Source organism: Centroberyx gerrardi, chromosome 5 (genome assembly GCF_048128805.1).
Source record: "Centroberyx gerrardi isolate f3 chromosome 5, fCenGer3.hap1.cur.20231027, whole genome shotgun sequence".
NCBI lineage: Eukaryota > Metazoa > Chordata > Actinopteri > Beryciformes > Berycidae > Centroberyx > Centroberyx gerrardi.
Window position 1 is genome coordinate 3704471 of NC_136001.1, and position 144179 is coordinate 3848649.

The 144179-nt window shown below is 41.0% G+C and overlaps 3 protein-coding genes across 3 annotated transcripts; 2 read left to right on the forward strand and 1 right to left on the reverse strand.

Annotated features, from left to right (window-relative positions):
• The first annotated feature begins 37318 nt into the window (after positions 1-37318).
• atp2b4 (ATPase plasma membrane Ca2+ transporting 4) lies at positions 37319-108761 on the forward strand. The gene is made up of 20 exons (XM_078283839.1): positions 37319-37535; positions 57167-57364; positions 57666-57923; positions 58635-58760; positions 59300-59425; positions 61856-61891; positions 69090-69272; positions 75116-75330; positions 76320-76562; positions 78003-78244; positions 79395-79632; positions 85258-85437; positions 86023-86110; positions 87827-87933; positions 90022-90213; positions 91447-91660; positions 93049-93260; positions 93638-93745; positions 97700-97882; positions 108275-108761. Exons 1-20 carry the CDS (start codon positions 37340-37342, stop codon positions 108518-108520), a joined length of 3591 nt encoding a protein of 1196 aa, XP_078139965.1. The 5' UTR covers positions 37319-37339; the 3' UTR covers positions 108521-108761.
• Positions 108762-121386: 12625 nt separating this feature from the next.
• On the forward strand, positions 121387-123871 carry pth4 (parathyroid hormone 4). The gene is made up of 2 exons (XM_071907009.1): positions 121387-121472; positions 123574-123871. Exons 1-2 carry the CDS (start codon positions 121387-121389, stop codon positions 123869-123871), a joined length of 384 nt encoding a protein of 127 aa, XP_071763110.1.
• Positions 123872-127770: 3899 nt separating this feature from the next.
• On the reverse strand, positions 127771-143768 carry apobec2a (apolipoprotein B mRNA editing enzyme, catalytic polypeptide-like 2a). The gene is made up of 4 exons (XM_071907011.2): positions 143508-143768; positions 131302-131526; positions 130164-130472; positions 127771-128259 (listed from the first exon to the last, which is right to left on the reverse strand). Exons 1-3 carry the CDS (start codon positions 143756-143758, stop codon positions 130169-130171), a joined length of 780 nt encoding a protein of 259 aa, XP_071763112.1. The 5' UTR covers positions 143759-143768; the 3' UTR covers positions 127771-128259; positions 130164-130168.
• Positions 143769-144179: the final 411 nt, after the last annotated feature.

Below are 144179 nucleotides of genomic sequence, written 5' to 3' on the forward strand. Positions count from 1 at the left end.
AGTCTAAAACAAAAATATTAATACAAATAGTAATAAATATAATACCAAAGTGCATATTATAGTCTTCTCAGAGCAAGACTGGATCTCTCTCCTAAGTACTACTGCACTCACAGAACCGAGATCCAATAATGATGGAAACATAAATCAGTTTAAATAATGATTTTACATGGTCATGGTAATGAAGCCCCTACAATGATCTCCTCAGCTAAGGCCTTGTATTTAGCGTTATACAGTAGTTTCAGCTGTAACACTTCAGTTGAGTCCGTCGTTACCGTGGCAACCGTTCGCTGCGCGTTGCGCAGAGGCTCGGCAGAGATCGCTATTATTTTGAAACATCTAAAAAAACGCTAAAACTAAAAAGAACTCCCCTTGCAATTTCACACACAGTTCAGTTATTAAGGAGAGTGACAACCAGGGGTTAAAGTGGGATTTGGCAGGTGGGGGAACCCTGTTTCCGGGGGGGGGGGTTGGGGGGGCTAGTAGGCTAATTTAAAACACATTTCCTGCATTTCTACACCACCTATAACCTCTTGGATTAAGTCAAGAAACAGCAACCCTGTATAATGTTAACCAAAAATGTAAAATTATGTTATATTACTAGATTTCAGCATTGAGCTACTAAACTTACATTTATGATTTTGCATAGGCATACTAACCTAAAAACCTATTATTGGGAATAGCGAGAAAGTTTCAGAGCGACAGACACAGAGCGTCCCCGTAACCATGGTAACTCACTCTCGCTCCTGCCTGCGTGCGCACGGCGTGAGAGGAGATTGAGAGACGCAGAAGAGCCGCTGACTGAGATTACTCTGAGCACCATGCATGGGAATAAATTACAATATAATAGATTTGTGTATATTTCTCGCTATTCAGATGGTCTGAATAACTCGCTGCTGCACGGTGCTGCTCTGTCTCGTCTGTCAGTGCGCTGTCAGTGTCTCTTTTCGCGCCGCAACGTTATCAGTTATGAATTTGTTTTTCACTGAGTGAGAAAATGGACTTGTGGCGTGAGAGCGTGTGAAAAATGACAATTGCGTGAGTCTCACGGTCAATGCGTGAGAGTTGGCAGCCCTGTGAGCTCGCTTGACATTATTATGTATGAAACTGCCAATCAGATTTATTTACTTATTAATCGAAGGTGCCGGAACGCCATTCCGGATCGTTCCGGCCCACTTTAACCCCTGGTGACAACCGCATTCTATAACCAAACTCGCTACCTGAAAAATTCAGGTACTGATACTGAATTTGAGAGCGGATTCGGTTAGTCTGAGTAGTGTGAACCAGGACGGGACTGGACAGCTGGTTGTTACGTGACGTTAAGGCTCAACACTCGTTATGTTACGTAACATTATCATCCTTAATTTGAAAGAGACGGAGGTAAGTGTTGTGAGATATTCTCAATTTTTCGATCCAGTCTTTTTTCCTCAACATTGCGGTTGTTCCAGTTCTGCGGCCTTCAGCCCAAATGTTGCTGTTAAAAGTATGAAGTTCCTGCGATGGAAAAAGAGAATATGACGCCGCTGTCAATGGCGGTTTATTAAGATCTTATGGATAAACTGACGCTTCTGGTTACTGGTGTTACTGGTGTCAAATAAACTGAAAATACAGGCGATGGTAGCCGCCATATTGGTCTGAAGTAAACGTTACAATGGTTACAGACATTATTTCCAGCCATCGTGAGATCGGAGGAGTGGAGTGACTCCTGTTACCCGTACAGACAGTCTGAGTCTAGTTATTTTACTTCAGTCTGCTCCAGTATGTAGGCTACCAGACATGCGCAGTCACTCTCATTCAAAAATTCTGTTGTCCCCACCAAATTCTGGTAGTGTGAACATTTAGTGACATTCAGTTATAAAAGCAGCCGGCCAGACAGATGTGAGTAGATGGCTAAATAGCCGGCAGCCGGCGCTAGCAAGTTGTGCAACTCTACAGACTCTACAGGCATATATTGGGCATATATTAAAAGATCGATCTCGGGATTTTATGAATCGATATCGGATCATTCAAATGAAGATCGATTTGAATCGGAAAATCGATTTTTTAAACCCAGCCCTAGTGTTAAAACAGTATTTTTTAATAGCATCTAACTAGCTATAATCTCTGTGTCGTTAGAATAGCTTTATTTGGTGACAATGTTTTGTACTGACATTAATGATGTAGCGTGGTGTTATGGAAGTTGTGCTGCTGCCACGGTTGCTAAATTGGTTGAAGTAGCTTACATTGCCAGCTAGATACGTTCGTATTTAGCCATATATTGTGAACCTCACTGTAAATCCTGTGTATAATGATCTGGTTTTGTGATAAAGTGAATGCTGTAAATACGAGGGTTTCTGATCTCCCATCCCATCCCTTCTTCAGTACATTGATCCCTTTTGTTTTCCTTAGGCAATGTAAACATTCTTATTTTTGAGAATGTGTTTGCCCCAGTCCTTAGAGAATGCCTGACCACACAACAACACGAGCCATAGAATTTTTACCCATGATCTCCAGAAATTTGAAGTTGTTTTCAACTTGAAAAGAGCTTGCTGGTAAACAGTTGACTGGATGTGTACAAGAGTTTTCACTCATTTCCCAGCAACATGGAAAAATAAAAGGGTTCCTTATAGCACTATAAATGTTTCTGCTATGGTGCAAGCTTAAAGAACCATTTTCTGGTACTCTATAGAACCCTTTTTGTTGAAGTGGTAATCCTCTAGATCTTCATATGGTGTTTTTGCACTGCACTTCCCAAACATCATTTGTCAATCAAACAGTGTGTCCAGCACTGTGACGTGTTTCTGTAGGTGGTGTTCTTTTCTTTGTCTGTTCAGCTGTGGTGGCTATCACTGCTCATGCTAACTACCCAGTTCTTCTTCTGTTTATTCCAAACAAACCAAAAACGCATCACTTCCTGTGTGCCAGAGGATTTTTTCCAGGAAGGAGCTACCAGACAGTGGGTGTTTAGAACAGTAAATGGAACATTTTTCATGAACTGGCTATAGGTTGAATCACTATTGTGCTATAGCAATTGGCAATAGAGAGTAGGAAAACAGACATTTATTTATATAAAAATGTTTCAGATTATTACTTTAAGAGTGTAGATTGTGCCATACGGTATCCCTGGTGCGGTTTGTTTTTTCCTGGATGCCGGCGATGCCTAGCTGACTGGGAGCGCTGCCAAAAGGGAACTCTCCAACGGCCGGCTCACCACTCGTCCTCTCTCTCTCATTCTCTCTCTCGCCCTCTCTCTCCTTCAACTTGACTGGTTAAATGAAGGCTAAAAAAATGAACAGAAATCTCTCTTCCTCTGTGGGCTATGCAGTTATGAGTGGGGTCAAAGGAATGCAGTATTTGGGTTGAGGAACCAGGCGTGGCACAGTGTTTGGACAGTGTGACCGAACACAATCAGCATGCAGCCATTCATCATCATCTGCAGCGTTTACATAGAAATGCGCACACACACCATTTCAGACCCCCGCACACTCGCGCATTCAAAGTCTGCCGTTATAAACAAAGCACAGCTCAAATGCTGTGTATGAGCCTTCAAAACAAGGACAAGAAGAAGATGAAATTTCAAGAGGAGATCAAATAGAAAGAGAGAAAATGCTGGCTCGGCTGGAGTGGAAAATCTCTCAACCTTTCCACAAAGGCTGAATTAATTCTAGGCTGTACCTCTTGAATCACAAATGAATTCAACTTCTTGAACTGTAGATGACATTCTAACCCAGACTTTCTAACAATGGCTCCTTCTCGTTTCACTTAACTTTGAGCTTAACATGATCTGTAATTTCATAGCAGAAGAGCTTGGAGTTTGTTTCTTTTGGCCTGTGCTTTTTTCCCCTGCATTTTAATTACCAAGCAGTTCGACTTCCAGTAAAATAAAAGTGCCCTTGGCCCCCGCATGAGCGCACATTGTGATCATATGCTTGTTGCAGCTGAAGTGGCTTTTGATTTCAAAGTTCACCAGAACAAGAATCCTGGAGAGGGGAGGGGGAGGAGGGTGGTGGTGGAGAGGCACATGAGAGCAGCCTGTGTGCACGCGTGTGTGTGCACGCACGTATATGCATGTCTCATGGTCGCACACTTAACATTGCACAATTGTCCAGGCTAAAAGCTATTATGGTGAACACGCAAACAATCTCACTTCTCCAACAGCGCTGTCACCCCTTCACATCACATTTCTAAGGCCCTGTTCAACAGCTCCCTGATTGGATTGTCAGATACACCCCTCCCACCCACTAGCGTGAATGGCATCCTGTGTTTTGCCGCATTCAAACCCTGTTACCACAAATTCCATTAGCCATTAGCCTGACCTGTTTTAAAAAAAGGCCGGAATGTTTAGGCTAACATAGTCCAACTGGTTTTTAGCCCAACAAGCAATTGATGGAGCATCTTGTGACCAAGAGCGGAGTGGAAAAAAGTTTCACAAAACAGTCATCTGAGTCTGAGTAATGTGGCTTTCCAGAGTTAGTTAAAGTGGAAGTGGCTGACGGGGCGGGGAGGTGGGTTGTTGTGATACACAATAGGAATAAATGTAAAGAAATAAATAACATGCACGACTTTATAAAAAGGTGGAAAAGCTCTTTTTGGTAACTCTTTACTTGCATTGTGATGCATTACAAGCAGATTATGAAGCCATTAGAAGCACAGATAAACTTTTCTTACAATATAATCATCAGACAAACATCAGAAAATTACATCCAATTTAATATGATGTCATAACTATGCAGATAATGCCCCATAAAGTATTCAGCCCCCTAAATAATGATAATGCTAATAATTATTATGCACTCAGAATGCACTTACAATTCACTTATGATGCCTTCTAATGCCTAATGAGCACCACCTTAAGTAAAGCATTACCCTCTTTATCTACAGCAGTATAGCAAACCATCACAAATCAACCACAATCAAAACGGAAATGTACATAAACCAGTGCTCATAATGAGACAAAATTAAAGCAGAAAACAGAAGGTGAGATTTCTTGTATATCTTATCTGTGTTCTTCGTATGTCACACACGATATCTCAGACATCGCTGATCAGGTTTTGATGCATCCTGGGGAAATGGTGCATCTCACCGCTGTGTTCCGAGATTTCAACATTACTCTGATTGCCCCATTGGTGGGCCAAGGTGACATATTTGTTACTGAATGGAGGGGCAGCATCATTTTTGGTGGATGACATGTTTACTGTTGCCCTGTAGCCTTTAGTATGAGGCTACAGTGGGTATAGCCAGTAGGGAGATGGATGCACTGTGCGGTTTCTAATTTCCTCAGAGCTCTCATGCATCCAATTCTGCTGTATCGAGGAATAACAGTCCCCATAATGACTCCTTCAGGCTCTGGCGTAGACCAGTGGTTCTGGTTCTCAAACTTTTTGGCTTGTGACCCCATAAAATGAAGCAATGCCTACTTGCGACCCCCATCACAGGCTGCATATGGTGGTGAACAGTTCAACCAAAGAATGATTTTGAAAAAAGTTGAATACTATTTACAGATAAATTTCCAGATATTATGGTCTCCATCCATTACGGATTTTTTGAATTAGAGATATAGAGAATGTCATGTTAATGTACTAGAAATATTAGCATAGTAGTGTTAAAACCCACCTGGACTGGGATTACAAGTGTTTATGTACAGTCCAGTGGAACAGTGGCAATACCGTTCATGCAACATTCATGCCAATAAAGCTTATTGAAAGAGAGAATCAGTTTTTCTCCTACCCTGAAGCACTGTTCTGGTTTGCTTTATCCGCTGATGCAATTACATTTCTCCACTACCCAGTGTTTGAGTTAGAGGATGAGATAGCGAGTGGGGAGGAAAGAAAGAACAGCGTATAGTTAGTAATGACACGAGTGCCCTTCATCTGGTCATCTCACACTAGGTTCTAGTGTGTTCTAATGACTCCTGTGACTAGAGCGTTTCTTTCTGATTCAGATGGAAGGACAGGCTTATTCTCTCCTTTGGGCTCTGTGTTTCTGTGTGTATATATACTGTATACTACCTAATAAATTGAGAGGGAAAGACTGAAAGAGAGTGATAGAAGTTTCTGGAACATAAAACAAAACAAAGAAGAAAGGAAAGAAATTGATGGCTGTCATAGCTCTCCCTCGACTCTGTTTCGATAACCAGCAGAAAACATTAAACATTAAATCTAAGCTGCCACACCAGCCATTAAGGCCGAGCCGACAGACTTTGGTTTTGAGTGGATTGGTTCAAGATGGAACGTGCTTTCTGCCAGATCTCCCAGTGCCTGGATAAATGTGACGCTAAAGCCAATCTATTCTATGACACATGAGTGTGATATCCAGCTGCTTAGTTGACGGTTGGCTGCAACGGAGGCAACCTGGAATGTATCCATAGAGCACAGAAAGTGGACTCCCCCCAGTCAATGCCACTTGCTAATCAATGAAGTGTTAAAGAGAGGCAAACCAGCAGGACAGGCTGGTGTAATTCATACACAGTAGGGAAGCGCCTAGTGTAAGTGTCACTTACACGCGGAAGTGGAGACTAGGGTTTCACCCATATGGGTTTTTGAAGGCATATACCGATGTTTTTTAGATTGAAGCTGCCGATAAGTGCTATTTTGTGCCGATATTCGTTATCTTTAAATTAGAATTTTGGGGAATTGTTTGCCATGAACATGGTCAAAGTATTCAGTGTTTCCCCCAGAATTGTATTCTTGTCAGGATGGAAAAGCCTCTGAAATGCGTTTAGACCATGTGACATTAAAAGTCTTCATTGAAACCCAGGATGAAAACAACAACAATAACAATAATAAATGTAGCTGTTAGTGGGATCCAAGCCAATGATTTGAAAGCAAGCAAATGATTTGACAGTGACAATTTAAGCTTGATTCATCATTATGGAAAAGTTGTACATCTCAACAATAGTACATCTTGGTGACAGTCCTGCAACTGCAGGTGAAATGGTACCTGACATATTTACATTTAAAAAATTGCCAATTTGTCCTGATGGTGCTGCTATTCAGCATGAACAAATGTGGTCTGACACATTTTGGGGCCCTTTGCAAATGGGTAGGCCTATGTGAAGTTTGGATTATCCAGTATTAAGAATTTAGGAAATTTGCCACCACTGTCAACTTTGTCTGTCAAGGACAGTTAAATTGGCATGATGTAGGCAGCTCAAGCATGTGTGTAAATTTGGTGAACATTGAGTCAACTTTGTAGGTAAAATTAAAAAAAAATAGTTGCTATTGCAAGCTTGGCCTGAAGGTAGCGCTATGGAGTGCCACCAAATGTGCTCTGTCACAGGATGGGGGTCCATCCCAAATATGCATATGTAGAAATTATGCCTCACTTCCTGTTTGAGCATCTTTACCATCAACTTCATTTGTCCAAACGGCCAAAGGGTTTGGATTTTCAAAACTCTGCATAATAGCTGTAATGTAGGAAGTCCATACATGCTGTGTGCAAAATTTTCTTAAAGTCGAGATGAAATGAAAAATGCATTTTTAACCCTTTTAGATCACATCTCTGGTCATATTGTGCACCTATTTAACAATATATGCCACAAAAAAAAAAAAAACAATTTCTTTGTATTCTTCTATCAAAATCCAATCATGTTTTCTTCCTGTAAAACAAAATATGCTGTGTGCTTACTTAAGCATGAACCAACCAATTTCAACCAATAATATCATGACATCCACCCATCAATCATTCTTCAACCTCTAGCTAGCCACACCGGTCATATAAAACCAAACTTCACTGTTTCTGGGTCGTAGCTGACAGAGCAATATGGAGAGAGATAGGAAGAGATGTGTGTTTGGATATCAGTGGGCAAAAACTTTGTTTTCATTTCCAAAACAATGTAGCTGAGGTCTAATTCATTCATCTCTACCTTGTCCTCCTCCTGATCTAACAACAGGTGAGGGAGGTGTGTGTGGAGCCAACAGTCCTCTGTAGCTCCGTTTCTCTCTGTAGCTCTGTATCGCGCTAAACTGTAAGCCCCGCCCACTGTTTAGCAGTCCAATCAAATGCGAAGGATTTGATTTAAATTCCTCTTCTAACTGTACACCGCGCAAATATTCCGTTTCACTGGGAAATACGTCACAGTACAGAAGCTAAAGACGCTCTAACTTCCGTTTCAGTGGGACTTTAAAGGATAAGGCCGGTGTTTTTTAATGCATTGCTAACCGTCAACAAATCCTATGAAAATAACAAAATCAGCAATGATGATGATTGATGAAAAAAATGATTAAAAACACGTCAAAGAGCCATGCCGTTGCTCTTGGCAACATATTTCATCATCGCGATGCACCGGGCCAGCCGACTTTTTCCTCAAACAACTTAATAAGCCGGCTGTAAACACTTTGCAATCTCAGGAAAGTAGTTCCGTAGCACCGAAAATAGTCCCCGGCCTAATGAAGAATTTGTTCCCATTTGAATTTGATTTGGTAATAACTACAACAGCCTGACTTTTCGTGGTAACAGTTAGCGATTTTTAAAATTGAAACTATGTCTTTGTGAGCTGTATTTCAAGGTTTTTAGCTTACAATTGGAGCCTATATGGGGGTAAATCGATGTCAAAATCATTGTAAATGCACAGACTATGAGTCACAAATATATATTACAATTTGTAAACACAAAACACAATCTACAAACAAACTCTTCATGATCCACAAATATAAAACACGATCCACAAATAGATTCAAAATCCACAAACTCTTCATGATCCACAAATATAAAACACGATCCACAAATAGATTCGAAATCCACAAACAAACAACTCACGATCCGCAAATACAAAACACGATCCACAAATAGATTCAAAATCCACAAACTCTTCATGATCCACAAATATAAAACACGATCCACAAATAGATTCAAAATCCACAAACAAACTCTTCATGATCCGCAAATATAAAACACGATCCACAAATAGATTCGAAATCCACAAACAAACAACTCATGATCCGCAAATATAAAACACGATCCACAAATAGATTCGAAATCCACAAACAAACTCTTCATGATCCACAAATATAAAACACGATCCACAAATAGATTCAAAATCCACAAACAAACACATCATGATCCACAAATAGAATTCAGTGACTTGTACTTGAAAACCAGAATTTGAATGAATGCAAAATGATTTTTCTGCGTGTGTGGGTCGTATTCTATTTGTAGATTGTTTCGCCTTTGTTTTCAGAATTTTGACACTACTGTTCCGCTGTTTTTGGGTGTAACCAATCTACAAATGCACTCTTCACAATTTGCAAACAAACACAGTCTAACTTGTATTTTCAACCAACTGTTTCAAGACACGCGTACAAATTCTGTGCAATGCTCCGCGTTCAAGTGTCAAATCTGTGTTTGTGGATCACAGTGTGTTTGTGGATCGCTTTGCATTTGTCTACAAATAGTTTTGACACCGTTTTACCGCAGGGAGTGTGAATACGATCCACAAATGTAGTCAGCCAATGAGGGGTATTGCTTGCTATGTGATGTCACGATGCCTCAATAAGCATTTCAAAATAAGAGCGTGAGCTGAAACGTGTCAGAACACCGTGGTAACACCATGGTAAAGTGAAACGGTGTGTTAATATTCTGTATTCATTACAGATTAATTGTTTTTATTTCATGGCGTGGGATCGTTCTGTTCATATGGAAATGTCCTAGCTAGTTGGGTCTAGGCTCAGGTCTTCTTAGGGACTGTTCGTTATTTATGAGAGGGGGGTCGGTGCAAAACGGGGGAGGCACGTCAAATATTTTTTTAAGCACTGGGGAGGGACTTATGTTTTTTATTTTGGCTTTAAGGGAGGGACATACAACTTTAAATGGTTGTACTTAGGTGGTACAGCTTCGACTACAACTGACACTGGCATAGTTAAGCGATGTATATACTAAGGGTTATATACTAAAATATTCAAGGTAACATGCAGTGTGTTCCGGTAGCCTACTGGTTAAAACGCATACCTTATGACTGTAATGTCTGCGGTTCGAATCCGGCAGTGGACTGTTGTTGCGTGTGTCCCCCTTCATGTCTTTCTCTCCATTTATTTTTCCTCGTTCACATTTAGACCATATTTCACCGGTGTAATATCCCGGTGAAATATGGTCTAAATGTGAACGTTCAATCAACGTCTTCAAATAGTCGGTGACAAAACTTTAACTTGTAAACCTGTTTTGAACGTCTTTTCACCGGTGACCATAGTCCTTTTTTAAATGTCTTTTCAACGGAAAAATGCTCACTGGGGAGGGTCATGCATTTTCCCCCAGTCACTCAGGGAGGCTCAAGGAAAAATATTTGTAGCTCCGGGGAGGGTCAAGATAAAAAAAAAAAAAAAAAGTCACACCCCAGCCTCCCTCTCATAAATAACGAACAGTCCCTTAATGTTAGCCTCAAGCACTGATATCTGTATAAGCCCTGCATCTAGCTTCGTTTCTGGGGTTATGTTATGGACTCTCTAACACACTGATGTACAATACGGTTGCTGCTCAGGACAATCAGGCCGTCCAGCGAGTGATGAGAACAGCCCAAGCCGCCACAGAAACTTTGCTCCCATCCAGGATATTTAAGCCAAACGCTGCACCAGAAGAGCCCGCAACACAATCAAGGATAAACATGCCAAGCTTTTATCACCACACTTTAATGAAGCTGATCTCATGTTAAATTAAGTTATGTAAGGTAATACAGGCAAAATTGTCTTTTCCCTCAGCTATCACTGCATTTCTGCCCATTATTTTGTCCCGTTTGCTCCGTCACCAGCTGCCGCATATTCACCACACACTGGCAGCTGACCCGGTATACCCTTATGTGTTTCATATGTATGTGCTTTTTGCAAGAGTAATGTACTTCCTAAAGATACCCCATCAATTTTATTAGTGCTCTAAGTGTAGTGTGCATTTGTCCAGCAGGTGGCGTGTACTTTGTGTGAGTCAAGGGCGCCAGCGCGATGCCTCTGCTCTTCAGGGAGTAGGCCGTTAGAACCGCAAGAGACAAGCCACCAGCTAGAGAGTTTTTGCTTAGCCTATGTATTATAAGTACCTACCTACGTTTCAGGGGTTCAGGCAATAAACCAAACAGCCATCCAACTCAAAATATGATGTTTGTGTGACCTCATTCTTATCTGCATCTTATCTGTGGTCAGACGTCCTGAGCTGGGTTCCAGGGCTATCACGTTATCTAGGCTACTTAGTAATAACAATCAATGATCCCAAACCTAACCTTGCATTTAATTGTTTCCCCTCTTAGTGGAGGTTTTAAGTCTCAGGATAGAATAAAAACTGAACCAGTTCAAGAATATAAACCGAACTAGTTTAAGCTTCATCCTGAAGACCCAAATCTATCAAGAAATCAAATCAAATCAAACTTTATTTATATAGCACATTTCATACACAGAGGCAACACAATGCGCTTCACAGAAAAAAAATCCTGACACTAATTTTCCAGAGGGAAGCAAAAAACCAGTTCACCCATTTAAGCCAATATAGGAGAACTGTAAAAAAAAATCGATTTTGGATCAAAATGGCAAGAGGAAAAGATATAAGTGACTTTGAAAGAGGGTTCATTATTGGGGCACGGATGGCAGGAGCTTCAGTCACAAAGACTGCTCAACTGGTTAGTGTTTCAATAGGAACAGTGACTGAAGTGACATCTGCATTTAGATCTCTGGGAAAGACATCAGTACATAGGGTATGAAATTGTGGTCGAAAGTGCACATTCAATGACCGTGATGCTCGTGCATTAGTGCAATATGTAAGGAAAAACAGAAGAGCAACTCTTCCTCAGGTGACTGAGAACGTCAATGCAGGACGTGATCAGGGTGCCATGCCATTGTTCCAACGGCCCATTATTCCGAAACCCCAATAGTCCGGAAAATGTCCCATTGGACTGAAAGCCCTCTTTTCTCCCCTGTTTCTCAAACAAACAGAAGCACATGGCTAATTATTATGCAGAATGACGTCATCAGACCTTGCAACGTGCAACGGAGGAAGCTGGCTGTCGGACCTCGCGGTCGGATATTTACTCTAACAATCCCTCCTTCCTGGTTGGAATTATGCAGCGTTCCATGCAGCAGTGATATTACGATGGTAGCGAGGGCTTAATCCCCTAATAAATAATGTTCCTGCCTGGCTATTTACCAAGCCCCCAGGAACAGCTCTGGGCTGTGCGGCGATTTTGGTATTGCAAGTCACGTGACGCCATGGGGCCCAAAAATACTTTTTCCCATAGAGATACATGGGAAAAGAAACGCCTGTAAAACTCTGGGAAATTTTTCTGGGTATCGCACAAAGTCAAAATGGAGTCTTTGACTTATCAATTTTTAAATCATTGGGTCCATTTTTCTTTGGAAGCCACCAAGAGCCGTATCAAGTTGTATTTTCTGGAGCTCCGTGAACGCGCCTCTAGGCCACGGGAACGCTCCATGCGCATTCACCGCTTCTACTTCCACTGTTGACAAGCTATACAGCTAGCTGATTGTTAGCGGAGGCTTTTAGCTGTATGTGATCAAACTAGATCACATTAAACTCAACCTACACGTCCGCCGACACTTAGGTTTAACAGGCAAGACTTAAGAACAATAACGGATGGTTCTATTTTGTTTTTGTTTCTCTCTTGATTAAATAGGTCACTTGCAAGCTAGCTAGCTAACGTTATAACATTGCTGTAGTTAACCAGCTACATGTAGCATATGCAGTTCTACTTACTATTGTATATTTATTTACATCTCGAAATTCTCAGTTTACAGACTATGCCTATGTATTTTTCTTTATCCTATTAAAGTTATGAATATATTTGGGCTTTGATGGTTGTTCTAATTTCTTTTACTGTCTGTAAATTTATATTTAGATGTCCAATTTGAGTTAACCTGCTTGAGTTACTGATAATGTCTATTACGTAAATGGAATTGAGTCGTCTTCCAACCAGGTGTGTTTCTGGGCACTGCATAGGGAGATCAAGCTTATAGAAATTTTGCTATGACAGAGTCTAGACAGTATAACACTTGCAAGCTCAAGTAAACATTGGTGTGACACCAAACGAACCTAGAATATTCCCAATGATAATAATTTAACAGATTTTTTTTTTTTCACTAGCAAACCTTGCATCTAAATTGCATAATGCAAACCTATCTTCATACACTGTTTATATAGGACTGTGTTTGATCAGAGTACTAATATTTATGTCATGACTAAATGTTGTGAGGTGACCCACCTTTGATCCAGTGTAGTTCAGTGCCATGGATTAAATCAATACATGCAGCAGAATAATAATGGCTACAAGTAATAATATCTCTATACTGAGGCAACAGCATGTTGGTTAACTTGGACTATGTGGTCTAGATGTGTGGCTTTAGTCAATATTGTCAGAAATTACTCACAAGGAAGAGACATTCAAAAAATGTATCAGTGTATATTCTGTAAGACTTGTATAAATAAAAACACTGTTAGTAACATAATATTGATATTTGTGACTAGAAAAACATAATGCTGGTAAAATGTAATAACCAAGGTAAGATGGAGAAAAGTAATTTGACGGCAATGGACTACAGAGTGATGACAAATAAGACTTATTTAATAGATGATCCAAGACAAACTGTTATATGTAAAGTAAACATTTATTTCAAAATACGTTCCATTCTACATGTTCCATTTTATATGGGTGAAACATTCTCAGGAGTATCAAGCATTACAAGACAAAAAACAGAAACACAATCATCTTTTAACTGGAACACTAGTTTATAACAGGTGGATATTTAGACAGCCTCGGTCGACAGAGGGCAGCTGTAATATGTCAGTACAAGGTAAGATTAAGTAAAAGCAAAGGGTTAAGAAATCCAGTAAAGAAAGAAACTAGTGAAAAGGCCAGAACACATCATAAATAAGTTAATTTCTTTGGGAGCATTTTCCAGAGAAGTGTCAGGTGGTTCTTGAAGAGCAGGAGTTTCTGTAACAGAAGAAACTGCAGTAAGTATCTGCAGCTCAGTGTCTTACAGAAAACAGTTAGCATACATCATGATGATGATTACAGCACAGGGTGAAAAGTACTTAATTTGTGAAGCACTGGCTCTAGTAGAGGTGAAAAAGGTGCTACCAAGTCATTACTATCTGTGACGGATGTGAACTATCTCACATCGAAAATGCTCTAAATTATGTTCAAAATAAATCTCCTCACCTGGTTAAGCAAGTAAACCCTTGACATGGACCTGGCTAGCGATGTGTGGCATGAACTTGACTCCCTGTGAGAAACACAAGACAACGTTCAACACAAGTTTAGTCTATGATCTAACGTTAGCGAACATTTCTATCTTTAACTAAGTTAACTTGTTTGATGTTAACCAATGGATGTGTTAGCTGACTCCGTCTCGTTATGCTAACCGTTATTACCAACGTTAGCTTAGCTCAACTTTATCCAGACTGAATCACTTCACATCGGATGTAAGATTTATACAAATAAAGCAAATGTTCTGTGATTGAATAAATGATAGTCATACCTGGACGATGGTTTCCCCGAAGAGCCGAGTCTGCAGCAGCAACAGTCAATCAGAACCTAGAACCTAGAAAGCTGCACATGAACGCGCCGTCGTCACGGTCGCTACAAGAACGCCACTAGACCATGGATGTATTAAACTAAAAAATGACTATGGTCACCGGTGAAAAGACGTTCAAAACAGGTTTACAAGTTAAAGTTTTTCATTGACTATTTGAAGACGTTGATTCAACAGGAAAAATAAATGGAGAGAAAGACATGAAGGGGGACACACACAACAACAGTCCACTGCCGGATTCGAACCGCAGACATTACAGTCATAAGGTATGCGTTTTAACCAGTAGGCTACCGGAACACACTGCATGTTACCTTGAATATTTTAGTATATAACCCTTAGTATATACATCGCTTAACTATGCCAGTGTCAGTTGTAGTCGAAGCTGTACCACCTAAGTACAACCATTTAAAGTTGTATGTCCCTCCCTTAAAGCCAAAATAAAAAACATAAGTCCCTCCCCAGTGCTTAAAAAAATATTTGACGTGCCTCCCCCGTTTTGCACCGACCCCCCTCTCATAAATAACGAACAGTCCCTAAGAAGACCTGAGCCTAGACCCAACTAGCTAGGACATTTCCATATGAACAGAACGATCCCACGCCATGAAATAAAAACAATTAATCTGTAATGAATACAGAATATTAACACACCGTTTCACTTTACCATGGTGTTACCACGGTGTTCTGACACGTTTCAGCTCACGCTCTTATTTTGAAATGCTTATTGAGGCATCGTGACATCACATAGCAAGCAATACCCCTGATTGGCTGACTACATTTGTGGATCGTATTCACACTCCCTGCGGTAAAACGGTGTCAAAACTATTTGTAGACAAATGCAAAGCGATCCACAAACACACTGTGATCCACAAACACAGATTTGACACTTGAACGCGGAGCATTGCACAGAATTTGTACGCGTGTCTTGAAACAGTTGGTTGAAAATACAAGTTAGACTGTGTTTGTTTGCAAATTGTGAAGAGTGCATTTGTAGATTGGTTACACCCAAAAACAGCGGAACAGTAGTGTCAAAATTCTGAAAACAAATGCGAAACAATCTACAAATAGAATACGACCCACACACGCAGAAAAATCATTTTGCATTCATTCAAATTCTGGTTTTCAAGTACAAGTCACTGAATTCTATTTGTGGATCATGATGTGTTTGTTTGTGGATTTTGAATCTATTTGTGGATCGTGTTTTATATTTGTGGATCATGAAGAGTTTGTTTGTGGATTTCGAATCTATTTGTGGATCGTGTTTTATATTTGCGGATCATGAAGAGTTTGTTTGTGGATTTTGAATCTATTTGTGGATCGTGTTTTATATTTGTGGATCATGAAGAGTTTGTTTGTAGATCGTGTTTTGTGTTTACAAATTGTAATATATGTTTGTGACTCATAGTCTGTGCATTTACAATGATTTTGACATCGATTTACCCCCATAGCCAATGACTTCCGGGTTGACGGCTAAAAACGATACGTGGGAAGTCAGAAAGTAACGAGAGTAGAGCAAACGCATTGTTGATTTTGTTATTTTCATAGGATTTGTTGACGGTAAGCAATGCATTAAAAAACACCAGCCTTATCCTTTATGATTGGATAAACTTTGCGGGAGAAATAGTGAAAAATAGGTTTTGCATAAAAGTCAAAATGGTGGAAAAACTATCATGACGGAAATGCAAACTGCTTGTTTTTGACCAGTGTAAAAAACAAAAAAAGGCTATATGTTACACAACCTATTTTCTATCATAATTTATCATTTTTTTAAATTTGATTGAAGATTATTTGATCAAATGAATAAATATTGTTCCTGAAATTGTTTATAATAGGCCAATATTAGGCAGCATGAATGACTGTAGATTGAGCAGTACTTGGATTGGTACTTGTACCTACTTGATTAATAAAGTACTTGGTGCTTGTATCAGTTCTGAAAATGTGGTATCAGTGCACATCTAATAATGAATGTCTTAACTGTCTTAACATACTTAACTTTCCATAATTACACAACATCTTCCAATCTGCTATTGATGGAATATGTTTCAACCACTGTGTTTTAGCCTGATGCAGCATAAAGGAAAAAATAGAAGAAATCAAGGAGGCAAGATGAGCACAAATGAGGGAAAAGGGAAAAGAGGAGAGAAAAGAAGAGCATTCTTGGCCCTCGAGACATTGCCTGAGCATTTCTAATGATGACATTAGCATATCCAGGGTGCTGGGCTAGTCTAGCAGTGGTGGCAGCTGAATGCTAACCACCAAGTCATGTCACAATTAGGAGAACAAGGACCCGCTGGAGCTGGTCTCTGCAGATACTTAACTCTGGATCTTTTAACTGTGGATTGTACACAGCTTCAGGGAAAACACGGCACAGAGACAAACCTTCACCTGTTAGTCGCAATGGAGGATCACATCTAAATGTTGCTTCTGTCCCATGTTTCAGCAGCAACTTGTTTACCTCCACAACTTTAATCTCTTCAATAGTTGCTCAACTTAAAGTTAACATGGTCCTGTTAGCAAGTAAGCTGCTACCGGCAAATCCTCTAAGCAGAAACCAGCATCATCACTGAGGAAACTTGGCTTTCAGGGAACTTTTTTGCAAACTCCAGCGTCATATGTTTTAAACTATGGTAATTGCTATCGCTATTGGTCTGATCATTACTGAAGGAAAAAATCACCCTTGGTTACACTAAATATTTTAAAATATAATTTGTGATTTTCAATGCATACAGTAGTACAAGAGAAAAAAAACTCGCCTACTCTTGGAGGCAGATGGATGCTCTTCAAAAAACTTTCATTGATTCAGTAAAAACCAACACGTTTTGGCAGCATACCTTCATCAGGGTTACATAAAAGAAGAACAGAACTCCTACTTTTTTCAAATCAGGAGCACCAGTGCTCCCTGGCCAAAAGTTTACCATAGAACCCTGTCTCTCCTCTTCTACGATGGATTTCTCCCTGTATGATTGTTGAACATCCGTGCAAAATAGTGGCTCTAGAAATAAGCCCTTGCTCTTTGTTTCTGATGGACTGATACCAAAACCGTAATTTAGGAACCTTCGTTTACCATTGATGTTTTAGATAGCTGAAAAATGCATCAAACTCAGTTGTAACTGTAAAATATCTCGATGTGACGTCATGTCGTCCAACTTGGGTGCTGTTTTGTAACCATGTTAAAGTATGTTAGGATGGTTGATTTTACCTTAATGGCCTTAATGGAGTTTTGTTATATGGTCCCATGCAGAATTAATTCTCTATTAAAAAGGAATATTCCACTCGCTACAGGTCGTCATTGCCTTGTTAGCACCAAAAGTTCTTTGAGTCATTGGAAAATTACACCCCTCTTCCAGGATTTCCAGTCTGGACAACCAAAAACCAGTGGTCCAAACCTGACTGCACTATCTAGTTGTGCAAAACAGCAGTTAATCTCATAAGAATACGCACTAGCATTTCATTCATGGGTGTGAGGGCGTTGGCTTGGGGTACCACCTGCTTGGAGGCAGCCCAGGGGAGGTCAGCTGGCTCCAAACCCATCTGAAGGTACTGTAACCTGGGTCTTATCAAAGCTTGGACGCCCCTCCCTCAGAGCCCTCTGGAACTCGTTAGCTGCCAGTTCTAATTGGGAGGGTCTTAAAAAGCACAGATGCTTACGCACTTCAAAGGAGCGCCCCTTCAAAGAGTGCGCAGGTTTGGGGGTGCTAACGCGGGAATAGGCGGTTGTGTATGGAGGCCCAGCTAGAAATGAAATGAATATATGTATGAATTTATTAAATATTCACCAGCGCTACTCTGAGTATTCCATTATAGAACAGATAGATATAATGTAGGGCAGTCATACTCTAAAGTCCAGCCCAGGGGCCACTAGGACTGGGAAAGAAGTCACCTTTCACATCCCTGTTTGAAAAATACTCCTTTGGAGGCCTCAAGTACATAAATTGCACATAAAAAGTACAGGTTGTCTTTAGTTTGTCTTCAATAAATTCCTCCACAGTCCTTATTATGAATTTTGTTCTTTAATAGGCTTTTCAGAAAGTAGGTGGGCTCTGAGTCCACAAAGGCAGATTAACCTTAAAAGCCTTGCTTTACATTGCATTTTTTAATGGTTGGAGTAGTGCTAGTGGGATGGCTACATTAATGTTATGGGATTATAAATTGGATTCTTCTCCCCCTTACACTTAATGCCAGCATGCCCTAGCAAAGGTCACTGACAGCAAACATTGAAAGCAACAGAAAATGTTGGCTGCAAAAACAGACAGATGGGATTGAAAAGGGATTCTGCCTCCCCTGTCATTTTCTAAAAGCTGCCATGGGGCAGAGCTATCGGAGAATCTCCGGTGACCTGACATCTGGTATAATACTGTAGGAACTTTGTGTACAAGGCTGCAAATTGGTTTTATATGTTTGTGGGTGGGGTGGGGGGTGGGCGGGCATTAAGTAACATATCAGTGTCATTTCGCAGCCAGCCTGTTAGGGCCTGAATGTCAGCTGCGTGTTGCTTGGCCTGACTTTCATAAGAGTTCACTTCCCCTACCACTATCAGAGCAGTCTATTTACTGTTAAACATGTACACACTCAAACACACTTAAGTACATAGACTCACAATAGCATGCAAGCTTAATACACACTGCATACCAATTTATATTGTGGACTTGCATGTTGGCTCAAAATTGTTGGTGTGTGTGCGTGTAAGACTTATTAGTTGCAACAGTATCCTAAGAGACTGAAAATACATGTCTCAGATGACAGTGTATGTTTGTCATTTAACATTAAGATATCAACATTATGTTGTAGTAGGAAGTACATACTACAGGTCAACGTCAGCCACTTTCTGGGGTCATAAAAGGGCTTGCCATGGCCAGACCATAATGTTCAGAACACAAGGAAAGCACTATTCACTATTCCACTATTCAAGTCCGTGGAACACAGGGCTTTCCTAGGCCCCCCGCCACCCCCCCCCCCCCCCCCCCCCCGTCGAAGCTTCGAATATTCGTGGGTAATTCTCACTGAAGCTTCGAAGCCCCAAAAATGGTATTTGGGACAGCCCTATCCTTAAAATTAGAGATTTGATTATCTTTCAAGTAAAAGCCTAAAGGGTTTGCAGTCTGTGATTTAGTTTTGATATTCAGTGTATAATCAATATGGACAAGGAGTTAGGAGTAATGGAAAAGCCTGAGCTTAAGAGCTCCATAGGAAAGCTTTCACAGGGTGTAAACAGGATTATTTTAGTTCTCAACGCTGGACGCCCTCCCACTTTGGAGACCTTGCTGCTTTGTTTCGCCCAACATCTTCTCTCTGTTCTCTCCTTCTTTGGTCTAGCGAACACATTCCCTCTCTGCCCGGTCCTTCTCCAGTCTCCTTCCTTCTATCTCATTTTCAGCATTTTCCAGCGTTGTTCTTGTGTTCTTGTCTCTTTCTGTATGCAACCCCCCCCCCCCTCCATGTTTCTGTCTCTCTCCCTCTATCCCATCCCCTCTTTCCTCTGCTGACTTTCTCATTTAGCATCTGACAGCATGGAATAATTTCCAAAGCCAGCTAGGTCCCACGCAACCCTGGGAGTGTCTCCGAACGCCCAGCCAGGCAAACGCACACGCACACACACACACACACACACACACACTTGCACAGGGGGGAGTATAACCGGCATCACACAGCTTGGTGTTCTGCTCCAGGGAGGGAATGACTGAAGACAAAGGAGGAACGAAGAGGGCAGGAAATATGGAGGGAAGAAAACAAATGGAGAAGGAGACAATTCAGTTTTAGCACCATTTTCCACTGGAACAGGCTAGTAATGAAATATGCATAAGCACACACACATGCACATACACCGCATTATGCAATAGACTGTAGGGCATTACAGCATGGTCAGGCTTTGTAATGCTATCCATTCATCCAGTCGGTATGAGTCAGGAATCCCAAGAATGAGGTTTCTACATGAAACCATAGAAGTGTGTGTGCATGGGTCTGTGTGTGTTCACGTAGTCAAGGGCGGGATCTTTCCTTCCCTACATGTCTACCCTCCCAGAGCTTGTACAGCCACATTCCAGGACACACACACACACACACACACACACACGCACACACACACACACACACACACACACACACACTGACACACACGGAAGAATGCCTCTTCCTTAGGCTTGTCTGGAAAGAAATCAAATTCCTAGGAATCGAGTTCCTGTTAAAATTCCTGAATCCTGATAAGTCAGCAACCGAGCCGCTTAAGCCAACTAGGCCTGGAAGAGTTTATATAAAAACACCCCAACCCATTCACTATATCAGTGATTCTCAACCTTTTTCATACCAAGGACCCCTAATTTAGTACACATTAGAGCCACGGACCCCCATTTGATGAGATTTTCAACAACGCATGTCTGGGGATTAACGTAGTAGTCTGGGGGATTAACGTAAAGTCGTAAAGTGTGTTACACTTGCTTGAGAACTGTGCAGATGTGTCTGTTAGCAAACTGTCAAAAGTCAACTGAAAGCTAACGTTAGCTTCGAGGCTAACGTAGCTTTATCACAGACTGCACTTCTCTCTCTAGCTCTTCTAGTCAACATTAGCATGTTAGCAATCCATGGCAGCAGGGAGACAGAGAAGCTGCTTTGGTCCTTGCTGTAAAACCTCTTGCCTCAGCGATTTGCCGCATATTCATATTTGAGCATATTCATCATCCATGTATGTATGTAAGGGTTTGAGTGTATGTGTGTGCGCTCGGCTGCCCATGCTTATATCCTGTTAACTGTACACATGCATATAAAATACACAAAGGTTAGACAGACCTGCGGGCTTGAACCCCGAATGATAGCATCGGTTTCGGCCTTCAAAAACAAATGTCGGTCAAAACCTAAAACACACACACACACTAATGAAGAAAGTGTTGAGACAAATGAGTTTGATAAGAGAGGAATGAGCGAGTCGAGATCCTGGCCTAGTCTTTTTTTCCATGACTCATTTGTCATTACTCATGTGATCAAGGGCCATTTCTTGAAAAGTCATAGTGACTGTGTTAAAATGACTTCACGCCATGTGAGCATATTCAAAATGTTTCTGCTCGGAGCCTAAAGGTGCAGACCTCAGGTGTACCTTAGGCCCCATGTAAAGTCATTAAAGCCACAATACTTGATGTCAATACCATGGTAATCTCAGTGGTGTTGACTTGTTTCTGAAAATTTGCTCTCTAGTGCCTTAGTGCGAAATGAAGAGGATAAGAAAGAAAAGAGGCTGTATAATGGTACAATGGAACAACTTTCTATTCACATTCTAGACACATTCTATTCAACCAAATGCAGCTCCTCAGGTCTTCTTTTTCTCTGCCCTTTAATTATTCCATAGAACTGAATAGTATTTATAGAATTTGAATAGTTGGTCGATTCATGTGACTGTTTCATAATTTAGTTAGATTAGTTGTCTGTGGAATTGTATGGCAGTGCGTAGACTGTAGTCATGAAATGGTTCTGATCTCTGCTGCCCTCTTTAGTAGAATGGACAGCAATATGATTGCAGCAAACTGGGGAAATACTTACATCTGTGTGATTTTCAGACTGGGATAGATGAAAGACAGACATGTTCACATACACACACACACAAAAACCAACTGACTGACTGACGCACCGACCAAAAGACGGACGGTAAAACCGATTGAAAGATCGGCCAATCCTCTGAATGACAGAAAAAACGACGGATCCTCTGAATGACAGAAAAAAACGTCAAAAAGACAGTCGGTCCGAACGACAGAAAGACCGACCAAGATAAATGACAAAGTTTGACCGACCCAACCAACCAACCAAGTCTGATGAATTTAGTACATCTTTGTCTTTGCCTCAGTGGTAAAAAGTGTGTGTTTTTTCCATACCATGTACATATGAAATGTCATTGTAGTTGATGTTCTATGTTCTACATTAACTGTTATAATTAATAGATATGTGGCGATAGCACTATGGGAAAAAGAGATGGTGCTTGTGTGTGTGTGTGTGTGTGTGTGTGTGTGTGTGTGTGCCACACAGATTCCTTTCCTTCTTTGCATGCAAAAACTTCTTAACAAATCTCTTTTCCTGTCTTTGCCTCTCTCTCTCGCAATCTGATGATTTTGCTCCCTCCTCTCTCTCTCTCTCTTTCTCTGTCTCTCTCTCTGCAGTGGTGGGGATTTCCTTTTTCCACTCTGGTCACATGACTGCAGATATGGGTGTGGTCTCCTGCATTCCAGGCTTCTCTCTCTCTCTCTCTCTCTCTCTCTCTCTCTCTCTCTCTCTCTCTCTCTCTCTCTCTCTCTCTCTCTCTCTCTCTCTCTCTCTCTCTCTCTCTCTCTCTCTCTCTCTCTGGCATGCTGCGACGCACACAGCAACTGCACGCTTGTCTAGACGCAACACACACTTGGAATCAAGCTATTTGACATGCAGTGCATTTGAAGTTGTCTCTGTCTTTGGAGTTAGTGTGCTGTGTTTGAAAGGGATTATATGTGTGTGTGTGTGTGTGATTTCCAACTGTAGCCTCATGGATCTGTTGCTGGGTGCGACAAGAAAAGTTCCTCTGTGTTGAGGGTGTGGCCACCAGCAAGTTTCCTTAGTGGGATGGGTGTGTGTGTGTGTGTGTGTGTGTGTGACTGGAGGAGGGCGGTGCAGTCCACTGCTTAAGTATGCAAGGCAGGTGTGTCTGCAGAGGCAGAGAGGGGGAGAGACAGAGAGAGAGGGAGTGAGAAAGCAGAAAAAAGAGATGGATAGAGGTACCATGAGATGGAAGATATAATGATATAATGAAAAGACAGTACATAATAAAACCTTTCTTGTGACCTTTCTCGTGAAACTGATTTTGTGTGTGAGAGAGAGAGAGAGAAAGAGAGACAAAGAGAGATGAAAATATTTTTTGTCATGTCCTCTAGGGTTGGAGCGATACATGGTGCTGATGTAGAGGCTTTGCAGTTGCCTCCTATCAAACACATTCCATCATGGAGGTCCATTGGGGAATTGGCTGCGCAAAAATAATGTCTAAATAACCTGGCTAAAAAAAAAGATACCTGTAAAAAGATAAAAAAAAAAAAAAAAAAGGCTGTAGGTCAGTTCAGGTCAGGTTAAAGGCTTGGGCTGATATGTGATATTATCGAATATTCAAATCGCGGGAAAGATCGCGATATTCACAAAATATCGCAATATTCACGAAATATTGTGATATTTCGTGAATATCGCGATCTTTCCCGCGATATTGAATACAAAAAAAAATATGTTCACCATGCGTTGCTTAGATCACAATTGTACAAGATTTTAAACTTATAAACCTATAATCTACTAGTGGTAGGATAGTAATTCAAGTGGGTTCCCTTTTCCACAATCAGCCTGTTTTTCTGGAAATAGCAGGAATGAGCAAATTATACCAAATGGCCATTGTTTCCTCCAATGCTTGAATAGTAAGATCAAATTTGTAGGCTGTTAATAATAATAATAATAATTATTATTATTATAGCCTAGAAATTTGATGTAATTTGGAAGAAATAAAATTAAAAAAAACAAAAAAACAAAACTGGAATGAACTTGTGTAGAGAGGTGAGTTAGTTTTTATCAGAAACCAAATTCAGGTCAGTCAAATGGCACTTCCTCACCTCATGCTCAGTGATGCTTGCTCGCCCGGTGTTAGGTGTAACTTTGCAACTGCAGTGGTTAATCTTCGTGTGAAGAAAAATCATATGTATCAAGATGCCATACACTTATTTTGGTGAAATTTGAACAATGTCAAAGTTGAAATGGTTAATTAGTTTTACAATTTACAAAAAAACCAAAGAGATGGATTTTGTAATTTTCACTAGGTAGCAGTGTACAAAAGATTCCTCAGCATGTACGGCTGATTTCTAACAAATTTTAGAAATTTCAAACGTTGGACACTTGCTATAGTGCCACCATTAGGGCAATTGTCCCCAAACTGCAGTATATGTAGTTTTGGACCGGACTAGACCACTAGTTTTTATACATTTCCATTCATGGAAAGGCAGTTTTAGTCAGAGGTAAAAATGAAATAAAGAAAGAAGAAAAGAAGAGGAAAAAGAATACCTACAATAACAATAGGGTGCCAGGCCATAGGCACAGCTGCCTAATAACCCTAACAAATACAATAGGGATTCTAGCACTAACGATACCCAGCCCTAATATTGGCACAAAATATAGGCTATCAGCAGCTCCAATTTGAAAATGTGGGTATCGGCCTTGAAAAAGCGTTATCAGTGGAACCCTAATTCTGATGCCCTGAAACAGATTCAACCAGTTGACTGGGTATGTTTGTGTGAGAGAGGGATAAAGACATGGACAAATGAATAGAGATCTCTCGCTCAGCCTCTTCCATCACCAGCCAGCACTGTATCTACTTTGATCATCCCGTCGCTATGGCCACAACTCCTGTATCTACCCCTCTCTCTCTCTCTCTCTCTCTCTCTCTCTCTCTCTCTCTCGTTCTCTCTCTCCATTTCTCACACTGTTTATCATCTCTTTTTTTTGCCTCCATCCAATCTGTGTTTCCATGCCCCGACTGCTGATGGATTGTGCGTGTGTCCGTGACATGCCGGGTAGCTTGCAGATGAATGACCTCTTTGGAACTTCCATCTTCCGTTGCCTTTGTACACACACACACACACACACACATACACCCTCTCTTCCTCCTTTTGCCTCCATTTCTCTTTCTTGCTACAGTACATTCTATACACAATTATTACAACAATTTAAACCCAAATGAACAACATGATATCAGAGGTATTTAAAATAGCTAGGAAAACATTTTCAGCCCTATTCACAAGTTTGGAATAACACTAATGACTATCATGACCAGGACTATAACTGTAGACTAATTAACTGTATGTTGTCACCGTCAGTGAGGATGAACCCTTAGAATGCATTTTGGGCAATGGTGTCTTCATGGAGAATATCCATAGTTGACAGTAATGAATATAGCTGTGAAGAGTATTGTAAAAAAAAAATCTAGTGGGCGGTGATATTGGTTAATAAATGAATGGGAAAATAGCCTTGAGTGCCTAGTCTACAATTCCTGTAGCTATCTGTAACATTTAGGGATGGGACGATATACTTATCTCAGGATATGATTCGATATGACTGCGCAGAATTCTGTTTATTTCTGAACCTCAAATCTTTCTAGCAATGGCACTGGCTTGCTAGAATGTAAACAAATGTCATTACAAAGTGACAATAATATAATTTGGATGGAGAGCTTGTGAAATTGTGATGGTCAAGAGTCTCATTTGTGATTACTACAGCAGAATAAAATGGAGCTAATATTGCGATTCATTTTTTTGTCCCGCAATACATATTGTCACATTATCGTATTGCGATATATTGATTTCGATATATCGTCCCATCACTAGTAACATTACAGGAAGGGTTAATATCGAAGCTGACATGAATTAAGTTTCCAGATACAGGTACTGGATGAAAAAGAACTCCAAGATAAGGAATAAAAATATATTAAATTTATGACTTAAATGAAAACAGTACGGGATGAACTCTAATTTTTTCTTGTTTCTTGTTTATTTATTTATAAGGACAACACACATTAATCAACATTTCTGTAAATGTGCCAGTGTTAGCCAGCTGGCTAATTTTCAACTGCAGTCCTTTTGGTGAGATGTTTTAAAACCTATAAAGTGATAATTATGATCGCAGGATGTCTGGAATTGGATACAGTTATGCCATCTGTTCTGTATAAACTCAAGAATTCAACCAGCAACCTTGCTACAGCAATAGAGCAATGGAGGAGCAATATTTTGACATTATTACATTATTATATATTATAGTTTGAGATTCCTGAGGGTCACGTTTACTGTGTGCGTGTGCCTTGTGTCTATCTAGGCCAATGCAATAGCTATTGGCTCTCTCTGTTTATCTGGAGTTGGTTCCCCCAGACAGAGATAAGTCAGTTTGTTCTGCATTGGCTTTTTAATGATGTTTTGAACACACATACACACACACACACACACACACACACACACATACACACACACACACACACACACACACACACACACACACCAGTAGAACTGCTGGTAGACACAAAACTATAGATACACACTTTACTGGATGTAACTCTTGGTTGTCTGGTGGCTACCTGTATTGATTTTATTTTGTTCATTATTATGAACTTCATGGCTTATTCAGGCTGGAAAAATATTCATTGATTATTCACTATTCTATTCTGTCTTCTATCCTATTCAATTCTGTCCTGTAGTTTAGAGCAGTGGTTTTGAACCTGGAGGTTTTGGGGGGTCACAAGGTGATTTATGGGATAAGAAAAATAAATTCTACCATACAAATTTATTATATCTGGTTTTTTCTCTAATTTTTGCTTTTTTTTCTTGTGAAATACTGAGTAGTTTACAGCCTCTGGGTCTCTTCTGATAATTAAATGAAACGACCTGAAAAGGGAAAACATTCTTTCGTTGAACTGTTAGGAAAGGAGTGAGGAAAGGAGAGACGGAGAAAGGGAAAGCAGAAGAGATGAATTGCATGTTTTGTTTTGTTTTTTAATTATTTTTATTTGTAGTAGTAGTAGTAGTAGTAGTAGTAGTATGGGTTTCCATGGAGAGTTTTAGTGTCTTGTGATGGTCTAAATGCTGTTTCAGAGGCTTTTCTTCCTGACAAGAATAAACCTGTAGAGGAAACACTGAAGCATTGGAATTTATTGGCATGAAAATGGTCCAATAAAGAATCTGAATACTGGCACAAAAAGCCCATCTGGGTCTAACCCCACTCTCCTGTTCTTTTTTCTCCTCTATACCTTTACATCCCTCTCTCTGCTCTTACGTTCTCATGTGTTTTCAGATGATTTCTCCTCCTTTGCTCCTCTAATTAGAATGAACAGTGTCATGTCACCCCTCTCTCCTTTTCCTGTCCTCAGAATAGATACCTAGTGTTAATTGCAGTGTAAGTGGTGTGCTAAGTGACAGCACGCCTATGCTGGTGAGGTGTGTGTGTGTGTGTGTGTGTGTGTGTGTGTATTATGTGTGTATTGTGTGTTTCAGTCCATGTTAATCAAACACTGTTGCTTGTTAAAGCATAACCGCAATATACTCTCAGTCACATGAGCACATGTGAAAAGATAAGGTGAAAAGGTGTGTGTGTGTGTGTGTGTGTGAGAGAGAAAAGGTGTGTCATTAAGGTATAAGGTAAGATAGGAATGCTCACCTTTGGACTGAAGGGTGTGGTTGTGCCATTATGATTACCTGGTTAAGAAACTGCATAGGTGTGTGTGTGATTTGCAGCACATTATGTGTGTGTGGGGAAGCTTCTGCTGTCTTTGAAATAGGTTTGAATATGAATTTGAATGTATTTATTTGCCCAAATTAAATTCTGTGTCAGGTATAGTCGCTGGTGGAAAATCTTCTCCACACTGAAGTGATAAATTCAAATTTTAAGGGAAAATCCATCCAAAATCAGCTATTAACAATCTACCTTACATTTCCGGGCCCATTGTTTTGTTTGGTGGTGTATTTTTCTTATTCCCATGGATAAGTGGCCAAACGTAGATGACATGACATCACATTGAGATATTTCCAGCAGTTACAATGGAAGTTTGATATCAGAAAATGTTTCAGCGATCCAAAACATCAGCAGGAAATTTCAACAATCATACAGGGAGAAATCCATCGTAGAAGATGAAGAAAGGCCAATATCTCCACCCACAGGAGCAGAAGGTAGACCGGAATGCAATGCAGCCACAGCTCGCATCTTTGCGGATCTGTCGTCAGTGTCTGAAATACAACGCCCTCTTTAACGGCTTTTTTGTCATTCTTCTGGGAAACGTAGGAAATTCTGGGAAACGTAGGAAAACACTAACTGAAGCAGAACTAGATGAGACAGGTTGAAGGAAAGTGGGTACAACTAAAAACGTAAATTACAACACTTCATCACAAAATAACTCCTGGAATGCATTGCACATCAGACCGATGACATCAAACAGTGTAACAGAGTATCCAAGGGTGGAGTTTTCCTTTGAGAGTGAAATCCAAAAGTGTCTCCCTAAACAGCCTTGAGCAGTTCTCCGTCCAGAGAAAGCTGGACTCATCGCCGTTAGATCTTTTCCTCTCTCGTCGCTTTGGTTTCCTTTGGTATGAAGCATCACAGACTGGCCAGGTTGGGAAAGATGAGCATGCTGTGTGCAGTTTACTGACATCATCTTACAGGATTTCTGGGTATTGAAGTCTTCAAAATTAAAACAGTTGCCTCCCACTGCCATGTGGAGCCGCCAGTGTGTAAAAATTGCATAGTCAATTTTAATGAAGTGCCGCCTTAAAAGTGGCCCCATCACTCACAAGGTTGGACAAATCAATCAGTCCCTCCAGGAATCAACAGAGCAGTTGTCATTTTGGACTTTGCACTTTTTGGCATAAAATGATCCAATCACACCACTGTCAACAAAATCTGTGTAGCTTGGTCTTCTACTACAGTGGTTTTCAACCTTTTTCATATCAAGAACCCCTAATTTAGTCCACATTAGGGCCGCAGACCCCCATTCGATGACATTTTGTCTGTCGGACCCAAATCTAAGAATATTTTTATTGTTAGAAATGATTTTGTCCAGAATTCCATGACTATCTGTATTTTAGGTAGAGAGATGAGAGTGAAACTATGATCAAAATAGTCATTCATTAATTGTGTTAACTTCTTGTAAATGAAATAATGGTGAAGTTTAACAATTCATCAGTTTGCTGGGGACCCCCTCAAGGACCCCTGGTGGTCCCCGGACCTCACATTGAGAACCACTGCTCTACTACAACCAGTGACTCAGCAGTGAAGCTTTATAGGAGGAGGAGATGGAGGATTCAGACCACAATGAGTTGGAGTTTTATTCACTACACAGTTGTAGTAATAAAAGTAATAATTAGTCCAAGCCTATGGGGCAAATTATTTGACAGTGAGAATATAATTTGCACAAGCTTGATTCATCATTTTGGTTCTACATCTCAAAGATAGAACATTTTGGTGGAAAGTCCTGCCCTTTTGGTTTGCTGAGTCAGAAGAACACAAAGTGTGTCTCAAATATTAATGGACACTTTTTATATGAAACTGTACAGTTTTATGTTCATGAAGCATATTCAAATGGACTGGTTTTATTGGGTGCTCACTGTGCTGATGTTGAGTTTAATTGTATTTATTAAGACGGGAGAACTTTTAGCCCATGAAGATGAGCACTAAGACATTTCCATTAGTGTCTGTAATATGCAGTGTGCTTATTATCACAGAAAGCGACTACATATGACCTATTTTTCCTGGTTTCAAAGTTTTTGTTGCGCCTGTAATGACGCCATATACTAATTTGGATATCCGTGATATCATTCGCGCCAGTGTAAGGATTTTTTTTTTTATACTTTTATTGTCATCTATACATTTTGCACATTTTGCACATTTCACATATAGTGATGACAAAATTTTTTACATTTTGTAAAGGTGAGAGTGTGAGTCACCAAATATTGGATCACTCAAGCTAAAAAAGAAAGTAAGTTTACTAAGTCGTCCGGATGGCAATGTTCTCAGTTGTTATAAACTGATTGCAATTTCGTTGTATTTCTTTACATAATATCATTAAATTGTGCATTACATAATGAGCAGAATAGTTTATGTTGTTTTCTTCAGCCCTGTTGTAGTCGTTGGCCATCTAAACATAGGTGTAGACATAGCTTTTCAATGTTTTTTTGTTTTGGTCAGTTCAGCAGATATACAGGAAAACCTGTTTGCTGGTAAAGAAAAATGGCCACCACTGCAGATCGGTAACATGGCTCCAGACATCAAACTGTATACCAATATTTTTGTGCTTTTATGCAAATCTGAATGATTCATGTACGTTTGGCCTGGACTAATAACAGGGAGGAATGTTTCTTAAAATTCCTCCTACCTATTTTCCTTTTTCTCTCATCCCTGCTTTTTTTTACTCTTTGTGCCTCTCTCTCTAATTGGGTAAACGCAATATCTGTAATTAACACGTTCCATCTCAATGACATCACCAACTATTTGCATAATAATGCATAATGAAAATAATGAATGGGGGGAGGGGTCTCCTGGCATTTTTGTAGACGCTTTGTTGTTGCGTGCTAATTCCAATAATGAATCAACTCTTAGTAAATGAGCAGGCGGGCTAATTACTGAACATGGCTAAAGGGTAGAGGCATTGAGGGTTTATCCATTTACATCTATTCAAGCCAACACACACACACACACACACACACACACACACACTTTGATGGAAGGTAATTGCAGTGCCCTATGACACATGACAAGGAAAAAGAGAGAGGGGTCAAGAGATAGATAAGAATGGCGTGACTGTGATTTGACCGATTTTTTTTTTTTAAGACCGATATCGATTCCGATATTTTTTTAACTGAAGCAGCCGGTAGCGGATATTTTGTGGTGATATTCAATATATTTTAAATTTGAAAATTGCTATGCAAAAAATTAACAAGAAAACTATTAATAGAGTAAATCCATTTTTAATGAAATGTTTGAATAAACAAAATTAACAAAGAGAATATTGCAAATGCAAAATAAAAGTGCCCTTAGAGTAACAGCATTATAAACAGTCTGAAGTCATATTTCTGACACAAACATATGCAGACAAAGCATATACATCCTCATTTAAAATTTTTGGAAAAAATAAATAAATAGGCCTAAACATTACTAAAATAATTCTCTTTTAAATAAAACATTAAATAAATAAAGTGCAAAGAATATAATACTGCAAATGCAAAATAAAAGTGCCCTATTGTCAACAAAAAGCGTTGTCTCTGTTTTGGTAGGTAGTTAACTGGCTCATATAGTTAACACTCCACCTAATGCATGGTTTAGGGACTACAGTCATGTGAGCCCTCTCTTGTAAAACCATGCTCTTGCCAGCCGCTCATGATAAGAGCTGATGATCTATCGCGTACGTTTTTTTTTTTTCTAGTTGGCAGTGGATGAGGGAGACAGTTTTCTGAATAGCAACTAGAGGGCAGAATTGGCCAACTGGGCAGGCCAGGAGGCAAATGGAACCTCTTTCATATAAGGCAGCTAGAGAATAACCTCTTTCATATTGGAGAGGAAAGACATGGACACTGATATCCAATATTAAAAAAAAAAGGCGGATATGCGCCCGATATTGGTAAACCGATAAATCGATCAAACTCTAGGCATGACTTTTCATATGGACCACACCCACAAAGTACGGCACAAGAGATATGTCTCTCGCTCAATTTCTATGGGCTAAACAAAAAATCTACATTTTCTATCGTTGCTTTTTCTGTGTTCTAATAATTTAAGTGAAATGTATTTGGTGTAACTTTTTTGCTCATAGAAATTGTATAGGGTTTCTCATTTGTACCGCACTTTGTGTAGGCGTGGCCTTTTTGCCGCGTCATCGCCATTCTTATGTATGTAAAATTAAGAGGGTGAAAGAGAGCAGCACTTCCTCCTGCATTTTAGTAACTATGAAGTAAGACAAACTTATCTTCCTAAATTCACATGTAATCATGTTGAGAACCTTTCCCCAAATGAAGAGCAACAATATCTGTTGTCAACAATATCTGAGTGCCACACTTGCAGCAAAATGTGTATTCTCCTGCCACAGTTTCATTAACAGTGGAGTAAAAAGAGATGCATATCAAATCTGTTCTTATGAATTTGCCCACTAATTGATTGATTGATTTGATTCAACCATTTGTTGTTAATGTCAATGTTTTCATGGTTGACTGAATGTGGTTATATTTGTCATTTTGCTTTGGCAACAAGTACTTTGTATTTTATGTCAGTAACACACATTTGAATTGACATTGAAAACTGAAAGAGAAAGAGAGAGAGACTGGGAAGATGAGAGGCTGCAGTACAGTCCAGTATCAATAAAAAACCTTAACTGGTTGTGCAGGCCCCATATTGGGATCCCATTTAGTAGCTTCTTCAGCCTCCCTCAGGCCATTGCTGACATTTCCCAAAGTCCAATTTCGTTTGGAGACACAGGCCATGCATGCTCATGTGGCATTTCCACACACATACACACAAACACTCTGACATTTGTTTAGACACACACACTCGCACCCACACACAGTATCGGGGTAATGCAGTCTAGGATCTCAAGCAAGATAAGATGTTCCCTTTTAAGCATGTATACAAAGCCTTTAGAGTCAAGCACTCAACTCAATCAGTGTGTTACCTACCACTCATTGCCTCCAGCATAGATGTGGTGGCCATGGTAACCTAGTGGGGAAGTCACACCCCATTTTTGCTGCCGCTGGGTTTCTTGTCTGGAACCGGTTAAATCCTCCCCTGGGATCTGCCATTTACCGGATAAATAGAAGATTTTGATACTAGATGATGAGTTTAAAAAGAAAAAAGGAGGGTTCTCCAAGGAGTCTTTGGTTACACTAATGAAACTATAGCAAAAGTTCAATCAGGATGACTGCTTTCTTACATATGCTTTCTCTAGTCTAGTTATAGATTTTCACACACTGTCAACTTTCCTCACTGTCAGCTTTCATTTGCTGCTTCTGCTATTCACATTTATCTAATCATAGCTCTTCACACATTCTGTGAACCAATTATCGTGCTGCTGCCAGAATTTAAACCATTTGTTGCTTGACTACCTTTGGCTGTCACTTCAGTACAGCTGTTATGCGCCCCACCTCCACCCCACCACCTTCTGTGTTGATCATATCCGACTCCTCAGAGCAACATCCATCTCCAGGGTCAAGTCCATCCTGCTCTTCATAGGGAGATCCAACTCCTGGATCAAGTCCTGCTGACTCTTCAGAAGGATATCCATCTCCAGGGTCAAGTCCATCCTGCTCTTCAGAGGAAGATCCAACACCACAACTCCTGGATCAAGTCCAGCTGACTCTTCAGAGGGAGATCCAACTCCAGGGTCAAATCCATCCTGCTCTTCAGAGGGAGATCCAACACCACAACTCCTGGATCAAGTCCAGCTGACTCTTCAGAGGGAGATCCAACTCCAGGGTCAAATCCATCCTGCTCTTCAGAGGGAGATCCAACGCCGCAACTCCTGGATCAAGTCCAGCTGACTCTTCAGAGGGAGATCCAACTCCAGGGTCAAATCCATCCTGCTCTTCAGAGGGAGATCCAACGCCGCAACTCCTGGATCAAGTCCAGCTGACTCTTCAGAGGGAGATCCAACTCCTGGATCAAGTCCAGCTGGCTCTTCAGAGGGAGATTCCAACTCCAGGTTCAAGTCCATCCGGCTCTTCAGAGGAAGATCCAACTCCTGGATCAAGTCCAGCTGGCTCTTTAGAGGGAGATTCCAACTCCAGGTTCAAGTCCATCCGGCTCTTCAGAGGAAGATCCAACTCCAGGGTCAAGTCCATCTGGCTCTTCAGAGGGAGATCCAACTCCTGGATCAAGTCCAGCTGACTCTTCAGAGGGAGATCCAACTCCAGGAACGAGGTTCCATTAGTCACCTGTGGAAGTCCACCTCCACAGTCCTCTCACCACCACCAGCGTCTAGACTCCATCGGGGGAAATTTATCACATGCCACCCCATGAAGATCATTTCATAATGGGGTCTAATCACCAAGCCCATCTCGTCATCTTTCACTTAATCTCTCCTGATTGAAATGGTTGTAGAACCATAATGACTCAAAGAACCCTCTTGATTTGTTAAAATAAAAGCTAGTAAATCAGAATAAAAAAGTTATTTTAATCATGCTGGTTTAATGGGAGCGTTTTTTCCTTTCTTAAGTGGTTCTTTACATTGTAAAGGTTCTAATGTAGAACCATTTCTCAAACAATTCTCTATAGCATCATAAAGGGTTCTGCTGTGGTACAAATCTAAAGAACCATTTTCTAGTACTGTATAGAATTATTTTTGTTAAAAGTGTGTGTGTGAGTGAATATTTGTCTTTATCATTAAACAACCCCTGCATAGATATCTACTTGCTGTTTGCTGAGTGGGAAACACCCATGACTGCTGTTTCTGTGGATAAATGCAAAGTTGGCAAGCTAACTGTTGTCTCACTCCAGTGTTGGCAAGAAATTGTTAAAAACTGAGCTGAGCAAAAAAAGGGTTAAAAACTGAGCTAATCTCTAAAGACCAAGCCTTTTGTGCAATGAGCGCAAAGTCTGAAATACTACGTGTTGTGGATGTGAATTAGATAGTTCAAGATTATGCTCCTCCACCGCAAATTTACTGACAATAAATTGACAATTATGTGACAATACCACGATTGTACATGCCAGAATTGAACACGCCATTTTCACTGCTAATGGTTAACTGTAGGCAAGTAAAGCAACTTTGGTAAAGGTGGTTAAAGTAATGGTTAAGGTTAGGGAACTAAAATATCTTTGGTTAAGGTTTGGATTGGGGTTATGATTAAGGTTAGGAAAAGGCTTCACTCACGGTGGAAATCTTCTTGGTATGAGTTGGGAATTGGACCTGGGTCATTGGAGTTGAAGGCAAATGCCTATGCCCATCCACCACCCCGACCAAAGCACCCTTACTCTCTACCACATTATTTCTAGTCAGACTAATTCCTGTTTCTAGTCGTGCCTCCTACACATAATCCTTTTGTGGTGGGAAAATGTATTTCCCTCACTCTCTGCATGGAGCACGTATTTGCATTTTTTAAAAATGGAGCTCATTTCATAAAATTTAAGGAGATCAGGCTGACCAAAAAAGGATTAAAAATTGAGCTAATCGCTAACGACCAAGCAAAAATGGGTTAAAGACTAAACCAATCAAGAAAGGGTTAAAAACTGAGCTAATTGCCAAGGACTGAGTGTACAGCCTCACATAGAAAGGGAAGAGAGGGAGTGTAGGGACTGGATATAAACTTGATCTAGGCTACCAGCATCCTGCAGGCCTCCCCCCCTCAACCCCCACCCACCCATTCACCACTGCATCATGGCACACTAGAGAAGGGAGAAGGAATTAGTCGCTACTAGCTGTTTGTAAGATGTGTGTGTGCGTGAGTCTGTCACACTTCTCTAGGGTCTCCATGATACACCACTAAATAGTGTAAAATGGAGGTCAGGCTTTGATGTGCACTTATGTGATCTGTGGTGATGTGGTGGAATGTGACACTTTGGCCTTACACGCACACACACACACCCACACCCGCACACGCACACACACACACACACACACACACACACACACACAGGCCCAGTGGAATTTTATCTCACATTAGCATACCGTTGTCTACTTGATTCCAATGGGCTCCATGACCCAGTGGAGCCCCTTTGATAGAACTGGTTTATATACCAATACAATGACCTTCTATTTATGGCAGCTCGCCACGCACACTAGATAGGGTTGTCATCGAACCGTGGTTCCCATGGTCGTTCCCATGATATCTTCATCCATTGCCTGAAGATAAATGGCAATTTCACAGTGGAAATAAGTGGCCATTTTTGGGTAGGCAGTTGGCAATGCAACTCTCTAAATCTTAGACAAACAAAGAGTGTCATGGGAGAGTCGTATTATGATTGAGACTAAAGCCAACATATGCTTTTAGGTACAGACATGCTGGGTAATGTGTACTCAACTCTGATGTGAAGCAACGGCTGCCGAAACATGCTCTTTCCCATTCAGAGAACTAGCCAGCTCCAGCTATCGGGCTTCTCATCACAGGGCTTGTAAACTTTACATCCTGGATATTTGCAGCTATTATCTATGTTTCCTCTGAATATCTTTCAGCTTAGGGCATTTCCTTCAGGCACCGGTTTAGAACCAAGCTGTAACTCTATTTTTTGTAGGGGAAAGTTACCACTGGTCTACAGTCACAGTGCAGTGTAACTAGGGGTGATGCACACACAGATTTCTTGAAATAATAAATGTTTCCAGCCCTGATGTGTTTTGTAGATCAAGGCACTATAAAAAATAAACTATAACTATAAAATTAAACATCCTATGTGGTCACAATGTTCTTACTTTGTGAGCGTTGCGTCAACATTAGGAAGGCCAAGTGCTGTCAATTGACAGTTGTTTTGAATTTTGGTGATTTTAAATATCTCAGCTTTCACAAAATCCATTGGCCTTGCTAGTGTTAACTGGGGCTAAATCTTTTCAGAATCGAATGTGTCTGCTCGTAATATGCTTTCTATACCATAGTCAAATACTTGAAACAGTTAAAAAGTTAAAAAAAACAACAACAAAAAACAGCTAGGTAGAGAGCTAGAGAAACCTCACAAAGACATCTCTATCAGGAGGAAACTTAAAAAGAACCAGAGTTGATATTTACCAACCAATCATGAATCTCAAAGGAGCAATGCTAATCTTTAATCAGTTTGGTCTTTTAGATCATAATGACCAAGATGACTTTGGGATTTGTGTAATACTCCAAGATGAGTAATTCTACTATAATTAGTCTTCATACATGCCTCTATTAATTGTTAAAAATGACCATCCATGCTGTGAACACTATCCTAATATTAGCTTCTACTCATGATTTGTCTTGTGTTTACCACTTCAAGAGATGCTAAAACCAATTTCATGGCTATATCTCACGACTTTTTCCCCCCTGTATCGAGAAGTATATTTGCTTAAAAGCTGTTTTCTTCTTTCTGTTTTTCCTCTGCAGTGTTGGTCGAAGAGAAGAGGAAGTCAGCGGATCATGTTTACATCCCTGTTTACATGGTAACTGAAAAGAACATGCACTTCCGGGTCAGGAGTTAACCTCAGATTTTCATCTCCTACACCTGCCGCCTCTGAGAACAACACTACCCCTATATCCTGTGCACCTGCAACAGGACTTCCTGGTGTGACTCTATTTATCAATCTTAGCACTACCAATTCTTAGATTTAAAAAAAACATTTGGTGGACCACGTACATTTTTGAAGACGTTGCACTAAGAAATAACACAGCACTGCGATAAAGAAGACCAAAATGGCCAACAACACGGCGGACCACCCTCCGGGGAATTCGGTTGCCGAGGGCAACCATGAGGGGGATTTTGGTGTGACCGTGATGGACCTGAGGGACCTGATGGAGCTGAGAAGTGGTGAGGCTGTGGCCAAGATTGGGGACTCCTACGGAGATGTGCAGGGGATCTGCCGCCGCCTCAAAACATCGCCTATAGAAGGTAAGACATGTCTACCCACAACACCACACGCTCACCCATCAATCCCACTGCAGATAGATTGTGGACACTACAAGATCTTATAGAAAAATTGCAGTAAAATCAGGAAATTCACAATAGAGGGCTTCTGTATTAGGTTGTCCTAATTGTGTTTCTTGAATATTTTCAATTGAGGCCCTGTTTTTAATAGGGTAATTTAATATCAAACTTAAGTATTTAGTCTTTCAAAAATAAGGTTAGTCACACTGGAATAATATACATGAGGAAAAATGTACAATAATATGAAAACATTTTTGCACAGATGTAAAGGTGTAATCCAGTACAAATAATGTCAAAGCATGAAAAATGCATTGCCACATCCGTGACAATGGACTTTTTGAGAAGTGAGAAAGGTTTCACTTCCTTCTTGGCTGCCATCAGTGTTTTCTTCAGCTGAATTTTTTGTGAACAATCACCTGGGTCAGTCATGTGAATATGAGGTGCCCTACTCCATGGTTCCATTCAGCAGCCACTCTATCTAATGAGGTATGAATGTTTGCTAATTAGCTTTCCTAATTATCCAGGTGAAGCTGTGCTGCTTCCACGGGCTGTTCCCATTGGATGGGCGATTGTGCCTGTCAACATGATACTGATTAATACTTTTATGCTCTATGTACAAGTTCTACTTGATGGCATTTTGCTCAGTCCTCTCTTGTCCATGCCAAAGCACAAACTAGTGTACCTATTAACAGCAGTTTGTAAAGTTCAGGCCAGAAATTATTTTCTCTCATTCGCTCAATTGGTCTTTTTGATTTACATTTATTAATTCTCCCAGGGGGTAGAGATGGGTCGATATGCTTATCTCATGATATGATTCGATACGTGATATGGGGTTCACGATTCAATACAACCACGATACAATGTAATAAATAAAAGTTCAACCACAACAAAGTCTGACTGTGCAGAATTATGTTTATTTTTGAGACACAAATCTAGCAATGGCATTGCTGCTAGAATGTAAACAACAATGTAAAAATGTCATTACAAAGTGCAAATAATAGAATTTAGTTAATTTCGAATTTTAGAACCTGTGAAACTGTGATGGACAAGCCGTCTCATTTATGATTACTACAGCAGAATAACATGGAGCTAATGTCATGATTCATTTTTCTGCCCCAAGTATTGTCATGTTTTTGTATCGTGACATATTGAATTTTGATATATCGTCCCATCCCTAGCAAGGGGTAAATTCTCTTTCCTGCCTCTGGTTGAGGTGCAGGATCTGCCAGCTAGTGCAGCAGCCCCTGCAGCAGGTAGGGGTTTAGTGTCCTGCATGTAAATAGGTCCGCATTTTTTACAGTGCAAATAGGCCAGTCTCCAAGCATTATGTGCTCCCTCTGTAGCCTGGATCATCATTAGCACAGGTGCAGCGATGGATAATGAGTTTGACACCATTTATTTACCAGGCTCCTTTAACCTTCACTGGGCTCTCACGTAACACACATATGTCATCAGCCACAGGACACACACACACACACACACACACACACACACACACACACACACACACACACACACACACACATACAGACACACCCACATACATAGATGCATAGATACATAGATGTTTGGAGACACACACAACACCCATACATGTAGGACATGCATGTTAAAAGATGGACATACTGTACATACACACACACACACACACACACACTGTATTTTGTGGTAAAAGATGATTAATCATGTACTCATACAGATGTCGATATAAAAAATCGAGGCTCCACAACTGTTATGGAGAGGTTAGAAAATGGCTGACATCTACACATCTTTGTTTTTTTTTCTTCCTCTCTCACTCTTTGTCTTTCAGTTCTCTCTCTCTCTCTCTCTCTCTCTCTCTCTCTCTCTCTCTCTCTCTCTCTCTCTCTCTCTCTCTCTCTCTCTCTCTCTCTCTCATATCCCTAGCACATTGTGTAGCCCAGCCACCGGTCCATTCCAGGATTGAAATTAGTTCCAGCCCGTTCCCCTAATGACTTCATAGATCATTGCTCTATTCCATTTAGTAATCAAGGGACAGCTGTAGTCGCGTTCTCCGCACAAAAAAAATTACTCATTTTAATGAAGGAAGCATAATTATATTTTCACTGTGCGAGTGGGCGGGGAGACGAGGAAAAACCTTGAATTCGAAGGGAACCTGTATACGCCTTCCCCCCAACTTACCACCCCCACCCCTCCCTCCACAAATGCACAAACCCAGCTCATTTCAATGGGAGAAAGGATGATGGGGCTATCACCGTTTTTTTCTGTAAACCAAAGGGACACAGCTCCTTCTCAGCAAATGAGCCTGAGAGACTTTTTTTAAAAGCTGGGAATTTAATGAAATCATTTTTGCCCTTTATCCTCGCTTTTTTTCTTTCCGACCCAGAAGCCGTTTCCCTTCTAGCCCTTCTAGTCAGTAAGGGTCATGTCCTATAGAGCCTCTGTGGAAATATTCTGCTGCATCAGCGTCGCTGTCAAGTGTTGAGTTGGGCTGAAGGTGAAGGGAAGCGTGCACCCCTGAATCCATCTTTCCCACATCTTAAAACAGAATAGAAAATGATTTTGTGTAGCCGGCTGGCTGATGGCTAACCGTGGGTTCACTAGGCTTGGGCCGAATATCACGATATTTCATGAATATCGCAATATTTCATGAATATCGTGGAATTTCATGAATATCGTGGTATTTCCCGCAATAAACTTAGAAACCTATAATCTACTAGTGGTAGGATAGTAAAAAACTGAAATGATCATACTTGAAGTGAAAAATTTGTCTTTTTAATTCAAGTGGGTTCCCTTTTCCACAATCGGCCCGTTCTTCTGGAAATAGCAGGAATGAGCAAATTATACCAAATGGCCATTGTTTCCTCCAATGCTTGAATAGTAAGATCCAATTTCTAGGCTGTTATTATAGCCTAGAAATTTGATGTAATTTGGAAGAAGTAAAAATATCCCCCCCAAAAAACGAGATAATATCGTATATCGCAATATTTTGTCAGGACATTATTGTGATATTAAACTTTGGATATCGCCCAAGCCTAGCATTCACATTATGGGCTACAAACACTACAAAACGATCTGGCGTACCAAGCTACAGTTACTGAAAAAGTAATCACATTACTGTACCGTGTTACTGAGTAACGCGTTACCGCCCAACACTGCATATAGGAGCATAGCATGAGGTTGGCTGGTACTTTCATTCACAGCTAACGTTAGCTGATTAGCAAGCTACCAAAGTGAAAGCACATACGTACCTGGAATACTCTGCCACCCGCTTCCATGTGGCAGTCTAATTATAAATGAGTTGGCTGACAGCAAGAATCAACTTCTCCATCTTGGACACGGAACAAATAACACTCAGCGGAACCTTCAGTGGGGAATGGGAATAGTGTAACATGCTTCCCTCTGATTGGTTCGCACTTCACTGCATCATCAGAGCATGGAAGAAAGTTGAAGCCAGCTGAATTTCAATTTGTAGCTTCGCACGCCTGACACACTGTTGCATTTTACACACTGGTTGTAGTTTGTTTTAGTGTAAGACATGACAGCGGTCAAAATAAGAAATCATAGCCTCATTTTTTCACTCTTGTCCAGTCAAGAAATCATGGTGAAATCCTTGATGTTCAAACTGGTGTATCTATATAATATCTATCACAGGTTTTTCCTCAGGATGTGAAGTGTTGATGCTAGGACAGAAGAGGTCCAGACAACTGGGGCATATTGATGAATTTGGGTGCTATATTTTAATAAAAAATGAAGTAATTTCAATGCCATCCATTCAATTTCAAAAACCTTTGAGCTCTTATTTTATTTTTTTGAAGGATTTTCAAGGCCCGTTGGAACCCTGTCTAATTGACTTTATGGCAAGGGCAAGAGATGTTATTGTGTGCGCACAAGATGGAATTTGTGCCCTCATCTTGGTTAATTCACCCTTAATTGCTCACTTAATTTTGTGTGCACAAAGTTTTTGCAAACAAATTAACTTTCTTTTTATTTGTATTTTTTTTTCATTTTTTAAAGTGTGTCCTTGATTTTGCATTTTCACAAGTTCCAAACTGATTTCACTTTATACCATTATACCTTTTTTTTGATAAGGTATAATGGATGTAGAATAATCAAGTTTTACAATGCAAGTGTTATTATTAGTAAGAAACTATTGACAAGGATAGTAAAAGCTAATTGGCTCTACTGTCGTCAATATGGAGCTCTTCAACTCCATGTTTCAGAGAAGGGGTTGGTGTGGTTGCAGTGCTTTCTCTGCAACCTGAGCGCATGCTTTGTAGACTATATTGTGCACACATGATAGCATGACATGCAAGTTAATACTTTGTCATCCGAAATGCCTTTTCTCCCATACAGGAAGGCCACTTACCTACACAAACACACACACACACACACTCACATGCCTGCCTACCCACACAGCGCTGGGCCGGCCGGCAGCTGTGTGTGTTGTGTCCAGCTAGCTGTGGTAACTCACCCTGCTTAATGTTTATTGATGAACCAGTCTGCTGACTCTCTCTGGAGGACAAACATTGATTGTCCTTCTCTTTGTTTTACAAAATCAAAACGTATTCTGGCCCTCGCTCTTGCCTGGCAGCCCAGGAATTGTGCATGAGATGAGGAGCAAGCAAGATGCATTGCCCATCCTGAGGTGAATATTAAAGTTCCATATAGAGCATGTCTTGGCATCAGGAAGCTAATGTGTTTTGGCAGTATGGCTGTATTGTTTTCAAGTAAGTACGACTTTACTTGTATCGTACCTTTCAAGACGAGTGTCACAAAGTGCTTCACAAGTTAAAAACATAAAAAGACACACGCAGTGAAAATACAATCAACTCACGTAAGTGCTTCACAAATGAAAACATAAAAAGATACAGGTTCAATCAACAACACACTTTAGTAAAGGCCTGTCTGTATAAATGGGTCTTGAGACACCGCTTAAAACTAAAAATATCTAATGTCAAGAGGAAGACTGTTCCATAGTCTAGGCGAAGTCTAGAAGCATATATATCATTGATAATAGTAACAATAGGCAAGTCAAGTTTATTTGTATAGCACATTTTCATTCAAACGCAGTTCAAAGTGCTTTTCAGAGTAATAAAAAAACACAATTCTAATTTCATTAGAAGTCAAGTTAAACACAGGAATATATATGATATATATATATATATATATATATATATATAGATACATATAAAAATAATTATAAAGTAGTAATAATAATAGTAATAATAACAACAATGACAGCAATAAAAATAATAATTAACCATTATAATAATTATTATTATAATAATAATTAACTTGAATCTAGAGTTTAAATCAAATTCTGAGTTCTGACTTCTCCATACATTGCAGTACGTGACAAAAAGTATTGTGATTTGTTGCGATAGTAGAAAATCTGCAGTGTGATGTTCACTACAGTTGGGCTGGTTTGACAGAGCGTTACAGCTACAGCTCTGTTGCTGGGTCAATTTAGTGATGCAGTCGGCTTCTCTTTCACGGGACTATTAAAGATAGATTTGACAGTGCTAAATCTTTTATCTCCACTCTCTCTCACACACACACACACACACACACACACACACACACACACACACACACACACTCCATTGAAACCCAGGATAAAAATGACAACATATTCATGCATGCTTGTGTGGAATGTGATCAAAATGGTTAAGGGCCCATATACACGCACAGTGCACACAGTCATTTACTATAGTGGGCGAGGCTGGGAGGTTGCAGAGGCGACCATGGCCTGCTGGCATGATGGTGCTTTTACAATGCAGTGGTGTGAGAAGCCAGCTACCAATCTGACTTTCAGCTCTAGCTGCGTGACCAAGATCTTATGCACTGTCACTAACACACACACTTTCACACTCTCTCTCACACACACACACACACACTCACACACACAGCCTCAGGTCATCCATGTCACTGCCAGTTGAAGCAGCATGCTCCCCTTAGAGATCAGCAACAGGGAGAAAGAAGGGCAAGACATGCAACGCTCTCTCACCACATTCTCTCTTTCTTTCCTTCTTTCTTTCTTTCTTGCTTTCTTTCCTTCTCCCACCGCTCTTTGCTCTTCGCTCTTGCCAAGTGTTGCCGCTACCATCATCTTTGTATGAGGTTTGATAGCGTTTATGTTTCCAGAGCGCAGATAAAATGAGTAGTTTGCCATTTTTTTGTGTTATTAATAAACTGTATCTCTTTCTCCCATCTTTACTGCCTCTCTCCACAGTATACTTTTCCAGTAACCTCAAAAATGTATCGAAAATACTCATTTTCACCAAGCTGATTTCCATTTTAAAATGCGTTTGCCCCAGTATAGAACACATTAAGCTCACTGAGACATCCCCCTGCTGCAAGGTGCCATCTTTTAATTAAAGCCTCCCTATGACACCTCCCTATGTGGCAGCTTTCAGCAAGAAATTTGCATCGTTCTGAAACAAAAGAGCAGAGTCCCGCCGATGTGGGCGGGTTTAGCATTTCACACCTCTGCAAACCTACTTTCTACACCAATCTGGTGCTATGGACGACAGTAGAAGTGTCAGTCAGCAGCGTCACTCCCCATCTTCTGTTGTGGCCTGAAAATTCATCTTCATAGGAAGTATTTGACTTTCTCCCCTGAGTCTTTCCCTTGTAATCGCTCTAAAAAGTCCTTAGTTCTTCTCTTATCTCTTTCCCTGTCACTTCTCTATCATCCATGATGATAGACATGACTTCTCCCGGGTATCTGTAGGTCCTCCAAAAGTCTAAAAACCTATTCAACTACCTAAATTTAAGGCTTTTAAAAGTTGAAAAATGTCATAAATGTCACAGCTTAATGCAACTATGAAATGTGGTGGTAGTATTCAAGCCAAGGCAAATTTATTTGTGTAGCCCTTAATCGCAGTTGCAGCCTCAAAGGGCTTCACACGCCCACATTTTTACAAAATACATGAAAAATGACACCCTCCAACCTTAGACCAGGCCTGGAATTAAGTCATTTTTAGGGCAAGGCCACTTTGGCCTCTGATAAATACAAATTTATTGGGGCATCGCGGCCAAAATGTAGGGCACCAAGGCCAAAACCAATGGTTATTAAAATCCTTTTTTCAGTCCTTTTACCTCAACAAAATAAATATCCTAATAGAAAAATTAAGTGCTGCAGTGTGGTACAGCACATATGTAAGATGGCTCAGACTGCAAAGTTAGTTACATGTCCAGTAACACACGATAACGTAAATCTAACCCAGGTTATTTTCTGTAGCTACAAATTACAGATGTCCCAGATGCAGACTATCGGTAGACGCTACAATTTACCGATGTTCCCTAAACGCCTCATATGCAGGCTACTGCTACAGCGTTTTTGCTGCTCTCAACCCGGTTCATTTTGCTATATTCTTCATTACAGCGGCTAATTACCCGCTGTACATTTAAACTTACACTAGTTCTGCTCAAGCACTCATAGCTCTCTCCTTCTTTTAGCGACTTTCTTGCTAATCCCACAGTTGTTTACACGCTTTTCAGATCTGCTAGTTACTTAGCTTAGCAGTTAGCGATAGCTTAGCAGTTAGCGATGGCTTCTCTCTCTCTCCCTCTCAGTTTAATTAATAATTAGCTGTTAATGTTTACGTTAACGTTACACATATATTTGCGGGAGTGGGAGAAATCTCGCGCTACTGTTGATGTCCAGCGTGATGACGGAGACTCTGGGAAACGTGAGTTTGTTTATTTGCTGCGTCGCATGTAGTTTTAAATGAAGAAATCCGCAACTTTCTTTTAAGGGCACAACGGCCAGTTCAAAACAGGGCATGCCAAACTGGCCGTGTGGATAGTTAATTTTAGAAGGGGCATTACGACCACACTCCGGGGCATCCACGGCACTGGCCGTTTGGCCGTGGTATAATTCCTGCCCTGTTAGACCCTCAATGAGAACATGGAAAACCCCCCACGAAAACATCATTAGGTAAAATTAGAAGGTATTCCGTAGAGCGCAAACCTCCACCAACGCTGAACAATTCTCCAACTTGCAAAGCTGCAGCCTCTGTAGCGGGTTCCGAGTTTGATTTTCCGACAAAATAGCACGTAAATGTAACGCTGTTTAGCAGCTTCGGAAGTCCTTGATGTCGGACTTTGCCACCATCTCATGAACACAGAATATTAGTTACGGCTAAAAAAAACGCAAATTATCTAATGGCGGACATCCCAGATCTGGATCATCACCAAAGTCCTTGGACCAAGAGTGATCTTTCCACCAAATTTCAGCCAAATCTGGTAACTTTTTGAGATATCTTGCTAACAAACAGACAGACAAACAGACTGACAGACAAACAAACGGGTGAAAATATAACAACCTTCCAACCTGTGTGCAATGGGTGCCAAGAATGCAAATGCAAACAAAGATTAAATAATTATTTTATTTGATCTTTGATGCCCTGTCGATTGCTTGTATTGTTTCTGATCTAGGAATTGAAGCTTATAATACTATTGACCTCTGTTGGTCTGGATCAGAGCACCAGCAAAACGTCCAAAATGTTGTATGTGTGTGTGTGTGCATGTCTACAAGGGCGCGTGTTGATGTCGGAGCATGTGATGTCATGCTAGTATGCCACATATGTTCATGCATTTTTAAGCAGAGTGAAAGGCCTGTCCAGACGGAGAGAAAGGGGAAGGCGTCTCATCAAAATGAAAGCAGTTTCTATATACAGTCGTCTTTCTGGGGGAAAGGATGATGCACATTCTCAGAGCTTGTTAAGATCAAGAAGAAAAAATTAGGTTTACATTTGATCATTTTCATCCTTGCCAGGGTGGAAACGCCTCTGAAACAGAATTTCGACCATGTGACACTAACCCAGGATAATAATATTAGTAATATAGCTGCAAGCAGCCGTTAATGGAGTCAACGCCTATGGAGCAAATGATTTGACAGTGAGACAGAGAATCCAGTATGCATATCTATATACAGGGAGGACATTATAATTAATTGAATGGAGCAGTTATTGCATGTTTCTTAATTATTACTGATTACGCTATTTGTGTTGTTGTTAATTAGTACTAGTTGTTAATGTTAGAATTAGACTGATCTATTTAGTTCATTACACTGCTTTTTTTTGGCATGGAAATGGAACAAAAAATGTAATGACACTGAATATCGGCATCTTCAATATAAAAATATCGGTAGCGCTCTTCGAAAACCCATATCGGTCAAACCCTAGTTAATGTTTACAATAGTGCCTGAGTTGATGCACTATATGGCTTTGGCAAAATAGGCTTCAGTCCTGTCATGCCAATAAATTTGAGTTGAATTGAGATGGAGAGATGGCCTGTGTCCTGCTGTCAGCCATGTGTTCAGCCTCAGAAACAGAGGAAGAGAACAAGGGGAGGCAGAAAAACAACAAGCGTGGTGGGAAGGGTGACTCCTCCAGATGGGTGTGTCCTTCTTAAGGTGGACTGATGCTGATGTTGACAGCTTCTTATTTATTTCAGCCTCGTATACCCATTGCTGGTGAAGATGACATCAACAGGACTGCAGTAGCGAGGGAGGGAATAGGCTGGGTTTGACCAATATCAGTTTTTTGAAGGTCGGGACGATATTTTGGGGATTGAAGCTGCTGATAACTGACATTGTGTGCCGATATTCAATTTCTTTATATTTGACTATTTTTATGTTATTTATGTTATTTTCGGCTTTATGTCGAAATTGCTAACGTTACGAGTTGCTGAGTCGTTTGGACGAGCTACAAAGTTGTTTGGATGACTTAGCTAAGTCATTCGGATGAGATACATTTTTCTTGTTTTTCTTGCATTAAACAGACCAAAGAGTTTTGACCCAAATCTAAGACTTGCGTAATCGAAATGTCCTTTATATCCTTGTGTGTTTGTACCAACTTAAACACTATGCAAATCTAACTTATGAAGGATATCTGAGGCCTGCTTATGACGGCAGATATATTGAAAACGGGGGTTCGACCGATATGGGTTTTTTAAGGCCGATACCGATATTTTTTTAACTGAAGCTGCCAATAGATGATGTTTTCTAGCCATATCCAAGCTGCAGGGAGACATCAAATAACCCATATAGGCTGGAAAACAAGAGCATCTAATCCACCCATTCTAGACTCATTCCCTAGTGAAAACTGTAAAGAAAACCCCGGGCATTAATTGCAGAGAAGGTAAACTGCGGCAAAGAGCGCAGGCAAATCCATCATTCTTAGCTTAAGTTCCAGGGACTGGAATCAGATTTGTTTTGACATCCCGCTATCTCCAGACTGTATGCACTGGACACAGAGAAGACTTTGCTCCCAAAGGACAATAAATAATCTTTTTGTCTGTTGTGCCAAAATAACTTAAGAATAAGAATAGTCAAGGTATGAGTGAAATTCCATCCATGCTGTCCCAAACACTCATACTCTGATAGGCAAATGAAGCTTCCTGATATCTGAACTGAGTTTTGGCTCAATGTAAAACTTTTCCAGCAAGAGATAAACTGTCTCTTGACGTGAAAATGCTGAAATGCTGCTATTTGTCGAGTTCATAGGCAGCTATTGTTTAGAGGTGGAGTGCTAAATGCATTCTGGTCTATTAGGCCTAACCTACTGCACTGCTCTTTTTCTGTTAACCTATTCTGAATAAGCTGATTTGATCTGTTAATTTATTATTTTAATCTGTTAGCCTGTGCTGAACGAGCTGTTTTTATCTATTCATTTGTTCTGAATAAGCTGTTTCTATCTGTTAACATTTTCTGAATAAGCTGTTTTTATCTTTTAACCTATTCTGAATAAGCATTTTTGAGAGTCCATCAATATTTTTTTTAATGCGATTTGCAAATTCTTATACAATGGTCAGTGCATACTTTGAAATGAATAAATGTTCTTGTAATTGTTCATAATAGGAGAAGAACCATAGAAGAACTTGGATCAGTGCTCATATCGCCTGATCTACTTAATTAAATATTTGGTAGTCATATTGGTTATGAAAAATTGGTATCGGCGCATGTCTGTTAATAATGCATCATTTTTTTTTGGCTTCTGTCACACTTCTTCTCTCACACATACACATGCTTTCTGCAAAGGCAGTTTACCCATGAGGCCATGGGAATGGCGCAGGATTAGTGTTGATCTCTGTTGCCATCAAAACAGACTCCCACAATGCCCTGCAAGCCTTCCGCCCATGGCAACAGGCCCATGGGTGCCAGGGAGGGATTCCACGAGTCTGGTAGGAGGGAGTGACTGATTCATATTGGGCTTCCTCAGCAGCCTATCAGGACCAAGTAATGCCTGAAGGAGCTTTTTCCTTTGCTGCCCATGTCTCTACACTGTATCCCCCCAAGGGTGCAGTTTCACTCCATCTATGGACTATATGTGTTTAGAGAGACAAACTGTATCTCCATTTTGGATCTAAATAACCATCAATCTTCACATTAAACATGCCCTGTTTTACTGTGGCTCAAAAAAGTAACAGTATAGCCAGACAACTGAAACTAGTTTCCTCCCTGTTCTAAAATAATGTGATAACTTGACTGTTTCATTTCAGTCATATATTTTTATGAAAAATCAGTGGGTTGCTAAAGGACAAATTGTGGCTTGACTTGCGGCTGCAGTTCGTTCTTGCCTCTTTTGCAAAATCCCCTCAGCAGTGTATTGTGGTTCACACAGGTATGGCTGAAGTGTGGACTCCGATAAAATGTGGTTGAAAAAGTTGTCGTCCGTTTTCAAGTTAACAGAGTTCCATAGATAACAGGCTAATATGCTAATGTAATTTTGCTGCACTCCCATAACAAAACAACCCCTTCCCCTGAGAGTCAACCAAGAGCCAAGAGATAGTAGTTTTCTAAATAACTGCAGTAGGATTCAGCAGTAAATTTGACTTTGCGACTCCTGAAACCCAGACTTTGAAAATGAAAATACCCGAGTAGAATTCGCATTTCCATTGGTAAGCGCAGACACTCAAGGAAGCACTAGATGTATATCGTTTAATATTGTTTATTTAACATGCCTTGGACGACTTGAGTATCAGTGTATAGCATAGTACTGTATCTACTGTACAGCACAGCAAGTGATGTAATTAAATGTAATTAAATAGTTGTGACCTATTTTAGAACTGAGCTGAGATTCAAAGATGCACACTATGCCCAAGTACCTGTTGGCATTACTTAACTTATGTCTCAGATGATTAACAGAGCTATTGTCCTGAATGGAATATGCTGGAAACAGACTGATGTCATATTTTATGTCCTATTTTTGGCCCTTCATTTTTACTATTAGATTGGTTTTATCCTCTATTCATATCCCTTTATCTCACTGTGCCTTCATGTTTTCATTTGTGTTCATTTATTTTATGAGTATAGTGTTCGCTTTTATTTGATTGTTGAAACACTTTGTAAACTCTAATAAGTGCTATGCAAATAATTACTAGAGATATCCAGCCCTTCCGGGCAAAAGTTAAATTCATTAACACCTCTGAAAGACATTTTGTAGCTCACGCTCCCAGCAGAGCATTTTTATCCCGCCAAAGTGTGAGACGTGGCTTTGGAGACAAAGAGATGCAGAAGGGGAGAATGACTGAAGAGAAATAGTGGAGACAGGACGGTGTGAAAGCTTAGCAAATCCCTTGATTTTGCCGTTATTCTTCCAGGAGGCTTTGGGTTCTCTCAGTTCAGTTCCCAACCCTGAAAAAGAAAACACGGATCACCACTGACTGTCGACAGTAAAATGCCCACGACAGATCATTACCAGCATAACAATAAAATGGAAGGGGCAATACAGGGGGCAATAGAACCCATCTGTATCACCTTGAATTGGACTGCACATAGTTTACTGCCTTTAAGTGGTAATCTGCGAGAAACGTGTTTGTTTGATTTTGTTGCCATCTTTGGTGCGAAGTGGTCATTGCTGTGGTGTTTCTGCACTGCACTTCCCAGGGATCACCTGTCTCTTTTCTTTATCTGTTCAGCCTAGGCTATCGGTGCTCATGCCAACTCCCCAGTTCTTCTTCTGTGTATTCCAAACAAACCGGAAACTTAAAACGCATCACTTTCTGAGGATTTTTCCCCGGCAAGACCTGCCAGACAGCAGGCATTTGGAACAGCAAATGTAAAAGCTTTCATGAACTGGGTATGGACTGAATCACTATTGTGTTGTATCAATCAGCAATAGAGTAGAGATTATGCCACCGAGAGTGGAAATGAAACAGATGAACAGGCAACAAAATAGCTGTAAAGACCTTTGGAATGAATGAACTTTGATGATATGGAGGTGAACATTGACAGGGAAGGAGAAACACTCATCAGTCTTTGCAGATAAATGGATGGAGAAAAAAAAGCCACTATCTGAACATTGGAAGTTGGCATCAAAACCTGCTGCTATTATTTCATCACTCAGAGGGAGAGGGGAAGAGAGAGATAATGACAGTAAAAAAAAAATGGGCATAATAAAAGGGTGCAAGGCAATGACTAGAGAAAAAGTGAAAGAGAAAATAATTGCTTGTTCTGTTGAGGAAGAGACTGAACATAGAGGAGAGAGAAATGATGCTCAGAAGGAGAAAATCTGTGATTGGAATCCGACTAGACCACTTTTGGGCCGGTGTAGTCCGTTTTTGCTGGAAATCTTCAAATCCATCAGCATTTGTGACAAACAAGTACGCAATGAGCCGCTATACTGGTTACTGCAACATCATTTAATTCCTTTCATCTGCATTTCCTGAGGGAAATTCAACGATGGCACTGATGATACAGGTTGGGAGATGAACACTGCTGTCAAAATAAAAACCACAAAGTAAAGTAGGCCTATATATTTTGCATTATATTAGTGTGTGGCATAGGCATATTTTGTGAATATCGCAATATTTCCCACAACATCGAATCCCAAGCCCCCGCTCCCAATGACCCAAGTAATTTAATCAAGGTTACATGACATGAGCAATGAGGAAAGTCGCCCTTTGTGCAAGAAGAGGAAAAAGAAGAATGAATTGCAAGCCATAGCTATTTCAATATGTCTAATACCTCAAAATAATAGAATGACAGATGTACTCTTTTAAAAAAAAAAAAAGTAATATCTGCTCGTTTTGCCCAATTACTCCACTCACATGTAATTAGTAATACAGAGAGAGAAACCTAGCTGGAGTTTTGAGAGAAGCCATGGGAGGGTGGAGTAGAGGAAGTGAACTTTGGAATGGCAAGCACTGTTTCCTAATGTGTTTCCTTTTTTATTTTTATTTTTTTATTTTTTTAAATGACCAAATTTGTATTGTTGTTTGATTTTCCCCACGGGGGTTAGGAAGAGGACAGTGGAAAACAACACAATACATGCAACACATTTACCTTCCATGCAATTGACATACTCTATATTGGAAATGATATATAGAGATGCAAATATAATCTACCTACATACAGTATATATGCATGCACACACACTAATAAACATAGGAGCATGTACACAAAAGCACATGCATGCATAATCGATAAATATGCATCCTTTCCACATTTTGTTGGTCCAGTTCTAAATGGATTACAAACAAAAAATACTGTATGTTTGAAGCGCCAGCTCCACACGACAAGTATTCAACCGCTTTGCAATGACGCTTTGCAATGACACTTCAAACTGAGTTCCGGTACATGCAAGGACATTCCTTTGAATGCCCTTGAGGTGTCTCTACAATGTGAGTGTCAGGAGTCCACCTATGGCTATTTCAATTGATTGGACATGATTTAGAATGAAAGAGGTGAATATCAAATCCAAGAATACCAAGTTCCTACTTGTCCTTGTGGAGAACGTTCTCCCTCAGTTGTCTTGGAGAGAACAAACCTCAAGAACATGAACACAGGGAGGAATATTTACAGTTTGAGATGATATTGTGCAATCAGTTAAGACGCACAGCTGTTCATTTTACACCTGTTTCAACCAGCTTTGCACTATAGACTATAGCGCTGTTTGGTCTTGACCCATCATTCTCGTAATGAATCTTGGGGCTTGCCATTTGTTCTCATCACCCTCCGATGCAACCATTGGCAAGTCAAATTCCAGGATCTTTATCCGTCTTCCATCCTTGCTTTCTTTTGTTTTGGAATTGTACTTTGGCCATTAGATATTACGTTATTACAAGATATTGTACAAGATATAATATGACAAGAAGGCAAAGTGAGAAAGACCCAAGGGCAGACACCACAATTCCAAGTCCAAGGAGCTGTCCGTATGATTCAGGGACAGAATTGAGTTCCCAAGAAGACACTATGTCAATGTATTTTATTTCAATAAATATGCAAACATTTCTAAAAATGTTTTCACATTGTCATCATGGGATATTTTGTTTAAATTGTTAACCAAAAAATCAATTGAACCCATTTTGAATTAAGGCTGCAATGCCACAAAATGAAAAAAGAAAATACTTCTTGAAGGGACTGTATATGGATGTGGTTTGAAGGTAAAGAAGGAAAGAGAGAGGTAGCGATACTGGTTGGAGAGGAATTCCCAGAGAGAGAACAAAGCAGGGAATAAGGGGGCAATGTAAAAGGATATAAAGAGAGAGGGATAGCTATCCTTTATGCTGTAATCTCTTCAACTCGACCTATAGCCCCTCCTCCAGAAGAGAGCGCTAGGGCCCTGGCAGCGTCATCCTATTAACATTCACAGCGCATTCCACTGCATGTCTCCTTACTCCAGCAAGGATCCTGGGGAAGGCATGCCGCTACCTAGAGAGTGACGCAGTCAAAAGGAGAAACGAAAGATGATGCACGCCAATGCACTGCGTGTCCCATGTAGAAAGACATATAAATATGCAAATGCCCTCACGTTGGATCACCAGTTCTCAGTCTCTGCATCAAGCCAATGGCGTTATGAAAGAGAGGTTCTTATACAATCCAGGATCCCTATTACATTTTAATTTGCACCCAGTGTGAATTTTTTTTTGTGGTTTGTGGTGATCAACTACTGTGATCATAGCACATATTTTGCTGGGATTTATATATGCATTACATGCTGAAAATTCACATATTTGGTTTCTTCATATTGTGATATTCTTCTAATTTGTTATATATTGCATATATTTTGACATTTTTATACATTTTGACTTATCTTCTTTCTCTTTTCATATTGCCGTTGTGCTCCGACCCTTACAATCGCCGCTTGCAGCTATATTTTTTTATTATTATTATTATTTTTGTTTCATTATGTTCTATTGCGGTTATTTTACACACCCTCATAATGCTGTAGTTCATTTGTTCATATTTTCTCTCAATTAGTTTTTAAAAATAAAAGTAGATCCGGTCTCCCAAACTTTCTCTCCTAAATGGTATCCCTCCGCTATCTTCTCTTCTATCAATAAAAATGCTATTAGGCAAAATTATGTTCTAAAGCATTGGACCCACAGTCAACTGCACAATAGCGGCATCTGTTGTTGAATCTGTTCACCAAGGTTTTTAAATGTCAGTTTTCAGTCTATTTTCATGGCCTCATTCAAATGAATGGGAAGTAACAATCCGAATGCTACAAACACGTCCAGCTGCATCCGATCTTGGTGATTAGTTTATATTCTGGTTTTCATGGCGGTCAAGCGCCGAATAACCCCCGTGTTAAAACTAAGTGGAATATTGCTTTAAATGAAGCATGTAGCACCTTTAACTCAAAGCCGTGTAAGGGTTATTTTAGCATAAACATGAATGGGGATCAGGCCAATGCTGCTGTGTCACGTTTGTCTGAATTCCCAGACGGCCTCCAACCCCCCCATCCTGATTATTCATTGGCCTCCTGGCTGAGGCTGCCGGCCCATAGCCTCACCGCTTGACGCCCGGTGAATATGTATTTTCCCGACAGTCTGGGGTAAAGATCGATGGCCCCCTCTCCGTTTTCCTTCTTCACTCTGCGATCTGTCCATTTTTCTTCATCTTCCATCCCTCATCAAATCTCTCCTTGTCCACATCTGCTGCTTCCATCTCCGTCGAAACTCATTCTCTCTTTTTCTGCCTTAGCACCCTCTACACTTGCTCATCCATCACATGTACCAACATATAACAGAAGGTGCGGGGAGAAAAAATGATGCGATCCTCCATCCATCAGCCGCGGGCCAGCAGCGGCCCAACAGAACACCACGATGGGCAGACGAGCCCTGTCACCCGCCCTCTCCGGAGAATAATCCTGTCACTTTCCATCACATGGCACTCCAAGTTGTTCTCTGTCCTGACACATAGCACTTGGCACTACTGCTTTATTAGGGACCGAGCGCCGAGGGCTAGACCAATATATCAGGCCAATATCGGCCTTTTTATTAAAAATCAGATGTGGTCCAGTCAGTGTGGTCCACCTCTGATATGATGGAGGCCCCTCCCTGACCACAGCTAGTCAATATGTTTTTATTATCATTATTTTTATATCAGATGTTTGACCAGAGAAATCACTCCAGTGTAGTGTGGGAGGATTTTACTCAAGTCAAGTCTGTAAAACCTGCAATGAAACCTGCATCACCCTGCATTAAGGAAGAATAGAATAGAAAACTTTGACTGTTTTCTATAACTGGGTAGAATCTATGCGAGGGTGTTGAAAGGAACACAGGACTGGAGCTTCTCATACTGTCACTTCCCTCCCTATGTTTATCTGTTCCTCTGTGCACATTAAACGACAAATGAGACACAGCAGTGTATGCATCACAAACACTTTTTCCTCCTCACATTACTAGAGAAGCTGTATTGCTAGAGTGATGTGCAATTAGCTACGTGTTATGACCAATTTCAGCTTGCCTCTGTATTACATTGATTGCCAATTGACATTGTAAATACCTTCTTCTGTAGCATTCCTGATGTAATTATTGAGAAGCTTGCTAATTGCATAAAGCTCTGCAGAATACCACTATCTGTGGGCAGGAAGACATTTTGTATACAGTTATAATGCTTGCTAACGTCTTTTCTAAAGTGTCAGTTATCTTTTCCAAGTTTGATAAACTTACAATGTAGGTGATCATGTAAAGGATCAGAAAAATGCAGTGCAGTTATAGTGGAATGCAAGGAGAATGCATGCAAAGATGTCTAGTAGATCTAAATAATGTGGAACATGGAGATGAATGACATACAGTGTCTAACATTACAACACAGCCTTGACTTCTGCATTCACACATTTGGCCCCATCACCGCTGCCCCCTCCCAACCCCCCCAGCATATCCTCTGTATTTTTTATTTAGCCACAGAGGATTGTTTTTTCCTGGTGTTTTCATTGCTGGGAGGAAGCGTGCAGGCAGAGCAGTTGGGACGGTTCCTTTGTGTGTGTGGAGGGCGGTGCTGAGTGGGAGGGTGCTTCGAGGCACCCGAAGGGGGGTCCACGCCATGAGGTTGTAATGGACTCATATCTCGCCCTCCTCTCTGATGCTTTCTCTGCCTCTCCCTGACAGCAGTCTCATTTTCTCAGCCACATTAGCTTCCCCTCTTCTGTTTCTCCTCCTTTATTTTCCTCTACATTTGCCCTCTCTTGTTCAGGTCCCTTGAACCTTCAATGGGCTTTTCATCGCCCTCTCTTCCCACCCCACTGCTGTTTTGTTTTGTCTACCCGCTTACTTAGCTGGCAAGCGAAGAAGGAACTGCTCTGAGTGGTTGGAGGGCATCTGTTTTCATCTACCAGACCACAGGATTGGATCTCTTCATTTTGTAAATTCTCCCAATTTGAAGTTTAGCACAGCCCTCAAACTTAGAAGGGAGGGGGACGCTGTTGTTGACACAGCGGGCAATTTCAATATTGAATCCATTTCACTACGCCCAGTGTGACACCAGAAGCACAGTTGGCAATCTCAGGATTGGATCTTGATTCTAATGCTTCAAAAGCTTCCGGAAGACAATCAACAAGTAATCAGTGTATGGGAAAATAGTGGGAGAGAGAATCCGACGCATCATTTCAGCCTAATCCTGCAGACTCTAAACCCTAGACCTAGAAACCAATCCTAAATAAGCAATTTGCTAATTTTTCCCTTTGTCTCAATATTGTCAAATACATTCCTGTATGACCTCTTTGATATTGACCACTGACTACAAACCATAAATCATTTTTTATGAGATATTAATATTGCACAACCTTAGTTCTAAATGTGGCTTTTAAAAGGATGTATCTTTATCTCAGTAAGGGGAACCTGACTGGATCGGTTTGACAAAATACCCTGTCAGCATACATCGTCTTGTTAAAGCTGTAAGTCAAACAGCTTGGCGTTGGTTGTGCAGCAGATTGTGTGTGCAGTGGGAGGTTGACAGTGGGTGTGTATGGGTCTGTTTGGACTGCCAGAGAGCGCTGGAGCCAGGCTCCCACTTGGTATGGCCACCACTGATAGTCTGGTCACAGGCATACATGTAAAAAAAGGTGCAAGAGTGATCAGTAAGACCCATGGCTTTACTCTTTCACAGCTACAAAAACGAGTCATATTGCAAAATATTGCTGTTTCTAGAAATATATATTGACTTTTAATACCTGATGACACGCCAATGTCCCTCTTTGTCTATATTATCCCAAAAAAGTTACACCATGTTGCTGTACAATGATCATACTGAAACCGTAAACTTGGAAATTGCACAGTTAAATCAAAGCGCTATCCACAACAATTTAGAAGATGGTCGATAAAGCTTTTTTCTATTAATGTGAATAATAATAATGAATGGCTTGTCTTCTTCCCCGCAGGTCTTTCTGGCAACCCGGTGGATCTGGAGAAGCGCCACACAGCATTCGGAAAGAACTTCATCCCTCCCAAGAAGCCCAAGACTTTCCTGCAGCTGGTGTGGGAGGCTCTGCAGGATGTCACCCTCATCATCCTGGAGATCGCTGCCATCATCTCCCTGGGCCTGTCATTCTACCACCCACCAGAGGGTGACAGTGAAGGTAAGTACGGAATAGCGGGGGGGTGGGTATGGATGACGCAGGCATTTCCGAAGGCGTTTTAGTGCAAAGTCAGTCCAGTCCAGTCAAAAAAGTAATGTTTTTTTGTATCATCCCAAGTTTCTCCTCCTCCACGGAAGCTGTTTCTAATGCATTTCCATTAGATTCAATGTCACTGTATTTTCCCCAACCCAGCCAAACTGAGATCATAGCTGCCCACAGGATGTCGCAAGCCTCGATCACGTTCCCTCCTACTGAATATTAAGCCCCCCCCCCCCCCCCCCCCCCCCCCCCCCCTCACCAGGATGTGTACAGGGGGAGGCCGGCGTGACAGACGAGGGTGAAGCGCAGGCCGGCTGGATCGAGGGCGCCGCCATCCTCTTCTCAGTCATCATCGTGGTCCTGGTGACGGCCTTCAACGACTGGTCCAAGGAGAAGCAGTTCCGCGGGCTGCAGAGTCGCATCGAGCAGGAGCAGAAGTTCACCGTCATCCGCAAAGGCCAGGTCATCCAGATCCCCGTGGCCGAGATCGTGGTGGGAGACATCGCCCAGATCAAATACGGTACGAGACGGGGGACAGAAGAGAGGAAGCATTATAAGAATAGCACGTTTGAGGTCCAATCATTTAGAACTGCTGCTTAAAGAGGAACTAGACCCCGAACCCAAATCTGTGTTAACCTAATGGTGAAAAGAACGGTACTGAACTGGCCATCTGCTATTGGCTGATCTTTGGTGCCAGGTGATGTCACCACCTGTTGTACTCCATAGAAGGTGACATCACCTGGCACCAAAGACCAGCCAATAGCAGATAACCGGTGATGGGGTGGACGATATGGGGTTCAAGATTCAATACAACCACGATACGATGTAATAAATAAAGGCTCAGTGACAACAAAGTATGACTGCAGAATTATGTTTGTTTCTGAGCCACAAATCTTTCTAGCATTGGTATTGACTTGCTAGAATGTAAACACAATTGAAAAATGTCATTACAAAGTTCAGATAATATAATTTGCATGGCGAGCTTGTGAAATTGTAATAGCAAGCCTTCTCATTTGTGATTACTACAGCAGAATAAAATTGAGCTAATATCGTGATTCATTTTTCTGCCCCACGATACATATTGTCACATCCCTAACTAAAATGCATGGCCAGTAGTATCCATAGTAATGCCATTTGTCCATCTTCCAGGGGTCATGTCACTATTAACTTGCAGTTAATAAAGTGCATGATTAAGCAACTCAAACAGCTGTGATCTAACTCAAACTTGTAGGTGACCTCCTGCCTGCTGACGGCATTCTGATTCAAGGCAACGACCTGAAGATCGACGAGAGCTCTCTGACCGGCGAATCGGACCACGTCCGGAAGTCTCTGGAGAAGGACCCCATGCTGCTGTCTGGTAATACTGCCTGCTCATAATTAGGGTTCGGCCAATATGGGTTTTTGAAGACAGATACTGATATTTTTTGGATGGAAGCTGCTGATAGCTGAGATTTTGTGCCGCTGTTCAGAATCTTTAAATTTGACTATTTTCATGCCAAAAAATTACAGGATGATAAGAATAAGAATATTTATGCATATTTGGGTGGAATCTGATCAAAATGTCTCATTAGAATCAATTCAGTTTATAGGTTTCCCACAGACAACCAGTTTAGTATTCATTAATTCAAATACAAATGATATTAAATCAATTAACTGCTTCATATCCACCATATCAGAGGTAAACAACGTTGACTGGACCAGATCCCATTTTTAATAATAGGACAATATTGGCCCCATATATCAGCAAACCATTATATCGGCCTAAACCCACCCAGCAGCTGTCCATCATTGACATTTTTCACTATGAGAGTATTAATGCATTTGATGCAAAAAGTCAGCTGCACGTACAGCTCTTTATTTTGTCTCGCTCTGCCTTTGTTTTGTCCCTTCCCTCAGGAACCCACGTGATGGAGGGATCGGGCAGAATGGTAGTGTCAGCAGTCGGCCTCAACTCTCAGACAGGCATCATTTTTACTCTCTTGGGTGCCGGCGAGAGTGACGAAGAGAAGAAGGTCAAGAAAAGTAAGAGATACCCCAAGCGACAAATCGAATTAACAGCCTGTCACACCTGCGCCTCCCAGAAAAAAAACAACAAAAAAATAAGAGGCAGATGCCCGCTTTTGCACACACTGCTTTCACTCCCCGGCTCTCGCTGTTAATGTTCAAAAACACTGGCTGTCCAAGGGAAGCTGTTCTGGGAGGAATCCAGTATGTGCAGCATATGCAGTCAAGCTCAGGTATAAACACGAATATTATAGTGTCGACAACGTAGCAGATAAAGAATACATGATTTTGCTCCATTGTTCAAATAGTGCAGATTGGAAATATTTGCAATTATATCGTTTTTAAATTCCTATTTGAAGTTTTCAGATTCAGTTCGATATGGGGCAGTAACAACATACCTGTATTGTTTAAATGTTCTAAGTGTAGTCTTTTAACATCAATAAATCATCACCACATTAATTTTGAGACATTTGTTTAATTACCGTAAACAAACAAGACCATCGCCGACAAAATTGGCAGCCTCTACCGGCCTCTGCACTGCATTTTACACTGTGGCTACCAGGTCGGATTTGATGAGAAATCTGCTGGATCGCTTTACGGCACAAAACAGGAAGAGGGCGCTATTCTTCCAGCGCACACGGAGCTAAAGCTTTCTGAGTTTTTGCCCATGGTAGAAGGTGGAAGGAGTGAAAGGCTGATGGAAATATCAGCTCCAACATGTTGATCCTATTTTAGGATGGGTAGGGGGGACAGGAAGCAACGAGGCTTATGGGAAATGTGGTCTTCATTTTGAGAAACACGAGCAGAAAACAATACTGAGGCTACCAATCAATTTTGAGCATGGTCTCATTTGTTCACAGTAATTTTACCAAGGTTTTACCAATATATCATTTTGACGATGATATATTGATGGTTAAAATGCTACATGTAGCCCTTTAACAAACGAAAAACATATTTACTTTCCTTTGTCCTTCTCCCATTGTCTACCTCCTCTATTTACTCCAAGTATTTAGCTTTTTGAGGTGGAACCCTTTAAAACTGGAGATGCCCCAACCTTTACTAGTCTGTCACAGACCAGCTGAAACAAACAACAACAAAAAAACAATAGCAGGCATCTGCAATGGATCTTTGTTGGTTTTGATTTGCTTGTGGTCCATGCTAACCCCTTTTAATCGTGTATTTTTATTTTATTTTTTTGAGTTTGTTTCTGTTTGGTAATGTGGTTTTATTGGCTAAGATTTTGAGTTCCTCAGGCATTCATTCTGAATTGGCTGAATGCGCCAGCTCAGTGGAGAGAGAATGTCAATTTTCCTTTTTTGGCCTCCATGCATTGTATGCTTTTTAAAAAACAAAAAGCCACTAATCAATTCCTAATGACCTTGTGGAGCACCATCATGATCTTACTGTCGCAGGCTGAGGTTTCTGATTTTGTAGAATTAAGATTTAGCAGAAGAGCAAGTCAAGAGTCAGTCAGGCAGTGAAGAGTCAGACTCACATTCATACCAGCATTCACAAACACATCTCACACACACACACACACACACATAATGTATTTGGATTAGCTGTCTGTTCTGTCCTGGTTACAGCAGAGACAGAGAACAGACTTTGCTGTTGCACATGGCTGCATCCCCCCCCCCCCCCCCCCCCCCCCCCACACACACACACACACACACACACATACATACACACACACACACACACACACACACCTCGCTACTGCGGCCCCCACCCACTCCCACAGCTCCTCACACACATTCACACACCCAGACACTCGCTCACACTCATCACACCCATTAGTTCTTTTTAAAGCGTAAGAAGTGTCATTAACATGCATGCAAACACACACAAACACACTCACATACCCCCCCCCCCCCCACACACACACACACACACACACACACACACACACACAGAAGTGAGGCAAAAAATCCTGGAGCAGTGTAGTCTCTTTCTGTCAGAAATCACTGCCTGAGTGTCAAGACGTGTGTGTGTGTGTGTGTGTGTGTGTGTGTGTGTGTGTGTGTGTGTGTGTGTGTGTGTGTGTGTGTGTGTGTGTGTGTGTGTGTGTGTGTATAGCACCACCCATTTGTCTGAGTATTTGTGTTGTTTATGATCTCGCCAAACCTTTCAGATTAAAAACACAGTGCTATTGTGTTACATTTGGTGAATGACAAGGCAGGCTAGAGCCCCATATACTGTAGCTCCTCAGTAAAACATGTAGGCCTAATGGCTGATGGTTGCTTCCCCATCAATCCCAACTGGAAACCAGTGAGTGCTCTCTCTCTCTCCTCGGATGGCCCATTCCTGCCCACAGCACACACAAAACACACACGTGGATTTCTATTAGTTTTGACCCTTTTTATGTTTTCCCTGAGTTTTGTTATGATTTTCCTCTTTCCTTTTGAGCCATGTTATCAGCATTCCGCACTCTCTCCTCTGTCCGAACAGGTAAAAAACAAGGACCCCCCGAAAATCGCAACAAAGGTAACCCCTCCATTCAGCCATCCATCCCTCCCATCCCTCCCCCTCAGCTCCCTCCATCCCCCTCCCCTCACCACCCCCCGCCCCCCTCCGTTCAGCGGCAGGATGGGAGTGTCGTGTCAGTCTCTCTACCTCTCTCTCTTCCTCTCTCCGCTTCACACTGTCACGCTTTCCCTCCACCTGCTATATAAAAGGGGGAAGTTCTCTCGCCTCGCTTTACCTGTCAAAGGGTGCAACTCTCAACCTTAAAGCCGGCCCGCTTAGTCCGCCAGCCCGTAGAGTTACAGGCCAGACTCAGGTGGCCAGCACTTCCCTATGTCTTCCACAGTCAGAGGTGGAAAAATCCACGTAAATATCCAGGCCAGGGCAAACATTTATTGGATTTATTGTTTTCAAACATTTGATTATATGGAACAAAGAAGAAAAGCAGAGAGTGCTGCTAAAATGGTGCACAGTGTCAAAAAACGTCCAAAAAAAGATGCTCTTTGGTTTGGAGTATGCAACTGAACGAAAACAAGCCCAAGGCACTCTTCTTTGAAAATTTGTAATTTTTTTTACAATTTCAATATTTACAATTTTTCAACGAAGAGTGCCTTGGACTTTTGTTTGTTCATTTGATTATATGGTTTGACTGATATGGTGTTTTGAAGGCCGATAACCAGGGATGTAATGAAGGGTAAACCTAAACACCTAAGCTCACTTCACCTCCTTTTTATCTAGAGAATAGCATTTACCACCTTTTTAGGCTGACATAAATGTTTATGACATGAATTCATAGTGTAGATCATAGTAAGCAGTATCAAACTGATGTAAGTTATGTGACGATAGGGTCTTGGCTGGAGGTCAGTGTTTACCTTGTTATCATCTACTACACTGAAATATTTGGATTGAAGCTGCTGATCGCCAAAATTTTGTGATTTTCATGCCAAACAATTCCAAAAAAATTACAAGTGTTCAATGTTTTTATTGTTGTCAGGGTGAAATAGCCCCTGAAACAGCATCTATATCACCATGGGACACTAAAACTGTCCATTGAAAGCCATACTAATGAAATAGTTTTAGGTGGGTTAGCAGCTCGTTAAGGCAGGGTGAGGCATCATATCAGAGGTGGACGACTGTAATTGGACGATATGGCATATACAGTATGTCTATATTGGTGAATATATATCGGTCAATATATCGGTCTAACCGTTTTTGATTTGACCTAATTGAGGTGTGCTTGATTTTTCAGACACTAAAATGGCCTCCAAAGTAGACATTCGAGGTTCTAGTTCAGTGAAGCACTCCCTAAGCTCCTGTTTTTGTTTTTGAAATATTCCAATTTATTCAATTACTATTTTTCCCTGGTGTGTGTGTGTGTCTCCCCTCATCCCTTCTAAAAGGCCCTTGGGTGCTGTGGTCCCTCTAGCCCCGACCCCTCGCCTCCATGTCCCGTGTGATCCAACACACGTCCAACTTCCCCTGCAAGCTGTCTCATCACACACACACACACACACACACACACAAACTCCAGCCCTCCTCCCTACCTCCCATGGCTTGAGCATCTGCTACAGACAGAATGCCTCTTGATCTCCCCTTGCATGCACATAAACACACTCTCTCTCTCTCTCTCTCTCTCCCTCTCTCTCTCTCTCGCTGTCGCTCTCTCGCTCGCACGCACACACACACACACTTTGTCCTGTCTCCTTCCCTTTGCCCTTGGACTTTCATTACCAGTAAACATCCTCTGCTTTCTGATAGAAATCTGAACAGAGCTGTGGTCCCGGCAGGATAACCTCCACTTAACTCAGACTCAAAACACATGAGGTACACTATCTGGAATACCCTCAATCACATCAACTAACCAGCATCAACAGGGGAATGAAGATTGTGGGGGTTATGGGAAATGTGGTCTTAATTTTAAGAAACGCTAGCACCAGCACCTTATTCACACAGTGGCCACTTTGAACACTCGGGGTGGGAAACTCTACCTGGAAGAGCGAATTCAGCTCAGCTCTGTGCTATTGTTGTGAACCAAGATGCATCATACAAACAATTAATATTTTACAGATTCCCCACTGAAAATCGTTTATATATTAGACATTTTTCTGTTAGAAACAAATGGCTCTCAAGAAGGATGGATGGATATAGGGTAACTTTTTTAATATATTTGTCCCATTATCGCTAGCTACCACAGTCTAGCCTAGGCAGCTAGCTAGTGTCTTAGCTAATTAGTAAGCTAGCTAACTTCCCTAAATTCAAGAAGTCCTTGTGGTTGTTGTTCCTGAGATTGCTGGCTAATTTGATATCTGTTCGCTCTGTCCTCACTTATCTGTTTAAGTAATGCTAGTTTTACACAGTATATGCCAGTCTTCCAGATAGTTTCCCACCCTGACGTTCAAAATGGCCGCCGTGTGAGTGATAAGGTCAATAGAGCCGACCAATCGTCTCCACCATGCTCTCATTTATGGCAATTATACCAAATACCAAGGTTCAGCATCACATTAATTTGACAATATGTTGATGATTAAAAATGATCAACGCTGACACATGTGACAAGCCCCACTCCTCATTTACATGCTTTGAAAATGCCTTTTTCTCATATTCCAGTGAAAGGGGGGTGACAGTTTAGTCTGCAGTGTAGTTAGTGAGAAAAACCAAATGGTCCAAAAATTCACACTAGGAACTGGGCAAATAGATCAAGTGAATGTGAAGCTGCATCGCTGTCTCAATAGTTAGTGGGCCAGAGCGTCTGTGTGGGAGTTGCACCCTTGCAGTTCAGTGGGCTGTGGACTGTCGTTTGTTCTGTTGTGTATTTTCTTTTCCCTTTTTCTTTTCGCTTTGATTTATCTCATTTATCTCACTGTTGCCTCTTCCAGGGTGTTGCTCAGGACTTCATGCTGTCTTGTAATCACTGTTTGACTCTCTCCCTCTTTTAGTCTCCCTCGCTCTCTCTCTCTTTCTCTCTCTCTCTCTCTCTCTCTCTTGCTGAAATATAGCCTACAGAGTTTTTCAGCCTCCTCTACCTCGTACTTTGTCTTCTTTTTTTGTGGTGGTTTTGTATCGTTATTGCTTTTGTTTTTTTGGTAATTCTTTGAGTTTGTTGGTCGTCCTCTGTTTGTCGACTTTTTGTTTCTTTTTTATTGTAAAACACACTTTGCCCCCCACCCCCTCCCCCCTATCCGCCGTGCGTTTTCCCATGGTTCAGTGCTGCGTCTGTTGAAGTGCTGTGCGTTGGTCCGTGGGTCCCACCGTCAGTCCAGTCCCGTCCATGTGAAGCTGTGTCAGTTAGTTCTGGTCTTGCTTAGTTCTATGTTGTGGCTTGTGGTCCGGTCCAACCTCGTCCTCAGAATGGACCATGTGCATATAACTACAAAGCTTCCTGGTTTGACACCCCTACTTTTTTACCCCTACTCATCCCTTGGTGCAAATTGTCCAAATGGTGATATCTGCTGTTGCCAGTTTGATAAAACTGTGGTCGTGTCATGTCCAAAAAATACCTCCTTTCTGCAAAATTCTGTCTGGGTATGTTCTAAATGATAGACTAGTGATCCATTCCCAAGCAAATGCTGGGTGCATAAGGCTAATGTTTGGTGTCTGAACTTTGTCGTGAAGATGATAGTTGTATTGGTCGGAATGATAATTTACCACCTTGAAATGCAAGTGTGTGGCCAGAGTGAGCTCTCACTTCTGAGTGGCTTGAGGGTGACCATTATTTTTGTATCACTGGATACCTCTAGAAAAAGGGTGATTACTGTTCTTAATGGCTGTGCTGGCAAGTTTTGAGCACATCATTTCAGCCAAACCCTAGCATGTAACTGTTTCAGTAAATGGAATTTGAAATTGTTTTGGTCCTTTTTGGGGGCAATTGTAGAAAACTGTAAAATAATACCTTTGCATGGCATATTGGCAAATAAACACTCAATTTGTACCACTTTGTTTTAACTTCTTTCCCACTGCTGGAAACTGGCGGCAGGCCTTACAGAGGAGGATGGTGCCATTTTCCCCTCTCTGTCCCCAACCAGTCCATCTTCCACAGTTTTTTTTTTACAATATTGGTTGTTTTATTTTTGTTTTATTTTTTGTTTACACAGTGGTTTGTATGGGTTTGGCATTTTCTTCTCCTGCTCGTTGTGTGGTGCCAACAGTTTTTTACTGCTTCAGGCTGTGTACTCGGTTCTTTTCTGATCAAAAACTGTTCAATTTTTCTCACCCAGAGCGCACTGGAAAGAATCGCCCATTCATTGGCTCCCACAAATAATCTACGGTGGCCCACTGGGGACAATAGGCGCATTGACGCATGACTATTTGACATCTCAGTGAATAAACTAGGAACAGGATGACATGCAGAACAGGGTACTCTAATAATCAGTGGCATTTTTTGCCCTATTATTTATCATTTCAAGGGCATTTTAATTTCTGACCCTGGTAAGCACCCAAGCCTTATCCTCTCACTGTCATATTGAAACATGCTTGCACCAGCCAGACAGACAGCAACACTAAGTCAATGGCTTAAGAAAAAAAATCCATGTGATTTCAGCAGGCTAAAGCACCAAGTGCTGGTTACCAAACAGAAAGTTGGTGGTTGGAAAGATTTTAGAAAACCTGGACAGATTTTTGCAGTGGGCAGCTGAAGTTACTCTTCTGAGTGTGAAATACTGTAAGAGTCAACTGGAGATTGGTGCTGCACTATGGAAGAGGTGTCATCCAGGAAACTAAGATGTGCTTCATGTGCATGGTCCATTGGTATTGCTATTGGTACCAAAAGTGATATTGCTATGATCAGAAGTGGATTTCCCATTGATGCCCCAAGAGGGTTTAATAGAATAAAGATACAATTGACTCATGTCAGAGTTAAGTTCAAGTTCATTTATTTCTGTAGCTCTTCATCACAAGCATATTTCAAAGAACTTTACAGAGAGTAAGCCTACCTAGATTTAACTAATTAGCACTCAATCATAGAACAGAATGATGTAATACAAATACAAGAAAGCAAAACAAAGCACCATAGTAAGTTTTTGTATGACATAGCGAGTCTACCTGTCCTACATAGCCGAACCTACCCAGCACCACCAGCCTTAGACCTTCAAAGCATACAAGGAAAACCTTCCAAGCAAACCGTATAACGAAAAATGGAAGAAACCTTGAGCGGGTCAAGTCAAAGACGGATCCCCCAACAGGACACCTGAGCGTGCAATATGTGCCAGGACACTTATTGCTAGGGATGGGATGATTTATCGAAATTCAATATATCGCGATACAAAAATGTGACAATACGTATCGTGGGGCAGAAGTAATCACAAATGAGACGGCTTGACCATCACAGATTTACAAGCTCTCCATTGAAATTATATTACTTACACTTTGTAATTCCATTTTTAAATTGTCGTTTACATTCTAGCAAGCCAATGCCATCGCTTGAAAGATTTGTGACTCAAACATAATTCTGCAGTCAGACTTTGTTGTCACTGAACTTTTATTTATTACATTGTATCGTGGTTGTATCGAATCGTAAACCCTGTATCGTGTATCAAGTACCGTATTGTGAGATAAGTGTATCATCCCATCCCTACTAATTGCTGTATTACTGTTATTTTTATGGCAAAAACTTCAGTATTTCCAGCCATTTTTAAGCTCATCTACTCATATTCAGTCAATTCCAGAGGAGTTTTTCCTGAAATAACAAGAAATTCTTGGTGATATCCAAATAATATTGTCACAGTTGTAATCAGTTTTGATTCAGTACTGTCATACCAGTCCTTTACAAGGCACCATTGTACAGAAGGACTAACATACAATTTTCAATGCCTTGATATGGCAGTATAAGAAAGCATAGCACTGGATGGAGATAGTGAATAGTTTAATTCAATACCACGTTGTGCACCCTTGCGCAGAGCTCAAACACATCAAAAGGCTCCATACACTACAGTACAAATAAGACAAATCCAAGCCGATGAAGTGAAATGCAAATATACTATTTGCCTATGTAAATCAGGAGCAGAGCTGTGTAGCAGGACGACTTATCTTTGCGTTGACAAGACGAAACAAGAAGCCATGTCAGAATTCAGTCTCCCTCCCAACCGCCTTGTTCCCAACCTCTTAGCTCTGATGTTTAATGCTGTCTTGACAAAAGTGGGACACTGTTTGTCTATGATTGACACTCCCTTGTTAAATCCTCTCTGTTTTATCTCCTCTGCTGTACTCTGTGGTATGTGCGCTTAATGTTCACCAAGCTACTTTTTCATTATTAACTGCTGTTCCTAACATGTTTGCAAGAGTGTTTCTAAATGCCCCAACTACTTGGACCTTTTTCATTCATATTGATTGTTCTTTGATAATTAATTGGTTAAATGCCATTCTTTGCATTCAGCCAAAGGCTCACCAGAAATTCAGATCCATGTTAATGATACTGTGAGAGGTCTTTTCTGATCTCAGAGGTCTCTGTAATCCTCTGCGGATCACTGATCTGGTCGGCAGCGTTTTCAACTTTTCTCCAACTCTAACTGAATCTGCTTGTCTGCCTCCCTACCCTTCATCCCCAAACCACTCCTGAACCCTTGTTCCCTTGTTTTTTTGAATATATCCTCCTCTTCATCCTCCTGAACAACCATCACCACCATCGTTGACCCTCCTCAACCATTTTGTAAAACCTCCAACCTTGTTTTTTTTTTGTTATCTACCTACCATTATCAACCGTTGCCCTCTTCCCACATTCTCCACTCTTAATCCGTCCCAATCTTGAAAACACCCGCTTTCCTCTCTTCTCCATCTCCATCCCTGCAACCCTGTTGTGGCCCAACTTCAACCCTCTGCCCCTTTCACAATCTATTTCCTCCATCATAACTCCTTATGTCCCATTCCTTCCTCTTCCTCCCTCATCCTACCCAATCCTCCTTTCCTCTATTTCATCTACCCTACCCCATCCCAAACCCGTCCTCTACCCGTCTCAATCTCCCCCTACCTTTGCCCTCTCTCACCGCCCTTCCCCATTTCTAAACCCCTTTACCCATCACCCTTTCCTCTTGCCCACTCCTTGCCCACTTGCCCCTTTACCCCTGCCTCCTCCATTCTGCCCCCCAAACCCATCCCAAACCCTTCCTCTCCATCTTCTTCTACCTTTGCTCTCTTGACCACCCCTTCCCCACTGGCCCTTTACCACTACCCTCCTCCCTTTTACCCTCCCCCACCTGTCTATCCCCCCCCCCCCCCCCCTCCCCCCCAGCTAAGACCCAGGATGGCATCGCCCTGGAAATCCAGCCCCTGAAGAGCGAGGAGGCTGCCGAATCGGAGGAGAAGGAGGAGAAGGAGGAGGCTAAGCCGGTGAAGAAGGTCAACGTAACCAAGAAGGAGAAGTCCGTGCTGCAGGGCAAACTCACCCGGCTGGCTGTGCAGATCGGGAAGGCTGGTGAGGGACACACGCACACATACACACACACACATGCAGATACTTACACACAAGATGAAACTTCATTGATCCCCATGGGGAAATTGGGTTGTTGCAGCAGCAACTAGTAATAGGATACAGCAAAGAAAAATAGCATATTTCAACACTGTCTTAAGTAGAAATGGATGAATGTAAAATATAAAAGAAATGAACTACGGTATTATGATGAGGTATTGTGAGCATTTGAACATACTTAGACAAAGAAAAAAATTATGAAAAAATATATACAATATGAGAATATACCAAAATTATGAAATTTTAAAAATATTCAAAATGTATGTGATAAGTGACAAAATAAAACAGTGTCATCATACGTATATAACTTGTATGTAACAAATTAGAAGAGTATTACAATATGAAATGGTACATGAAATATATACATGGTGTGCAAAATGTGCATCATATTCACATTAACAGGTCCACAGAAGACATGAAAATACTGCACCATATTTGTACCAAGAATATGAAATGGTTGTGAAAAATAAAAAAATAAAAAATGTATTACTTTGAAATGAATATGCAGTGAAACATGTCAAATCAGAATCCAAATTTACAGCATATTTACATGATGTGCAGAATGTTGTATTCACATTTTCAGGTCTACAGAAGGCCATACATATGTATAGAAAGTGTTTAGCCATAAAAAAAAAAAAAACCTTCCTCATGGTGGTGTCATAAATGAAACCGCCAAATAATAATAGATAGCTTTGGCAGCCTAAGCGATTTTAGCTGATGTCAACAGATGACCACATTTGTGACTATCTGTCAACATGAAAAAGTTAGCTACCATTCAAATGTGCAATTGTTTCACCGAATAAGGCTCGATCATTGGCTGGGGAGATGAGCAAGGCACGGTGCCACGTAGCTTGCGGTTGTCTAAGTGAAGAGTGGGCCGGGGCCACTGTTAGCAGCCTTGGAGGAGGCAGTTGGCGTCCAATCATCACTCGGGGAATAAAAGCTCAGGGAATGAAAGTCCCTTGTGCCCATTTCTAACAGCCAGAAAGAGCCGTGGGGAGGGAGGCGGGGTTGAGGGTCAAAAATGCACTCTGGTTTATTGGATACATGTTTTATTGGGAACATGATTTACTCCAAAATTGAACGCATTTTCTGCGTGCCATTTCAATTGACCTTAATACATTCAGGAGCTTTCAGAACAGAGTGCAGCATTCTCGAGCCATGGACCAGGTTCCATAATAAACCGCCCTTCATTGCAAAACACAGGAGGTGATTGACAGGAAGGTAAAATGAAGTCCAAGCAGTTCTACTTGAAAAGTTGTTTTTGGAGTTTCAGTCAGTCTGATTGTACACTCCATTTTAAATGAGATACCCCTGATGAAGGCACCTATGCCGAAATATGTATGGTAGACATAGACAAATAAAGGCTTTTTATTTTTCGGACACAAAAGAAGAGTGCTGTGGCTTTCTTTTCTTAAAGAGTTGTTTTACCCTTGTTTCAAATGAGCACCGTTTTTGCAACCAGACCTAAATGGTTTGGTGAAGCATAAAGCAAAAACTGCACTCTGTTATCTCCTCTCAACCTGTAGTAATATGACAATTTGAAAGCCTGCTCTTCATCAGACTTCACACAAACTCACTCAATTATTTGCGTTTAAATATACCCCATGTGATAGATTCTTATTTTTGCTGAACAGTATCATCTGACAATAGTCTATATTTAAATTATACTTAGCACTTGACTTTTCATGCACATGCGGTTTCAAACAGTTAAACATTGCTTGAAAAAAAAGCTTGACGAACTGCTTTTTTTGCCCACAGCTGAACCACAGTTCTTCAATGACTTCAGTGTCTCTTACTTTGGTCCATCCATAAAAATCAGGCTGGTATAGTGTGCTATGTTGTATTCAGCAATCAGGCAAGTCAAAGATTAAAGGATATTCCTTCAAAAAATGGCAGTCTTTTTGGAAAGAGGCCTAAAAAAGACCAAAAAAAAAAACCGTAATGGATGGATAAACAAATCAAGTACATAGGTTTGGAAGAAATACTACTTTTTCAGTTTCTCTCCTTTATTTTTTTTTCTCAGAATCTGACACCTCAGTAAGTGCTAGCCCTAGAGACTGCAGACTAAAAGAGTGCCAAACACAGTAAATATTGCACACAGCAGACTTGACCAACTGGACAGACAGTAACATCTTTTCAGTACTTTACTGGCATAACTGCCATCATTGTAACAGTGTGTCATGACTGCTATCAGTTTAACAGTGGATCATGACAGCATTCAGTTTAACAGCGGATCATGGTGAATGATGGAACATTTCTATCTTTCTACAATTGCATTTTTGTGATTATTATTTTCAAATTTTTCAAAACGGTCACATGCATTTGTGTTGATGAAACACAGTGAAATCAGTTTACGTGCATTGTGATGTATTGCCAGCATATTACTCATAGAATTTGAGTGGATAGAAAGGTCCTTCCTCTGTTTGCCAGGGTAATTTGGCTAGTACACCATAAAATGCTGATTATGGAATTTGAAGGGTTAGTTGCTATGGTGACAACGCATGTCTAGGCCGTAAGACTTGTGGCGATCTGCGCCTTTAAGGACGTACCCCCCCACGTCACGCACACACACCCATAGACTGTTCAAGGCTGGATTTCAAAAGCACTATGGCGCGTACTTACCACTGACACACACCAGGAAGTGGCTAGACCGTCCGAGTGTCCGCCGTTAGCCTGCCAACCCCTGGCAGCGTGTAAAAGTCCGCCATTTGCTAGACCGCCCGTCCTACAGACCGGATCCACCGCTTCTTCTCTTCACTTCACATGCCATTTATACACCAACCCGCCGTTCATCGCCCGGTCCGACTATTCCCGGGAGCCGGCTACCTGCTACCTCGCCCGAACCGGAGTAACGTTGTGGAGGTAACCCCGGGGTTTCCCCGGAGCACACAGATGCATTACACTGACGGGAGGTTACACTCGGACTCAGATTCGGGAGCTCAAATGTTGCAGTACTGTGGGAATCAAGGAAGTCTCGAGTAGAGAACTCAGAAACATTGACACAGACTGACACTACTGAAAAACGGACTATTGGGGTTGGGTTGCACTGTATTGAATTATTGTTTGGTTGGTATTTGCACTGTCTTTATTTGTATAATACACTGTGGGGAACATTGCATTTGCTGTGTTGTGTGTTTTATGCTTGTGGCTGCTTTGTGTGTACAGGTAGTTAAGGGATTGGTACCTGCTATCCATTCCTTTGTAGGGTTTTGTTGGCTGTATTCGTACCATTATATTTTGTCAGACTAAAGACTCTGACTGGCACCCCGGCTTAACCGCCAGCGACCGCTACAGACTAAAGTCTGTCACACTTGCTTGAGAACTGTGCAGATGTGCCTGTTGCACAAGTGCGAGCAAACTGGCAAAATTCAACTGAAAGCAAATGTTAGCAACGTAGCTTTATCAAAGACTGTACTTCTCTCACTAGCTCCTCTAGTCAACATTAGCATGTTAGCATTCTATGGCAGCAAGGAGACAGAGAAGCTGCTTTGGTCTTTGCTATAAAACCTCTTGCCTTAACGACTTGCCGTAAGTCGGTTTGTACAGAAGCTAGCCCAACGGTACACATAAAAATGGCGCCGCACCGGCCATCCAGGAACGTTGATTTGAATTGGAATGACTGTTCTATCCATTCAAGTTCTGTGCTTACAATATAATCATCAGAAAATTACATTCACTTTAATATCATGCATAACTATACAGTTGCCTCTTAAAGTATTCACCTCCCTACATTTTTTTGCATCTGTCTGTGTGTAGACACATTCTTGTGAACATAATTAACTCAAGAACAATACATGATAGAAACTTCATAATTTCACAACAGGTTCCCCCTATAGAGTAAATGATCACACTTATTATACCGTAAATCCTCTAATAGTGGCCTGTAGTCAATTAAAAGCCGGGTCTCCGATAATGGCCGGGGGCGTGGTCGACACGAACAAATAAAGGCCGGCCTCAAATACAGGCCGGGGAAAAAAACAAAGGAAACAAGACTAGGTCAACACCTAGTATATGGCTGGACCGTGTCCGTCTCCTCTCTCCGCCGCTGTCCTCTCCACCGTGCCCACGGCCCGCATTGATCCTCCCGATCCAAGCCCCAGACGCCCGGTGACGCATCGGCGTCGGGACCCCCGCCGAAATCTCGGCCGGATCACCAGGAACACATCGGCGCCCAGGTTCAGTTAGCTTCACTTAGCTTCAGCTTACATGCAAACAACGGTGGATACCACTAAACTCTTGGTGCCTGTTTGTAACTGTAGTTTGTAGTAACGTACAAGTGCCACAAGATGGCTCGGCCGGCGGAAGTCTCTGGAGCATGCCGTCGTCGGTTACCATAATTATCGTAATGCATTGCAGTAGCAAAAAAAGGTCTACCTAACATACCCCAACAGAAGCAGATCAGAAAACAAGGAGGCTTCATACTAAAATATGAGCAAATATACTTATCAAACAGAGGGAATTAGGAATAAAGGCCTGTCTCTAATATAAGGCTGCTTCCAATAAAGGCCTGGTACCCTCGGCAGTTGAGGTAAATAAAGGCCCGGGCCAATATTAGAGGATTTACGGTAAGTCACTTTGGACAAAAGCGTCTGCTAAATGACATAATGTAATGTAACGTAATGTAATCTCATTAGATTTTGGATTATTTTGCTGCATACATTTTCATATTAATGAGGAAAAACTGATTTTCTTGAAACTACTATGACTCTTAAACGCTTTAAAATATGGAATTCATATTAATGTGTATTATGTGAAGACAAGTATGTTGACATAGAAATATTTGCTAAATAATGAATTGAATAGCTTAATTAATGACCTCATTAGCATAACTACTTATGTTTAATATACCATGGTAATTATGGTGGGGCATTAGGCAGCTCAAGTGCCTTTTATGTGATTATAATAATCTTTCATTCACAGTGTGCTTATAATGTACTTATGCTGTGAACATATTGTAAATCACTTCTTAAAACACCTTTATAGAATTGCTTTTATGTAATGTGTTTTTTTTCTTTCCCACTTTTAATCGTGTTTGTTTTTCTTTTCTCTTTTTGTCATTCTCTTTTATTACATTTGTTTTTTATTACAAATGTTTTTACTCTTCTTTTAACCTATTTTCTTTTGTGCTTTCTATTTTACCTCCTCATTATGTATTGTAGTGTTCTTGTTTTTATGCCTTCCTGTACTTATCTCACATTTCCTATAGCCGACCTTACAGGGTTATACAGTATAAAATAATATCAAATAAACAGTTTGAATGACATTTTCTAAATGTGTGCTAAATATCTATACATTTATAATGAGCTCTGTCTATTAAATGAGTTTGGGAACGTGCTTTACGCACGCACTTGCCTTTCTCCTCTCCTCCTATTCTTCCGACACACAGTCAACACACTCTCACTGGATTCCTCTGAAGCGGTTCCTTGGCGTGCTTTGTCTGAAAAAAGTGTTTCTGACGAGTAGCTGTCAATATTCATGTTTGAATATTCCATAGAAATAAGCGCAATACTGCGCAATGGATCTTTCAGTTTATCCACAGATATAGGCTCTCCCATGTAGACAGACTATTTCACGTACGAGATAAACGTAGGTTTTGGCCGGCATTGACCGCAAACTTTTTTTTTTTTTCCTTGCCTCTCAGGGCTTCCGTATATTTTAGATAAGTGCTGTAGGAATAGTTTGTTATTTTGATACCGTATAATGCCATAAGAGCACCACTTTCAGTGTTACCAAAGCCTGTCTGGATTTCAATTATCCCTCTGCTCCGTCCCTGTCGCTCCATCCAGGTCTGATCATGTCAGCCGTGACTGTCATCATCCTGATCCTTTACTTTGTGATCGACACCTTTGGGGTCCAGGGCCGCCCCTGGCTCACCGAGTGCACCCCCATCTACATCCAGTACTTCGTCAAGTTCTTCATCATAGGTGTGACGGTGCTGGTGGTGGCTGTTCCTGAAGGGCTGCCACTGGCCGTCACCATCTCTCTGGCCTACTCTGTCAAGGTGAGGAGGACCACACACACACACACACACACACAAATCATCAGGAATTGTTGTTTAGGATGTCACTGTCCTCTCCTCATTTGTTTTCTCTCTTCAACATCAATAAATCATTACCACATTAGTTTTGAGACACTAGTATAATTACCATAAAAACTGCATTTTACATTGCACACAACAGGAAGAGGGCTCTGTAAAATTGTCGTTTAAATCTTACTCTTCTTAAAACTTAGTTACATAGACTTGTTTTTATGTGATGTGTTTTATCCTGTTATCTTATACTATTCTTTTCACACTCTGTTCTTATCCTTTTATCTTCTGGTGCCTTCTCATTTTTGCTTTTACGTTTGAATTATTTTATGAGGTTGATATTTGCTTTCATTTGACTGTTAAAGCACTTTGCAAACTGTTAAGTGCTGTACAAATAAAATAGTAATATTACTGGTAACACTTCATTTTCCGGGTCCACAATTTCCTAGAAAGGAACTGTTCATTTCTTGGGAAGTTTCCTGGAAAGACCATGAAATGATGTAGTAGTTATATAAAAAACTATTTATTGGAAAAATAATAGGCAGAGGTCAATTTGGTAACCCAAGACCCAATTATTCATATAATTAGATAATGTAGTTATCTGTTGAATTCCTTCCTCTAATTTCTAATTTTCTATATAACTACTACATAATTTCAAGTTTTTGTCTTGGAAACAACAGAAGAAATTGGAGGAACTTACCAACTACCAGCTACCATTGAACTCTTTCTCTATTTTCCCTGTAATTAGTACATAATTTCATGGTTCTTTCCAGGAAACTTCCTAAGAAATTAACAGTTCCTTTCTAGGCAATAATTAGGAAATTGCGGACCCTGGAAAATATAGCGTTACCATTGTGTACCTAGGCTCAGCTGAAGATGAATGCCTAATAGCCTTTGTGTAATATGGCCAAAAAAACCTCAGCCGAACCTTAGCCCCCTAACCTCTGCCCCCTGTCCATTAGAAAATGATGAAGGACAACAACCTGGTGCGTCATCTGGACGCCTGCGAGACCATGGGTAATGCCACGGCAATCTGCTCCGACAAGACCGGCACACTGACCATGAACCGCATGACGGTGGTCCAGGCTTACATCGGCGACACCCACTACAAGAGCGTCCCCGAACCCGATGCCATCAAGCCAGAGACGCTGGAAATTTTGGTCAACAGCATCGCCATCAACTCCGCTTACACCACCAAGATCCTGGTGAGGATGCAGAGACAAGACACACACACACACACACACACACACAGACACACACTCTTGTCTTGCTATACTTGTGAGGACCTCCTATTGATTACATCGATTCCCTAACATTAATCTTAATCCTCACCACCACAAGCCCTAAAGCAAAAATGTAACTTTTTCAGTTCTAAACCGGTTTGTTTGGAATAAATAGGAACTGGGTAGAGCAATGATAGCCACCATTACTGAACAGACAAAGGACAGAGCGCCTGCATGCTGTATGCAGGATGTGCACAATAACAGCAGTACAACATCCTGAGACATGAGAAATGAGCCTAACATATGAAATGCATACAAAATTCAGAATAAAATATAGAACCCATGAAAGGGGTTCAAGCCTTTGCAGACTAATAATATGTAATATTTAAAAGGTACTATATAAAAGATTGTTGAGCAATTGTTTGTAGTGTGGCAAATTAGCCCAAACGAAGCAATGGAGTTGAATACTTACACAAAATTAATTTGTTATTTTAATTTTATACATGCACATAAATTTCTTCAGATTTGTTTTCTCTTTGGTACAACAGAGTGCTTTGCATAGAACTCAGACTAGCAATCCCGAATAAATGCATTTTGAGACAACTTAATTGCAAAACAAAATGTGCAAAAAGTCAAGGGGTCAGAATAGGGTAGCATATGTGTGCACATGAATGAGTGGTTATTCAGGCTAGCGCTCATTCATCTGGACTAATAGGCATACAAATCAAACACTCACACATTCTCACACATACACATGTGGGCCCAGGCACACTGAGCACTTATGTTTAGTCATCACCACTGTACGTGCATATTGCTGTTGTCTTGTGAAAATCTCTAGTTTTAGTGTTTTACTGCTCAGTAAGTTTGATGACTATGAAACCAATTTACACCACTGCTACTTTTACACCTTTTTGTGTATTTCTATAAAACACACAAGAAATACATATAAATATAAAATACGCTTTTTTTTTGTGTATTTCTGTAAAATACACACACACATGCATAACCATACACCCACACCATAAAGTGAAGCACTGGTGACAGACTGACTTTCACATGCTAAAGTGAAGAACATCTGCAATAGGCCAATGGTAACATGATGCTGGCCATGTAACTCAGTTGCATTCATCAGGTTTTCAGCACCACTTTAGATAATCATATAAGACTCAATGACGCTGGGCCTGAAATAGCCATCACAAGACCTGCCAGGGTGTGTGTGTGTGTGTGTGACTGACTTTGTTTTACTTTGTATATAAAGTAACATCTCACACTTTCACCTACCTTGTATGCAATTAAGAATTTGTATGTGAATGCACTAAAAGATAAATATTTTATATATTTATACCCTTACTTATTTATACCTTTTAAAACCCTAACCCTATGATATAAAATGTCATATCCAAATCTTTTGTCCCTTCTCAGCCGCCAGAAAAAGAAGGTGGCCTGCCCCGCCACGTGGGCAACAAAACAGAGTGCTCCCTATTGGGCCTGGTGTTGGAACTGAAGAGGGACTACCAGCCAGTCAGGGACGAGATCCCAGAGGAGAAACTCTACAAGGTTTACACCTTCAACTCCTCCCGCAAGTCCATGAGCACTGTACTGAAGAACGCCAACGGAGGCTTCCGCATGTACAGCAAAGGAGCTTCCGAGATCGTCCTGCGCAAGTAGGCAAAAGACAATGAAATGTCTAGATGATAAATAGATAGATAAATAGATAATTTCAGATGCAAGTAGTCATCTGAAGAGGAGGGAAGGAGGGAGAGAGGGATGGATGTATGGACGTATGAATGGTTGGACAGATAGTGAAATGGATGGTTGGTGGTTTGGTTGGATGGATCTTTGGGGCCTGTTCACACCTGGTATTAAAATATAATCTGTATCCGAATATGCGTTCCGCAAAATCTTCAATACGATCACACCCTTTGCATTTACAACTGGTATTCATATGCGTTCTCACTATCTGCACATTGTGATTGGAACACATTTTTAGTAGGTGGGGAGGTGGCATTGTCAACAAAAACAAACCTGGCGGGTGTAGGGTCATTAGACGGAACACTGTACAGCCTGTATTTACTTTTCATTTGAGGCGGAAAGGATCGTCTTTTTACGAAACAACAGGTTGTTTTTGCCACAGTAGTTTTTTGAGCTGCTGTTAACGCCACTACAGCGACTCCTTCACTATATGGATGAGGGTAAGGAGCAATGACGGGTAGGATTGGATCGTGCTGGAGTTATTCAGGACATTCTCACCAATGCGAACACACTGTACAGATTGCATTTTACACCCGGCTGACTCTGCCTGAGATCCGATCGCAATGCGAGGTGGTGTGGCAGATCCGATCACATTCTGACCGTAATGCATGCTGTGCACGTTTACACCTTACATTAACATGCATTTTTCCCTATCCATATAAGTTACTCAGATACAGATCGCATTTTCATACCAGGTGTAAATGGGGTCATGGAGTGATGGATGGATGGACATACAGAGTGAAGGGTGGATGGAGAGATGGATAGATTTATGAAGGGATGGATGGATGGGTGATTATATGGATTGATGGATGGTTGGGTGTATGGAGTGACTGGTTGATGGATGAAGTGATGGATGGATGGACCTGCAGTAGGAGTATTGCAAGCGTGTACGCTTCATCATCAAAGCTTTTTTAATCAACATGCCTGGACAAAGAGGCAGCAACATGCCTTTTTGCTCTTCTTTCTCCCCACTAATGTCTGCCCTTATTGTAATCCCATTCCTTCTAAACCCCTCCTCCTCCTCCCTCTCCTTCCCTTTCTCTCTCTGTCTCCCTCTCCTAGATGCTCCCGTATCTTGGATGCCCAGGGCGAGCCACGCATCTTCAAGCCCAAGGACCGTGATGAGATGGTGCGTAAGGTGATTGAGCCCATGGCCTGTGATGGGCTGAGGACCATCTGTGTGGCCTACAGGGACTTTCCTGCCGAGGCTGGCGAGCCTAACTGGGACACCGAAAATGACATCCTCAGTGATCTCACCTGCATTGCTGTGGTCGGCATCGAAGACCCTGTCAGGCCCGAGGTATAAGTCAGGGTTGACCCCTATCGCCCAATTATATTTTCACCTCTTAGCTAGTGTTCCCTCTAAGCCATTGGTGTCTAGTCCTGTGCCACATAAGAGTCTGCGGGTTTTGAAATCAGTGTTTGGTGGACGGAATGAAAACCTGCAGATTCTCTGATGGCACAGGACACCACTGGCTTAGAGTGAACACTACTACAGAGTGAGCTAAGACCCCACTCTGTAGTAGTGTCAAATGTTGCTCCGCTTTGTCCAGATTTACCACAGTATGGTAAATATTGAATTAGAAAGCGATATCAAGTACCTTGGTTTTTGCTGAATCCTGATATAATGTACAGCCGCAAAATATTGAATTTGTCCCAGACAGTTGTACTCTGCAAAGGGAATATGATACTGATTGTGTATGTCAATAAGGGACATCCATTTAAGACTCTCCTGTCTAGACTTTAGAATTTGGATGAGGACCTCTGAAATGGCCAGGGACAGCAATCAAATTTATTTCAACATTTGGTGCTTAAAATAATCAAATTATTAATAATAATAATAATAATAATAATAATAATAATAATAATAACTTTATTTATATAGCACTTTTCAAAACAAAGTTACAAATTGCTTGACAGAGACAAGGAAGTAAACGGTAAAGGTAATAAAAACAGAAACAATTTGACCAAAGCCAATAAAAGTCAGTAAAAGTCAAAACAATAGGGCGAACAAAGCTGAATAAAAGCAGGATCAGAAAACAACTAAAAGGAAAGTAAGAGCAATAAAACCACAGCAGGACTGTGAAGTAAAACAATTATAAAAAGGCTTTTCTATAAAAGAAGGATTTAAAAGATGACACAGACTCTGCTAGCCCGAGTTCCTCAGATAGGCTGTTCCAAAGTTGTTGCAGTCAGAGCCCAAAGGGGCTCTGACTGCAACAGCCTGGGCGCCATTAGCTTTAAGCCTGGATGTAGGGACAGCTCAATGGATGCTGCCTGAGGATCTCAGGCTACATTCAGTCGCATAAGGGTCAAAAGGTCAGAAATGTAACTTGGGGATAGACCTCATGGAGCCTTAAAAACTAACAGTAAGATCTTAAAATCAATTGTAAAATTAACAGGAAGCCAGTGCTGGGAAGCTAGAATGGGGGTAATATGGTCATGCCTCCGGGTCCTGGTTAAAAGTCTGGTTGCAGCCTTTTGCACCAGTTGCAGATGGTTTAGGGAGCTCTGAGTGTCATCAGCATTACAATGAAAATGGATATTATATTTTTTTATATTTACAAATGATGTCACCAAGAGGGCCATATAAATGGAGAACAACAAGAGGCCTAGGATTGACCCTTGGGGAACGCCACAATTAAGATGTGCCAGGACAGAGGAGCCGCTGCCAATCACAACAGAAAATGTTCTATTAGAAAGATATGATTTAAAGAAATTATAATCAGTATTAGTGAGCTCGACCCAATTCTCCAACCGATTCAACAGTGTCAAAAGCAGCTCTAAGGTCTAACAGAATTAAGACCAAGCAGTCACCTCTATCAGCAGCAGTGAGGAGGTTGTTAGTCACCCTGAATAGAACAGTCTCAGTACTGTGTTGAGCTCTGAAACCTGATTGAATTTTGATTGATTGATTTTTCAAAGATGAATTCATAAATGACAATAACTCTAAAGAAATAATCTTTTGTAGGACCTTGGACAAGAAGGGCAGTTTGAACATAGGTCTGTAATTATTGAGATCAAGGGGATTGAGATTTTGTTTCTTCAGGACAGGCTGGACCATGTCATGTTTAAATAACGGGGGGTGGGGGGGAGCCAGAAGACAAAGTATTTATGATATGGAAAATGTGTGGGCCGACTGTATCAAGGACGTCTTTGAGGAATTTAGTGGGAATACTGTCCAAGGGGAAAGATGAGAATTTCATATCTGTAGAGTGGGAAGCTGCTGAGAGCGGAAGGGCATACTGAGACTGATGCGTCACAGCTACTGGGGGAATCTGGTGTCTGATGTTCTCAATTTCTTTTCTTTTTTTTTATGAAATAAGAGAAATTCCTCACACCTTCCTGGGGAAGCCTCAATAATGTTGCTAGAGGAGAGGGTAATGATAGAGCTTATTACATTAAAGCATTAGAGGAGGATGTTGTCCTCACATCCTTGACTGTTCCCTTTCTAGCTTATTCTATCATACCATACACCTAATTGGCAATTTATGTAAAAAAAAAGAAAAAAGTAAACAAACAAAAAACAACAGAAACATATTTTATATTATATATTAATTTATATTTTATTTTTTGGCAAATTCTCATTACTCTTACTTCCTGGAAAACAGAAAATCTTTAGTGGTGACTTTATTGTGTACCAGGAGGCATACATAAAAATTCCATCCAATACAACCATCACAGATTTTTGAACAATCTCTCTCCCTAACTGATATTACACTTTTGATCCCTCCCCATGTTATGTCCCACCCCAATATCGTGTTTCAAAATTAAATGCATCACATAAGGAAGCAAGATGCTCTCAAAATGCAGTTTCATTGTGACAACAAATGTTTCAAGGCGCAGCAGAAATGACATGGATTGGTTAAATAGATAAAAATCCCCATATTTAGTCTACTACTTTGTAATAGCATATATTCAAACATATATTAGCCAAATTATCCATATAATACAATTTTATATATTTTATACATAGAACATATAAAAACATTAAATAACATAAATTGGCTACATTTGGTATCTCAAATTGCATAACAAACAAGTGCTGCTAATAGAAATCATCCAATGTTCCATAGCACTCACTGATGCGCTATGCTCTGTGACTGCCGTGTCCCTATTGTATGCTGCATCTTTTTTTGTAGATATCAGGCCCTGCTTTGCTGATTTTAAGCTTCTGTAGCCACAGCCATCTGGTATCTGTTAGGTGAGGTAGAGCATGGTAGTGGTGCATATCTGAAGACCAGTGGAGTGGAATCAACGTTAACAGTGCTTCCATTCTTAGTCCCTGAGACATATATACACACACAAACACAGGCTTCACAAATCAATAAGGTAGATGACATAAATATGATAAAGACTTAACTCTATAGAACATACAAGCATGGTAATGTCATCCTGCTAAACATGAAGACCAAACTACTGAATATCCTAGTCAGGTGTACAGTTTGGAGGCTCTGAATTGTTAAATTAGCCATATATACCAACAGTCCCCTGCTGGTCACTGGTTACATTAGAGTTTTGAATGTCAAGACCACAAGATAACAGACGGGATAGAAATAGCTTCATAGCCAGCGGGGATTGCTCCATCATTAGGCTCCCAGTTGGGTTGAAAGGGCAGCTGAATGACAGTTAATCACTTATCTAAATCTATAATGCATTTAAGGCTATGCAGTGCGTTTCAGCCATTTAGCTTTTAGGCTTGATTTAATTGTTTACATAAATGACTTATTACTGTATTCACATTCTGCTACCTGAACTGTCTCACTGGCAAAACTTTGTACAACATTTCATCTTTAAGTTATAGTGAAGTATTTGAATGGATTTTATTTTCAAAAATGTCGGACTTTCTTGCCAGGAAGGCTCGTCCCCTCAATTAATTTTAGGTTTTTAATTCTGCTTCGTAAAGTTGAAGCACAGTATAGAATATCTGTGTCACTTATGGATGGCATGAGGTTTCCAAAAAGAATAATGATAATTCTTCCATCACTATTATGTGAAAACAGACAGGGTGCACTTTTCATTTGTATTTTTTTCTGTCTAATTTTTTTTCATTGACTTCCATAATACAATTAGGAGAGGAAGTGGCTCTTTTTAAGCTGTTTTCACATATAATGACAGAAGGATGATAAAAGCATATACTGAATGACGCACACACAAATGACAATGACACCCCATGCACACTGACTCAAACATACACAGAGTGAGTTTAGAGGTTATGCATGAATAAGCAGAGGCTGTCAGGGCTCAACAGTCCTGCTGAGAGAGACGAAAATAACTTCAAAACAAACTGAACTGAGATCAGCGCTGGCAGACAGAGGGAGTTTGGAGACATTTTTTTTTGCATGCAGAATAACACAGCCTGACTCAAAACTCTAAAATAAGCACTGATGGGAATAGGGTAGATTTGAGCTATTCTACACAACAGGATCTCTCAGCATAATAATGTGAGAAGTGGTAGAAGAGGTAGAGCTTATTTATGTTTTTTTACTTCTGTCAACATAAGACAGCAAAGACAAAAAGACAAGAGCCACCAGGGGCACAGACAATATCTGCCTCTTTCCTCCAGGCACCATATCTTCTCAGTGTCCCCAATAGACAGGGAGAAAGGGGTCATACCACTCGCCAAAGCCCAACACTGCTATGAGCAATTTGTCCTCAAAAGACATGTCTGGGATGTCTGTGATTGATCGTAGAGTAATAAAATTGAAGTATGTTTCCAGCCTAAGTCACAAGCTAAGGCTATTGTATAATCGATATAGTTTAAGTGAGATTTTAGGATATTATAGCCAAGATACAATTTTGCTCTGTTACACTAGGTCAGCGTCTTTCTAGTCCCGGGGTTCGGTGCCATTGTGGCATCTAACCAGTCTCTACTCTGTAAGAAGGAAACTGGAGATGGGCTTCTGGTCCTGTCTGTTTTATTCCGAATCACTTCAGCAAAATAAACACATGAACAAGCAGCCGTTTCATGCCAGCCTTTTCTGTCATACTTGCCACAATAGACAAATGCATCTTCAAAAAGAGGGATCGTTTAGGGAGAGATGTTGGCAAGCTTGTTTATCTTTGTAAAAGTAGAGCTTTTGAGATAAAATGTCTAAAATTGAAACTTTAATTATTTTTTTCCAACCTTAGAGGCATACTGAGCAGGATTTCCCCCCTTGAAATAGCATAAACTCATCTAAAAATTATCCTACTCAGTGATTACTTATGGCCCATTGGTAGTGTGTGACAGTGTCTGTGGCTGCAGAGAGCCTGCCTTTTGCCTGGATTTTCTTATTTCTGAATGTTAAGGACGTTTCTGGGCGTCAACCTTTTGGCAGCAGGTGTGTACAACCAAAACCACTGCTGAATCATTTTATATCTAAAAGCCATACGCTGCGGTAGAGTTCTCGAACTCTAATACAGAGTAACTGGAGTTCTGGTCAGAGCTGGTGGTGTGTATCATGAGCTGGCAGCTAGCTACTGTTGTTAGCGTACAAAAGCTGATACCTAGCTAGCTAGCTAAGCTAACCAGCAGCTACCTGTCCAACAGAAAACAGGCCAACTCCACGTCGCTCTTCATCCCCATCCTCTCCTTCAATACTCTCCAACAGGTGAAAGCCAACCTCAGATTCACTCTCGTTTTGGAATGAGCCTTGTCTGCTTGGCGTTTCGCCTCGCTGTACTTTTTGTACTTTTTTACTGTTTTGTACCGTTCTGGCATTCAGGGGGCGTGTGCTTCGTGTCTTGTTGCGCTAGGGAGGAGGGGTCAACTTTGAAAGTTGTTTAAAAGCCACAAAAGGCAAAATCCTACTCAGTATGCCTTTAACATGAGTCTAATATTAAGACTTATTTTGTCCTATTACCCTGTTGTATTACTCCACATAGTTGTAACTAGAAAGTTGAGTCACTGATAACACATTTCTTCTTTGTGACACTTTTCCAGGTACCTGAGGCTATTGCTAAGTGCCAGCGTGCTGGCATCACTGTACGTATGGTTACCGGGGACAACATCAACACTGCCCGTGCCATTGCAACTAAGTGTGGCATCCTGCTGCCCGGTGAGGACTTCCTGTGCCTGGAGGGCAAAGAGTTCAACCAGCAAATCCGCAATGACCAGGGAGAGGTAAGACAAGCTGCAGGGCAGGGAGAAGGAGTACTAAATATTTTTACTTAGGTTAGGTATACCATGGCTTACTGTAACTTAATTAACAGTTACAGTAACCTAAGTTACTGTAAGTTAATTTAAATGTAACCTAAGTTGACATAAGAGAAGTCCAATAACAGTACTCAAGTATTTGGTTGCTTATGAACAACAAAACATTCAGATTTTTTGCACATTACAAAATCGTAAATGCCATATCTCATTCTGAATATATCTCACTCTGTCTAAAAGTAAAACCTACTCCAATGAAAGTAGGAGTTAATACTTAGAGGTAAAAGTAAAGATTTTCAATATCAGTAGCCTATTGTTCCAAAAATCTTCTCGGGTATTGTAATAAGAGTAGTTGTATTTAGCTAATTTCCACCTCTACCACTGGAACATTTATTTTGAAAAGGGAGGAAGTGTTATACAAGAGAGTTATCTTGAGCAATACAATGTACTTTTATTATTAAGCCATTCTATTTTGCCAGCATTCTGTACATAATGTATTCTGTGGAGAGAAGATGAATATAATATTTTTTAAATTGTGTACTCTGTGTACACTAGGTGGAACAAGAGCGTCTGGACAAGGTTTGGCCCAAGCTGCGTGTTCTGGCTCGTTCCTCACCAACAGACAAACACACTCTGGTCAAAGGTAGGTCAAAGACACTCATGGTGATGATGTAATGGGTCATTAACTTTGGGTCTCAAATATCTCAATTTCTACTTTTATTCACTTTTCTTATATCCTGTCTCCAGCCAATGACTGCCTCAATATTCAAGCTGTAAATATACTTTTGTATAGTTCATATATTATTATTACTAAATCAGTAATAAGTAATGTTCAAGTTTAACAAGGTAAACTACAAGGCACTTGGTAGAGAACGTCTGCCAATGCTGAACAAATCTCCAACTTGCAAAGTTGCAGTCTGAATTTGCAAATCTACAGTCATAACGGTTTCTCCTTGTTTATCATTTATCTTCCGGGTTTGATTTACCCGGAGCACTTGAAAATAACACTTGAATGCAATGCTGTTTGGCAGCCAACTTGGAAGTCCCAGATGTCCCAGATCCCCACCAGCACTTGAACACAGCATAATTGTTATGGCTAAAAAATGATAATTCCAGATCCGGATCACCACCAAAATTGAATCAACTGAACCTTGGGCCAAGGGCTATCTGTCTGCCAGATTTCAGCCAAATCCATTGACTTGCTTAATTATGTTTCTCATTCATGTACTGGCTTCTCAACAAGAACACCCTGATTGAAAACATGCATATGGCTTTATTTTTGTGACGGTGCATGGCATTGTGCCGGTGAAGTAGCATTTTTGTCAGGCACACAGTTTTTTTTTACCTGTTTGGTATTTGGGTGACTTGCTGTGACCTTGACTGTGCTGAAGTGGGAGGAGAAGTACAGTAGGGGGTGTGTCATTAGCGATCAAGCAGCGCAGTGCAATTTTGATGTCAAGGATTACTGGAATTTGCGTTTGCACCGCCCACCTGCTCAAGCCAGGTCAGAAGCGCATGAACAGATCCATTGATTCAGGAAAATAGAACCCATGTTGTCCTTTTGCCCTAAAATAGTTGCAATAGGAATGTCAAGCTGGTTTGACATGCAACTTAACACTTCTTGTGCACGTTGGGCCATTGAAATCTATTAGTGCATTTCAAAATGCCTCCAGTATGTTTCTTCCTTTTTTCGGCCCATTCTCTTTTTGCTCACTGTTTGAGCATGTACATCCTCATCCAGTCCAAATCTGCATTCTCTTTCATATGTTTGATAAGCGTACATGGGCAAAGATACCCACACAAAACACACACACACAAGTCGTATGCCTCTCATTCTCACATATGCTCACCAAAACACACCCACCCACTTTACGCATGAATAGCCCACCCAGAGGTAGAGGTCTGTGTGCAGCAGACGTTTTCCCATTGCTCTGCTCTTCAAAGGCAAACTTGTTTCATCTCAGTGAAGGTGGGGGGGGGGGGCGTACAGGTGTGGGTCATGAATATGGAAAAGAGCCAGTAAACTCTAAACACACCCTCAAACATTTGGTCGCTCAGCTCCACGCCATGGCAAGTCTGGATCCGTATGCTGTCGTAAGACTTGGGATGTACTTGGTAAATCTTGCTCTCCCCACATTATAAGTAGGGATAGACCGATATATTGAAGCTCTATTGGTCTACTGGCCTTCAGAAAAATTCAGTATTGGTCTGTCACGTTGTCCATGGCCAATTCATTTTGTATCCAGACAATATCAGAGAGAATGAATGTATTCTTCATGTCCGGACAAGAACCTTGTCTAAATGGTACTGTATTCATTGAATTCTAATGAAGTATGTTTTTTTTCCTTCTGTCAATCAGGTATCATTGACAGCACAGTGGGCGAAACCCGGCAGGTGGTGGCTGTTACCGGGGACGGTACCAACGATGGCCCGGCCCTCAAGAAAGCTGATGTCGGATTTGCTATGGTAACAATTACTTTAATCTTTCAACCTTTTTTTCTCTTATCTTAATTCCACAAATGTTTTTCTGGCTCTCCAATCTATCTCATTTTGTTGAGCTTAATTTCTTAGCAGAGCGAGAGAAAAAAAAACTCAGAGTTAATTACATTTCTAATGCAGCCATGTACAAGGCATTTTGTCTTAACCTCATCCCCATAATTCTTCAATTTAATGCCAGCCGATTCATTAGGATGGCTGTGTAATGGAATAATAAATCAATAAATGTTGAGCTTGGATGGGTCGGCTTATCAGCACAGTGGAATCCCACTCTGCCATACTGCTCTTGCCTTTATTTGTATAGCACCTTTCATACAAAATGTAGTCCAAAGTGCTTCACATAAAATAAATGTAATAAAAACAAAGATCAAAAAGGTAGACATACAAAGCTAAGCAATTAACAGTAATACAATATTTGGAACAAATAAAGAAGGTTAAGAAGGGAAGAAAAAGAAAAAAGAATATTATAAATGTAATATAATATAAAATACTATAATACCATAAAATACCAGGGGGTACAAAAGTAAGAATAAAAAGATAAAAGGGTAAGAACATAAAAAGCCATGGACATAAAAAAAAACTTAATTAAATGCAAGATTAAAAATATACTGTCAGCCACTGAGAGCTGCTCATTACAACCACAGTTTCCTACTGTCGGCCACTGGGAGCTGCCCAGTACAACCAGTCTTCCACTGTTGGTCCAGTGGCATGTCCAAGGGCAGCTTGACAGTAGTTTTTACTCATACACTTTCCCCGCCCGCATTTTCCCAAGCGGTCTGGGGATTTGAACCGGTCACCTTCCAGTCTTAAGCTCGCTTCTCTAACCACTAGGCTACCACCACCTCCCCTGTGATTGTGGCTGTGACCCATTTAGAATATTTTTCAGCTTGCACATGCACCCAAAGGTCCCCGTTCCATTTTCACCCATTCAACTGGCAAACAGCAAGCCGTGCACCTTTGCCTTGCCCCTGCCAGGCTGGTGGGGAGACCCTGCAGCCCAGCCAACTGGCTGTGAATAAATGAAGCCGCAGGAAAGAGAAGCATTAACAGAGGAGAGAGGCTACTGGTGTTGGACATGCTCTGCAAGACACATGCCATTAAGGCCAGAGAGCGAGCGAGTGACTCCCACATATAACCAGGAACAATAGATGGATAAATCACTCATGTGGTTATGAAAGGACAGAGAACTGCTAGCCTACATGAAACTCCATAACTCACTTACTTTATAATGAGAAAAATTAGCTGAGTGACACAGGGTCTGAAAGAATCGGAGAGAAAAAAAATAGAAAATTAAAAGTTAAATTGAAAACAGACAGGATAATGATGTAGCCTGGGGTATGAGTTGACCAAGTGCAAATGAGGTCGGTGGAAAGATGAAAAGGCTACTGAACTTAGTAATAGCTAGCCTTGCAATTACTACCTAATTGATTCCTTTAAGTAATAGGAGAAAAGGGCAAAATGCCAGTGAGGTGGATTGGATTATCCTCTTAAATGTAACGCAAAGTAAATAATTCTTTTTTTTTTGCCTACACTGGTGCTTTGACCAGCAGATACTGTTTGGCCGCCACCCATTCTGTGGTTTTGAAATGGAAACTTGCCTGCTTGAGTGAGCTAGACCAGACAGTTGTTTTTTTTTATCCAGGGAAGGGTTTTATTTAACATGGGTGCTCTTTTTTTAGGATCATCCTGTTTCACACTCATACAGTTAAACACATTCACACCTGGGAGCTGCCCAGTACAGCCACAGTGGAGACTGAGCAGCTCCACTGGATCAGTTGGGGGTTCAGTGCCTTACTCAAGGGCAGCTTGACAGTAGTTGTTGAGGGAGGGGAGAGTGTTACTCATTCACTTTCCACACCCACATTTTCCCAGCCGGTCCAGGGATTCAAGCCAGCACCCTTCCATCTGTACTAAGCCCGCTTTTCTAACCTTGATGCAACCACCACCCCAGTTTTTGACTTTAATTCATATTTTAGAATTTTGAGTTTGCTTCTAAACTCATAAACCATGATTGCCATCACAACATTCCAACCAGTCCCTGCCTTTGCCTCCTATCAGGGTATCGCCGGCACAGATGTGGCCAAGGAGGCCTCGGACATCATTCTGACAGACGACAACTTCACCAGCATTGTCAAGGCAGTCATGTGGGGAAGGAACGTCTACGACAGCATCTCCAAGTTCCTCCAGTTCCAGCTCACCGTCAACGTAGTGGCTGTCATTGTGGCCTTCACTGGTGCCTGTATCACGCAGGTAAGCAGTCACATAGCGTACATTGGCCTCTGAAGGGCCATTTTGAAGCCTTGGAGATTGTGTTAACGCTTGCTGCCATGTTGGCATTTTTTGGAGCCGGAGCCGCCAAAGCGAAGCAAGGGGTGGAGCAAAGGTAGAGGGGCTGAGGTGCATAATTCTTCGATTAGGCCTATAGCTTGGTAATTTGGGTTAGCAGACCAACTATTAAAAAAGTAAACGCCAAAAAATTGGAGAACAGAGTCCTTGGAAGGTCTGTTAGTACAGTTAAATGCAGAGCAGGCCATATTTGCAGTGTGATATTAGCTAAACCGGCATAGATGATTAGCTATATACATCAAGAAATATTACAGTCTCAAAAGAAAACAGCTGATGGTCACGGTAATTTCAGGAAAGAGCAAAAGCATGTCCACAGTTATTTATCGGATACACCCCCTAATCAGCGATGCATGGCAACCCGTCAATTGCTAGACAAACAAAACCCCCAAAAAACCCTGTGTTATATACAATTTTATTTTTATTTATTTATTTATTTTTTTTACATATATACATATACATATATATATATATATATATATATATATATATATATATATATATATATATACATATACGTATACAATTATTTTGAAAAAAATTGCTACTGAGGCCATAACTTCTTGCAGAAAAAAATTATTGACTTTATATTTTTAGCTAGAAGTTGGGTGGTGGCCCCATTGACTTGGTTGGACTTGGGCCGCGTTTGGAGATTTTCTGGAGCCAGCCATTAGCGGACATTAGAAGAACCGCCTCTGCCCCTACTTCCACATTGGCTTCAAAACTCACTCTGGTGTTGGCGGCTTGGTCTAGACAGACGCCCTGGTCTTTGTTTCTGAGGGGCTGACACCAAAACTAGATGTTTACCATTGATGTTTTGGATAGCTGAAACATTTTCTGCCATCAAACTCCATTGTACCTGCGCTGGACATATCTTTATGTCTATGTTTGGGCATCTGCGGGAATGAATAATAAATACACCACAAAACAAAATAGGCCCAGAAAAGAAACGTACATCGCCAATAAGCTCTTAAAGGATACGTCTGGTGTTTTTAAATACATTTCTTATCGTCCGACTGTCCTCAGTCTAGACTCAAGACTGAAGTGTTTGATTCTGACTGTCCTCATTCTAGACTCAAGACTTAAGGTGACTGATTCTGACTGTCCTCCACACCTCCCACATCTCTCTGCCCCCTCCAGGACTCTCCTCTGAAAGCAGTGCAAATGCTGTGGGTCAACCTGATCATGGACACCCTCGCCTCCCTAGCCTTGGCCACCGAACCCCCAACCGAGTCCCTGCTGTTGCGTAAGCCTTATGGCCGCAACAAGCCCCTCATCTCCCGCACCATGATGAAGAACATCCTGGGCCACGCCGTCTACCAGCTCGTCATCATCTTCACCCTGCTCTTCGCCGGTGAGTCGGAGGCCAAAAGTTGAACAGTTGACGACATTAAAGGGGAATATAGCCAAAAGTCAGCCTGCATATTCTTTACCATGTCTTTTGGGGGAGTTCATCTGCCACAGCTAAAAACAAGGATGTATCCAGGCCCCCTAATCTCTCTTGGTTTTCTGGTTTCCAGCTTTGGAAAATGTTCATGTTCACAAATTGAGCTGTCCTAGGACAAAGGAATAACTTGTATGAATGGCCAAAATGAAGGGTGTCATTGTTTTTTTACCTAGCCAACAGAGCTGAATAGCTTATTGCGGAAGCACTTATTATGGCTATTGCTGCTGCTGCTTCAAGACTATTGAAAACCAATCTGAAGTGCTACAAATTAAATTTTTAGCTTTGAGCTCCAATACCACCCAGCAATAATGTCCAGTTCTGAGTGCAGTCATGAATACTCACTAGCACATTTCGTAGAATAGGTAGGGCATTCATATGTAATTTGAGTTTTCAAATTATGTCCTTTGTATGGAGAGTTGACTTCACTTTGAGCTATCTGGAAAGGTAATATTTTTGATCAGTCTTGTTAACATGTCAACACAAAGTACAGACTGATGATACAATGTACAACTATTATTTATTATTATCAACTCGATATTATTGCCCCACTTCTTAAACCACTTATCTAGTTTGTATAAAAAGGTGCATCTAAAAGATTTTTCCTTTTTGGCTAGTTTCCTTCACAAAAGGCTGTAACAGCTGCTACACCAGAGGACAGTGACAATTTTAACAGATTGTGGAAACAGATCAGCTCACACTAGACAACTGGTCTTTACCACATTTCATCTTGTTGGAAACACTTTTCCACTCATGAAGCAAGGCAATGAGCCAAAGATGGGAGATTACACTCTAAACAACCTGTATATGCCTCACTCAAAACACACAATTATGAGTTACAAATAACTAAATGAGGGGTTCAAAGTATGATAAAATAGGTGTTTCCACACAGGGGTGCTTTCTAAGATAATTAAGCATCCCATCATGCCTAGGGTTATGTATAAAATGCTCAGCAGACCCAGTTGTCCATTATTTTGGCTACTATGGCTTGAAAAAGAGATCTCGGTCACTTTGAGAGGAGGCTGATTGTTGGAGCTTCAGTTGTGAAAACCGCTCAACCTGCTGGTGTTTTATGATCAACAGTGGTAAAGGTGATGTTGGCATGGAAGTCTGAGGGAAGGCATTAGAAATTTGGGGAAACTACTAGAGGTATGCCTAAATCCTACGACCCATGGACTTGGTACTAATCTGTTGGATCAACTCAAAACTGCATGATGGTCACGCTGAAAACAAAGCTGGTTGTCTTCTGTTCCTGACATTGGATAAGCATGTCATTCGTTTCCTTCCTTCTTCCCCAGGCGAGAACTTTTTCGACATAGACAGTGGCCGCAACGCACCGTTACACTCGCCACCCTCTGAGCACTACACCATTGTCTTCAACGTCTTTGTCATGATGCAACTCTTCAACGAGATCAACGCCCGGAAGATCCATGGAGAGAGGAACGTATTCGAGGGAATCTACCGCAACCCCATCTTCTGCAGCGTCGTCCTGGGGACATTTGCCCTGCAGGTACACACTACAACTACCATGCACAACTTGGACAAAAGTATAAAATTTAAAGCTAGATATCTGAATATTGATGAGTAGTACCAACACTCAGAGCACGAACGCATTTCAGCAGGGTGACGCTGATGATGGCTTAACGCGTTCGTCCCATACTGCTGCCATGTTTCAAGAATAAATAAGACTGATCTACTGTGAGTGCTGGTACTACTCCTCAACGTTTGGACACACTACATACTGTACTGATTCTGTGATGGTACTGATTGTACACACTGATAGAATTAACAGTACAGACTGTACTGACATGGTACATACTGAACTGACATAGTACATACTGATATTACAAATTGTACTGACAGACTGTATTCTTTCTTTTTCCCCAGATCATCATTGTGCAGTTTGGGGGAAAACCTTTCTCCTGCACTGCTCTGACCATCGACCAGTGGCTTTGGTGTGTGTTCATTGGTGTTGGAGAGCTGCTCTGGGGACAGGTAGGAGAAAGGAGACACACAGACCCATGCACATCCAATTAAACAACAAAGTGCTTTACATGTGTGACGGAGAAGAGAAGCCAGGTACATTAATTGACAACACCACCTTGGGAATTTCACCCAAAGAGTTCTTAAGCAGAATTAAATTATACCCTTTCCAAAAAGGAGCAGAGGCGTAGTTTTCCAAGTATAAAAAGTTACAAGTTTATTTGGAATTTACAACAGATCCAAGTTAGAACCTCGAATACGGGAAGCTTAACGCTCTATAAATTGATAAAAACGTACAGGTTGACAACATAAAGGCCTCTAACAGCCAGGAGGAGTGGTTGATTGTCCATAGAGAGAGGCTAAAGTACTAAGGCTATCCCAGAGGAGTCAAGGCCACACGTGCGGGTTTACTACAAAATAGCACAGCAAATGGTGAATAATATATGTATATAAAATGAAACACATGCAAACAGGTGACTAGGAAGGGGGAATTGCCAGCAACCGCCTCTCTCTGCAGGACAACTGCTCCTCCGCTCCTGACAAGGCCGACCTGCAGCCAGAGGTTTAAAAGAAAGAAACACAGGCAGCTGGTTTGGGATGAAGTAATGAGGCTATCGACAGAATGTTTTCCCATGTACAGTTTCAAAAAAGGAACAATGATACACAGACAAGATAAAAATCAGGCAAAACAGCAGCTGACAATCGAAGGAAACAGGCAAACACAAAGGTGGTTAACACATATGTCCACAGATTCCAGAACCAATACCTCTAGAACTATTTAACTTCAAGGTTTTACCTTCACATCAGTAGAGAATAGACTTCTTGGGATTCATAGGCTGTGGTGATTGTTCTAGGCCATGTCTTCACTCCAGCCTACAAACAGTCATAGTTATATAGTAGCAATTGGAAATACACACAGTAGTTTAGCATAGACCTTCTAAGGTAGCCGAAATGCAAAATCACTCACATAAGGTGCCAGAAACCATGCTCCAACCATTTCCAGGGAGACCAAGAGAGTGAGGGATGAGGGCAGCACAACCAAACATTCTAAAATGCCAAGTACTTATTGAGGGGCACCTACTTCTATGTAATGAGCAGCACCTGTGCTCTGTAATGGGTGTTAACCACTCTAGGGGAGGGCACCTTTAAGGTGACCCGCCCCCGAGCGAAACCTGGCTACAGAGTGGGCCAGCCCTCTAAGTCAGCCTGGCTACACATGGAAACAAAAGGACACAAAAATGTTACTCAAAACAAGAGAAAACAAACCACAGATTGAAGATATGAGACGAGACCAGGACCAGGTTTGCCAGACTAAAGAATAAAAGGCAGACCTAACAAGAATCTGGCAAGGGAATAGCGTGTGTGTGTGTGTATGCCTACATTAGGTAGGTGGCAGCAAACTGTTGCCTGTCACATACGTGCCGCAGCGTTACCGTCACAACCATCACCATGGTAATGAGCTCTGCACATGAAAGCAATGCAACTCCCGTTTACGAACGTCCTCAGGGAAAATGAACCCAGCATGCCAGTCCCTCTGTGAATACACACACACACACACGCACACCATACAAACATCATGATCATAAAATCATGCACACACACACAAGCTTAGAAGGCAATCATTTTTGTCGTAAAAGTTCTCTGTCATACGCAGCATGGTGGGTTCACCTTGAGGGCACAGAGAGAGAGAGAGAGAGAGAGAGAGACGAGCGAAGAGAGTCAACGGAGAAGGAGAAAAGCAAAGAGAGAAAAGAAGAGAAAAAAAGGATGCAACAGAGACAGACAAAGCAAGACGCTGACAGAACGAGAGAGAGTGAATCGGTTGACTGATTTATTTTAGAATGACATGACACGAAACGGCCCATTGCTTCTAAAATAAAAGCAATGGGCCGTTTCGTGTCATGGAGAGAGAGTAGGAGAGAAAAGATGAGGGGATTAGACACAAAAAGGTAGAAAAATATAGAAAGCAAGAGATGTGAACATCCAGGTAGAAGGAGCCAGGTGTCATCCTCTCTGATCAAACTGATGAAGTTGTAGTCAGGATGCCACTGTGCAGTTTCCAGTCTGATGTTAGTAGCCTGAATCTGAATGTAAATACATAGCATTTTGAAATACATAGCATCACACACATAACAACATTGATTTTTAGTGGTCACACTTGATGATTAGGCCTGACTGACTATATAACTGAGATTATCCTGCTGCTGACGTCGCCACCTCTAATCTCCAACCAATCACAACACACTCGCCTCACTGGAAACTGGCCTGTCATTGGCTGTTTGGCGGTCTGTCATCCATGTTCAGGATCCTGCAGATGTCAGGTGGTAGATATCCAACATGGGGGGCTTTCTCCTCCAATTGTCAGGATGGAAAAACCTGGTGGAAATCAGCTGTATAATCCTCTAGTGCGTACCTAGCCTTTGTCACCCCTTAATGAGACCCTCAGCTAAATGAAATGTAAATGTGCTAAAAAGACAAAGAGACGCTCTCTGAAGGGTAGATGGTTTTTCAGAGGTTCTTTATGGGTGACATGGTGCTCTAGTTTTAAGTGCAGCATTACTATTTAAAGAACCACTGTTTTTTTTGTCATTTTGCTTTTTTACATTAGTTTCTTCTCGGGAATCTTGTCTTTTATGATTGATTTAATTTGTTCTTAGTTATATCTTAGTTTTAGTATTTTTGATGTTCTATTGATAGATTATGTGGGAGATTTGAGTTCTCTCCTAAACTCAACTGTCATTTTATCTTACAATAATTAGGATTATTACATGTGGTTTAATTTATTTATATTTCAGATTATGGAAACATATTTAAAAAATATGCTTAGTTTTAGCCCCGTGAGATATGGTGTTGTGATGAAGGGTGATATAGACTTAAAAGTTTTAGTTTCAGGCAGCTAGTAGACGTGCAGGCATACTGTGCTTGAACTGGGCAGAATTCATAGCTGTTTATTCAGTCAACATATGTTGCTGTGTGAAGCAGTCTGCCTTGAGAATTTGAAATGGCTGCAACTGTTGCTAAGCGCGTCTCTCATTGGGTACAGATAGAGTACACATTGAAAACAATATATTTTGGCCCAAGCAATGCTACTAACTCATATTTTTTCTTACTTTTCATTCATACATTTCTACTGTATATTTTCTAGACACATTGTAATTGCCAGTTTATATTTAATACCCCCCATTTGCTCCATTCTTATTTATATCCTATTCTTCTTTGCTGTATGCTGTTTTGCTGTTCCAACCAGAGTCAGAAATTCGGGGGCTTGGGTCAAAAATGGAAGTGTAATAAAAAATGATGAGGACCACCCTTTTTTTGCATTTCACCCTGTTGGCATTTTTTTGTTGAGTCGTCATATATTCACACGTGAATGCGACTACTCAATCCAGTGCGTTTTGGGTGAGAAAATTACATGCTGTTCGATTGGAAAACAATCGAGCACGCAGCTTGAAGCAGTAGAAAATGTTTGCACCATGCAGCCAGCAGTAGGGAAAACGACAACATCCTCCTCTGTAAGGCCTGCCGTCAGTTTCCAGCAGTGGGAAATAAGTTAAAACAAATGTTAGTGTTACAAATTGAGTGTTTATTTGCTAATACACCATGTAAATGTATTATTTCATAGTTATAGGTTTCATAGCCCCAAAAAGGACCAAAATTCCCCTAAAAATCAGATCAAGTTAATTTCTCGACCCAGTTTCCCCACAGGGAACATTAAAGTTTTATCTAATCTTAACAATCACACTGAATTTAAAAGTCAAAGTGCTACTGTCAAAGTCGTAATTATAAAATAAAGTGCATTTATTAACGTGAATGCAAAGTGGCAGTGCACTATGATAACAGTGTTGTTATAATTAGAATAATTCACACTCGTGCGCGTGTGTGTGTGTGTGTGTGTGTGTGTGTGTGTGTGTGTGTGTGTGTGTGTGTGTGTGTGTGTGTGTGTGTGTGTGTGTGTGTGCGTCTCAGCTGATCACAGCCATCCCCACCCACCATTTGAAGTTCCTGAAGGAGGCGGGCCACGGCATCACCAAGGAGGAGATCCCAGAGGAGGAGCTGACCGAGGGAGCCGACGAGATCGACCACGCCGAGATGGAGCTGAGGAGAGGCCAGATCCTCTGGTTCAGAGGCCTCAACCGCATCCAGACTCAGGTACCGCCGCAGCACCTCGCCACGCCACTAATCGTGTTTTTAAAGTGTAACTCAATGAAATCTACGTATTGTTTTATTTTGAAAAGTTGTCTGACGTTCCAAGGTTTCTAGGTGACCAGACTTGAGTATGTACTGTGGTGGAAATCACGTGACTTATATTGTGAAAGGACCCTAGAAGATCTGTCATGTGAGCTACAGAGCTTTTATTTTGAAAGATCTGGCAATATTACAAAACATCAACTGTTATGCTGAAGCAGAAGTCTCAAGAAATAAAACAAGGAATACAGCAAGTTTTGGGTATACTCTCCCATTAGTCAACACCAAAATCATCCATCAGTCCCTGGAGGATTGTTGGCTCTGGTGCTCCATGCTAACACTTTAGCATACACTATGTTGAGTGATAGTAGCTCCATGCTAACACTTTAGCATACACTATGTTGAGTGATAGTAGCTCCATGCTAACACTTTAGCACTGTCTCTTCCCTCTGTGTTCTTCTGACAAACAGTATTTAAACCAAAGGCTCAGGATAAATGGAATAATGCATGTCAAATGTTGGTCGTAGTAGTAGAAGACCAAGATAGACACAGTTTGTTGGTATATACTTTGATTGGACCATTTTATGTGCATTAATTTGCCAAAATTATATGAGCTTTGTTGATCTGACCATTTCATGAGGAAAATTACAAGTTCTCACAAATATTGTGGGGATTGGTGGAATTTGCATTAATTACTGCAATAGCAGAATTTCAAAATCCTAGAGGGACTTTACAAAGCCGTAAAGTCGTGGATGATTTGCTTACCTCACTGGAGAAATTTTAGCAAACTCTCTCATCCTAACTCTTGAGCTTTTTTGTAGGAAATATGGAGCTGAACAATTTTTGGGACCAAAACTAAATTTGCCATTTTGTTGGTTGTCTTTACCCTGTAACTTCACTTCTCACGTTTCTTTTAGGTAAGAGACTGAATGGAGCTGATGCACTGGAAGTAAATGGGCAGTTTTACTCTGAAAGACAACTACTGCTATCTGCACACACACACACACACACTCACACAAACTGAACTGCATTGTGATTGTAGATGTATTGCATTTGCTACCAAGTCTCTCCTCTCTGTGTTTCGTGGGACAGATTGTACTCCCACACAAGCACCTCCACATTTCAGCTAACATTTTGTTCATTCTCTGGTTTGTTTTGTGTGGGAATTAAATAACGCAAGCACACACACTGGCTGACACGACTACCGAGAGATTACGCAGTGAGTGTCTCTCTTTCAAGGTAAATGGGAAAGCGGCGATATTTAATACTGTCGTACACACGCGTAGCGCTGCTTCTACATATGCTGTCCAGTCAATTTCACACACTCTCCAAAAGGAGGCTACTACAATCCTACAGTACAAGCCAGGGTTATTAAAACACAGAAATGAAAAATGGCTGTCGACGCTGGAAAAAAAAAGCTTGTAATCTTATATATTTTCAATGTTCCCTGTTTTTTTTGTTTTTTTTTGTTGTTTTTTTACAGTGCCTCACCTCCATAGGAATCTGTCAGTCGGTGTGTTGCATTGACAGTGTGGGCGGTTAGCGGTTGCCCCTCATGGCACACCTTTTATGTCCACCTTCAAAACAGCTCATTCTCCAATGACTCATTTCACAGTTTGGGGCTTTGGGAAGTGTGTGTGTGTGTGTGTGTGTGTGTGTGTGTGTGCATATCCAAGTGTGCTAGTGTCTGTACATGCATATTGGTGTGTGTTAGCCTGACTTAACTTTCCGCCTACAAGACGGATCCGGCACTGAGTGAGTGTTAGCATGTCCACAGGCAGTCCCATTATGTCCCTATGGGCTTCATTAGCCTCGGCGCCAACACCTACCTACAGTAACACCCAACTGACACCGCAGCTACGCTCCCCCTCGCAGAGTGGGCTGACAAGTGTATATCGCCGTCGTCTCGGAGCAATTTTTATCGGATGCTGTCTAACACACACACACGGGGTTAGAGAGGTCGGGCATTTTCCTGCCGGCGGTGGAGTAACTTTTACTTAGTGTGGCCGCAGGGCGAAGAGAAGGATTTTTATTTAATCTTTCCTCACAAACTAATATCTTCTTTTCTATGTCCTCTTCAGATTTCCTGCTTTTGGCTTTGACAGCAGGGGACCGGAGTCTCGGAGCTCTGAGTGTTCATGTAGTGCTGTCTGAAAAGTCTGGAAAAGTCAGGGGGAAACTGCCAACTGAAAGAGTATCAAAAATAGGCATACATCTATAAATGGGGCTGATAATGTGTTAAAAATCAGATCTGGTCCAGTTAGTGTCGTCCACCTCTGATATGATGGATATCATGCAGTTTGATTATTACACATTTATTGTAGAATTGATCAGTACTACGCTGGCTATCATGGGAAGCCCTTAACCTGAATTGATTCTAATGAGACATTTTGATCAGACTCAACTCAAGTATGCATGAATATCTTAATCTTAATGGTATCCTATAATGGCACAAACTGGACACGCCATTTTCACACGTTTCTAGTCGTCTCTCCTCCAAATAATCCATTCCTGGTGGGGAAATGGTCTTCTATCACTTTTCATGCACAGAGCACGTAATTTGCATTTTAAGATGTCATGCTCAAAATTTCATGAGACCGAGCTGCAGCTATGGCATTACTGTTATCCATATAATTATATAATTCCAGACTTTTCACACACCCTGTATGTTGTCCTTCTTCTCTCTTCCTGGCAGCATCTACCTAGATGGCTATCTTGCTAGTATCTAGCGAGCTATCTTGCTACTAGCTAGCTATTCTCTTGATCTCTGTCACAGTATTTACCTTCCTCCGCTTTGTTTCCTTCTCTCTTTAATGTGACATTATGTTTCTATTATTTTCTCTTTGTTTGACTCAGTCTTTCTCAATTACTTTATAAATACGGGTGCTCTAGTATCATTATTGGGCCCGATACCTGGCTAAAATCTAAGTACTCAGCATCGGTGAAGTCAGCCGATGCCAAGAGTGAATAAAGACAAGAAATTTGTTTTTTTCTCATATTGGTACTTGATATCAGCAAGCAAAATAAATTACTCCTACTTGTACTCAATCTGAAAAAAATTATATTGTGCACCCCTATTTATAACTGGTATAACACTCACTCTCTCCTAGCAAATGTTTCTCAGTGGATTAATGCACGTCAACATCTATTCTCTCTCCTTATTCATATGCAAATCCTGCCTATCACTTTTCTCCTCTTTGTAATGCATTCGTGTTTGGTTCTTTATAATGATACTCTCATTGGTTGACGGGCAGAAAATGGTATGTCAGTTTCATCTTGTGATGTTAATTTTAGATAATAGTTTGGATTCTGTTTTGTGGTGGAGTTTGATGTAGCTTACTTTGCTCATATTATTGAAGTTTTCTCAGTTGCAGGCACACAGAGTCTTAATTGAAATGGCAACGTGGTTCACAAGTGTGTTACTGTGCTGTTAGTGTCAAAGATCATCTATTTAGGAGATGAATCACCAAATGAAAAACCTCGCCCATCTTCTGGTCGGTAAAACCTCACCAGGCATCTCTTCACCAGTGGCAGAATGAAAACTTCTCTACTTTGTCCCTTCTCTTACGGCCTTACTGTCCTTATAATATTGCTATGACCATAGAACCATCATAAGAGCGAACTGCTGAGAAAAGAAATAGAATCGGAGCTCTTGTCCTCTTCCTCTCTCCCCACTGGTATAAAGGATGGAGAGGGGAAGCTCTCTGCCTCTCTCTCTCTCTCTCTCTCTCTCTCTCTTTGTGTATGTTTGTGTTACAATATCTACAATATCTGTCTCTTGTCCTCCTGGGATAGGAGGATGAGGGGATGGAGGGGGAGTCGACGAAAGGCTGCAAGCTAATTAGGTCCTTATCTTTCTACCCCCCCTCTTCCTCTCCTCCTCCTCCTCCTCCTCCTCTCTAATCCTGGTGGGCAGTGTTGTGCCAGTGCATGCCTGGCTAGTCAAACACAGTGGGAGAATAATTGGTACAAGGACTACCTCATTGCCAAAACTTTATCAGTCATTCCAAGTGACACTTTTTCTCCCTCTTTCTCCTTTTCTAATTTTCTCACTCCCTTTCTCAAGTGCTTTCAGCCTTCAACGACGGACTAAAAAGCTCTTTATTCATCTTTCCACCATTTTTTCCCCCTTCCTTTCATCCCCTGGTTCTATCAAAGCAGGGCTTTTGCAGGGATTTGTACTTTTTTTTCTCTCTCTCACTAACTGTTGTTTCTTCTCTATCCAAATGACAGCTCTTTCTTTATCTTTTTCTCTCAAACTTTCTTCCTCTCCTCTTGTCTTTCCACTCTTTGTAAACCTGTCTCATTCTCCCCTCCTAATTTGTCTCTGCTGGCCCTCGCTTTCTTCTCTCCTCCTTGCCCATGAGTCCTGAGTTTCTATCTCATATCCTCATTCTTCCACTCTTCCCTCCTCTTACAAATCTCTACCTCTTTGCCTGGGTACCCACCAGGTTTAGACTGATATATCCGTTTGCCGATATTGTCCTTTTATTAAAAATGGGATCTGGTCCAATTGGTGTCATCCACCTCTGATATGATGGATATGATGAGGTTTGATCGATAACATATTTATTGTAGAATTCATCAGTACTACGCTGGCTATCTATGGGAAGCCCTTAACCTGAATTAATTCTAATGAGACATTTTAATCGGACTCCACTCAAGTATGCATGAATATCTTATTATTAATGTTATCCTAGGTTTCAGTGGAAAGTTTTACTGTCCCATGGTCTAAATGTTGTTTCAGAGGCTTCTTCACCTTGACAAGAATAAAATTCTGTTTGTAATGAAAATGGTCAAATTTAAAGATTGTGTTCTTCATGTCAGCCAAGAACCTTTCCTAAATTTTAGTCAGCTAATTTAATTCTGGGACAAATGGGCACAAAATATCAGTATCAGCCTTCAAAAACCCATATCGGTCAAACCCTAGTACTGTCATACCATAGAAACTTCTCTCTCCTCTCAAAAGCCTTTCCTTCATCTTCTTTCCTCTAGAAATTCCTCTACTATCTGTCGTTTGTCCTCCTCTCCTACTTCCACTTTCTCTTGTCTCTGTGTTTTTCTCTCTCTGTCTCTCCTCTGTCTCGGTCTCTCGCGCCCAGTCTCTGCTGTCTAACAGTGTGTTGTGGCTGTCCTTCCTTCAGATGGACGTGGTGTATACCTTCCAGACGGGCCAGGCGGCGGTGCCCGGTGCCCTGCGCCGCCAGCCCTCCGTCGTCAGCCAGCACAATGACGCTGCCGCCGCCAAAACTGTCTCTAGCCCCACCCACGTAGGGCTTAGCTCCTCCTCCTCCCTCACCAACTCGGCCGGGGCCCCACCCCTTCCTGCCGCTGCCGCTTCCTCCTCCACTGCAGGCAGTGAGTGCCGCGACTGGAGGCCAGCTAACCAACTTGCTTGAGCTGGCTGGACTCTTTCTTTTTTTCCTGTTTTCTACTGCATGGTCCAATGGGAATGCTGAATGCTGCATGGCTGACCAATAGATGGTTACCCCCAAATGGCCACCCAACAACTACCCCCCCCCCACTCCAACCAACCCTGCCTCTTTCTTTCATACTGTTTTTGTCATCTTCCTTGGCTTTCTCTTTACCAGGGGGTCCTGAAAAAGGCTAAACATCTTTAAGTAATAATTTGTGATAGTTTCATGTACATAAATGTCCAATTTTTATACTTTCTACTGCTGATATAACACAATAGTGAATCAACCAGTAGCCAGTTCATGAAAGCTGTTACATGAAGAAAGTGATGCGTTTCATGAGGAACTGGGTAGTTGGCATGAGCAGTGGTAACCACCTGTTTGACTAACAAATGATCTCTGGGAAGTGCAGTGCAGAACCACCACAGAAATGAGCGTTTAGCACCAAAGATCGAGACAAAATTAAAAAACAGGATCTGCAGGATTAGCACTTTTAATCATTACATCTAACATTAAGGCCTTGAAGGGTCTTGAATACATTTTTTAAAAAAAAGCATTTTCAGTCATAAACTCACTTTCAGATGTTTTGAAAATGTTGAGTTTTCTTGGTGTGCTGTATTTCCGGTGAGAAATCAGCCAGGCATGCAGACCTCTCTTCTGATAAGTGTACAGTTTTCATGTAGTTTCAGTTTTATCTCAATTGCAAAATTAGTCTTATATTTAAAGCTGGGGTTGGCAATTTATTTTAGAACCATTTTGGTAATATTTGTTGAAATTATTTTTACATCCCGATGGCTATCAAGTCAAATGCTCAAAAAAAAAAAAATCAGCCACTCCAAAATCTCAGGGAGCCTGAATCTTAACAACCAATCAGGACAGCTCTTCAGCAAGGAGGCGTCCATACAACCTGTCCATCACACGCGCAAAGACAGTCTAGTCCTGCCTGTCCTGCAAACTGCAGGGTGTGTGCAGAGAGAAAACTAATATATTCACAGAAGAATGAGGTGAAACGGTCATAATCCAAACTGAATACTGGGACTGGAATAAACCTGTTGTGTAAGGGAGCCAGTTATTTTCCCCAAGATGTGCTATCAGGAAGGAGCCACATTCAGGTCAACCGGTGTTGGATAGCTATGGCTTTGCAACTGTGGTAGCTAATCTATGTGTGACAAAAAAATGTTTTGCCAGTGAATGTTTTAGTTCTAACTAGAACTAGCAGAACTGTTTTGGATAAAAGGTTTGGAATTTATCAAGTTTGGCCAATGCTAAGGACCCGACACTCTCTCTCCATATACGTGAACCTAGCTCGACCAATGTCCGTATAACAATGTGTCTTTGTAACCGTACTAACTAATCTATGCTGACAAAAAATATTTTTGACGAATGTTTTAGTTACAACTAGATTGGGCTAGCAGAGCTGTGTTTTGTGTAAAAGATTTGAGCGTGCCTGAGCCTCGGTTGGAGGGAGGAGTTACGGGAGGGAGGGAGGGAGCAGAGGGGGGATTTTTTTGTTGTGTACTTTCAAATTCTTGCTCCTTTCTCCAAAGTTTCCTACCCCAGCTTTAACTCTGTGTTAAAAAGGCCTTAAAATGTCTGAAATTTAACTTGAAACTTGCAGACAGTCTGCTTACAAAATAGGTTTCATCCATCAGTTCTCCAATCTCTCAAATTCCATCTCCTTCGTCTCTCTTCTTTACCTTCTATCATTTTAGTATCTGTATCTTGCCCTTTCACTTCTTTTGGCTGTTGATTCATCTCTCTCTCTCTCTCTCTCTCTCTCTCTCTCTCTCTCTCTCGCTCTCTCTCTCTCTCTCTCTTGCTCACTCATTTTTAAACTACTTTTAATTCTCTCTCTTGCCCTCTCTCACCCCTTGCCTATGCAGTACTTTTTCTCCTCTCCCCATGCCAGACTTCTCCTGCAGCTTCTCCCTCTGCACGACGCGGGGATTTAAGTTCTAACATGCATCTATTAACCCCGATGTGACTTGCCGACTGCCTAGCCAATGACAGATTACCAGGAAGTGTTGGCAGAAATGAGTAAAGAGAAGGGGAAAAAAACTGCGAATCCTTCCAATTCGTGACAGAAAAATATCCCTGTCCTATTTTCTTTGTGTTCTTTCCCTAAGGCAGCAGCCTGGGCAGGAAGATAATTTCATGGGTTAATCCATGTGGGGGGGGTTAAATCTGAAGGGCTAGCTCTGGCCAGGAAGTCTCATAAGGCTTAACAGCCAATAGATTTTTTTTTCTAAACAGCCAACCATGCATCACTTTCCCCATTTACCTTAGCTGCTTGCCTGTCTACTTGTGTGCATGCGTGTGTGTGTGTGTGATTGCATGTGCCTCCCACCTCTCCTCTAGTTCCACTGCTTAAGTAATAGAGTGCTTTGAACTACGGGGCTATTAATTATAACGAACACTGTCTATTGGTGCATATACTGTAGATCATTATGATCAGCAGCAGCCCCTGTGGATTCATGATGTTTAAGTGGGATCACAACGGAAACTGCATGTCTTTAGGCAGAGAGTGGAGAGCAAAGTGTGAGTTACTGTGCGACTGGAGAGCGATTATGGCACTGAACTGAATTATTCATGTGTGTGAGTATTTAGTCAGGTGCTAGTCGGGTGTGTGTTTCATAAGTGTGTCTGTGTGTGAACATACCAGCTACCGCCCAGCTCTGTTTCCCCAAACATCCACATTGAGTGCTAACCCTAAATAGCACAAACAATATCTCATCCTGTGCATTTTAGACCTAAGTATATGCTTTCATTATTGAGAATATATTAATTTACAAACTTTACAGGTAATAATGGGATATAGTAGCCTACACTATGGAAGCCTATTGCATTCACGTGAAAAAACAAAATCAGCCTGTTTTTTTCTTTTTTTAGTAAATTACATCTTTTCTAATAATTCTGAGAAAATATTGCACAATTCTGAGGAATTCTGAGGATTTTTTTTTCAGGTGAATGCAGTTCGCCTCTGTACCACACGCTCGGTTTCCATCAAAGTATTTTCATACAAATTGTGATGTATCAACTGAGGAAGTCTGAATTGGAAACTTCATAAATTTCGTAAAAATGTCCTTAATCTCGCAAAAAAGTTTCTACACTCGCTTGACGTTTTTTGTCGCTAAAGAAATCTTGCGATAAATAGTGATGCAAATGCATTCATAAAATAAATAATGATGTAAAGACTGTGTTTTATGATATTCAGTAAGTCTGAGGGAAAAGCACCAAATTAAATTTTTTTGTTTTGCAACTTTACAAAAGTTTGAAAACAAATCTGTGTGTGTGTGTGTGTGTGTGTGTGTTTTCCACTGAAGAAATTACTGAAAATGTTTGGCTTGTTCATTATGGACATTTTGTGCATACTTAGAATGACTAGTAGCAGATTTAATTTCAGGAAGGTTACTGCAAAATGTAACTATGCAGTCATCCGTCAATTACAAAAACAAACTCACAACTCAAGTCAAAGCTGAGCCTTTCTAATTTAGCAATATGATTCAGTCTCTAATATATAATTATCTTTTTCATCATAACACCTTAAAAGGCCCAGCAGCCTCTGAATAGTTTACCCCCTATTCATTCCTTTCCTCATGCTTACCAGCCTTAGTACCTACTCCTGAAAATTATAGAGCTGAAGCAACAAATATGGCAGTACAATTAATCAAACTAAAATTGGAATTGCAAATTGATTTGTGATATTGACCTTATCCATCCAGGGTATCTGCGGGTCCTTAAAATGTCTGAAAAAGACATGAAAAACATCAAAATATCTTAATGACAGGTTTCTTAGTGCTGTGTGTCCACACTTGATTCATTTCCTGGCTTTTTCTTCTCTGGCGATTTATAGTTTTACAACTTTCTTCAGCTATATTCATTCAGAAATAGGCTGGTTTTGCCAGTGTTTTTTTATTTCGGTTGTCAAATTGGTCTTCAGTTCAATTCCAGATAGCATTAAAAAGGATGGACAAAACGCAACATAAAACATCAATAGTAAAACACAACATAAAAATCATAGACGGTGAATGTTGCCAACTATCCTGAAGTCAGCTGTGTTGTATAACCAAGTCGCTCTATCAGATTCTTTACAGCAGTGTTTGCGTGTGTTAGTTTGTGCGTGTGCATGTATGTTACTTATATTCAATCTCTCTAATGAACCATAGACCAATGCACCCAATGGGGGCATAGTGTTGGAGTGTATGTGTGTTGTCATCTGCCTTTGGATGTGTTGCTTTTTCACTTTTCTGTCATGAATTCCCTCTCCGTTGGCCTCACATTTCCTTTCAAAATTCTATTATTTTATATTATTTTATTTTACCAGTGAATACCCACCGGCATGGCATGTCGTCACTCCCGAACCAAACACCCGCAAACCGTTTTGCCATTCAGATAATGCAAGCTAGCAGTCAGTGTGTGTGTGTGTCCTTCACAGCAACACTGAAAAGAACCCTGTAGCTTTAGGTAGTATTCTCTGTGTGTGTGTGTGTGTGTGTGTGTGTGGGGGGGGGGGGGTTGTTTGCTGTAGATTTCTGTTGTGCTTTTTTGTTGCTGTTTTGTGTTGTCATTATACGGTGATGCCTGTGACATTGTGTGTATCTTTTGCGTTAACATTTTGTTCATATTTTGCAGTGTTCCATCTCCATCCAGCTGACCTCTACCCTCCATCCTGTGTGCTGTATAATTTGTGTTAATGCACCTTTTTGTTTTTTGGACTCTCTCATCTACCTCCCCCATAAAGTGGCTTCATGTGTTGATGGTTTGTTGTGTTTTGTGCTGTTGCACCTCCCCGCCCAGATCCCCAACTCACCGCTCACCGTTTATCCCATCAGCCCCTCCCTGCCTGTCCCGAACCCTCACACATTTGTATATAAACAGAAACTGCGCTGTGGCTTTTCACGCTTCTCCTGTCACATTTCTCCTCTTGTCTGTTTCCTCCCAGATTAAGGTGGTGAACGCGTTCCGTAGCTCCCTTTACGAGGGGCTGGAGAACCCAGAATCCCGCAGCTCCATCCACAGCTTCATGGCCCATCCCGAGTTCGTGCCCCTCTCCGAGGAGGAGGCGCGCATCCCCTCCATCGAGGAGACCGGCGACGAGATTGACCCCCTGCCCGGCGCCTCCTCCGGGGCGGCGGGAGGAGGAGAGCCGCCCGCCGCTTCCTCCCGCAGCCTCGAGTCCTCCATCTGACCGCCGCCACTTCTTCCCATCATCCTACCATCATCATCCTCATCAGCATCTTTCGCCTTCTTCTCAGCCTCTCCCCTCCTCTCCCGCCCCACCAGCTGAACAGTCGTCACTCTGGTCACACCCTCATTCTACGGAGGTTGACACATGCACACACACACAACCACACACACGCCTCCCAGCTGTCCATCGTACGCATTCACAAACTATAGTGAGGATGGAGCTCCATGACCCTCACCACCTCCTCCTTGTTCCTTCCTCCCCCCCCCCCCCCACATCCTCCCCTTAAAAAAAAAGTGATATACGAAGAGACAACCCCCCCCTACACACACACACACACACAAACACACACACACACCCCTTTAACCCACTAGAGGGTGGAATCTAGAGCCTCCATCCACCTTGGAAGGCTGTTGCCTGTCCTATCCACTTTTTTTTTTTTTTTTATGTGATGATCCTTTTGTTTTCTTTTTAAATCCTTTTAAGCCTCGTTTTCGTGCGGTTGGATCTCCTGCCTGGGACTGAAAAGCAGCATGTTGTGTTCGTTCTGTACTTGCTTCATTCCCGCATAACGCTCTCAAACGGCACAGAACTTTTAAAAGAGTGCATCGATTCTCATGTATATATGCTTTTTTTTTGCTCTTCTATACAGCTAAAAAGTGGGGGGGGGGGGGGTGTGATAAGAAGATTGTGGGCAATTGCAAAAATGTAACCATTGTCGACATTATTCGATTGTTTGCCGAGGGATTTTTTTTTAAGTCTTTTTATTCCAAATGTACAGAATCTGTTTCGGGTTTTTTTTCTCGCACTTCTAAGGAATGTGTACTGAGGGTTGATTCAGCTGAAAATACTGAAAGCGGAGTGTGACACTACAGGCTTCAAGGTTCAACTGTTAAAAAAAAAAAAAAGTTCTCTCCTTCATTCTGTCCGTATGGGTCGATTTTCTTTCATTTACTTTGTTGTATGTGGAAGGACAGCGCTAAGGATGCTTAGCTTCTTTTTGCCGGAATGTTTCATACACCCCGAAAACATATAACCTCAAGAGAGGTAGGGTCATAGGATGATAATGTAGAAATTGGGGTGGGGGGGGAGGGTGGGGGGGGGGGCGTCCGACCTCATCTCATCCAATCAGGGTTCTGGTTCTCTCTAGCCCCTCCTCCAGTAAGTTGACCGCTCAACATACTGCCTCAATCTGGAGTTAAGAATACAAGAGTGAAGAGGAGTGTGATTTATTTTTTACAAAGAACAGTCCCCCCCCCCCTCCCTCCCCCCTCCGGTCGTATGCATGTTATGTTTCATCCGTGTTGAGTAGCATGGTCATTTTAGGAATGGATATATGGGATCCAGCATCCAGTTAGGACATCTACCTGTGTATAAGACAAATCTTGGTATTCGTTCTGATTGTTTTTTTTTTGGTTTTTTTCTAGTTTGTCCATTCTTATGAATAGGAAATAAAACTGTCTGTCAGCGCAATCACACAACCGAAAGTAGGGATCACACGCGGCGCGCGACACAAAGCGGCGTCCAGCCCGTCCCTCTCCGCCCGCGCGCGTCTTGAGTGTTCTTATCGAGCTTCACTGTGTCGGCTATGGCGAGGGACGCGGGGGACTATTGATCTCAACCGAGCCATGGGGAAACATCCAGATAGCATCCAGATAGAAATCCGCTATGTATCCCTCCGACCGCTCCACTTTCCCGCTTTCCCCCCTGTCCGCTGTTCTGCGTCTACAGTAAAAACCTCCTTCAGGCACACGCAGCCACAGATTACCGTGTTAACAGCAGAAGGAATCGTTCCTAGAATCCCCGACCCAGCGGCACGTCGAGTCCCTCCTAGTCTGGATGCTTTGTCTGTCACTCTCCGCTAAAAACCCTTAGACTAGCGACCATCAAGTAAAGACTAGGACATGTTATTGAATTAATGTACTACTACTGCCATATTTCAAACTTCTTTGTCATGACTAGGTTCCTTCTCTCCCCTCTGATGAGCTTTTTCTACGTAACTCAGAGCCATATTTTATAGGTTGTCTATATTGTTTTGTATCTCATTGTTATCAAGGTTTCCTTTGGATTTTCTCACACTGAACCCCCCCGAACCCCCGACCCCCCGACCTCCGACCCCGGCCCTTTACTCCAAACATGACCAAAAAGTGAAGAGAAAACCTACAGTTGTCACTGCCGAACTAAGTTTTAAAGGACCTCTACAATGTTTACATGAAAACCAAGTGGGGTGGCAGTTCGCCTGGCACTGCGCTTCCCCTCATCCGACCAGTTCCCCCCTCCATTCCCTTGCTTTCCCCGAGTCTTAGAGTTACTATTTAACTAAATGAGGAATCTTTCTTGCATGGTTTTCATATAAAACTCAATGTTTTGCTCATTTTTTACAATTCTTCTGTATTTTTATATTAAGTACTTTTTAATATTTTGGAGATATATGAATATATATGTATAGGCTGAAGAGTTTGGTGACAGTACAGTACATGAATGAGATTAATCTACCGTGGAGTATGTCTTTTTACAGTTCTCTAAATATTTATGCCACGTTTGTCTTCTTGGTCAACTGATGTTAGGGCTAAGTAACCCACAGTGACTTGTTTACTTCCTGATGGCCATGCAATTGGAATCTCAGCAATCTAGTCTTACCACCCCCTTTTACATGCGTATGATCACTTTATCTAAAGTCTTGTGAGACACTACACGCTATGTGATTTCTCAATTATCAAACTCCATTGGGGTTTCGCAAATGGAAAGTGAATACAACTAACACAGTATAAAACATTAAATGGGAGTGTATAATTATTTAACCAACCTCTGGGTTTGTTTGGATTTGTCGTTTCTGTTCTTTCAAGCTACTACGACTTCTTTTTTTTTTCTTTTTTTTTTAAATGAGAGGATTGGTGCTGTGCTATGACTGGCTAGTATAGAAGCTGACACCTTTAAAGAGGACATAGACGTAGATGTTGTCGTCGTCGGGTTTTTTTTTTGTAACTTAACGGCTTTAGAAACTGTTTCTGGGAAGAGAGCAGAACTGTTAAAGCGCTCGTGACATCACTTCCTCTTCCTGCCGCGTGTCCGTAAACTATAAACGAGATGCCTTTTGCTGTGGCGTCTGCCGACTCAGTTTACGTACATGTATCTGAATGATGATCCATTTCCTCCTTGTTTTCTTCAACTGCTGAATCTTACAGAAAAGAAAATTGTGCTTCTCCATTCAGTATAATGTAAATATTGCCATATTATTGAAGGAAGTGTAACTGCTATCTATGTCGTTGACAATAAAGGGGAGAGGGGGCAATCAGCCAATCATCACCCAGCATAGCTTTAAGAATGTTCTGCCAAAGTCTTTTTCTTTGTACAATCTTCGCTTTTGAACCTTTCTTTTTTAAAATTTTTTTGCACAAGCTTGTTTTGAATGGTTGTCGCCATGTGTAGCCCCCTCTCCATCCTCCCCTCCTTATCTTGCTGATGTTGCATGTCGATGCGTGGCTAAGATTGTCCCTCTTCTCTTGCCATGGCCTTGGTTGTGCTGTGGTGATCGTCCATTGGACCGGTTGGACTGGTTGCCCTCGCATCCCATTCCAGGTGTACAATACAGCCCAAACTGTCAGAAACACTCAAGACTTTGATTGCTTTGTGGTTTTGTTTCAACCATGGCACAACTGTATCATTATAAAAACAACAAAAAACACAAAAAAAACCAAGCCAGGCAAGACTCAACAGTGGACTAAAAGACATCACCAGGCACAGTAACATTTTTTTTTTCTTTTTCTGAAGGCTTTTATGAATCTGTACAACCTCAGATTGCACAGGTCTCTGCTAGAACTTCTGTATGGAAAAAGGAACGTGCTTGTTGTGCAATAATTGTTGCAACTTGACTGCATTGCTTCCTCTTAAAAGCATTGCCTTTCTTAGACTAGCTTTCTTTCATTGGATATATGGGGAATTCTTTTGATAACCCGCACATCGGTTATAAAAGAAAAAGTCAGTAATAAAAAAAAAAAAAAATGGTTTAAATGAACTGGAATATCACAGTTGGAAAATTCATAACCACTTATTTTACATAGACAGATATATATGTATATATATATATATGTATATATATATATATATATATATATATATATATATATATATATATATATATATGTATGTATATATATATATATGTATGTATATATATATATATATATGTATGTATATATATGTATATATATACAAACCTGATTTTTTTGTTTTTTGTTTTAATACATTCTCAGTTGTATTTAATTGCGAAAAAGACTGAAAAACATTTCTTTTCTGTAATTGATATGATACACAGTAATAGGCGCTGGTGTTATTTTTGTATAAACATAATATCATCTATGTGGCATGCATGACGTATATACAAAATTTGGTGGTTTAAAGCAATATGTCCAACCTGGTGCGATCGGTACCGTCGTGTTCTGTGTAGCCTAAAGCCACTCTGTACGAAAAGAGAAAAAAAGACTGCATTTGGATAAAGCTAACTGTTCAATATATGTGTTCAATGTTCTGCATGTTTTAGTATGGAATGAGACATCCCAAATGTTTACTTGCTTCCGAAATGAAAATTACATACACCCCTAACACGTTACACATGAACATACAGTACATGCACACACACACACAACCACACACATGCATTTGCACTGCGAGGTGAAACACACTGAGGAAATTGAAAATGATGGATTGTTTGTGAGGATGGATGGATGAGTCAAGCCATTACAGAAAGATGAAGACTCTTATTTGTTTTTCCACTGTCTCATTCACTCACTAACAAGTAACTAATGGCAGATCTGACCACCAGACATCCACCTTCTCTGTTCACTGTGAAACACCCAAACTTAACACATATTATCCCGTCCCACAAAACGCATGCTTTCATATTTCCATATTTCAGCATTTCTACTTCATCACCGGCTCCTGCTGGATCTCATTTGCTGTCAAATTAAAAACAAAGTGAAAACTAGCTCAGTGCTAGTTTCAAGCTTGCCATCTGTTTTGTCTGTGAAGCAATGTAACAGCTTAAAGTGTCAAGCCCAAGTATATAAGTTGTACTTTTTGAATTCCCAGCATCTAAATTAAGCTTATGACAACATCACACAAACAACAAAAATCAAGAGCAAAGCAACCTGCTAAGACCTATAAATGATTTCAGTCTCAGAGGGTCTCGCACACACACTGAGCTCCAATTGAACGTCTTTCTACAGTTATTTCAAGCCTAACCACCAGTGGCTTCAAACAGGGAACTGAACTCTTGGCACAATAAAATTGTCACTTTATATATTCATTTATAGACAGACAAGACAAGACGGATAACAAACTAGGCTACAGAGCAGTCTTAACCCAGAGAAAAAACAAGGTAGGCAGATATAGCCTATCATCATTCATTGGTTTCAATCAGGAAACTGTAAGAGTAACTAAACCCCTAACCCAAATCTGTGGTGAAGCCTGCCACCTAATAGGGAAAAGTAGGGTACTGAACTGGCCATCTGCTATTGGCTGGTCTTTGGTGCCAGGTGATGTCACAACAGGTGGACATCACCATTGGATAAAATGGTTCCGTGTCTCTCCGACACACAAATTTAAAAAGCAGATGTCTGGTGGACATTGGCTTTCAGGAGCTTGTGGGAGCAAGATATGCGATTCTAGCGTGGCACTGTGCTGATAGCGCTTTCATTTATAGATAGCAAATTTGAGCAAGGACATAAACTATCGTTTCTCACCGCAAAATGAGCTGACTTTACGCCAAAGATGCTCCGGTGCCACTATAAATAGTGGCTTAAAAACAAGGGAGGCAATTACAGCTAACCCACTATGACCATGAAAAATTCACCTTGTTATTCAGGTAGGCTTTTGCTCCGCAGGCTTCATTTCACACCAATCACGTGCATTGATCTGCCCATTATCCCCCTCTTTCTCTCCACCCCCACTCATTACTCAGTTTCTCCTTGACAAGCAGAATAGGCTATATGCATTCATGCTACTGATAGACTAGGTAGAGAGAAAGCAATGTTGTCCTTGCATTGGCTGTAATGATGGATTTATACTGTAGAGGAATGTAGGGTTCGACCGATGTGAGCATTTAAAGGCCGGGTGCCAATACTGGATATCTTTAAATTTTACCATTTTCATGCCAAACAAATGACATCTACTCTGTGTTTAACCCAGAATTGTATTCTTGTCAGGGTGGAAAAGCTTCTCAAGCAGCATGTAGAGCATCGTGGGACGCTAAAACGTTCCATTGAATGCCATACTAATTAAATTGTTTTAGGTGGGTTAGCGGCTCCACAACGCAGGGTGAAGCAGGTTTCACTGCAGGTTTTACAGACCGACACCCCTGAAGCTGTTGAGTGAAAAAGGAGGAACTTGCAATATCGGGGGTGGGCGACATTGACGGACTGATATCTGAGTTGGATTTCCCCAAAAACACACAAACCTGCTGTGGGACAAAAATGACCTTAGTGCTAACATGTTGTATGGGAAGCCTTGTTTTTATGCTGCATTCCATTGGAAGTCAAGTCGGAAGTCGATAATTCCGAGTTGGTATTTGGATGGAATGCAGCATTAAGCCTGTATTGCAATGAGACTTGATTTTGGCGCCACCTTTGGTGATGAGCGCTCATTGCTTTGGCCCAACATTTTGTAATAATAAAGATTGGGGCTTCTTCAATTTTTCTACCTCCTTCTATTTATTCCAAACAAGCCGCTGTTGTTGATTCCGTAAACATAACGCATCACTTCCTGTGCAGCACAGGATTTTTCCCGGAAAACATGGACCCCTTCCTGTTTAGAACAGCAAATGTAAAAGCTTTCATGAACTGGCTATAGGTTAAATCACTATCAATTGGCAATAGAGAGCAGCAAAACAGACATTTATCTAAATGAAAAAGTTGTGATTACTTTGTTGTATTTGTCTGATGGGAGCTGGGTGTGTTTGTTTCGCTGCATCTCGGCGCCCCAGACACACCATATTCTACACTCATGCATCATCTGCCCAAACTCAATTCACTTACCAGAGCTGTATTGGTTATTATGTGAGCATGTATCTGTGTGTGAGTGTGACCATCAAGGGCTAGGCAGCAGAGGAGGGCGAAAACAAGCACACACACACACACACACACACACACACACACAGAGGTTCAATCGGTTTCTAATCTGCGTCTCTGTTGCTTTCCTGCCTCCTCTGTCTACACCAACACATACTGTGACAGCAGGGCCTCCAAACCTCTGACTTCAATACACCAGAACCAAACAGAGGACAATAGGATTCCCACAGTCTTTTTTACCACTTGGAGGAAATAAGATCGTTCTCCTCTTTGTTTCCTCCTTTTAACCCTTTAAGTATAAAACGTAAAAGTTTATATTTATAGTACGCATATCTCCCATTCTGGACAGCTACGGCTTTAACATCAAAGGCTTATCGAAGATTTTTGGCAAAAGCAAACGTATTCGAGCTTTTAGGAATGAGTTTTGCTTTGTCCAGCTGTAGAAATGAATGGTCATCGAATGGGCAATAGCGATGAGACGGTAACTAACGTCGACGGCACTAAAGCATTGTGTTGGCATGGAAACAAATGCCGATTTGTCGTCACGCATAAAGTGTCAAGACGAGGCACATAAGAGTCTCATCGGAGACGGTGTGATTTGTTAGCAAAGCCGAATAAACATTCCCGCGCTTCCCTGTGTGTTTACTGCGTGAGTGTGTGTGGGTGGGTTTATTAGAGCTAATTTTTCATCAACAGCCTGCTTGCGCATCAGAGTGTAACTGCCGAGTAGAAGAGCTTTTACGGCTGAAATGTCTCTGTTGAGGAAATTCCACTTCGGTGGCTGTGTGATTTCAGGCTGGGTGTCTGCTAGGTGAAGGTGGAGGTGTTGTTCCTCAGTGTGTGTCTCACCTTACTGTTTCCACCACTTTCTCCCTCTCCCCCGTCCACACACTATCTAAACATGCATTCACTCTTAGTTTCCTCCTGTCTGCCCCTCTTATGTAAATACGATCCATTCTCATGCCAAAATGTCATTCCTGTTTGCTTCAATCTATGCAACAGAATTCTCCGATTAGACCGCGGTGGTTTTTATTTCATTTCTCAATTTCCCCCCCCCCCGATGCTTTCCCACACTCACACTCTATGTGCTTGTCTCTGTCTCAGTGGATGCCAGTCGTTCTCATTTTTTTTTTTTTCAGTTCTTTCTACTTACAGAACCACAATATCTGTACATTGATGTATGTATGTGTGTGTACACGAGGTGCGCACATAGACATTTTCTTTTCTTTACTCTTTTGTAAGATATGATCATGTGGAATGCCTTGGTCTTAGTGTCATGTCGTTTGAACTTAAACAGAACAAAAAATGATAATCAAGCAATTGAGGTAAAAGTTATTATATAAATATAATATATATATATATAAATATATATAAATATACAAATCTATATACATAAAATAAAGCCATTGGGATTTGAAATACATGAGTGTCAATTTGTGATCATTTTTGGTGGCAGGCTTGTGAATCGATGTTTGCCGGCATGTGTTACTGTGAGCAATAATACTGTGAGAATATTTCTATGGCCAGGGTATTAATAAGGTTTTTTCATGTATATCCAACAATCATAACACACTACATTTTACACATATCAGAGGTGTGACCAAGTCAACTTTGCTCCAGTCACAAGTCTTGAGGCACAAGTCTCAAGTCAAGTCCCAAGTCTAAATGTAGAACAGCAAGTCAAGTCAGAACAAGTCCAGTATCAATACAATATCTTAAAGAAAACTAAATATCTAGGACTTTTAAATGCAGTATGTAAGAGCATCTTTACACATAATTAACACATAGCACATAATTTATACAAACACAAGATCTTTTGACAAGACTTTAGAAACCTTTTCAAGTCAAAGTCAAGTCCCAAGTCACCAGAACCCAAGTCAAGTCAAGTCTCAAGTCTTCTCTTCGTGCATCAAGTCAAGTCTCAAGCAATTCAAATTGTGACTCAAGTCCAAGTCATGTGACTCGAGTCCCCACCTCTGCATCACATACACACATTATACACATTAAGCCTATTCCTTCTCCAGCTTCTCTAATCTTTCTATAGGCCTTTTTCTTCTTTTCACCACATTTACCAAAGTGACTCTTCTGTCAATCCCCAACTTGCCTGATCCCCTTCAGTCGCTGATTCACAGCCAAGTGGTGACTTCCTCATCAGCAGCAGCACTTAGCTGGTGCAACATTGCCACCATGTGGATACACACTGTTTTTCATCTGGAGGGCAACTGGCAAAAAATGACGCTTCCTGCATAACACCATGAGAAGTGAAGAGGGGGATAACTTGACAAATTGTTTATGGATGGTGTGGTAGAGCAACATGTTCATTCCATAGATAAAGCAAGCAAATGTCAACTCGACTGATTGGTTTGATATACTTTATTAAATTTCATCCCTCTAGTGCAGGATCAGCCAGAATTATGTTTATTTCTGAGCCACAAATCTTTCTAGCAATGGTATTGGCTCGCTAGAATGTAAACAACAATTTGAAACTGTCATCACAAAGTGTAAATAATATAATTTCGATGGAGAGCTTGTGAAATTGTGATGGGCAACTACAGCACAATAAATGTATGTAATATTGCAACTGAAATGAAAAACAGAGTTTTCAAGAAGTAGGGAGAAGAGCCATTCCTAGCTTGTTTACAAAATCTAAAACCCCATGGAATGTCTATAAACAAGAAAGACCATAATAGCCATTTCACTGCAATGGAGGCGGAAATAATTTCATTGGTTGAGCGAAACCTCAGTGGGTGGAGCCGAGGAGCCACAGTGTTTCTGGCTAAATAACGTCAGACTGAAGCCCAGTGAAGAAGACGACCTTCCTTACCTTCATGTCCGAGTCCCACCATTTCATACAACTACTGTTAGACTGATATACGGGATCCATATTAGCCTTTTATTAAAAATCAGATACTGGATAGTCAATGATGGATACGATGCCGTTTAATTGATTATATATACTGTATATTGTAGAACAAAAATAAATAATTACAATTACAATTCAGTATATCCCACAGAATTTATCAGGATGGAAAAACCTCTGAAACAGCATTTAGACCATCATGGGACACTAAAATGTCTTTATCCAGGCTAATAATAATAATAATTATAATAATAATAATCCATACTTGTGTGGAATCTGATCAAAATGTCTCATTAGTATCAATTCCGGTCAAAGGCTTCCCATAGACGACGAGTGTAGTGTTGATCAATTCTACAATAAATATGTAATCAATCAAATAGCATCATAACTAAGTAATAACTAAGTAATATCCAAGTAAAAAGGTGCTTTACTAGTAATTGTATTAGATAAGTGGAACTACCGCACACTTTTGAAAACTCATCTTCTATAGAGGGGAGGGACATGGATTACACAAAGTGACTACACCTGTGCAGAAACAATCATACAACATACAACAAACAGTATGGTAGGGTAGGCTATGTAGAATAGCTAGGCTGTTATGTCTTGCTAAAATTTGCTTTTGTGTGTCTTACTCTTCCTGATGTTTGTCTTATCTGCTCTATGGTTGATTGTCAATCAGAAAGATCTAGTTAGGCTTATTCTCTGTAAAGTCCTTTGAGACATGCTTGTGATAAAGGGCTATAGAAATGTAGATTACCAAGTCATGTCCATGTCATTAATGTCAAGCCTCAAGTCTAAATGTAAAACACCAAGTCAAGTCAGTTGTTTTTAGTCGTTTTAATAGGATAAAAACTTGGTAAGAGCATCATGAGTTTGATTTCTAGAATCAGTTTCAACTTCAATAAATTAAATCATTCCATACAAATTCAGAAAACAGAATTTAAATTCAGTCGTCTGCTGGAACAAATCTCATCACTTTCAATCTGAGTCATTTACACAAACACAAGATCTCAAGTCAAGACTTTAGAAACCTTTTCAAGTCATTAAAGTACAAGTTAAAGTCGAGTCCCAAGTCACCAGAACCCAAGTCAAGTCAAGTCTCAAGTCTTCTCTTCATGCATCAAGCCTTGTCTCAAGCAATTAAAATAGTGGACTCGAGTCTGACTTGAGTCCAAGTCATGTGACTCAAGTCCCCACCTCTGGTAATTACCAGTCATTCTAATGCTATAACTAGTCATTACATCTATTTTACTATATTTTCCCATCATTGCTGCGTAATTAATGGCCTGTAATGGCCTTTGGATTGACTGGGACCTACAAGGTAAGTTCATTTTTAATTCAATTTTCTGACAAGGTAAAGCTGTGTGGTAGGATAGATGCAGCATCCAGCGATCAGTTACTCCCATTGTTTCTCCCTCTTCTTGCTTCTCCTTCACAATCCCTCCTTTTCTCCTCTCCTTTTCTGCCCAGCCACCATTCCACCATTTCACCTCCACATCCCTCCCTATCCATCTCCCTTTAGTTTCATTTCTCCATTCCCCCCTATAAGTCATTTTTTAATGGACCAAATCACTTTTCCATCCCTCCATCCCTCCATCCCTCCATCCCGCCGCCCACGGGCTTCCGACGCCAGCCCGCATTTCTCAGCGAGGGAAACCCGGCCCCGGAGGGTGTTGTCAAGACGACTGCGTTTCCAATGGCGACTGCAGTAGCGCCACGGTAACAGGAGACTCCAGAGTGGCTGCATGGGTTCATTAGGAGGGAGTTGTAATGTCACAGAGCCAGAGAACAGCTCCAGGCAACAAGCATCTTAACTAGAGACAGGAGTGTGTCAGTGTGTGTGTGTGTGTGTGTGTGTGTGTTGGGAAAAGTTTCTACCCTGAAAGACAGTTCGCTGACATTCAAGCTGACTAAGAGCTCCAGATCGAGTCAATCCCTGAAGCCAACAGATGCTAGCTGGTGTTCCGTCCGCACCTCCCACGAAATCAATGAAGTGACTGCAGTGCAGCGACACAGCTCCCTTTTCAAAACGCTTACTTGTCAGATGCTTGAATCTCTTTGAAAGGGATGGAAGGGATTAAGCCAGAAAATAGAAAAAATAATAATCCTTCCAGGAAATTGAATTCCCCCCCTTTTGAAAACACCTGATTATGTAAACAGTATCTGAGAGGTATGTAAACCACCTCCACTATAAAATGTAAATATAGCAACGCTACGCAATTATACTTACACAAATAGCCGAAAGAATGATTGATTTTCCTCTGTACAGACTCTAAAAATCAAACGTGGAAAAGATTATTGTGCTGGCATTTCTGCTATTAGCATATCAAATGCTTCACTTGTGTTGCACAAATTGGGTGCATCTGTGAGGAAGTGTGTGTGTGCATGTGTGTGTGTGTGTGTGTGTGTGTGTGTGTGTGAGTGTGTGTGAGTGTGTCAGAGGGTCTATAAAAGGTCCGGGGTCATACTTAAAGCCAGTTAAGTGTCCAGTAGTCAGAGGAGCTGCAGGGACGATGTAAGTACCTTTTCACCAGAATTACCTTTAGCTCATAGTATAATTACATCATTTTGTAGCTGATAGGGTTTTTTTTTTTTTTCATTTACATTCATTTCAATTTGAGATATATTGTTTTTTTCTATTCTATTTACAGACATTTACAAAACAACAAAATTTAACAGTTGGTAATTTGGATTATTTGTGTTCAATTTGTCATTCCGTAGGATGTAAATTTGTCATTTACAGCTTTTTCCACTGCCATATTATGAGTTTTCAGAGACAATTTGGCTATTTAATAAATGTGCATCAGACTTTGAAATCTCATAAAATAATGGTTTCAATGCACCCTGTCCATTTGTTTTACAGTATTTGTTGCTTTTTTTTTCAGTGGAGCAATGTAACAGAAAGACAAATGTATTTGAACATGTTATTACTCTTGTCACAGAAAATGTTGGTGCCCAATAACCCTGTGCTGTGGCTTGCTGTCATGGTTCTTGTTGTCTTCACAATTGGCCAATGTCAGGAGAATGAGAGGTGAGTGGACTTTATGAATGCCGGTGGAAATCATTTCTGTTCACCTCTTTCTTTTGGGTTCTCTTCTTTGTTATCATCTATCATGTTTTTCATAGGACAGTTAAGTTGTTGGGTTGTTCTTTGGCTGCATGTATGGACCAAATTCAAAGATGCTGGGTGTGAAAACAGTGTTGGAAACTGATTGGCTTTACAAAAAAAAGTCACATGTGAAAATACACGTGAATTCAAAGCACATGTGCTTTTTGGATGGGTTTGATTTTCACGTCAACAATTATTTTCATATTGTTTTCCGACGTCACATGTGGCAGTGTTTGTTTAACGTGTGAAAAATGACTTTCGCATACAAAACCAACATGTGTCCAAAAATCACACGTACTTCGAATTCACGTGTATTTTCACATGACTTTTTTTTTCAAGGGATCTCACTCTTAACCCAATCCATCTACACAGCCGGTGACTGATCATGATAAATTTAGCATTGAGAGCAAAACTAATACATTTATTTTTTTCAAAAAGAGTGAAATTGAAGTTACAGTTTTCTCTCTCTCTCTCTCTCTCTCTCTCTCTCTCTCTCTCTCTCTCTCTCTCTCTCTCTCTCTTTAGATACCCTTTTCTTGATAATATAGCTTATCTACCATGTGTGATTCTGTATTGGTGAAACTTTTTCTGTAGAAAATTCACACTAAATTAAAAGCTGGGCAGTTCATTTTCTAATACAATGCACATATTACATGGACATTTCTGAAGAGAGAAATTCAGGATGTGCTGTGAGGCATTTTAGGTGCAAAACACTTAAGTTGGGCTTAATTCCAAGGCACTGAATTACTGATTGCTGAGTAGAATGCACACTAATGAACAGTGCCAGACAGTGTCACAAAAGCCATGTGATTATACAAAAGGGCCAGCAAGCACAATGCATTAGCGGACACTGCTCAAAATCCACTAATTTGGAAGATCAATGTAATGTAAATTTAATCATAAGTTTTTGAAACAGAATTTTGATAAAGTTAATGTATTTATTCAACCTCAAGGACTGCAGAACCAGTCCTTTATTTTACATTCTCACCACTCAAAGGAAATTTCAAGTGTGATGAAAGGTTGTCAGCTATTTTTAGAATAATTCATACCTGGGTATTCGGTGTGTGCAATTTTCGGTGTGTGCCTTTTTTTTTTTTTTTTTTTTCTTTATCAAATTAGCTTGTAAATTGTGAATATTGATTTTAGTGTTACACAGAAAAAGATAATAATGTGTGCATGTGCATTCATGAGTGATCGCATACGTGGAAAAACTTAGGCCTATGTTCATTTTGCTACTTATGAAATGGCATATTAACATATAAAGAAATCTCTCTAGTAAAAAAGTTTAAAAAAAAGTTAATACTGCTCTTAAAAAACTGCTCTAAAAGCTGAAAAGGAAACTAATAACTTACTTGGAACACAACTAGTAAGCATGAGATTCTTCTGAAAAGAAAAGGAAAGAAAAAAAAAGAAAAGAAAAGAAGAAAGTTCCCTGAAGAGTCGTGAGGGGACAACATAATGCAACAGTCAATATATGCAATATATGTATAACAATGATATATAACAATGAGTAACAAATGAGGCAATATATAACAAATGAGAATATGAAGAAAGCAAATATGTGAATTAACAGCAGATATGTCTGCTGCAAATGTATATCACATCAAATAAATTTGTACACTGCCAGTCAAAAGTTTGGACCCGCCTGATTGAAAGTTCTATGTTTTTCATTCTCTTAAAGCCATTTTGATCTAAAGGCTTATGCTTAAATGCTTGAAATGAGTTTCTTAGACAAATATAAATAGTGAAATTGATCCTATGCATGAATTTCTTTCCATAGCCTTTGCCTTTCCATCAAGGCAAAGGGCGGCTACTTTAAAGAATCTAAAATATAAGATAGTTTGGATTTGTTTAACACTTTTTTGGTCACTGCATAATTCCATTTGTGTTATTTCATAGTTTTGATGTCTTTACTGTTATAAAGAAACGGGCAGTGTATGTGTACTATATGCATTGTAATATAAAAGGCCATACACACTGTAGACAAATAACAAATTCTCACTCGTCTCTCATTTCTTTCCAGTCGTCGAGCGGTGACCGAACACCAGCTGATGCACGACCGCGGTCGGACCATCCAGAGCCTCAAGAGGCTCATCTGGCTCTCTAGCGCCATTGAGGGTCTCCACACCGCCCAGACCCGCTCTGCCCTCTTCAACCCAACAAAGGCCCTCAACCTGGGTCTTGATCCGGCCCTGGTTCCCGCTGCTGCCGGAAGCCCCCAGCCCGCCCGGGTGGAAAGCAAGCATAAGGTGGCAGTGGAGAGCCTGCTGAGAGACTTCTTTAATCCCTATCTGACGCCGCTGCCAGAGAGGGAGCCATAGCATCACATTTATGCACAAACATGCAGCTACACATACACAAACTATTTCATTGTGTCCATATGGGCAACAATACACTTAATGCGCGCTGACAAAATAATTTACAGTGCCATTTCAACTCCAAACATGTCCTAATGTCTTAAGGCACTGAAATCAGATTGGTGTTTTAGTTCTACAAACATTCTTCAGAGGCAGAGCTATCTAGAGGCAGAAATAATCTCATTGGTTGAATTAAACCTCAATGGGCGGAACAAAAGAACCACGGTTTTTCTGGCTAATATTTGCGTATCCACACTCCTTGCGACCCAGTTGCAGCATGGCATTTTAAGCTCCGTTCTTGTTCCACCTATGGGTAAGTGAACACAATGACATAGTTTCACTTATTTTTCCATAAATTTAGCAATTGTCGCGTATCTAGTTTGAGCTTTGATAGCATTGTTGGTTTGTTCTGCAAACTTTGAAGCTGTTTTGTGTTTCTCTGCTATTTGCTATGATGGTTTTTATAGCTGACATGTGATAAATGACTATACTAAGCAAAATCTTGGGATTATATGGCTCAAATACGCAACAAACAACTCAGACAAATATAGAAGCCATGCGTATCTCCAAAGTTGCGGCTCCAATCCTACAAAAACCATTGTAGGTCAGTGTGGTTCTGTTGGTTAGGAAAAATGTGTCAGAATGGGCTACTCTCAGTATAAATGTGGTTAAGACTAGGGTAGCTGAAAAGATGAAACCTCCAAAAGTCTGTGTAGCCTACTACGCATAGTGTAAAGCATGCGTGGAGATACGCACATTCTCATGGCACATTCTTTCTTATGAATACCAATTTCTGTGTGGAAAGCGACGTATGCACTTTCATGCATGAGTGTGTTACTCCTCTTTAGTTTTACAAATAATGACACCATGTCATTTACTTAGCTACTTTTTATCACTTCAATCTCCTGAAGAGTAGCAGAGTAGCAATTTTTTCACCCCTGAAGAGGTAATTCACATGCCCACATCGTGTTGGTAGCTCAGTCTGTGGTAGCTTGGTTTCTCAGAACACCGGCTCCGTTTCAGATCCGTCAACATGCTAGTAAATGGCCGTGTACCTGATTCAACTCTTCTGACACAAACGGATGGAACAGAACTGGCTGTTGCTTTGGCTCTGCTCATTGAGGCTCTGCTCATTGGGGTTTACTGTAGGCTGGAAATAGCATGTGCAGTATCTTCCTTCCATCTCCATTATCTTTGGAGGGGCTTTGTTTCCAAGAAATGTTGTAGAACTAAAACTCCAATCTGCACACTACAAAACTTTTCATGTGCTCTCCATGTATCCTACATCTGAGCTAAACCTGCTTATTTATTGCCACGCCACTATTAATGGTTTGCTAGAAACATTATCATAGCCTGTTTGTATATCAGATGTCTTTCATCATCAAGTTCATGTCAAATGTTGTACACATTGTAACAGGTCATGCATCCTTTTTTAGCTGCAGGTTTTTCACATTGTTTGGTGTGTGACAATATCCATGTGTGGTAGAGTCTTTGTATAAATAATCCAACTGTTGTTTCTTCAGTGTAAATACTTTGTTTTCAGAATATCAAAAACTAAAAAAAAAAAAAAAATGTGCATGACATTGTATTGAATGCCTTACTTTCAATCACTGAAATGATTGAACCATGTTTGGAGTGTGAGTCTCTCTTCTTCAGACAGTTTAGTTTGAAATTATAGACTGGCACCGAATGGGAGCCTGGGTTCTCTCAGTTTGGATCTTTATATAAATTGTGTGGCAGTAGTAGACAGTGGGGGTGTATGAGGATATGTGTGGTGAAACTTTGCATTAAACAAACGTGATTGGACTGCAGACCAACAACTCACATTATATAGAATACACAGCACAGTGCCTGCACCTAATAAGCTACACTTTGGGGGGGCTTTGACAAGTACTGACAAACAGGATTATCTTTAACTCCAATTTAAGAATTCTACCATACTCTGATTATAGGATTGTGTTAATGCTCTTAGTTGAAAAAAGCATATTCACTCCATCCCAAATGGCCCAGAAGAAATTTAGGAATTATGCCACAGTTCCTGTTTGCATGTCTTCAGCATCAAATTTGTTTGTGTTTCACAGCCAAATAAGAATATCAAAATTCTGTGTAACAGCCACAATATAGGACATCCACATATGCTGTGTGCAAAATTTAGTGAAGATTGGATCACCACAAAAAGATTTTGCATAAAATTCAAAATGCCGGAAAACTGTCGAAGCTGAAATGGAAAACAATATGAGCAATGGATTTCTGTTGAGCCACAGAATCTGAGTGAGGGAGAGTTGAAGCCTATTTACCAAATTTGATTTCTCTAGGACTTATGATCTCTGAGGTACAGTTCTTTTTAAGGCAGAAGATGAAGAAGAAGAAGAAGAAGAGGGAGAATCCTAACAAAAACAATATGGTTCCATGACCTACCGTGCTTCGACCCCTAAATGTCAGTGATAAACTAATTACAATAGTTAGTGAAATTAAATATGATAAAATAAAGACAGAGGAAAATTTAAGATCCCTAGAATGCTAACTTAAAAAAACAGTAATCTTGATTTTTGCAACGACTTTCTAGAAGAGGAGTTGTAAGATCATGTATGAGATACGATATGAAAGGCAATGCTGATCCGAGAGAAGCACTCCTATTCCGAGATGCAATGGTTTTTATTTATGAACACTAGATCTTCCACACTGTTTAGCCCAGCTGGTCAGGAGATTTGAAACTTTATCCGTCTTCCTCAACCTTTAGTTGCATACCTGCGTTCCCATTCTTCAATGTGGGTCAGACATGCTGCAGAAGTAGCCAAAAAAAAAAAAAAAAGACAAAAAAGAGAATCAACTCTCACTCAAGGAAAAAACCTTTTGAATGAGACTGTATGCGCCAAGTAGAAGAGATACTACAATAGTTGACCTGTTGTTGGTGTGTCCCATTGGTTAATTAAGACTTGTCTCTTAGTTATGAATGGAGGCTGGGACTGTCAGCATTCAGTTTCTTGAATACATGCTTCTTGGACTGAACTATTTTATCTCCCTCAACAACTGTGAGGAGCTTATTGGTTATGTTTATATGCACAGATCATTTTTAACCTTCTTAACCTGGTTACTCAAGTAACCTGGTTATGGTTTGAAGCATGTAACTGGGTTAGAATAGTCCAGTAAGATCATACTCTAATGATGAGAAACCTGGTTGATACCTGGTTTACTCCCTTATCAAACAGGTTACGGTGGCTTGGAAACATCTTACTACTTCAATTTTGATTTCACCGTCTGTCAAACTTGGACTTGCACAGTATTATGGGTACATTTTGATGTCAACAAAAGACATGGTGGCGAGCAGTACCTATAAGGATCAGCATTGTATTAGAAGGGGGGAATTTGGTTTCCATGGACTTTAATGACTATAACTATGATGTGTATTCTATTTAAATGGCTATAAAACCCATTATGAAGCTTGTTATTTTAAATATGTGCTTGAAGGCTCATGTTCTTTGAGTTATAGAAAATGCTGGAAATAGAACATTTCCATCAGCACCATAGTGTGCTACCCAGTATCAACATTAAACATGCTGTACACGAGGCATGCAATATGCAGAATGAGAGGAGGCAGTGACACATGGCAAGCAATGCAAAATAAAATAAACAGAATATTGATTTATTTCAATAACATCAAATCGGGTCTAGTTTATCATCAATAATCTTTATTGTGTGTATCTGCTACATCTTAAACTTTGAAAAGTGCAACTCTAATATGTAACGCTCTATTATAAACTCTTTTATAAAAAATCATATTAAAATGATTTATTCAAATAGTGCGCAGATGTAACTTTATTTCAATGCTGTAGAAAAAAAAGGTTTTTAATCTTTCAGTTAAAATAAATGCAAACAACAAAACAAAATCTGTTTTAATATGAATCACATGGACAGCATTATTGTAGTTTATGAAAATAGGTGTTAAAACAGAGGCTTGCATGACTATTTAATTGTTGCTTAGGCTTATGTTGTAACACATTTTTTGGAGCCATTTATGAACTACATTTTAATGGACAAACTCCTAGTGTTTCCTCTGCATGTTGATGTTCCAGAGAAGATCCAGAGAAGAACTGGAGGACTGCAGCAGTCAAACCAGGACAACATGCCAGATCGCTGCCTGATGTAGTGGGGATGGTCTTCCTCTGACTTTGTCATAATATGTAAAGCAAGTGTGATGTGGTCATACACACACTAGACAACAGGCAACACACACACACATAGAGTCATACACACACACATCTACTATTGATTCATGTACACATCACTATGCTATGAGTGAAAAAGTAGTGGTGACGACCAGGGGGTGGACAAATTCTGGGTCAACTGGATTCCTGGGTCAACAGAGAGAGTGGGGAGAAACAACAAAGAGCATGAACCCATCTCTTGGTTCTTTCAATATTTTCACCATATAAATAAACGTAACCCTAAACTTAAGCCACAAACTTGAAAGACACAGTTGCCACAGTTTTATCAAAGAGATCTGCTTACAGATACCTTTGTAATAAGAGCGCAAATGACCTTTGCCACTATGCCCAATGTCCAGTGTCCTGTGTTTCCTAATTGTTGCTAACCTGATTAGGGCCACATGAAAAATGTCTTTGAGTTCTGAGTTTAAAGTCAGACCTCTGAGTTTAAAGTCAGAATAAAGTCAGAAATTTTTTCTCAGAATTCTGATTTTAATCTCAAAATTCTGACATTATTATACAGTGGCTATAAAAACTATTCTCCCCCTTGACTTTTTGCACATTTTCTTCTGTTAAAACATTTGTTCAAAATGCATTGATTTGGGATTTTTGGTCAAATGTCTATGGAAAGTATTCCTTTCTATCATATAATTTATGTGAAAGTTCCAATACCATGAAAATCTAGTTTGTACCTCTTTTTCTCTCTCTCTGGCTATAATGTTTCACTGGCAAAAACATTTAATTCTTGACCTTTTGGCATTAAGACATTCTGAATATATTTTATTCTCAAAATTGCACTAATTGTACCTTTATTGCTAGTAAATATTATCCCAGATCCCTTCATACATTCTACATTTCTACTACATTCTACTTCTACATTTTAATGAGGTTTTAGGATGTCATTTGGAGCACAGTGAGGAATACCTGTGAGACTTATAGCATTGGTGCATTTGGTTCCAGTTCCTGTGCTTTCAAAGAAAAATAAACTTCATTCTATCATTGTATAAAAAAAGTAGCCTGCAGAGGGCGCACTTGTTGGTAGTAGCAGGCTTGCCCCTGCTTATTTTTCTCTTGCCTCATTCTTCCACACATTCCCTTGTTCTTCCTGCCTCATTTTCATTTCTACTTAATACAAAGTCTTTTTAATGCCTGTGACCAGTTGACAGCTGTGTTAACTCAGCAGAACAGGGTTCTAACAACAGCAGCAGTATCTTTTGGTCTTTCTGCCAGGCGTCATCCTTTTAGCTTTGTCTGTCTTTTTTGTCCACAGGACATGATACAAACTCAGACGAATTTGTCTTTAATGTTCCTGCTCTCTGTGTAGCCAATGTCTTATACAATAAAGAATAAGTCTGGTATATAAAAACAGTGTTGTGAATGAAAATATGAGGCTTCCAATCCTCACACATACATTTCCATCTGACCAATACACCATCCAACCAATTTTTTGATAGCGGTCCCTGTTTAAAGGTCCCATATTATAGGAATTCAAACTTTCTTCTATTTGTATACATATATGATCAAAGATGTTTAATGAATACATTGTTAAAATGTGATTTTGTTCGAGTAGCTAAATTTAAAGTTATTGAATTTTCAAAAATCCACCCTTTTTCCAGGCAGTTTCACAATAACTCTGGTAAACGCATCACAACTGGACTCGGTCCTGATTGGCTCCCCTCACTAAAGAATTACTGAAATCCTTCTAATCAGGCCAGTTTGCAGCATTTGAATTGGAAAGCCTCCACTCAGCTGGTTTACCAATCAGGGTTCAGTATTGTGAGTAAAGTCTTCAAATTCATGACTAATTCAATTAATCTTTTAACTAAACTACATTTATTTGTAAAACATCATGAAGAACATTATTCTTATCCTGAGCCATAGCAATTTGAAAACATCATGAAAACTGAATGTTATGGAACCTTTAACCAATTCAGTCTGCCAACTGGCTAAAGCCAAGGGGCGAAAAAAAGCACGCACACCCAGGGAAAGAAGACTGCCTGCTCACTTTTAGGATGTGGTTGTGCTCTCCTTACACCCTCCCATACACTCACTGTGGTCACTGCAGAATGTCAGACAGCTTCTCTTGGTAATACTCGTAGTTGTCCTTGCAGTCTTCCCAGAGGTTCAGGGGCTCCTCCTCGTTCTCCACAAACGTGTCCCAGATGTAGGAGAAGTCTAGGGGCTTCATCACCCTCAGCTTGCAGCCGGCAGTGTGCAAGGCCTTCAGCCCGGCCTGGATTTCGGGTTCTTCCCACTCAAAGAGCCGAGCAGCAAAGATGCTCAACTTGAGGCTCTTCCTGGCCCTCAAGACTTCAGCTATTTTGGATGCACAAGCTGAGCAGGGACTGGAGGAGACATACCTGAGGAGAAAGAGGTGGTTTTGAACAAAGGGAGTACATATTTGTAATTGTTTGTCATTTTTCTTTTTTGGTGTTTCTTTATATAATTGTCCACCTAATTAATGAAACTAACTTGTTAACACTTTCTCTGACTACCATATCTGTAGTGCATTTTAAGGGTAGTCATAGCGAATTATAATGCACTCATAAAGCTTTATGACAATATGACTTAGAATTAATTAAAATTACAAGCATCTTACGGATGTTTATGACTAATTATCTAGGTTGTCATGTTAAGATTAAAAGGTTGTCTGGCAACTTCTGATAGATAAGTAGTCATAAACATTCATAAGATGCTTGTACTTATATTTCACTCTAAATTGCATGTGTAATGTTTCATGAGTGCTGACATAATGCATCAGTAAACGTGTTCTCATACGCATGGCCAAAACACATTACAAGTGCATTATAATTCCTTATGAGTGTCCTTTTAATACACTATAGATATGGCAGGCATAGATAGTGTCTGTGTAAAGATTTCAGACAGGCTACATATTATGGGACATTACGTCACCAAGTATTAATGCATTATTTACATCAAAACAGTTGATAATATAATTGTTAATGCTTAATGTACTTAGAGGATAACGTGGGCCTTATTTTCTGAACTGGACGTACAAAAAAGCTCTACAGTGAAGTAAATGACAGAATTTTGAACATCATCAATCGTCATGATGGCAAAAACTAGGAAAATACGTCCCAGGTTGAAAAAAATTTAAATTATCCTTTAATTTGGCACATTATATCACATTTGACACATACCATCTGACACTTTAAGCTAGCTATGTACCAGGTGACTGTGTATTTGAGTGCGGGGTCATAGTCAGACAGGCTCTGTATAAAGAAGGCCTCCTCAGCATGAGGGCCGGTATGCTCATCTTCCAGGCAGCCCTTCAGCAGCCCGTCAGCTGCATCCCCCTTGTCCACCAGATAACACAGGATGGTCTTGTTGCGGCCAGACGAGTACTCCACATTCTTGAACTGAAACTTGAAGAGGAAAGGATCAATCCGGTCCCTGTGTAAGAGAGGATAATGAAGAAAACATTGGGATTTTTCACTTTTACTTGGATCATTTGAGACCTTTGAGAAACATAAAAAATTGTTGTGAAACAAAACCAATATGGGATTGTTTTATTTGTATTTGACATCAAAATGACATCCCTACCACTTACAATCAACTTGTGTTTTTATAACCTTTCTGTTCTGTTGCAGTGCAAATGAATAGTCGCAGTATTTTATCAGCTAGCTGGGGTCAAGCATTGGTCAGGAGGCCATCAGAGCAATAAGGTTTACCTGACCCCAGTTAAACTCTCACATTATGTAACTTTGCCTCAGTAGGTGCTGTGAGATGAGACTGGACTGAGACACAGACAACTGACCCCACACCATGCACCTGAAAAGACCATAGATTCTGTTGGACACATTAACATTAGAAAGGCCAAGCAGCCACAGTCAGTTGACAGAAATATCTGTCCCTCCTTGAGGTTTCCCAGACCCTCTTTCTGTACAAACCAGTGTTGTCAGACTTTCGAAATCACACCAGAAAATAGTAGTTATAATTATATTTCTCCCACTTCAGTTGAGGACATGTTGGCCTTCTCTTAGTCCACTGGCCTTTCTAGTGTTAATTATCATTAATTAACATCATGTTGTCTTGTATGGAGTTTTATTAGTTGGTGGTAAAATAAATAATCTAGATTATCCAGGTTTTTTACCCCAGTGTTCTGCCTCCACATATACTATTGAGTAGCTACAGTGACCAACACACATTTCTCTTCTAGATGTTCAGATGAGTATTTGTACTTAAAACACAAGGCATCAAGTATTCAGGTTACATTCTACATTACAAAACAGCTTAGAACCTGCAGACTTGATTTACACATGTCCCTAGTTTGGAATATATGCCAGTTCATGATATGCTTCACTGGGCATTCTCTTTTAAACATTTAGACAACAGTATCCCCAACAGGATGTTCAACATGCCTCTGACTTACACACAACCAAGGCACCTGTGTCTGTCGTATTAGCAAAAGAGACATGGAGGAGGGATGATGAGGTGAGATGGGATGGGGGTTGGGTGGAAACTTGTGCTGTGAGGGCAGACGAATACAACAGCCAACATGGCAAGGCAAGGCCCGAGCTAATTTTAGGGCATCAGCATGGCCGAGAGTGGAATTCCAGCTCTTTATTATTAGACCTGTGACTCTGTGACTGAGCTCTTATTAACCAGTCCAGGCCCAAGACATGGAGATGCATTTCCTGTCCAAACTTTGTATCTTCACCTTATTTGTCAGCACAGTTAGTTGCCTTTATTTTTACCAAGTTTTTTGTTGTTGTTGTTGTTGTTGTTGTTGTTGTTTTTTTGTTTTTTTTACCAACAAAACTTTCTGAGCTGGAAAAACTGGTAATTTCTTATGCTGAATCTAGTTAAAGAATGACGGAAATAGTGATACAGAATATATTACATTTGCTGTCAGCTAAATAGAGTAGATTCATCATTTTGCATATTAACTTCACTGTCCTTGCAGTGAGCTCAAAAGATGAGCAAACAGAAATGAGCAATGATGAGCAAACTAATCTAATCTATTTATTTATTTTCTATCTATTTTGGTTAGGAATCAGCCATTTCGTTAGTCGTGCTAATAGTAGCTTGTTGTACTTTGCTAATTGCTGACGTAGAGTCAATCATTAATACATGTTTGTTTGCATTTAATTGAACTAGAAAAGCCTAAAATTTCTGAAGGACATTTTTGTAAGTGTGCCTGCACACTTGCAGCTTGAAAAGTTAAAAAGTTTTAATTATTACCAAATTAAAGGAATAATCTGTGACATTTGCCCAGGGGACTTTTGTTCCCCCAGGAAGGCCTGTCAGACAGTGGCCTCCTACAAGGCTGCCAATGAAATGAAATGAAAAAGCTGCAATCTAGACACTTTGCCTATGAAATCTAAACAATTTCTCCAAACCTACAAATTCCAAAAGTTTGTAACTGATTTTAGATAGCCACAGATGTAGCTTTTTTAGTGAATGTGTGGTGTTAGAAAGCTCATATGACTTTATAAATAAAGCTAAATTTGATTGATTTGATTTGAAGACATGTGAGCTGCAGTAAACTGGCTAGCTAGTGTAGGAGCCAGCCAACGTTCCGCGAGCAGACTGATTGTATTCAGCACTGGTCATGTGAGCGTGCGTCAAAAAAAGACCTCCCACCATGCTAAATACGCATCCTTCCCCTGAACAGATGCACCATACCTTCGTGTCCAGGTGAGAGCAGACACCAGCACAATAAGATCCTGTTCACCAGTTCATCCTCCTTTGATCTACTGATCCCCTTCAATGATAAGCCAGCCTATCTTGATCTGGAAACATCTGCTGCTAAACACCCTGGTGAGTCTGCGCCAAAGAATCTCAATACTAAATGAGTTCTACTTCCTAGGAATGCAGACCCTGGATGGTAAAATCAATGTGGACCACTCCACTTTCATTTATGTTCTTTATTAAGACTGGTGTGATTGCTTGTGGACTAGTGTGCCCTCCTGTGGATGGTTTGGATTGCGACCATGAGATGGTTTTGCCAAGCGGTGTACAATTTCCTGTTCCGGTAGAGTGGGGGAATGAAGGAGTGAAAAAGTAAAGCTGCATCCTCTCACCCAAATCCTTGTGTCTCCCATGTTATTATTTTATTAGGCTCATTAAATATAGTCGCACACACCCTCGGCTACATTGGTGGCAGCGGTGGGATATTTTTTCCATCATTGGTGTCCACCGTGAGTAAAGTTAAAGTTGTTGGACGAGTGTTACGACCGTAACTAGCTAACATCTGGCTAACGTTAACGTAGCTTATTTTAGCTCAGGATGCACACGGCATTGGGAGAAGTAGGGAGTCGTCTTGACCCAATTCTGCAAAAAAACCATAACTGAATAAAAAACAAAACTAGGTTGACCTAGTGCGAGCCGGGCCATTGAGGTCTCGCCTCCTCTTGGCTTTCGCACCCTAGTATAATACGTGTTCTGTACTGCCCTCTGCATTGTAGTGATATACTATATAAGTGGCACTTTGTACAACTTTAAAGGCCCATTCACATCTAGAACGATAACTATAAAGATAACTGTAACTATAACAAGATTTAAATCATTCTAAGTAAATAGAATATCAACTATAACTATAAAAGCATCCAAGACTACAACTATAACTATATTGTTGGTTCCATCTCAGAGCGATTTTTTTGGATGTAGAGACAACGATAAAACGTTTTCAACCAATCAAAATAAAGTTCTACAAAGGACGGGGTGGGAGAATTCAGAGGAACCCGGTGCTATTTGACAAAGACCATCACCTATAAAAATGTTGAGAAGAAACATGACATACCAGTCAGAAGAGCTCTTGGGATTAGCGGTAAGGAGTGTTTACTGACTTGGATATACTGGCTAACTAGAGTATTTGCTAGTTACCTTGCTAACTAACAAAATAGCATCATGTGTTGGCCAACCTGATCTGCCGAGGACAAATGCGTTATTATCCTATCTTTTTAATGGCTATGACCGGAAGGAACGAGTAGCCTCTCTCACCATGGAGACTAGCCTCTTTGATCCACAGTAGATGTGGTGTTCAGAGTTACTTATTGGTAAAGAAATGAACAGCTTCACTTGGTGACTACCACTAGCTCTCATATAAACAAACCACAATAATGTAATGAAAGTGCCGTAAAAGAGCAGTATTGATTCTGCCAGCTCCTCTTGCTTTTGCTGCAATTCATGAACCCAAATCCTTCGGCTATGTCGTTATTTATGTTCGAGAGTGAGTAAAATAAAAGCACGTCATCATGCTCCATTGTTCTCTGAATATTTGGCGCCGACGATATCATTGTAGTGTGAATGCTTGAGCAACAGTGTATCGTTATAATTTGTAGTTATCTTTATAGTTGTTGCCCTAGGTGTGAATGGGACTTAACCGTGCAAACAACGCGATATCACATATACCACCATGACTGTGTAGGTCTTGACGTCACTTTCAACAATGGGTAGTCAGTCAGTCAGTCAGTTAGCTACTTTCACTCTTCTAGGCCGGTCCCATGCGCCCGGCAAAAGAGGATGTTAAAGATAAGTTGGACAGGATGTGGAAATATGAGGAGGAACCATTTGAATGTGACATATGTATAAGACTTTTGGAAGTAATGTCCGAATTCAGCTTCCACTGCCATTTTCTGGGGAGGACAAACAAAGCTTTCCCAGTTGGACAAGGCAGTATGAAGTTGCAGTTAAAGTACTTGTGAGAGGTGATGGAGGTGATTATGATTTTGAGCTGGTTAAGATTCTGCCCACCCGATTGAGCAAGGCTGCATTTCTGCTGTGGGACAACCTAACTGCTGGACCGCTTCAGGGCAAGACTTTCTGCTCATGCTCGTGCCCTTTCTGAGAGCTTGGAGATTCATGCAGCAGAGATCAGCAAGCTAGTTCAGGAGGCTTCAACAAATTATGGAGAAAACACAGAGAAGAGTAATTCTTCACATTCCTCGCCAGTCTGGACCCAGTATTGAGAGCAAAGTGCCATGAGCAGGTGGACACTGATTTGAAGGAGGCCCTGATCATTGCTGGTTGGTGTGAAGTGGCAAGAGAGACAGACTATACAAGATGGACTATACAAGCCCTCACACTGGCTGTCCTAGCTCTGGAGGTGAAGCAGCCCTAACCCTAACCCTAACCCAGCTGTGCATTCTGTCTCTGATGGGGGTGGCCATGGACAGGTTAACCAAGGATATGAGAGAGATGAGGATGGAAATGAGACGCCTAGCAGAGGAGAAGCGTAAGCTGAGGCTGCATGGAGATTAATGTCTGTGCACCTGTGGGGCACAGGGCTGCCAATCGCAGTGTCCACAGGACCAACTGAGAGGCTGCTCGTTGAACAGGGGTCCATACCAGCAGCGAGGACACTGCAAGTCCTACTCTACCCAACCCCGCTCCCCAGGTTCGCGGAGCCCCAGTCCAGCCAGCGGCCCCTTCTAAGTGGAAGAGCCAAGGAGGCCTGGACTGTATTTTCTGTTTCCCAAGCGGGAAGACCAAAGATGTGAGTCAGAAATGGACTGTATCTGATGTTGTGGCCCAGACACCAGCTACTTCACCAGTGGGCCCCATGAGTGTGGAAAAAGTGGCCAAAACCACTGGTGAATTATGAAGCCAATAAGGAAGTGGTGGCAGGCGACAATTGGTGGCAGGCGGCAATTGGTGGCAGGCGGCAGGTGGTGGCAGGCGGCTCTAACATCCGCTAGGGGCTGGCTCCAAAAAGACTCCAAACCCCATGCAAGTCAATTGGACCACAACCCAAGTTCTCGCTCAAAATATAAAGCCAATAATTTTTTTCGACAAGAGTTTATGGTCTCAGTAGCTAATTTAATTTCTTCTAATGTGTGTCCTTATGGCGATTTTCAAAATAATTGTGTCATTAATAGGATATAATTGATATAAAACAGGATTGTTTTCTTAGTGATTGACAGGTCGCCTGTCCAGTGATCATCAGATCGCCAATTATGGGCGAATAGTAGGCAGTGCTGCAGCTCTGTGGCCTCGCTTTGGCTGCGCTGGCTCCAAAATGTCAACATGGTGGCAATCGTAAACCCAATCTACAGGCTTCATAGGTTTCTTTCAGAAATCTATGGGTGGCGTCACACTCACTACGTCCATCGTTTTTTTTTACAGTCTATGGTGTGGACGTGTCAATTCAGTCTATTGTGGGAGAGGTGTCAGCCCAGAGCAAGGCTGTTAAGAGTACTTCATATGTGAGGGGTGTGATTGAAGGGACAGAGACATATTGGTGAATTCAGGGTCAACAGAGTCATTCATTAGTGCTGATTTCCACATGGCTGTCCCGCCACAATGCAAACACTCCGTGAACTCTGACTATATTGTGGCACGGGCTATGAATGGGCAAATGCTGGACACATTGGGTACCATCACTGCCACCCTGTTTGGGCACTGAATCATGGCAGCATGTGTTCTACGTGCTCAGGGAATCTTCTCTAGTAGTGTTACTGGGCTTGGATATTCTAATCCCAAACCATACCCTCCTGGACTATGCTTGTGGCCGACTGCAACTGTGGGACATTAGTGTTCCCTTGCTGAGTGATAAAGACTTGGTGCCTGGATGCTGTAACATTTCCATTGCCTCCATCAGGACCTTGCTGCCCCTCAGTGAGGCGCTGGTGCCAGTCCACGTGTCTCCACCAGGGATAACGGACCAGCCTCCTAACGACTTCATTGACTGCTTGGAGCCCAGCCTCCCAGACAAAAGTGAGTTTGTCATGGCCCATACAGTGAGCTCTGTGATTAATAGGGTTACTGCTGCCCGTGTCTTAAACCCCACTGAAAAAGACATTACGCTGAGAGAAGGCATGCACCTAGGTGAATTATTCTCTGTGGGTGAATCTGACATAAGGCCACTCACCCAGGGTCCAATTGAGTATACCACCTGTGTCTCTGGAGGGGTCTCCGGCTAACCAACAACAGAGAGCCGAGTTAGCCAGACTGCTGTCAAAGCAGAATACAGGCAAGTGCATGCTGGTTAAGCACCACAGCCGAACTGGTGATCATCCTCCACTAAAGCAGGGTGCCTAATGAACATCACCAGAAAAAAGGGAGGAGATTGACAGGCAGGTGTAAGCCCTGTTGGCTGATGGGTTGACTGAAGAGAGCTGTAGCCTTTGGGCCTCACCTGTACTAGTCAAAAAGAAAAATGGGGAATGGAGATTCTGCAGTGACTATCAGCATTTGAACAGTATAACTGTGAAGGACTTTCATCCTCTCCCCACGGTGGACAACACCTTGGATGTGTTTTAGCCCAAGACCAAGACGGACTACAGCATGTGGTGGTGTATTCCAGCAAGGCTCTCATGCCCACACGCTGGTCCACATTCGACAGAGAGCTGTGGGCTATAGAGTGGGCTGTGTGCTAATTTAGGCACTATATTAGACTAACTTTGTTCACGATCGTGTCAGATCATAGGCCTCTGCTGGGCCTCAGACACATGACTATTGACAATGACCCTACAGCAAGAAGAGCCCGATGGATCCTTGGACTGAATTGGGCCATCAAGCACAAGGATGGCCAGCACCATACCAACGCTGACACTCTCTCGGAGACCACCGGAGCCCCAGGGCCCTTCTGGGAACACAGATGCAGGGGGAGCAGTAGCCTAAGTGACTCCCACAACAAACCACCTGAGTCCCTGAACCCACATATGAACTTGTTTCCCAGGTGGACTCTCCGGGAGACACAGAGGAGCAGCTGGGGGAGACCCACAACAGTTCATGGGATGGTCTGTATTTCAGGTAAGCGCTCTCACATGGGGCAGGAAAGGGGGACCTTCAGCAGGCAGACCCAGATGTTGGCAGAGTTTTAAACTGGGTTGAGAGAGGAGCACCGAGGACACCATGTGGGGAAATGAGGGGAGCTTCTCACTGGCTGAGAAAGCTTATTTCGGGTTGTTATTCCCTCTGCTCTTGTTCCTGATGTGACAGGGCAGTTACTGGCCTTCCATGTTCAAGGACATTCAAAGCTGGTGTGACCAGTGCGTGGCCTGTCAGACTCACCAGGCCCCAGTTCCATGACATCAAGCGCCCATGGGGGGGTCGCAGGTGACCCATCCATTTCAAAGGGTGGCGACATGATATTCTGGAGCTGCCCATGACATAGGGGAACTAAGGGGAACAGATATGTATTAGTTGTGGATGACTACTTTACCCAAGTTTGTGAATCTACAGTATATGCCTTGCACAATCAGACAGCACAAACAGTGGTCTATTCGAGGACTATGTACTGACACACAGAGTCATTGGTATGAGGTTACAGTTTCAGCATTTAGCTGATGCTCTCGTCCAAAGCAACTCTAAATGAGTAAGCAGGTAGGGTTCAGGACATGTGTATTGCAGAAATTGAACTTGGGACCTTTCAGTTATGGAGAGGCCAGCACTTGAAGATTTCTCATGTCACCTGGTGTTAAAAAAAAGGTGCCCATTGGTAGGCTCAGCATCTGTTGTTGTTTTGAATCAAACATTTAATTGGCTTGCTTGTGCCCGGGGCTCATGCAGGAGGTAGCCCCTGCCTCACAATAAAAATGCTCAATATGTGCCATTGGAAGCAGCCTCCGAGAAGCATCTACCCACAGGTCTAAAACTGCAGTGACCCTCCGGCTCTGCAGGTGGATGATATTGAAGGCCTAACCTGGACCAGTTTATCAAGCTTGTTAGCTGAAACAACATCAGGATGATTATTTCACTGAAAGCAGAGAAGCTATCATTAGCCTGTAGAAACACGCAACCTTTATTGTCTAAATCAAACAAGCTGACGTTTGCTAGTTAAAGATCCAGTGCAATGATTTCAACTCAAGCAGAGTTTGAGGTTGATTTCTAACACAATGAGCAAAAATTTTTCAGTTTATCTAATGATATAATAATCGCAATGTCAGTTAGATTGCAGACTCAGGCTTTGATAGACTCCTAGTCTCGTTGATGGTTAAATGGTACAAAGCTTGTAGAACTGAGTGAGAGCCAAACCTTCCCTATGATTGTGCCATCCACTGCATGCCAGTATTTCTATCTTTGGGGAACAAATATCCAGTGTTGTAATTTCACCAACCAGCAACAATTGAGGCACGGAGGCTTTTTTTGGCTAGTTTAGCAAGTAGCTGGCTGGCTACTGACAGTCTATGGGACACCTGATTAACTATGCATAGTGTCGACCAACCAGAGCATTAAAACCTGGGTGTAAGTGAAATAATTTACACCAGGAAGTAGATTGGAAGTCTAAATCTGTTTGATTCTGTTGAAAACCAGAGTGAGAGTTTTTCAAAGGGCGTTTTTTTCCCACAATGCTGACAGTTATGATAATTTGGATAACTTTACATTAACAGGTCCTTTGTTAAAGGGTCTATGTGTAATTTCTGGTCCAACACTGGCCTCTATCGTTCAGCGTTGTCATTGCAACAACACTGCCCTAGTTCGTAGAGTGAGTAAGTAAGTAAGTAAAGTTTATTTCTAGAACACATTTAAACACAGCTTGAGCTGACCAAAGTTCTGTACAAAGAACATTAAAATACAAAGTAAAAATAAAACACAAGGAGAAACATACCAACGTGAGACAGCCAGAGTGAGACCATCATCAGCACGGTAGCGCCGGTTGGATTGTTTCAGAATCAACAACAATGAACGTTCTATCATGTTTAACAGAGTTAGCACATTTTTTTTGGCTGATGGATGCTTGCCGTGATTAGGATACTGACATTGCCACAATTCCTGTTGTCTGCTGATTTTTGGAACATATCCAAGGAGTCACTATTTTGTTTGTGAAGTAACACCACTCAAATAGGCCGGTCCAAAATTCAAGCTGTTTGGAGGATTATACATGCCGAATTTACCAGAACACCCTACCAATTAGTAATAAAGTCTCAAACTATATTTTCTGATGTGTGTTTTTTGCCGATAAGCAAGGCAAAAACAAATTGCCAGATTTTGAATGGACCTTGGCGTGGTAGGAGGGCCTTCAAACAACAATAAAAACATTAGCCTGTGTTTTTGAATGCAGAAATCTCTGCGGTGTGTGCACCATGTTTGTTCACTTTGTTTCACTCACTACCATTCGGGAACCTCAGCTGATATTTTCTAGTCATATTATGCTTACGTATAGCAGAAATATTTAACCTTTAAATAATACCATGAGAAATGCAATTCTCATTGCACTGGACCTTTAACATTAATTTAACCACTGTCAGATGTAATCCACTAGCACAAGATCATCCAGATGCATAAATGAGGGAGACAGAGCATAATGTCAAGTCTCTCAACCAACAGATAAAACATTTTTTGGCCACTAGTAGTGCTAGTGAGCAAAGTGGGTCTCCATAAAACATGAAGCATGCACACAAGGATGTACGAGCACAGAGGTGACATGATTGTTCTCAATAAAACAAGATTGTCAGACATGTCAGTCTGACAATAAAATCTGATTATGATGCCAGAAAAAAAAAAGTTATTGCAGATATTGAAAAAGGGATTCATATGATCTCAGGCCCATGAGTCTGAATGATAAAATGTTTGAACTGATTTGTATGAAGGAAAGGATGATGGGAATTAGGATTGTTGAAATTAATGGTTACAATACCAATTTGATAGCTTTTTCATTACTTGATAGATTCAATTGAAATTCAGTAATTCATAATCAAATGGTTGGCAGCAAAGGTTTGACCAAGTTATTCACAAGTCATAAGGTCTGCAAGTACCATGTAAAAAGAGTGCAGTCTCAAATCTTCAATTTTTTTTACATACATCTGAACAATAGAGGCTTTGCAGTTGCATTACAAATCTATCAACCACATCTGGCACCATCATGGAGGTCTGTCAAAGAATTGGTTGTGCACTATTGTCCAAAAATATAACAACCAGCCTAGAAAAATGGAGATACATGAAAAAGATTGTTGTGGTCTAGGTGTTAGTCTATTCCGTAATATTATAAGTAATAATGAATAGTCTGATTACGTAGATTTGTTTCCAATAGGTTACTGTGACAGTAAACGGTTTTCTCGGTTCCTAGTCTCTACTCCAAAACACTGGCTAGCTAACTAGCCAGCCGGCTAATTTATGAAAGCAGCTGATTTTAATGTTATGATGTGACTACTACCCACTACTAATGCTAGCTTCTACTAGATACCTTAGCAGATGTGTTTACAACAAGACAGTGACTTCCTGAAAAACATAATGATCCATGGCCTGCTCAGTGCATTGGCCATACTCTCTGTGGAGTAGAAGCTTGTCAGAGACATTCCAGACTTCAACAGCAGAGTCATTGAAGATTTTGGACCTAGTTAAGGACATTGGAGCAAAATCTTTGTAGCCTACAGAAAATAAACTGACTGGCTCCTGGCACGGTTTAGTTAAAAAAAAAAAAAAGGCGATGTTCTGAAAGGAAGGGGACATTTTTTTGAAATACCCAAGCTTACTATACATACTTGCATTCAAAGATTGTTAATTACAAAATTGAATCAAAATCTTTTTAGTACTTAAGTTGGTACATATTGATGTTCTTAATGTATGTTTTGTCTGTGTGGTGGGTGACACAAACCACCACTGTCCATACAGTAAGTAACATAGGTATTCCACACTGTGCTCCATACTTCTGAGGCTGGGTCCGCCCTAAACCCTAAAATCCCATTAAGATGTATTGAAGGGACCTCAGAACCATTCACTCTGATAAGGTTTGTCAGCTATCTACTGAGAAGAGCTGTCCCAAATCAGGCTTTATTGTTGACCAAAGTATTCAAACACCAAGTCCTAATTATCTCTTTAACTGTGTTGTGGGTGATTATTTTCACACAGAATGATTGCAAATGAGAGAAGCACAAAACATTGATGTCATTTTTTTTTTTCTCTCAGACTGAAACTCCCTCCAAGCTCCCTCTAAAATGTCTATCAACCACAAAAAGGTCTGACCAAATTCAATGTGAAAAATGCATGAAAGTGTATAAAGGGCAAATTCTTTTTCACAGCACTATAGGCCTATGTATATACAGTATGTACTGTATGAGGAATTAAACTTGCAAAAGGAATTAAGTCTAAATCTACCTCATTGAATCAGACACATCACTGCCCAAGGGGACTTGTATTACATTCTTAACCTGTAAACTTTCAGACAGTTCAAGCATTTAAGCATAAGCCTTTAGATCAAAATGGCTTTAAGAGAATGAAAAACATTGTACATTCAATCAGGTGTGTCCAAACTTTTGACTGGTAGTGTATGTGAGTGAAGTGAAGGGGAAAAACAGCCAGACATCAGCTTGAGAAAAAGTGTTTAAAGGAAAGGAAATATTAGTTATGAGGCAACACAGCCATGCACGTTTTTGTCCACCCTTTGCTTTCTGTACAGCACTTTGAGACAATCCTGTTTGTTAAAAATGCTCTATAAATAAACTTGACTGTACATGAGACAAATTGAGCCCAGAGGTGCCATCACCTACCCTGTGATGATTTCAAATGGAGGCAGCTCCATCGGCTCAATCTGCAAATCCCCATTCTGGCTGTTAGCTACAGCGCCGTTGGTGGCCGCCGCCTCGGCCGGTGGGACCTCTTCGCTCTCCGCAGCCTTTACTCCTTCGGTAGGAACCTTCTCCTCTTTCTTCAACTCCTTCTTTACATCCTTGGTCGCATCGGCGGGTTCTTTTTCTTTCCTCTCTTTTTTCCTCGTCAGCATACGGTTTTTGTCGGCCATGGTGACAGGGAATTACTTGTGTGTGTGTAGAAATAATAGGATTGGAGAGGAAAAAAGAAAGACCAGAGGCAGTGGCCAAAGTTTGAAGGTGAGGATAGAGATAGGAAATAAGGAAAGAAAATTTGAAAGTAGACACAAAAATGACAAAATAGGGAGAGTAGCAGAGAAGCAGAGAAGAAGAGAGAGGAAGAGGGAGGGAGTGGAATGGTTGACTAGGAAAGGGAGAGTGGAGCAGGAGAGTAGAGCGAGGGGCAAACCAGAGAGAGAGAGGCAGGCCTTCTAGACACTGGGGTTAGACTGATATATTGCTTTGCTCGTATATCAGGATGATATTGGCCTCCCTGACCACAGCTAGTCAATATGTTTTCATCATTATTGTTATTTTTACAAATCATTCCAGTGTTGTGTGGGAGGATCAGCA

Bases quoted from the DNA above. Each gene is read 5' to 3' on its own strand.
- atp2b4 (XM_078283839.1), top strand. From the start codon at position 37,340: ATGGCCAACAACACGGCGGACCACCCTCCGGGGAATTCGGTTGCCGAG. The intron at 90,214-91,446 runs GTAAGCAGTCAC...TGCCCCCTCCAG, and splicing joins CTGGTGCCTGTATCACGCAG to GACTCTCCTCTGAAAGCAGT. The intron at 93,261-93,637 runs GTACACACTACA...CTTTTTCCCCAG, and splicing joins TGGGGACATTTGCCCTGCAG to ATCATCATTGTGCAGTTTGG.
- pth4 (XM_071907009.1), top strand. From the start codon at position 121,387: ATGTTGGTGCCCAATAACCCTGTGCTGTGGCTTGCTGTCATGGTTCTT. The intron at 121,473-123,573 runs GTGAGTGGACTT...ATTTCTTTCCAG, and splicing joins CAATGTCAGGAGAATGAGAG to TCGTCGAGCGGTGACCGAAC.
- apobec2a (XM_071907011.2), bottom strand. From the start codon at position 143,758: ATGGCCGACAAAAACCGTATGCTGACGAGGAAAAAAGAGAGGAAAGAA. The intron at 131,527-143,507 runs GTAGGTGATGGC...TCTCTTACACAG, and splicing joins CCATTTGAAATCATCACAGG to GGACCGGATTGATCCTTTCC. The intron at 130,473-131,301 runs GTACATAGCTAG...CTTTCTCCTCAG, and splicing joins CTCAAATACACAGTCACCTG to GTATGTCTCCTCCAGTCCCT.